The sequence below is a fragment of the Symphalangus syndactylus genome, chromosome 21 (genome assembly GCF_028878055.3).
Source record: "Symphalangus syndactylus isolate Jambi chromosome 21, NHGRI_mSymSyn1-v2.1_pri, whole genome shotgun sequence".
NCBI classification, from domain to species: domain Eukaryota; kingdom Metazoa; phylum Chordata; class Mammalia; order Primates; family Hylobatidae; genus Symphalangus; species Symphalangus syndactylus.
In genome coordinates, this window is record NC_072443.2 from 26,400,240 (window position 1) to 26,544,418 (window position 144,179).

Consider the following 144,179-nt stretch of genomic DNA (forward strand, 5'->3'; position numbering starts at 1 on the left):
AGAAAAATATAATATGTTCAATGTAGGACCTCCCAACCTTGATCACATCCTATGTATCAAATAGAAATGAATAGATTTTGGTGATATTTAGTTTGTAGTAATAATGACTGGAAATGTTAACATCAATAACTTATTGCTGTATAAACCACATTTGAAAAAATATCTCTTTGAGACAATATTACTTTGGCTGTTAATTCAAATGAGCAGGAACAAATGAGGCATATATGCAGTAATTTTTTTCTTACTCAAATCAAGCTAAATTTCATTAAGAAATGATTCCACCAAAATGAGCTTTCTACAATTAAAAATAACTTAGATTAGAGATAATTTATTTGACAAAATGTATTCTATTTTCACTTATACATTATATGAAACAAAAATAAATTTGCTGTTAACGCTCCTTCACTCATAACAGAAGCAAATTACATCTAATTGATGGAAATTTTTTTTTTCTTCCAAGAAGTTTCAACCATCCAACAAGGGAGTAGAAAAATGAAACCTAAATCTGTTTGATTAAAAAGAAAAAAAGAATTTCCTCCCCATCTTATGATACTCATCCCATATACATTTTTTTCCACTATAACTGCAATTTGGCTCTCAGTTGTTTGCAAGTCAATTAGAGAAACTTGACTACGTTACTTTAAATCAAATACAAGGACTGAGTGATTCAGTGGATTAAATCAAGGACAGGGAACTGGGTAATTGCAGTATTAATCTCAGCTTTGCCTAATTATCCATGACCTCTTGGCAGTGATACTGTCCCTTGTGGGTTTGTGAGGCGTGTTCCTCTATCTCCTATCTGTAGCTGTTGCTGCTTAGAAAACAATGAATATCCTTTTCCCAACTGGAATATCTGAATTTTATTAAATTATGTTGGCACCTTTGTTGTAATCACTTCATTTGTATGTGTCAGCCTATTTTTAAACTCTGTATTCTTTTCCATTTGTCTGTATTCCTGCCTTCATGCTAATACCACAGTCTTCATTATCATGTCTTTAAAATCCAATAAATCATCCAATTTTGTTCTTTCTCAAAATTATTTTGCCTATTCTAGGTTTTTATATTTCTAGATGAATTTTAGAATCAACTTGTCAATGTCTGCAAAATAAAAAGCCTGTTGGGATTATGTTTGTGATTGTATTGAATGTATAGATGAGTTTGGCGAGAATGGCCATCCTAATAATATTCAGCTGATTAATCCGTGAACAAGTTGTATTTCATTTTATTTAGATCTTTACTTTCACTCTGCAATGTTGTGAAGTTTTTACAGTAGGGTTTACAAATATCTTTTATCAAATTGACCCCTAAATATTTTGTATTTGGGATGATGTTGTTTTTAAATTTCAAATTTCAGGTATTTATTGCTTGTCTGTAGAATATAGTTGATTGTTTTATATTGGACTTTTATATTGTAAACTCTAAATTTATTTATTAATGTAGTACTTTTTCTGAGACTTTCAAAAAGGATTTTCCTCGTAGATAATCATACTGTCTATGAATAGAAACTTCATTACTTCTTGGTTTTCAACATGCATACTTTTTCTTGCCTTGTTACATAGATAGGCCTCCAATACAATGAAATGATGCTTTTGCCTTTGTTCCTAATCTGAAGAGAAAGGAGTTATTCTTCCACTATAAAGTTTTATGTTACTTGATGACCTTTTAGAAAATGTTCTTTATTAGATGAGAAAGTTTGTTTCTACTTTTTTTTTAATCAGTGGGTTTGGATTTAGTCTGATATGGTTGGGCTCTGTGGCCCCACCCAAATCTCACCTTAAATTGTTATTTCCATAATCCCCACCTGTCAAGGATTGGACCAGGTGGAAGTAATTGAATCATGGGGGCAGTTCCCCCATGCTGTTCTCGCGATGTGAGTGAGTTCTCACAAGATCTGATGCTTTTATAAGGGGCTCTTCCCCCTTAGCTGGGCACTTCTTCCTGTTGCCTTGGTAAGAAGATGCCTTGCTTCCCCTTTGCTTTCTGCCATGATTGTTAGTTTCCTGAGGCCTCCCCAGCCATGCTGATCTGTGAGTCAATTAAACCTCTTTACTTTATAAATTACCCAGTCTCGGGCAGTACTTTAGAGCAGTATGAAGATGGACTAATACAATTCAAATGCTTTTTCCGGATCTTTTGAAATTATCATATGATATATCTTTATTCTGTAAGTATGACAAATTATATTAATTAATTTTTAAGATGTAAAACCAACTTTGCATTCTTTGTCATGGTGTATTATCCTTTATATATATATTGCTGAAATTGGTTTTCTACTACTTTTGAGAATTTTTGTGTCTTCGTTATGACACAAAAGTTTTCCTTTTTTATAATATCTCTTAAAGCTTTGGTATAAAGATAATGCTGACTTCATAAAATGGTGTGGGATTTCTCTCTGCCTGTCTTTTAAACAAAAATTTGGGTAAAATCAGTATTTTTTTTCCTTAAATTTCCTATTTAATCTAAGTTATCAAATGTACTATCAAAATTGTTCATATTATCTTGTTATCCATTTAGTATCTATAAGAGTGAAAGAGATATCTCTGTTTTTATTCTTGATAATTGGTCATTTGTGGCTTTCTCCCTTAACACTGTGAGTTTATCAGTTTTATTATTATTTGCGAAGAACAAACTTTTCACTTTTAAAATTTTCTATTATGTTTGCTTTCTGTTTATTTGATTTCTGTTCTTATCTTTGTTTCTTTCCTCTCATTTATGGATTTCAATTTTTTTCTAGCATCCTAATATGAAATATTAGATCACTTTAAATCTTTTTATCTAATAGAGGTATTTAAAATTATAATTTTTCTTCTAAATGCTGATATAGGTGATTTTTTCATTATCCTTCAGTTTGAAGTTTTCTCTAATTTCCTTTGTAGTTTCTGCTTTGGTTTATGGGTTATTTAGAAGTGTATAATATAAGTTCCAAGTAATTTGGAATCATTTTCTATATATCTTATTGTTTTGATTAAGTATCTCATTTTAATGGTCATGGAACATATTTGATGACTTAAGTCTTTTGAAATATAGTCAGAAATATTTTATTGTCCAGCATATGAGTCTTCTTGGTGAGTGTACGTAATTGCAGCCCTCCAAAATTCATATGCTGAAATGCTAACTCTTAGTGTGATGGTATTTGGTGGTGGGACCTTTGGGAGGTGATAATTAGGTCATGAGGACGGAGCCTCCACTAGTGGAATTAGTGTCTTAAAAATAGTTCCCAGAGGGCCGGGCGCGGTAGCTCACACCTGTAATCCCAGCACTTTGGGAGGCTGAGACGGGCGGATCACGAGGTCAGGCGATCGAGACCATCCTGGCTAACACGGTGAAACCCTGTCTCTACTAAAAATACAAAAAAATGAGCCGGGTCTAGTGGCGGGCACCTGTAGTCCCAGCTACTGGGGAGGCTGAGGCAGGAGAGTGGCGTGAACCCGGGAGGCGGAGCTTGCAGTGAGCCGACATCGGGCCACTGCACTCCAGCCTGGGCGACAGAGCGAGACTCCGTCTCAAAAAAAAAAAAAAAAAAAAAAAAAAAAGTTCCCAGAGAGCTCCCTTGCCCCATCTGCCATGTGAGGGGACAAAGAGAAGATGGTGCTGTACGAACTAACAAGTGGACTCTTGCCAGACACAGAATTTGCTGGCACTTTGATCTTGGAATTCACAGCCTCAATTACAGCACGAAGGAAATTTCTGTTGCTCATAAGCCACAAAGTCTATAGTAATCTGCTATAGCAGTCCAAACAGACTAAGACAGTTGTATATTAAGGAATTTATGACAAAAAAAGTAGTATTTTATATTTACCTCTTTATCTACCATTTATAGTGCTATTCCTTTCTTCCTATTGATTTGCGTTTTTTCCTGGCATTGTTTTCCTTCATTCTGGAGAATATACTTTTATATATATATCCTATATATGTTATAATGTGAAATATATACATATAAATATATTTTACATATATATTTTTATGTAAAATATATTTTCTGTAATATATTAATATTTTATTTTATATAATATAAAATATATTTTGCATATACATGTAAAATATGTAGATATAAATATATTTTACGTTTATATATTTATATTTATATATGTCTCATAGATGTATATATGTACTTTTTTTGTTTTTGTTTTTGAGATGGAGTTTTGCTCTTGTTGCCCAGGCTGGAGTGCAATTGCACAATCTTGGCTCACTGCAACCTCCGCCTCCTGGATTCAAGTGATTCTCCTGCCTCAGCCTACTGAGTACCTGGGATTACAGCCATGCGCTACCACGCCTGCCTAATTTTTTGTATTTAGTAGAGACGGGGTTTCACCATGTTAGTCAGGCTGGTCTCGAACTCCTCACCTCAGGTGATCCACCCGCCTCGGCCTCCCAAAGTGCTGGGATTACAAGCGTGAGCCACTGCTCCCAGCCCTTTTATATTTCTTATTGTAAAGTCCTGTTGGTAATAGATTTAATTTATATTAAATGTATTTATTCCATTATTGTTTCTGAAGGATATTTTCACTGGATACAGAATTTTGAATTGATAGTGTTTTTTTTTCCTCTGAGTGTTTAAAAAATACCCTTCTATTATCTTCTGATTTTCATATTTCTTTTGAAAGATTAGCTATAATTTGTATCATTGTCAGCTGTCAAGTACGTTGGTTTCTCTCTGCATGCATGTAATGTTTCTCTTTTCTCTGTTTTCAAGAGTTTGTATTAGCTTTTTAGTAGTTTATGATGTGTGTGGGTACTTTCTTTGTATTTATTCTATTTTGCATTTGCTGAACTTACAGGTCTATAAGTCAATGTTTGTTTGTTTTTTCCATCAAAATTGGGAATAATTTGGCCATTATTTCCTCAGACACTTTTTCCTACATTCACAATCTCTTCTACTGCTGGGATTCAGATTAAATATCTGCTAGACCATATGTAAATATTATTCAAAGGTAAATATTGCTCTGTTCCGTTTTCTTCAATCTTTTTCTTACTGTTTTTGAGACTGGATAATTTCTATAGACCTATTATCAAATTTTCTAAGTTCCTCTTCAAGATCTCCCATCTGCTGATATTCAGGAATTTTTTTAAAGAGTTTCGTTTACTTTTCAGTTTTAGAATTTCAATTTGCTCTTTTAATTTTTTGGTTTTAAATTTCCATTTGTTGCAAAGGACCCCTTTCAGTATACTAATTAATGTTATATATTTCTGTAATTCTTCGAACATCTTGTCCTTGAATTCTTAGAAAGTATTTATAATAGCTCCTTTAGCATCTTCGTTAAAGTTGACATTATGCCTATTACAGGGCTGATTTCTATTAACTGCTTTATTGCATTAATATCACATTTTCCTATTTCTTTGAATATCTCACAAATTATTACTGTGTACTACACATTTTGCATAATGGGTTGTGAAGAATATAAATTATTCTGTCTTACTCTAGGCGTCCTGGTGTTCATTCTAGCAAAAAAGGTAATTATTTGTTAAATAACTTGAATTTGTGTAAACATGGTTTTCACTTGGTTAGTGTAGGTCTGACACAGTGTAACATGTTTCCCAGGTCACTCCAACTTGCCAGAATTCAAATTATTCCGAATTATATGTCTCCTGAAACTTTCTACATGGCTTAGATTTTGGTTTTACTGGGCAGGTCTAGAGCAGTCTGTCTTAAACCTTGCAGTGTCTCAGCTGAATTTCCAGGGTTCTTGAAGTGTTTGAGAGACTTTCTGGGCCAAACTCCATCTTCTAGCAATATTCAGTCTCTTATATCAAGCTCTGAAGCATGCAGCAGCTTTTGTCTGTTAAGTTTGATGAGATCTCAGCTTGCACATGTGCAACTCATCCCTTAATGAAAGACTTGCATGGAACCCCCGAACAGACTTTTGCCCATCCACTGTACAGCTTCTTCCTCCTGATGCTCTGAAGATCCTACTAAGCTGAAGAGGTAAAAATCGGGGTGTAGGGTAGCTGAAGCAGTTGTCATATTCTCTCTGGACTCCAGCTCAATGTGCCATGGTCATGAAATTGTTACTAGAGGAAAACTGGGGTTATCATGGGACTTATCTCATGGGCTTTCCCTTTCCTCAAGGTTTGCAGTATTGCACTTCATGTTATCCAATCTAAAAACAGTGGCCTCATACATTTTGTCCAGCTTTATAATTATTCATGTTAGAGGGATTAACTGGTATTAGTTATATCATCATATTTGGAAGCAAAATTCTTCTGCTTAATTATTAAAAAGAATGTAGTATTCAAGCCTAAATCTCTAAGGATATATTTAAAAACCTTGTTTTCCTTGATCTATTAACTGTGTTTATCTCAGATATAAGTTATTCTCTTTGTTAAATTTGTTTTCTTCTTTCATGGCATTGCTGTTTCTCAAATTTGTGATTCTTGATTGGATGTGCATATCAATCAAAATCATAACAAGAAACCTATAGCATGGTCAAAATCAGAGGATAGTTAATTTACAAAGATGTGGGAGTAGGGAAATGTCAGGATTATTTTGTTTAGTCTAAACAGAACAAGTCAGTCTCTATAATGATACCTGTAAGACATTAAACATGGGAATTGTTGCTTACATTTTCTGCCAGGCATTGCAAAGAAGAATTGGATCAGTATTTATAGACAAGAAGAGAGAGAAAGGGACAGACAGACAGGCAGACAGACATGGAGAAAGACAGAGATGCAGAAAAAGATGAAAAAGAGAGGTACAGAGACAGAAAGATAGAAAAAAAAAACTGCTTGTTGTGTTTAACAATCTGGCTTTAATTGTTCTAGCATCCATGTATTTCTTGCATTTGTTTGTTGAGTGCCATTGCTGGTGTTAACCAACAAATTCTCCTCTTTTCCCTTTAGTTAGTTTAATCTGGTTCCTATCACTTGACAGAAAAAGAATCCTAATGAATACTGCCAAAAAATGATGAGGGAAATGAAAGCTGATTCAAGATAATTTGTTTAATGTAAATAGAGCAACCTAAATTTTGCTAGTTAGATAAATTTTTTTGAAAGACTTACACCCCTGGTTCTTACCATTTTACTTAATGGTAAGAAGATTAAGAATGTCTTTTACATTTTTAAATGTTTTCCTATACCCAACAAAAAGGAAATGATATCTGAGTGTTTGTATGATATAAGTCCCAACTTTCCAATTTTGTTTCCTTTGTATTTTTTAGATTTTAATCATCTAAATTGGAATGAAAGGTATTATTAGATATGCTAGTTTACCAACTAAGCTTTCAGTGGATATTTTACATCATGTGTACTATGGTCCAAGGCTTGGGTTGATTAAAATCTTCAAATGCTTCTCATGCTTTAGATATTTATTTTTAAAATGACTTCACTAATAATCTTAGGCAAAATGTCAATGTCTCAGTTATTTTAAAATTATCAATTTTATTACTACTTATGGAATAAAGGAGTTGAGGTGGTTAATGATTACCAAATCCATCACTACTAATGGAACAAAGGACTTGCTATTTTCTTTTCAGGAGTTGAAGGTGATTAATTATTACATTACCTATCTTCATACAAAATAATTAAAACTTGGAGTAGAAGCTGCCACATCAACCACTGAACAGTTTCCACTGAGTTTTAAAAGGAATTATGTTTGTTAACATAAGAAAGGCATAGCCTATTCACATTTAACACTAATTAGTTATGTTTAAATAAAAACTTACACAAGTTAAAGCCATAAATGTAACGCTCTGTTCTTTTTAAATTTTTATTTATATTGTTTATATTAACAGGATATGGTAATGAGATGAAAGGATGCATTAAACAAGACAGAGCCAAATTTTATAGCTTGGCTAGGGGAAGGAAAACACTAGAGTTTTTAAAATAAGACTTACAATGAATGTTTATGGAACTGGATTCAGGCAAGGCTGTTAAGTAACTGTACGCCTTTTAACTCACCAAAGGCAAATAAATAATTTTATCCATCCTGGTGAAAAACTAGCTGATCCGAAAGTATTTTCAAATCATTTATTACTCATGAATTTAATCAGAAAATTAGTATATATTGGGGTTTCTGGTGGCTAATTTGTGTCTCAGATAGTTTGGAGGGGTAAGCAGGGAACTCGAGATTCTATGTTAGCAGGGAAATAAGTATGGTTTCAAAATGTTAAGGTTTGGGGATTATGTGAGATGTGCAACTGATACACCCATGTTTCCCAGCAGTATGTCCTCCTTCTCTAAGGCATTTTTATTTCTTCCTATTTTGTCACACATTATTGGCCACTGAGAACAAAAGCATCTCTCTGAAAGACATGCATTTAGGAAAAGTCTACATAAAGCAAGTTCATCCAAGCATATTTTGCTATTTGCTCCCAAGACAATTTTTTCCATTTTGTTTTCATTATCTGGCTTCACTTGCTGTCAGCTTCAGTGCTAGATTTTTGGTTGCCTTGTACAAACCTTGTGTGTGTGTGTGTGCGTGTGCGTGTGTGTGTATGATGGGGTATGTGGAGGGTAGTGTCGAGATGAGAAAAGAATGATTACAGGATAATAAACTACATTTTATTGAGGAGGTATAAAGTGCCAAATCCTAGGGTAGCTTCACAGTTACTAACACCTTCTCTCATCAGGTCATGACTAACCACAGCCAGAAAATTTTCCACCGGAGCACAAGCTACCTCATACTCAAGTAACCCTATGTCTTTCTACCTTTCACCACAGTCATTTGTTACTGGACCCCATCAGTCCTTACCTTAGTATGGGTGGACAAAGGCTGCAAATCTGCCTTGCATAGTTGCCTTTCTTTTGAGGGACAACCTTTGAGAATAGGCTTCAATTTAAACCTGGAAACTTCACAGTATGAATCAGTTATGAACAGGATCTTCATCTCCAGTCTTTCTGTGTTGTTAGAATTTGGCTACCATAGTTTTCTGATGTAAGTCTCAGAGGCTTACCATGGAGTTTAGCAAGAACTTTGATAACTAGTGCTTTTTAAGGGCATTGGAACTACAACATTTTTTCTTTTTTTTTGTTCTTATAAATGACCACTAGATGGGCTTCCACCCCTATTAGGAGTTAGAAGTAACAAATGAACCAGTCATTAAATGGCTGAGCTCAAATGGCTTGACTATGATTTTTGCGGAAAAGAGTGAGTGAAAACCAGGTTCAGGCCAATAGTTGAAACTTCAAACGATAATGTCATGGCAAGGCTGGAAGGGAGCCTGAAATAGAGGAAAAGGCTCCGAGAGTTTAAACCATATTAGTTCCGAATCGTATTATTGATGCTATTCGGAAAAAGGCCTCTCTCATCTTCGTACTTTTCTATCACAAATTCAGCATGGGACAGTCTTGCTTGTAAGACATAATTATGCCTTTTTCTTCTTTCATTTTCCTTCCTTTCTGCATTCTAACAATCAAGGCATGGCCACTCTTCTTTGACTATGTTTATGTTATTTGTATGAGAGTTATCTACGGGCATCCGGCCACACTTCAATTTTCTGTATAACACAAGGCCACGTAGAGGCATTTTCCCTGGGCACGGTTATCCTCTCCTCAAGGGGGTCTTGATTGCACCTCGGGTTACCAGCTTGTCTCTCCCAGTAGCATGTGTTATTTATAATCATTCAATAGCATTTTTGATATTCTCCTGTGAGCCTGGCTCTATGCTATGACATGGGGTTATATTAATGGAGAATAAGCCAGGGATTTTCACCCCTTTTCTTACCACTTAGACATAGCTGGTCTGCTCCCTCACCAAGTAAAACCAATCTGCCTAAGATATGCAAAAAGGACTTTTTTTTTTTTTTTTTTTTTTTTTTTTTGAGACGGAGTCTTGCTCTGTCACCCAGGCTGGAGTGCAGTGGCGCGATCTCGGCTCGCCGCAAGCTCCGCCTCCCGGGTTCACGCCATTCTCCTGCCTCAGCCTCCCGAGTAGCTGGGACTACAGGTGCCCGCTACCACGCCTGGCTAATTTTTTCTATTTTTTTAGTAGAGACAGGGTTTCACCGTGTTAGCCAGGATGGTCTCGATCTCCTGACCTTGTGATCCGCCCGCCTCAGCCTCCCAAAGTGCTGGGATTACAGGCGTGAGCCACCGCACCCGGCCAAAAAGGACTATTCTTTTCTTAATTCTGTCTGTACCCTTCTGCAAGTTCTCATTTCCCTGACTTTCTAAAGCCCTGGTTCTTTACTTGGCTTTCAATATCTGTGACTGGCACCCTACTTTGTTTGTCAAAACTTGCCAACATCCTCTTTTTCTCTATCAACCTTTCTCTGCACGCTACCTTGATTGTGGTATTACTGGCAGTTTCTGGTTAAAATTATCCTCAAGAGTCTTCTCTGTAGGGGAGAGAAAATGAAGAGTGACTATATGTAGCTCAGGAGAGAGAAGGAACCAATATTTGCAATCATTTTGTGTCAAACACAGTAATAGGTACCTCCACTCATTTTATTTCATTTCATTTTGTAGCAGAAGTGTATAAAATATACACTGCCAAGTGAAAGATGCTTTAATAAAAAGCATAAAGAGGTAACATAACATAGAGTGGTTTACACTGTCTGGACAACAAGGGAGGATGCCTAAATATTCTGTATCCATGTGGTGAGTGTTAACCTTGTGACACATGAACTTGTGGGTATAGAGTGCCCACTTGTCTTCTAATACCTCCAGTCCATTCTACACATGGAAGCCAGAGAGTATCAACCCTCAGTGACTTCCCACTAGACTTAGTCTCTCACATTTTTCTAATGGTGGACAGGGGTATAGATTTGGCATATCCTTCCAAAATTATTTCTGGCCACCTTTCATCCACTTACTTTACTCCAACCATATGGCCTTCTGGATTCTCAAAACTACCAGGTGTTTTTCAGCCTGCAAGTCTTTACACACGCCTCTGTTCAGGGTGTCCTCCCCTCACCCTTCCTCAAAGAATAGATGCACTCGTGAAATAGCGCTTATGCGTCAGACTCATGATCAGATTAGAGGCATTTCAAACAAGTTCTGTTCATCAAGTAAAAGAAAATCTTACCTAACAACGTGGCTTAGTAAGCAGTTTCATTTCCTAGATGCTTATTTGTGAAATTGAGACCTTCTGTGTTTCTCAGAAACATTGGCAAGTGAAAAGGTTGAGTTTGCCTAGGAAGTAGGTTTGCTTATTGTTGTGGTATCCGTGTTGGTCTTCAGCTTATCTTTGACTTATTACACATGAAAAGGTTTCCTTACTTACATTATAAACATTGGCTATGTAACTGGTTATGGACTTTGAGTTTCTGATCTCTGGCTACTATTGCCATATTTTGTGTAATTGTTAGCTGTTATCAAATAAACAAACAATGAGTTAATCACATTTACTGTTAATCTAGGGCTACCACCTGTCTGCTTCCCTCTGGAGAATCTGAATTTTAGAGATCATTTTACTGCTGAAAAACTTTTAAGCTCTCCAGGAGGACTTGCTTTAGTTATAGCTGTTTCTCATTTTGTATACTTTTTCCTCCATTCCAGTTTGAATAAGGGAGTGGCTATTATTTGCTAAATGCACATCTTGGGATGGAGGTTGGAAAAGTAAGAAGATAATTAACATAGCAAAAAGCAGTCTTCTCTGTCTCCCATCCTCTGCCCCATGATTTTGGCAGAATGGGAAGCTATCCATCAGACAACTCTGATGGGACAAAGTGAGTGGACACTTGATGACTCCTGTGGGAATCTGGGATTTGTCAAGACTGCTCTTCAGGGCTTAAGGATGGGTGAAAGCATGTGGGCTGAACTGGATGATCCAAAAGAAATGGAAAATCCTGTGGGGCAGGCTAGGTGGAGATCTTAAGCTGAGCCAGAGTCAAAGCATCATAGAATCCACAGCCCTTCAGTACAAACTCTCACCCTTCCATCCCTCTCATTAGTCCTAAAAAATATTAAAAGCAACCATAAACTCATAAAGGAGTAAGAAGACTTTTAAGAATGTAGGGCTTTGTATGTGTGTGTATATTGGAAGAGAGGGGTGTTATTTTTTCACAAGACATCATAAAATAAAAATCTGTTATTGAAATAGCATACAATGACATATTCTAATAAAATCACGAGAGGTTATTATCTCATAATCAGGAAGTGAATATTTAGGTTCATTATGCAGCATTTTGAGAAAGGTTGCATTGTATTTAAAAGAGTCTGAGAACGTCAGTCTTCACTGGGTGATACTTGAAAAGGAAAGTGGACTATTGGGAAATGCAAATACTGTGGCGTCTATTATGAAACAGACCCAGAAACCCACTGAAGGAGCACAAAAAAATCACTCTCATTAGGCCAAAAGTGAGCTTTAGTAGGAAGTAAATTACCAAAGGTGTTGTTGTCCAGTAGGACGATATCTGAGGAAAATGAAGTTATCTTACCCAATTTCATTTCTCATAATGTCCACCTCTGCCTTCATAATTCTTATTTTCTGATAAATCTCTTCTATATGGGTGATCCAGTATTAAAAGAAAACCATTCAGAATCGACTTGCACAAATGTGCAGTTACTTAATAGAGACCAGCAGTACTGACCCATCGGACAGCTTGGAAGCATACAAATATAACGAATAAGTAGGAGAGCTACTACTGTGTTTTGAATGGGTGCATTTGCTAGAAATCAACAATCTGAATTTTCTATTTCCATCTGAAACTGGATGGCAAATCAAGATCTAGGCAGAAAACAGCTGAGAAAGGAATTACTATGAATATTTGATAAATACAAATCAGATGAGCCTTTTGTTTTTTGGATGACTGCATCACAATAAAATAAACTATTGCCTATGTCATTGTTTACTATCTTGTGTGATACTAAAAATTACCAGGAAAGCGTGTTAAAAATACATATTCCTTGAAAGAAACCAACTTTTGGATCAAATTTTCCATGAAAAATATTGAGTGTATAATCTTCTTCATAAGAGCCACCATGTTGACTATATGAGAGATGAACATGTAGCTTGAAGAAAAAACATGGATGACTTGTATGGTTACAAAACAGAGTAGGAGGAACACTTCAGTGTAGATTTAGCAGAAAATGCCTCTTATCATAAATTGAGTTTGAATTTTATCTCAACCATTTGCTGCCTGGATTGACTTCTACTACTTACTTTTACTCTTCGCTAAAACACATTCATTTTTTATATAATTTTCCAAATAATGTTGATATTTACCAAATGTTATGTAGCTTCACACACATGGTAAATCTCATGCTCCTCTATCCGAATTCAACTTTTTTAAAAAGAGTTTTTTTTGGTTACTCCGGCTTTGTACTACGAAATCACGGTTTTCAGAATCATAAAAATATAAGATCATATGGGAATCTTAGAAATTATGAAGGCTAGTAGTTCTGAAATGTGGCTTGTTAAAAATCACAAATGCCAAACTTACTGTATTATACTCTGGGGAAAGATCAATGCCATGCATTTTTTTTTACAACTTCTCAAGGTGATTTTGATGCAAACAATGAAAATCATTGTTTATTCTACAGAAAGATACCTTTGTTCTAGAGAAATTCAGCAACTTAGCCAAGTTCACAGAGATGATTCGGACAAATGAGAACTAAAATAGAGAACTTCAGACTCTCATATCAATGAGTTTTCTTTCTGAAACATCAAAAAAGATAAGTTAAAATACAATTTTTCTTCATTGTGAATATACTAATACCATTGAATTTAATACTTTAAAGTGGTTAGTTTACATTAGGCAAATTTTACCCAATTAAAAACTAATTTAAAAACATATAAAAACACCACTTTTATTTTACTGTTATGTAGGCAAGTTAATTTTCTAAATAACACGTAGAATGGCAACCACATGTTATGTCTGGCTAGTGCAACAGCCAACAGAGAAATCATTGATATAGATCATTCAAGCTACTAAATCAGCTCTCTGGTCTGTAAAATTAGGGAATGAGGATAATAATGCTTTGCTGTTGAATAAATGTGAATCTATGAAAGAGGATATATGTAGTCTGCCTGGTACACAGTGGTTGGTCACTGCTAGTTTGACTTGAGGATGAATACAGCATATCATATGCTTTTTTGTCCTCTCACCTTGCTCACCACAGTGTCTTCCAGTAGTAGATGGCAAGTAACTTATTTATCAACTTGTCTATTGACTAATAAGACCATGTAGATATCACCCTTTTATCAGGTGAAAAGAAATTTCCTTGAAATCTCACTTTATGAGATAGCTGAGTAAATTCCATTCACTCCATATGTGAATGTTCTGCTTTCCTGAATCTGATTAGGTTACAAGTTGTAAGGGCAGGACTCATTTTTTGGGTAATTATAGCTTTAAACGCACTCAGATGGCTATTACACACTAGCCATATCCAATAGATATAATAAATAATTGAACAAATAAATAAATAAAAATTACAGCCCATAAAAGCTCCTCATTAACTTTCCCAGTACTAGCCTACCTCTTGCAATTAATTTTACATTTTCTTGTTTCTCCTTTATTAAGTAAGCTGAAATGAAATAGAAATGATATAATTGTTTTTGCTTTCTCATTTGGAGAAATATTCATGCAGTCTCAGTCCTCAGAGCATACAGAAAATGAGACTAGATGAGTTCCATTTGATATACAAATAACAGAATTCTGAACAATAATGGAATCACATTTATTCCAGTGAATATATGTATACCCATTCCAATGCAGAAAATACTATAATTCTCTTAAATTTAAAAAATAAAAGATATTTATTTTGTCATTACAGAAGTATTCCAGAGGAAAAATTAGGATTTATTCCTCTTTTGTTACCACTACTATGTGAGGCTTCCTCAATAGTAAGCCCACCTCCTTTTAGTGAGGAAGAGTGCATATGAGCATCCCTGCTGTAGGTTCGTATCTTGAAGATAACTTTTGTCTTCCATACCCAAATTCCTAGTGTTATACAGTCCAAGGATGAGATATGGGAACCCAAACATGAAGTTGTCAGTGTGTCTTACAGGAAAAGTATTAAGTGAATGATACTGTCTATTCTATGGTAGCCAACTGATGTACTCTTTCGAAACAATAGACATGATGTGGTATTATTTGGGGGATTTTGTAAACCTTAAGGATATGTGGTAGTGACAGTGCACAATGTTTCTCAGAGACACCTTTCCTCAGTACTAGTTTTGAGAGCTCTCCTACAGAAAGATGTGGGTCCACAGGCCAAGGATACACTCTACCCCAGTCCTAACTCTATTGTTAGATCATGAATTATCCATGCAGGAATATGTCTTTCAAGTACATTGTTTTGGATTCCTGAGAGCTTTAAATACAATTCAATCATTATTATTTTTCTAATCCAAAAATCAGTAGAGTGAATAATGGCCCACAAAATTCATCTAAAGGGATCTTGACTTGATTAAAATGAATCATCCAGGTTCATATAAATGTCTTGCACATAATTTCATTTTGAATTGGCAATGTGCAAAGAGAACGGACTAGAGGTTAGGAGAGCTGATTAAGGCTGGAATCTTCTTCTATGAGGTGTGTGAACATAGCAAAATTAATACTTTCTGAACTCCAGCTTTCCTTATATTCATAGTGAAAGAATTAGAAAACACAAGGTCCATTATACCTCCAAGGTTCAGTCTAGCTCTTAAATTTATAATTTATATGACATTTCTGGGCTCTCTCAGCAAAGAGATTTTGTCTCACTATCCTTGGGATGAAAATAGGATACTTTCTTTTCTTTCATCTCTCCATTTGTCAGAGACATTAAAAAAAAAACATCTCTCTCCTCTTAATGTTCCGTCTTAGTCTAGGCCACATTGTGGACAGAACAACATTGTCATTTAGGGAACCGTGATTGGCTACACTCAAACTCCCTCTAAGCTGGTTTGCTAAAGGGAAGGCTTTGTCTCAAAAATGAATGGCTAGCAGTACGGTAGGTTTATCCAAAAAAAAAAAAAAAAAAGCTCAGCAAGTTTATATAAACATTGTGGTACTCAATGAAGGACGTGCTGAGAGGGTAACAACATCTGATGAATGGGTAAATTTTCTGGAATCTCGCAAGGCTTTGAACATAGCTCTCCCTGGTGGAGACTGCCTGAGCCAACCTGACATTGTTTTTCCTCATGGTTGGCAGCTGTACAGTACAGTGGAACAATCAGTTCCTTGGTTATCCTCCAAGGTGAGCAAGGTCAGTTTTAAACATCTTTGCTGTCAGGGAACCTCATATTTTACTCTAGTCTCCTAACCTCACAAATCTTGAGGCTGGCACTGAAGTCAATGAGCCCTCTGCAGCCTGATTCCCCACAGCGACTTCTCTCTTCTTACAAACAATGCCTCATCTTGGCTCTGCACACCCGTACAGGTTTTTAGGGAGCAGGACTGCAATTAGTCAATGCAGCCATAATTCAACTGTAATAAAGTATTTGCTTTCACCAGGGTCCTTTTTTGTACAGTCTCCTGTTAAGCACCCACCACAGGAAAATTGCCCTTGAATGTTTGGTCCTTTATCAGCATTAAACCACAGAGCTGACTTTGAATTTTGTCGAATGATTGTCATAGAACAGGGTGAGATTACACAGTCTTTTGCTTATTAGCATTTCATTTACAACATTACCATATCAAATTGGCTTAATTCTCTTCAGGGTATAAATATTTAAATTTGACAAGTTCCAATTACGTTCCTTGCCCCCATTTTGTTCTTCCCACAAGAAAAAATAAATAAATAAACATGATTCAGAGTGTCTGTTAATCTCACTTAGGGCAAGGAGGGCCTGAAGATGAACGGTTCATGAAATGACGGATGTCCTAAGAAAGAAAACATCTCCAAAGTAAGACCATTTTACTCCTGTTTCTTTCAGTGACATGGACATTTCCAACTAAAATTATATTCAGCATTTTATTTCAAGTAAGTAAGCTAGTGATATTGTTTGCAAATAGGTCCTGGTTAATGTGGAATTAAGTTCCTTGAAAATACAGCAGAACCTTTTTTGGGTGTGCCCTGATGATCCTCATCTGCTCCCTACGTGCCATTGACTTCTTCAGATTGTTATCAGGAAATTAGACACTCCATTGAAACAATACTGGGAAAATAATTCAAGAATCTGCTTTTCATTTTTGCTTCTGCTTCTAGAATATTGGACCAGCAGTGCTGTAGAGGACCTGTGTTTGGATGGATGGGACATTGCATAGACCAGCTTAGCAAGATTAATGGATGGTTCAAGTTCTCTGAAGTATAGTTAGTGGCCAGAGGTTGGACTAGAAGGAAGAGAATAAGCAATTGGTTTGTCCAGGTTTTGATTTGCCCGACCAGGTGTGTCCATTTTCTCATGGTTAATGCCTGCATCAACAGCACTGAGAAACAACTAAACATTAAAGATTTATGAAGAAAACATTTCATAACCTATGAAGAATTTTACAAACTCTTGGATAGATGAGGCATTGTGGCATTCCACATCTAATGCTACGAGTTGTTTTCCTGTTTCGTTGTTGCATGTAGCCATATAATAAATAGAACTGAGCTGTGTGGTGACCCATGGGATAATTATAAATATAGTGATGGTTGTCTTTGGTTTATCTGACAGACAAAATATGGAGAAATGTGATTATTGTACTGTATTAAAATTGTTCTGTGCTAAGGGGCTGAAAGAGAATTACAAACACCTTTGAGTACGGCCTTACCCGAAAGGTGTGATCATTCATCCTTTTTTTTTTTTGAGACGAAGTCTCGCTCTGTCACCCAGGCTGGAGTGCTATGGCGCAATCTCGGCTCACTGCAACCTCTGCCTCCCAGGTTCACGCAATTCTCCTGCCTCAGTCTCCCAAATAGCTGGGACTACAGTGCACATCCCCACACCCAGCTAATTTTTTGTATTTTTAGTAGAGACGGGGTTTCACCATGTTGGCCAGGCTGGTCTCGAACTCCTGTTCTCGTGATCTGCCCGCCTTGGCCTCCCAAAGTGTTGAGATTGCAGGCGTGAGCCATCATGCCTGGCCAAGGTGGGATTATTCTTCTTGTGAATCTACTGGAGAATCTACATTTGTTACAAATAAGACAAAAACTCAGAGGGTCCACCCAAGGTGGGCTTAGAATTTGAATCTGTCTGCATTTGTCTTGATTAAAAATATATCATGATATTCAGGATGGAAAATTTATACTTTAGGTGGAGGCCTTGTCTCTCTCCAAACTTTTCCACAATGACTCTGAAGTATTTCTCAAAATGCAGTTCTTATGTCAATCATCTATGATGACTAGTTCCCGGTAGCCTTCTGGATAAAAATCTAAAGATTAATCATGGCACCTCAGACCGCAGACTAGCTCTTTAATGTCATCTCTTCTCTCTGGCCCTCTCATGCATTATTTTCTAGTTACATTGAACTGTCTACTATACCTTGGCTACTACATTTCTCATCTCCTTGTATTTGGATTTGTGATTCCTACACTCTGTAAACCTATTTTACAAATTAGCTTGGATAACTCTTATTCATTTTCTAGAATGCAATTACTCCTTCAAGGAAACTCCCTTAATTTTACACCAATGTCCCAACCCCAACTGAGATTTTCGTTCCTCCTGGATATTCTTTGTTCATTTAACTATCACCCACTACACTGTAAGTTCCTTTTTCCTAGAAATGTTATCTTTTATTTACCAATCTATAATGCTTAGCTGTGTCTGATATACAGTAAGCTTCAGTCAGGGTTTGTTGAATGAATAAGTGGGGTAAGTCAGGAGTGAGGATCTGGGAAAGGTGCCTTTGAAGTTGGCCAGCCCTTTGGAACTGGAGTAGATATCATTGAATATCTTAGTCATTGAGTAATAGATCATTTTTGTCTTTTGCTATATTTGCTGCTTTTTCTTTACCTTGGTATTTAATAAAGTCTCTTTTAAAGTTCTAGCCTCCCTAAACTGTGCTAAGAGAAACATGGAAGAGATTTTGTTTGTGCTTTAGATAGAGCAAAGAAAGGGCATTCCATCCCTCCTGAGGCTAGCGAGATGGTGGCAGCAATATCTGAAATGTGAGAATCTCAAGAGGAAAGCAAGGACTTCAAGGAGAGTGAAAGAACTACTGGGTCAATTGTTTTTCCAGAAATAAGAAAAGCCTGGAGGTTTGAGGTTTTGTTTTAATAAGGAAAATCCCATTTTCTTCCAGTGCCTTTCCACTGTCTCCTTTTAACCATATTCTCCTCACTTTGCCAGGCTGCCCAGTTCCTTTATGCTGTCCTCTGGACATAGAGTTGCTACAACCTTTTCTGGATTCTTACACCTGCTATGGTTGGGAGCCTTTCCCAGACAGCAGTCACCTAAACAGGACATTTACCCTTACAGGTGCTGAGTGTTTATGGCTGAATGTACCTTGCTTCATAGGAGCAGGTTTCACTCCAAAATGTGTGGCTTAATACAGCAATCATTTTGATATCTCCCATGTTTCCATGGGTTTACTATGTTCAGCTTGGTATGATTCTGCTGCTCTTGCTTGCGGTTTCTCATGTGGTTGCAGTCAGACGATGACTATTTCCCCATCTGCAGGCTGCTGTTAAAATCTGGAGGCCTGTGTGAGATACTGGGAGGGCTGAACCTCCCTCCTTCTCCATGTAGTCTCAGGACTTCTCTATAATGATGTCTTAATGATGTGTCTTTGTGATAGCTGGACCGGAGAAGAATACTTTTTTCTTTTTTTTTTTTTTCTTTCTGAGATGGCGCCTTGCTGTGTTGCCCATGCTGGAGTGCAATGACGTGATCTCGGCTCACTGCAACCTCCACCTCCAGGGCTCAAGTGATTCTCCTGCCTCAGCCTCCTGAGTAGCTGGGATTACAGGCATGCGCCACCATGCCTGGCTAATTTTTGTATTTTTAGTTGAGACAGGGTTTCACTATGTTGGCCAGGCAGTCTCGAATTCCTGACCTCAGGTGATCCTCCCACCTTGGCATCCCTAATTGTTGGGATTACAGGCATGAGCCACTGCACGCAACAGGAAGAAGACTTCTTATGTAGCCACTCAGAGTTCCCAAAACCAAGCAAAGGGAGGCAGAGGGGTCACTATGTCACTCCTAATATGTAGTATTGTTCATGGAAGTCACAGGGAAGCACAGATTTATTGTGGGAGGGGACTACACAAGATTATGAATGTCAGAAGGCGTGGTTCATTGGGGACATCTTTTAAAACTAGCTAACTCATTATCATAGGACACTTACATTTTAATAAACAATCGATAGGTTTTTTTCTTAAATAATTTTAAGCACCAAGACTGTGTGTTCCTTCCTTTCTGCAAAACTTTCTTCCTTTTAGCTTTCTACTCAAATTCTCTATCACTTTCACTCACCACTCTCTCCATCACTTCCACTTCCTTACTACTTGTCTCCATCACTTTCCTTGGTTCTGGTTCCTTTGCTTTTCTCCCCCAAAACTGGCAAGACTCAACACCCAGGTCTTGTCACTCTCTCTTACTAAGCTTCCATTGTGTTTTCCCCATAGAGTTAAACTCATTACAGTCCGTTTATGAGTTCTCCTTGACCTTCTTCACTGAGTCCACCTCCCACCACTCTTTCTGTGTGTCCTAAGCTCTAGTCATCTTTGAACATCAATACTTTCTTGAGTAAGATACGTTCCTTCATATCTTTATGCTGTTCCAGATACTGTTTCTTCTGACCAGAAGGAAGAAACATGTTTCTAAACTGCTTAATGTTCTCTAGTCTGCTCTTGGAACAAGTTAGAAGAATGTTCCTCTCCTTCAGCTTCCTCTGCATGATTGATTTCTCTTTCTTCTTCCTTTTCATAGCACTTTTGATATAGAATTGATTTTATTGCATTGTAAACACTTCAGAGTGTCTCTCTTTCCAGAGATGTCGTATTCATCTCTGTGTCTTCTCACTCTAGTGTTTCACAGTGTCTAAAATATAGATGTTACTATCATACTGAATTGGCTGGCTGAATTATTTTATTCTTATTTTCCTTCCTCAACTATTACCTCTATGTTGGTGCACATACTTTTCTATAACCCTTTAGCTATGAAATCACATTTCATATTGCCTATTGGAATTTATACTTAGTCTCCTATGGTCACCTCAAAAATAGTATTTCTAGAGCCACATTTACTGTCTTTCCCTCCCAAATTTCATAATCTCTTTCAGTGAAACCACCACTATCCCAGTTAATAAGAGTAACTTTTGTTCCCTTCATTCATCCAAATCAGTCAGTCTTAGATTTTAGGTATTATTTTCTTTTGACATTGCTGTCATATTTACTTTCGTGAATATATCCTTACTGACATCCTTTTAGCCCAGACCTTCTCATGCGTGAATGATCACCTTGCTATTTTGCCTTGTTTTCCTCTCTAATCCCTTCCTCTCTCATGGCTTGGCTGATATTCGTCTTCTTCTTCTTCTTTTTTTTTTTTTTTTGAGATGGAGTCTCACTCTGTCGCCCAGGCTGGAGTGCAGTGGCAGGATCTTGGCTCACTGCAAACTCCGCCCCACAAGTTCAAGCGATTCCCCTGCCTCAGCCTCCCAAATAGCTGGAATTACAGGCACCTGCCACCACGCCCAACTAATTTTTTTTGTATTTTTAGTAGAGACAGGGTTTCGCCATGTTGGCCAGGTTGGTCTCCAACTCCTGCCCTCAGGTGATCCCCCTGCCTTGGCCTCCAAAAGTGCTGAGATTACAGGTGTGAGCCACCGGGCCCAGCATAGGCTGATTTTTCTAAAACAACTCTTTCACAGTGTTGCTCTGGTGCTCCTAGAAATGGTGTTTGCTGTCAAATTAAATCTACTCTTCTGCTTGCTTCTCACTGCCTTCCACAATCCAAACCCCACTCCGCCAATCTTTCTCTGTTTCCCCCCTTTTAAATAGCATCCACCCACACTGCCTTTCCTCATTGATTCTGGCTTAAATGAACACTTGTTCAATCCCAGTTGCAAGGTCAATCTGTCTGGAAGGTTCTCCTCTTGCCCCTTTCCCCTTCTCACATGTCAATGTCCTTCCCATCCTTCCAGGATGTGTTCAAGTTTGAATCATTTATTATTTTTCTTTCAACTTCCTCCTGCCTTCCCTACTCTCTCTGAGCTCTGAGTGCAGAAATATTATGTCAGAACCACTGTGTTTACTGTGCTTTACCAACATATGTGCTTCTTGAGGTGGCAGATTATGGTTTATCTTCCTCAGTAATTCTCACAGTGTCGTAATTTCCAGCACCATGCTGTGTAGTAGACGACCATGTAACATTAGTGGGTAAATTACATGAGCTTGTTGTGGTGGCATTTTCTGGGTCATCATCTATAGACCAGTGGGATGATATTTTCTCAAGATAATTTTAAAACGCAAGAAAAAAGAAGGCTTCTCCTTTCTTATTTCCAGACAAGATATCCCCTACCTTGTCCCTGGATGATAGAACTGGATATTGTAAAATAATAGTAATTAGTATTTGAATGCCATTTAACTGTTTATAAAGCACCTTCACTGATATTTGCTTATTCATAATTCCGTAAGTTCTTCTAAAATTACTATACACTTTGAGGCTGGTGGTGTGATGTGTGAAGATGAGATAGAGGAAGTAAGGGTGGAGGATTTGGATTTGCAAAAACATTTGATACTGTATTGCTTTTCATTGGTCTCAAGGAAGTCTATTTCTAGGAGTATTGAGAAAGATATATATGTATATATCTTAACCCATTTACTAGAAAATGGGTTTACTTCTCTAATGTTTTAGCAATAAAGAGAATTCCAGATATACAGCAAATAAATCTGAATATTAGTCAGCCCTCAGGAGCTGCTGATAGCAAAAGACTGAAGAGCCTATATTTCTATATTCAGATCATACTACAGAAGGATTTCAAGCTTCTCTTTCTTAAGCCAGCTTTTATGATTTAATAGTTTTTCTGTTATGAAAATAAAGCAGATGACACAAAATTTCAGAGAAAGACAGCAAAAGGAAGAGCCAAAGAAAAGAAGGAGTGGAAGTGAAAAACGCTTCAGTGAAAAAAATGGAGAGCTGACACTTTGGCACCAAAAAGTTAATGCTTATTTTTAAGATTATATCGCCACCTAGTAAATCAGCTCAGAAATACATCCACAGAAAACGACAGCTTGTCTGGTGCGGAGCTCTAATCCTCTGGTTAGCAGTTCCTGGGAGCACCTTTCCTTCTAAACATCTGCACACACAAGTGTGCTACCTGCGCATGCTTTTAGAGTTCTCATTGTTCAGGCTCAGCCCACGTTCTCCTGTTCATTTAGAGCAATGTGATGGAAAAGTCAACAGCACACATTTTAGAAATGAAAACAAGCCAAGGATTTCTATCAAGGAACCTGTTATCTACTCTTGAAAAATGATTAGTTAAAACCATACATATTATCATTTGCCAGTTCTGAATAATTTAATTCTGGGCTTTTCATTAATGAAAATATTTTGCATTTTCTACTTTCATTCTATATAGAACAGAAGTGGTCTGTTCGTGGTCTGTCTTGTTTAGGAAGCATTGGAACTATGGAATTAAAAACACTAAACACTGCTTAAAATTTTTCTTGTCTTTAGTTTTTCTGTTATTGCAAATAATCCTTTATTTCTTCTGCAGTGTTTGTTTGTACTGAATGCTTTACGCTTGATCACCCACCCTGATTCTGTTTTTGTATAAAAAGCTTGTTAGCTTGATAAAACACTGCACAGGGTTTTAGTTTGTTGCTCAATAGATGATTATCTGGGTGGCATCCTGGCTATAGTCCTTGCTAGTTCCAATTTTTAAATCTGTGAGATAGGGATAACAATAGTGCACACATCATTTGGCATTTGGGAGAAATAAATTAAGCAGCATGTGCTCAACAATGTTAACTATTATTATTAATAATAAAAATAGATCAATTAGAAATGGCAGAAACAAAGGATAGAGACTGATTTCATCTTGCTCAGTAGATCAAAATGGCACAGGAGATCAAAATGTTTTAACCAAACACATAGATACAGATAAAGAAGGCATATATTCTGAGACTAGAAAACCATTCATTCTTAAAAATTCAGGTGATTAAATTTTTAAAAATTATTAAATTTTAATCATATTTAAAAATAATTGAATTCAAGTACTTAGAAACCTTGAAAATATACCTCCATTCTTCTTCCTGTGGTATCTTTTTTTGAAATAAATCTATCCTCACTTCAGCCTTCCAAATAATGTCTCCATTTTATTTTGAGGGCTGTTTAGAATAAACATGATTAAAGAAATTAGCCAAGAGTTTAGGGTATGAAGTGGGAGAGGGGAGATTTTTGTTACGAGAGCCTTTTTCATGGGGGTTATCAGGCATAAAAGCATCAATTTTGCTTAACCCAGACGTGGCAGATTCTGCTATTTATCCCAGAATAACCGTTGTTTTTCCTTTTCTTTCAATAGAACTTTGTGCTGGTACATAATTATACAGCCAAATATGCCCTAGCTTCTTAAGTGTGGCATCAGCTGTGTGATATGTGCTAACTTTGGTGCCGTGCCTTTATGAAGAACATGCATTTTCTTCTCCCCTTGTCTTTTTCTACCTTTCTGCTGGCTGGAATGTGGATATGATGATGGGAATGGAACAGCCACTGGACCAAGAGAAGGAAGCTAAGTTTTAAACAGAAATAGAGCAACAAGGTAAAAGAAGCCTGGCTTCCCATCACTTCTGATGTGCCATAACAACCCTGGAATGTCTATGCAGACCTTACCTGAGAAATAAGCCAACGCCTATCTGACTTAAGCTTAAATATTTTTTTTTAGTTTCTTTATTACAGTAGCCTAAACTGTACTACAACTAATTCTAATAGTCTACAAAGAGTAACAAGCCCTAGAAATATGAATATAAAATTATAGATTTTAAGTTAGGCGTCTGCACCACTGCAAGGCACTGCTTCCCAAAGAGTGGTCTTTCATTTGATACTGGACTTTTATCAAAGAAAAAAGACTTTTAATGTATACCAAAAAAGGTCCTCTTAATAGGTGGTAGGAGGATTCTCTTGTGTGGGGCTATCAAAGCGGTATCCCTCTTTCTTAAAAAAAAAAAAAAAATGGAGAGGCTACGAAGAAATTAACTCAGGATAGAAGGTGGCTTGTCTGGTTATCTGGCATCCAAGCTTCTTGTAGAACAAAAAAACAAGTGCAGATGAAAATGACAGGGAAAGAGGAGGGCTCTGGATCTGAGCACAGTGTGTTGGAGGAGGCATGGAAAAGGCCATAGGTTGTTGAACAGATCAAAGCAGCCTTTGGAGAGAAGATAAAAACATTAATTGGAATTTATTAACATATTTGCTACCTACATTACAATGTCCTATTTTCTATCTCCTCTAATAATAGTTAATGATTATTGCACACTTTCTAGGTGCCAGACTCTGTTCTAGGGTTTTACATCTGTAATAATGTAATCTTTACAGAAACTCTCTGAGGCAGTGCTATTATTTTTATTTATGTTTTCCAGATAAATAAAATGAAGCATCAAGGGGCGAAATTACTTAGTAAAAGTCATCCTTGCTAGTAACTTTGGCATTTGAACTCAAGCATTTTGCCCTAACCAATATGCTCTACTATCTTTATATAATGTTTACTAAATTCTCCATTGCTGGCCATTATCTTCAGACAAGCGGATTTGGGTTACACAGGAGCTTCAGAAAGAGGACATAACTGAAGACATTGTTATATTTAGTAAATCAATATACATTATCATACTAAAGGCTTCCCAGTAAATAAATCTGCTTAACTCTGTTTAATTCAGAATTTCCCAAATGTACTTGATCACAGAACTAATGTATTGAGCACTGGCTATTGCCACTCCGAGAAGCTAGTGTTTCACTGAACAAACTTCTCAAATTCTTGGGGAGAAAAATATATTGACCTGGGTGTCAGGGGGCCCATATTTTGGTTCTGATTTGGTACCTTCTTGTTTACATAGCTTTGGGCAAGTCACTGTAGACTTCTGGGATTTCACTTCTTTTTATTCTTTTCGTTTTCTTTTCTTTCTTTCATTTTATTTTATTTTATTTTTTGAGGCAAGGTCTTACTTTGTTGCTCAGGCTGGAGTGCAGTAGTGCAATCATAGCTCACTGCAGCCTCACTCTCCTGGGATTAAGCAATCTTCTCAATTTAGCCTCCTGAGTAGCTGGGACTATGGGCATGGATCACCACGCCCAGCTAATTTTTATTATTATTATTTTTTGTAGAGCTGGGATCTTGCTATGTTGCCCAGGCTGGTCTTCAACTCCTGGCCTCAAGTGATCCTCCTGCCTCAGCCTCCCAAAGTGCTAGGATTAGAGGTGTGAGCCATGTCTGGCTAGATACTTGATCTAATAAAACAGTGTCCAAGTTGATGCGGTGACGAGTGACATGTGAGCTTTAAGGACTAGGCTTGTATTTGGAAAAAGTGAAAGCAGAGATACAGCTATAAAAAATCTAGACAATTAAATCCAGTTCTAAGCAAAAAGAGAATAAATAGAACCAGGGAAATTCTGTACTGAGAGATTTTCCTTAAGCATTTGAGTACTGGCATCAAAGAATATGTATGACAGATGATCCATAAGTATTTCTTTGGGCTCTGAATTTAGCCTTCATAAACATGGGGACTTCACTGATTTCCATGCTACCTCAGATCCCTACCGGTATCTTTCTCCAATTTGTGACCCACAATATCCAACCAGTTATTTTTCATCTATCTTGTTCATATAGTACCTTGGCCACATTGTAAAGGAATAACTCAAGCAGATTAGACGGTTAATCTTTGGCCAGGTGAGTAAGACAGAAGAAAATATTTCAGACAGAGAAAGTAGCATATGCAAAGGCTCAAGTGTAAGAAAGAGTAAGATAGGTTCAGTAATCTTGGGATAGTGCAGACTGGTGGAATGTGTGTTCATGGGATTTTTGTAGGTGTGGAGTTTGATGAAGAAGGAGGATTCCAGAGAGAAGTGACTGGAAATGTAAGCTGGGTTTGGGTGGTGGAGTATGTTCCATGTGCTATATTCAGGATGCCTCTCCCAGCATAGACTCAAGTTTTAGATATATCTTAATAGGAATTTCCAGAAGTTAGGCATAAAAGGAAATCCCTTTATTCTGATGAGATTCCATAACTCTTTATGTGTCTTGGGAAAATTAGGATATAAGCTAGAGTACAAGTGATAACCCAATTCTGTTCTAATAGAATAATTCAATTATCGTGGTACTGTCATTCGGTGTATCGTGAATTTGCAGGTGTATGTTTATTTTCATAGAAATAATTTCCCATCTTTCTATAAAGCGATAATTCCTACAATAACATCCTGATGATATTGACTGCCTTATAAATAAGTCTACTCTACATGACGGGGTTCTTCTGGAACTTTTCAAACTAAATTCACCTCTGGATGAGACCAGAATAAAAGAGAAATTTATGCTTTAAATATAATTGTTGTAATTTCTGAAGACCACTGGTTAAGGCAAATCTAGTTAACGAATAGGAAACCTTGATTTATATGACATTCTCTACCTGGTCTCAGCCTATTCAGCCTCATTTATCCCTATCCATTTCCTTCTTACCTCACAGTCTCACACACCTGCTGTCTGCCCTCTTTGTGTCCTTCACTATTTCCCAAAAATTCCTGCCCATTTATGCTAAGCTTTGAACATACTATTTTCTCTATCTGGTGAAGGTAAAGACTTACCTTTGGCTGGTGTAATAATATTTTGGTAAAATCTAAGTAATTCTTGACATCAATTGCTTACTGTCAAGAGGGTCAGTTATTAGTAATCTTGCAGTCTGGTGGGAGAAAAGAAATTGAAGAGGGATGAGAAAAGGGGACTTATCCCCCAACTTCTTTTTTCAGAGATAGCCTCTGTATTCCAAATTTATAGCTAGTAATTTAGAGGAGAAATATTCCTCAGTAAAATGTACCTGGAAGAAAAAAGAGTGGGGGTAACAGGAGAGAGGGATGAAGGAAGGAAACAAGGAGGAGGAAACTATTCTAGGTACTCTGCTTTCTGAGCCAGTAAACATAATCTCATTTAATCCTTGCTACAATCCTGTGAGCTTAGAGTACTAATTCCATTTTACTTTTAAGGGAAGAATACTCAAAAAGTAGATAATATTTCCAAGGTTATGTAGCCAACTAAATAATGGAGTTAGAATTTAAATCCAAGCTTTAAAGACTCAGAAGTCTACCACTCTTACCAATGGCTCTACTTAGTGCCTTATTGCAGTAACGTAAAAAATAAATGAGATCAAGATATTATTGGGATGGTAATTGTAGTCTCCTGATTTACAGCCCCATCCCATTTGAACTATTGTCTTTTGGATAGGAAGGTTCATGTTTTATCTGTAACCATCAACATTGGCCATCTATACCGGGTGTGGCAGCTTACACCTGTAATCCTAGCACTTTCGGAGGCCAAGCTAGGTGGACCGCCTCGGCTCAGGAGTTTGAGACCAGCCTGGACAACATGGGGAAACCCTCTCTTTACCAAAAATACAAAAAACTAGCTGGGTGTGGTGGCACATCTGTGATCCTAGCTACATAGGAGGATGAGGTGGGAGGATTGCTTGAGCCTGGGAGGTGGAGGTTGCAGTAAGCCAAGATAGTAATCCTGGGCGACAGAGGAAGACCTCATCTAAAAACAAAAGAAAACAAAAACACAAAAAACAAAAAACAAAAAACAAACCCAAAACAAAATACAGCCATCTACTTAAGGCCATCTACTTAAGGCCATCTACTTAGTTATTTGACATATGGCATTCCTTATATATATATTTTTGAAAATGATTTAAAGTCTTACATAATTTTTGACTACTTCGTACAGAGTATCCATCATAGATAATTCTTGACCTTAAAATTATTGTAAATTCAATGCCTTGCTGTTTATAATGCATTAAACTAAACTAAACTAAATAGAATGGGCTAAACTAAACAAAATCCCTGTTAGGCTGGGAATTTAATAAGTCACATTCTAAAAGTCCCAGAAGCTCTGAATTATTTGGTTATAATATTTAGAATCACTGTGAAACTGTGTTACAAAGTAAGGGTAATGGGGAGAGATAAAGGAAAAGGAGGAGGCTTCTATAATGTTTAAGGTTGTTGCAAGAATAGTGACGTCTAAGAATAAGCTTGGATGTCCTACAGCATCAGACAATGGTAGTGCAAAAAGGAATCCTGTAATAACAACAGTTTAAAGGGAAAAATTGCTTCACTTTACCCCATCCTGGTCTATATAAGATGTTTGATCTTTCCAGTTGACTGAAGTAAGCTCTTAATAGAATCCTTGATAACAAAAAATAACGAAGTAAGGGTAAGATAAATGCTTTTAAAGCCACCAAAATTCAAGTGGGCAAGTGATATAAGGGTTAATTCCTTGCTGTTAAATTTTCTAATAAAATTGGCAACAGGCTGTTAAAAGTTTATTAGCTTGATGCTGGTTAATCATCCTTACTGTTTCTATTTTGGACCACAGTAAAGGAACACAAACCAAATTAACCAGCACATGAGCCCTTTATAAGAATCTCTTTAAAATAATTTACTTAGCTTATTTACTCCCACTTTTTGAGTTCTCTGAACTATAGAATTCTCCAAATGAATCAGTACCCCAATTTGTTTGCCAGAATATGAAGATGAAAAGAAAAACGAGCTCTCTTACAATACCCTCTGGGACTAATTACTCTGATCTGACTAGACTGGTTGTTAGATCTGAATTATAGTCATGAATAAGTTAGATCTTAATTAAAGTCATGTATGGGGTCTAAAAGGCAATGTCAAACAGGCAAAAAAGCTGTTTTGTAGTAAGCGGAAATGAGTATTATAGTGCTTCGTGAGACATTGGGCTTCATGTTAGAAACCTATCTTCTGAGATGTAGAAGAAATTTCAGGTTTAAAAAAAACCCATCTTCTCTCTCTATATATGGTCCTTTCTAAAGGTGAAACCAAATTAATTTTGGGATTTCCACTAATGTGAATGAAATGATGTTTTCAAAATTAGCTTCTTTATTTTCTTTTACCTGCAAATGTATGGCAGCTTTTATTTAATGTTTTAAACTTTCTCAATAGTTACCAACATCTTGTGTGAGTAGGAAACAAAGAAGCAAGAAAGGTTTTTAATTGATTGGATAACGTAAGAGAATTTCCTCCTGGTAGAAGGTGTTGAATATTAAAAAATAGCTCTGGAGTAGATAACACAATTTTCTTTTCTAGAGGTTTTTAAATTTAAAGAAGTTTCACTCAGAAAACAGGTGGATGAACTACATCTATGTTTCTTGACCTATTCTTTTTGACTGAAGAATAAGAATGTTCTAAATGCGTCACAAGCTACCTGAAGGAAGTGGGGTATTGAACATGTATACACAAACCCAAACATCAGTGGCAACTATGCTGTTAGGACTAATCGAAGAATCCCAAAGCCAGAAGGGAAGTCAAGCTGAGCTTTGGTTTCAACATGAATGAACAGCCTTGGAGAAATGGTGAGGAGGGACTCTAGGCCGCTGTGTAAGAGTAGCCAGATGCCAAGCCACACACGAGAGAAGATTCCAGAGAGAAATTAATCTTCCTGAGAGTTTTCATTTATGTTAGGATTCCTAATCATTTCCTCAGTGGAGGGGAAGAGGCATGCATCCTCGCATCTGAATAGGACGTATGAGTTTACAAAATCCTCTCACGTTTACAGTGAGTTACTACATGAACAGAAGCAATCATTCTCATTTCATAATTGGTGAAATGGAGACAAAGAAATTTAGTGATTTGCTCACAGCCAAACAGCTGGAAAATGGTTGGGATAGACCTCAAAGGCAAGTCTTCTGACTCTATGATTGGTATTTTTCAGATACGGTGTATCCTTCCACTTCTTTAAAGTGTTCAAAGTCCTCCTTTGCTGGGAAGTGAGATAGGAAAGGAAGCTCAATGATTATCTGTTTTAAGGAAATTATTTTGAGACAGAGTCTCGCTTTATCGCCCAGACTGGAGTGCAGCGCGCGATCCTGGCTTACTGCAACCTGCCGGAGTCAAGCAAATCTCCTGCCTCAGCCTCTGAAGTAGCTGGGATTACAGGCACGCACCATCACGCCCAGCTAATTTTTTTGTACTTTGGGTAGAGACAGAGTTTCACCACATTGCCCAGGCTGGTCTGGAACTCCTGACCTCCTGTGATCCGCCCACTTCAGCCTCCCAAAGTGCTAGCAGTACAGATGTGAGCCACCGTGCCCTGTCTGACTTAACATGAATTCTTAGTTTCCAGAGTAGGGCTCTTGGCTATTGGCTTGCAGAACTATGGTCTCGATTTCGACTATCAGATCTGCAAAGTGCAGCATATAACCCCATACTGATAAGTAGTTTGAATGCACTTGTGTAGAATGAGTCACAGACTCTTAAATTCTCTTTCATAACATTGGCTCATAGATTCATATATTGTTAGGGTAAGAATGGAGCTTTATATAATTTAATACAGTGATTTGATTTACATGTGAGGAAATTGTGTCCTAAAGGTGTTGAGCCTGTGCTTATTAGATATATATTATAAATGATGAAATCTCCGGGAAAAGGTTTTTAATGTAAAGAAAATTCCAAAATAGAATAGGAGCCACAAAAACTCTGACCAATGTTTTTTAGTAAGAGTTAGAAGGAAGTTTCTTTGTTAACCAACTTTTTACATTAAGTTTACATAAAAGGATGTTAGTATTACCATGACACATTCATGAAGTGTTGTTATACAATGTCTTAAGAGGTGATGGGTACTGACGATCTGGTATCTAAGAATATTTAATGCACAAAAATGCCACAATTGTGTTGTTCACAGATTTTTTGTTTCATAGCATTTTCTTCAGAATTTTGTAGTCTAAAAGAGCACAGTAATTTGGAGATAAGTCTGCATTCACATATGGATGTGTGCAAAAAGAGGAGCAGTGAATTTTTATTTGTTTGAGATGGAGTCTCTCTGTCTCACAGGCTAGAATGCAGTGGTGCAATCTTGGCTCACTGCAACCTCCGCCTCCCAGGGTCAAGCGATTTTACTGCCTCAGCCTCCCAAGTAGTTGGGATAACAGGTGCACACCACCATGCACAGCAAATTTTTGTATTTTTAGTAGAGACAGGGTTTCACTAGGTTGGACCAGGGTGGTCTCGAACTCCTGACCTCAGGTGATCTGCCTGCCTTGGCCTCCCAAAGTGCTAGGATTACACGTGTGAGCCACTGTGCCTGGCCACAAAGCAGTGAATTTTAAAAGGTATGTCATGTTTTCTGCTGTGCCTGTTTTGAATCATCCATATCTTTGAGTTTGGCCTACAGCATACTTGTTTCTAATCCCAATCCATTCTGAAACAAAATTATCTGCTAATAGTATGATATTCATTAATGCCCTGAATGACTCACATAGGCACTGAAATTACACCTTTCTCAGCAGTTAGAATATAAATCAAGGACATAAAGTGAAAATCATATACAGTCAACGTTGCCCTTGAAATGTCCCATCAAGTATATCACTAAAGCAACCTGAATAGGTTTCATACAGCTAATTTTCCTTGTTGTTTCTTGGAATGAACACCAGATTAAGCATCTGGCTTATTTTTAGGAGTCATATGATACAAACAAAGTATAGCAACTTTAAACCCTGGAATTATAATAAGCATGGAGCACGTGCACAATGTGGACGTACAGAACTGAGACTAATCGAGGAAGAGTGAGCTCTTCCTCTCATATAATTATCACTCTGGGCTATTGACTGACTGACTTAGATAGTGACAGGATTCACCTGCTTTATTTAAATAGTTTGTTCTTTTTCCCTCTTTTGTTTCAAAGTTCTTAGAAGTGAATCAGCCAAGTTAAATGTGTAAATATCACCAGTCTGCTGTGCGTGTTTGTTTTTCGGCCCCCAAAACAATTCTTTCTCTCAGCAAGTAGTAAGTATAATTTAAGGATTCCTCCCATCAGCTATACACATTTATACCAGAATTTTCAGCTTGACACTGAGCTATATCCATTGCTGAGATGCAGGCAGGTCTGGGCAGAAGCCCACTTGCAAAGTGGGTGAAAGGGACCCTAGGACAGAAGTCTGCACAGAAAGAAGTCAGTTTTGCTAAGCTATACAATATTCCTTTTGTTTTGTACTCAAAACCCCAAAAACTATGGAAACGAAGATTTTTCCATTATCTTCTGCAAACACATTTGGTGAGAAAGCCTTAAGTGAACTTAAGTGAGCATGCATACCTCCTCAGAGTCTCTATTGGACCCTCTGGAATATTCAGAGGTTTCACTGTGGATTGTTGGAGTGTTTGATTATAGGAGCTAGCCTAAAACCTGCTGGGGCCTTTATGCAATACATGGTTTTCAGACTGTGCTACATTTTTAAAATTGAAACAATTCTGAATTCTAAAACACATCTGACATTCAGCAAAGGGATTATGGATTTGAGGTATTTGGCCATGCACAGTTTGCACTGTTTTCTACTAAAGTGATTTACTGCAGGCCCTAGGTTTGTAGTTTTGAGCCTGCTTATTGTCTTATCTCTGACATGACCTCTTCATTTATGCTAAAGTTTATAGTTATTGAAAAGGCTAAATGAGAGTGTTTACACTACTGATTTCTCATCTGTACATAAAATCCCTAAATAGAAAGTTTTTGGATTAAATGAAATTTTTGGTTGCTGTCTTTGGCCTTCCTTGGTACCTTAAGTTTGAAAAAGCAGTAAAAACAACTCAACTGTTTAGAAAAGGCAAAATAATAATAATAACAATAATAATAAGTGATTGGGGTATGTCTGGAGAACTCAGGGGCACTGGAGGTGTGTATCTGCCATAGAGTGGCGTGAAGCTAACAGCCTCTTTGTCACTGAGATAGCCGTCATGGCTGTAACTCACTGAGAAGCAGAGAGAAACAACCTGTGCTGTCCAGTATTTCAAAGCCCTTTATTGCTTTATTTGTTTAGAGGTGCATCAGGTAAATGGAGTGCTTATAATTGTAGGTGTAGTACCAGCTATTAAAGCAAATATATTCACAGCCCCTGGAGTTATGCTTCAGTAAAAGTTGTTCTGGATGGCTCAACAGGACTCCTTCTTGGGTAATATGTTTAGTTTTGTATTTTCTCCAATGATGCAGAACGACTTATAGTCAAACATTTTCTCCTGATGATGCCTTTATTTCTGGCATGACCTTCTCTTTGAAGTCCAAAAATAAAAAATATATATATCTAGAACATACATAGAGTGACAGATAAATGTAATGTGCTTCAGGAACTTACTGATTTATTGACCAATAGTCACTTTAAAAAAATCTGTAATACAAAGGCTAATGAAAGAAGGAAGACACTGTAAGGATGATCTTAAATAAAGTATATGTTTAGGCATGATGTCTGAATTCCTACCCTGATGCCTTTTAGCATTGGATATTCTTGCACAGATTTTTCTGCCTAAGAATTTATGTAGAAGAACATGGCAATAGATGCTGTTTAGTAGAAATATTGTATTACAGCTTTCTCTTTGGCAACAACCTGAGTCTTCTCTTGGGAGTGTTTTAACACTTCCTTAATTAGGTCACCTTTGGGAAAAGTGAGTTTCAGGCAAATTGAAAGGTTTCTAAATTCTTTCGGATCACCTGAATACCATTTAGTGTCCTGGTATGTTAATTTGCCAAATGAAACCCCAGGGAAGGAAAATAATTAAGTCTATAAATAAACAAAATAAGTAAATGCTTACTTATAAATGAGAATATCCTATATTTGTGTAAGATCTTTGCTTGCTTTATGGAATAGGATATAAAATATTTGATGAAACTAAGTTTCCATTATAATTCTATCACTTTTTTCCCAAAATGCATTTCCATATTTTTCTTTTCAACATATTTTCAACAGCTTCATAGGTTATAAGGTCATTAGGAGAAATATTTTATCTTCCTCTTGGAACTGCTTATAATGATTAATATAGTGCTTTGAATAAATGGTGGATATCTGCATTATTTTGGAAGAGTATATACTTCATCTTATTAAACCCAGAGTTTCTGGAGTCAAGTGAGAAACAGAAATATAACTAATATGCCTCATGGAATTGTTTGGCCATTTAAAGCAGTAGAAATTTGTGTGTTTCACCATTCCCAAACCCTTCTCCAATGGGAAATTGTTTCTTCTTTTTATCATGTGGTACGACGTGTCTACTAATTAGGTTACCACCAGTTTTTGACATTAGGATTATGCCTTATACTTCTCCAAATGTCAACATATGGAAAGAGAGCTATTGAACTCCTTGGTCTAACCATGTTTGAATCCCACTCTTGGGCTTCTGGGTTATATGACTCAATAAATTCCCTTTTACTTAAGCTGGTTTCAGCTAAGTTTAATTTGCATGTAACTTAAAGTATCCTGACTAATAAATTTTGCATATTTGGAAATGCAAAATGGCTCAATAGAAATAGATTTTTTTTTTCTAGAAATCTTGTCTGCTTTTTCAGAAGCTTACATTAGGTAAAAGATGATACTTTGTATGTAAATTCATAGAATACTCAGTATAATTGAGAAATGTGAAGTGAAATGTTTTAGTTATGTTCAGCAATTGCATAGCTAATAAAACAGCAATAGAAAATTTGCATATTCTCTTATAGTGATAGAAGGATTCAATGTAAAGTACACTTTAAGGAACAACATCTATGTACAAAGATGGCATAATTGCTCACTGAATCAAATGTTACCAATAAGGGCTTAGCAAAACATTGGCTTTTATTCTCACTTATAAAATACATTTTATTTTTCTTGCCCATTTAATTTTATGTCCACACAAAATTCACCTTGATTCTTCCTTTTGCTTTCATCTGTTGCAAAGAAAAATCTTTCTACAGATGCTATGCCTACTTCAGATTTCAGAGTAAAATTTAAAAAAAAAGCTCTCTGTTTTAGTTTCCAAAAGATGATTTTGATTTGCCTTCTGTTTCTAGATACACCCTGCAAGGAAAAAGCCAGACCGCTACAGGTGGTTTGTTTTTTTTTTCCATGTCTTGAACACAAACCGTTCTCTTCTTCTCTTTCTCTCTCCCTCTCTCAACCCACAGTCATTCATTTCCTTCTTTGAAGTGGAAATGTGCTTACCTCCTTTCCAATTTTTATTATTTTGAGACACATTTTATGTTAGCAGGCATGCACAATTTTAAAATCAGACACACATTGATTTCTCATATCTGGCAAGTCAGGTAAAAATTTGGAAACCAAATGTTTATAAATTGCAAAGTTACTTTTAAGGCCCTAATTATTATCAATCACCATATTGCCATAACTATTTTGTATGTTCCCCCAAATAGCATTGCTTTTGATGAATGCAGTGTGATTCAGAGTACTCCCAATACACAGTCATTTGACAGTTTTTTTTTAACACTGGCAAACATGCAGCAGATTTTAAGATACATTAAAAGATGTTTGTCATATCTAGTATCTAATAGATGTAATCAAACAAAGGCTTTTTTCAAGCCCATTCACAAGATTCATTTTATAGGCACAATCTTATGGTAATTTATCATTCATGTTATTCTCTGGATGGTGTGCTTTTGGTTCAGGCAAAGATTTGCATGTCCCTGTCCCTGCTCAGTGTTCATCTACTAGCTAGCATCCTACCTAAGATTAAATGTATGCATTTGGTTTTTGTTCAAGGTTTCTTGTTCCCGCTGGCAAACACAGATGCTCCTTAACTCCTCTCCACCTGAATGTGCACAGAATATAATTATGACAGGAGCTAACATTATCTAAAATGCATTTCCGTTTATGCTTGTAGACCAAGGTCAGAACAATTAATCTGAAAGATGGTAGCACTGCAGATTATGCCAAACAATATTTTCCCAAGGAATGTGATACTATATATCACAAATAGGTAAAATATTCATGCAAATTTTCTGCTGGCCTCTCTGTCAACACAGGTTTACTGTCACTAAATATGAAGTTTACAAAATAGACTGCAGGGAATGCAGACGTTTCTAGTGGTGAGTATTTCATGCATATGTTGTAATAATATCGTGAGGGTTAATTTTATATGTCAGCTTGACTGCGCCATGGAGTGCCTGTATGTGGGGAAATCCCGTGTCTGTTGTAAACATCCCGAGTAGCAGGTATGGTGATGTTAAATAACATCACATTTAGGGATCCCCACCGCACTGTTGCCCAGGCAACTTGTGATATTCAGACAGCATTGCTGGACCATTAAGTTTCTCTAGGTAAAGTCTGGCCCTGTGGGTTGGTGAAGACATAAAGGCTCAGGACACCAGGGTCCTGACACTAAACCACTTTCAAAGGAAATCTTGTGACTCTGATGTTAGAAAGGTAACTTGTTTGTTCTTACGAAAACAAAAATAATGTACAACTTATTTATTTTAAAACATTTAACATTTTTGCAACAAATCAATAATTAAAGAAAGAGCTCTATTAAAACTACTTTCCTTTAGCCTCAAGCTTTCTGAGAACCGGGTAGAACCAATAAAAAAAATCATGTCAAATACTTGGTAAATGTTGATGAGCTAGCACATTTCAAGCATGCTATTGCTAAAACGTCATTCCTGCTGTCAAAAGATGAAATTACAAGAAATTTAGTTATAGATTTAATTGGCTTTTATTTGTGATTCATGACTCAGAGTAGCCTCCATTCTGCAAAACAGAATGAGGAATTCCAATGGGCAATGGCAGAATAGCGGGTTTTGTAAGGAAGGAACAAGAAAACAGAACAATAGAAAAAAAGCTGATTGGTTAACATCAGGTTACTTAGTTTACCTTACTTTGTAAGGGTTAAAACAGAGGGAGCTTTCTTACCACACATTTCAAGTAGACTGAAATGTCCTGTTTTCAGAATAAATTGGTCTGTTGGGAGATCTATGTGCTTCCTTAGTTTTATTATCTGGCGTGTAGCATGAGTGACTTCATTTTCGTTTGACCTAGTTTACTGGGGCTGAGTGCATAAAGGCCAGACCAAAACAACGGTCTTCCATAATTTTGTTGAACACTGCTATGTTTGGAGCTGGAGCTGGCTTGGGAATCTCTGCCAACCCCCAGTTATCTCCCCCTTACCAGGGAAAACACCCATTGCTTGCATTACTATGTATATGGGAGGTATACTCATTTGCATTAGAGTCCTCCATAACCCTCTGTTGGCTATAACTTAGAGTTAAAACCAACTGACAATTAAGCTATCAGGGTAATAATCATTTGGCAGAACTGGAATCTAACACTGTAAACTGTCTTTGTCTTTGACAAAGTTACATAAACAATAGTGGTAGAAAAGGCCAGTCTTGTTAGACCATGGGCCTTTCATTATTCCTGTCCACTATTACTCCTACTGTCATTAATTACTTCACCCTTTGGGGCACAGGAGTCAGGGCTGTAGACAGCAAACTCTGGTGACCTGGTGACTCTACTTTTGACAGCAAGCAGCAACTGTGTTCTTTGAACTAATCAGCTCAATATAAATTTTCCTGTTGAATAGACATGATCTAAAAGACATAAATATTCTGGAATTTAAAGATATTTCGTATCAGCGTAAAAACCATGTTTTTAAAAGTTAATTTTAAAAGCTATGGTCTACGTAGGCTGGATTCTGAGATTCGAGTTTTATTTTCAGCTTAAGTCTATTTAAAAAGCAGGTGTATCATCAGAAAAGAAAATGCTTATATCAAAGAGCAGAAGAATTTGCTCCTGTGAGTGATCATTGTTATGGGACCATTTTATGCAAATTGATCTGTAAACATTTAGCAGTTAGACAACTGATGGGAGGGGGAAGAGTGAAGAAAATTAGTCAGGTGGAGAGCAAGAAAATTACTCCATCTGATTAGAAAAAGATAATAATGGTGTTTTCATGCAGACCAGCAGCATCGTGGTGTTTCTTCATTTCATTTATCTCTCATTTCTGCTTGCTTTGAGGTGAGGGTGAGGAATCTGAGGACTGTGGGACAGCTACATAGTGTGGGAAAGGTGATCAGAAAGAGTACGGCAATGGAATACATTTTAGATTAAGACATGGCTATTCAGGTCTCTCATTAAAGAGATGATCAAAAGCTGGAAATATAATTGTATGACTTTTCGCCCAAAGCCCATTGGAGTTTTCATAGCTACCAACAAATCACGGTTGAGTTAGAAAGAGGTATTCCACCAACACCTGAGGGAAACCAAGAGCTACTTCCTGACATATTTAAGAAATTTTTCTTTTAAATTTTACGTCATAAATACGTACCTTTTAAAAAGTATAGTGTTAAAGAGTAAATTAGCTGTATTTAGTATCTTTCTTATTTATGTAATTAGAGTGTAAAAGTTTACTTGAGTTGAAACTGAAAGAGTAACTATAGTTTGCTTAATTGTACCTGAGTTTGGAACACGAAACCATAATTAAACACACTGTGGCTAAAGTGTACATTTATTCTAACAAATCAAAAATTAAAAAATAATGATGACTGTGATAGCACTGTTCTGTAGCTTGACATTGATGATGGGCACATATATCTGCACTTGTGATAAAATTGCATTGAACTGAACACATACACACACGTACTTATAACTTGTGAAATTAGAATAAAGTCGGTGAATTGTATCAATGTCAATTTCCTGATTGATTGTGCTATATATATATGCAAGATGTTCCGCTGGAAGAAATGGGGCAAAGTGCTCACCAGTGCTCTCTGCATTATTTCTTACAACTGCATGAGAAGCCACAATTATCTCAAAATTAAAAGTTACAATACATGGTGAATATCATGAAATACATTGCTCTTTATATTTTTACTTTCTTACAAATTGATATTTAAGCATTGTAAAAGCTAATACTTTTGAAACTACTCTGAAAAATTATGTAAGAATTCAGAATCAGCATTTTTTTTATATAAAGCAGAAAGTAATAGGCTTTTACTTACATGCCATCTATCCATGGTCCTTATTTTAGCCCATCTTCTGCTGGTATAACAAAATACCATAGACGAGGTAATTCATAAAGAATAGAAGTTTATTTGGCTTATTGATCTGGAGGCTGGGAAGTCCCAGATCAATGGGCTGCATCTGGTGAGGGCCTTCTTGCTGTATCATACTGTGATGAAAGGCATCACATGGTGCAAGTGGGAAACAGAAGGAGGAAATCAGGCTGAACTTATGCCCTTATCAGGAGCCCACTTCCACAATCACTAACCCATTCTTAAGATAATAACATTAATCCATTAATGAGGGCAGGATCTTCATGCTTAATCATGTCTTAAACGTCCCACTTTTTAATACTGACACAATGGCAATTAAAGTTCAAAATGAGTTTTGGAGGGGACATCCATACTATAACAGCTCTAAGAGAAAAATCTTCAATTATTATGCTCATGCACTGTGGTCATAAAATTGCCAGCATGTAACTAGTATAAATTGTTTAAAATTAATTCAACAGGACAGAGAAGCAGAACACAATGTGGTTTACACAAATATCTACCATAACAGTTACTAATAGTGTGTCATTTTCAAGACTTTTGCTGAATGAGTGGATTATCGTTGCTCTTGCTTAGGGAAGTGGAGGAGTAACTATGGAGATGATATTAATCTGACTTACTGTTGTAATAATGTTACTGTACAGAATATGTATCTCATGCAATCATGTTTATTCACTAAGTATACACAATAAAATTTGTTTTAAAAATTATATTGTACAATGATAGATATATACAATTTTGATTTGTCAATAAATAAATTTAAAAAAGACCTACTATAAACACATGAGGAAAACCTCATCCTTTGATCATGCGTGTAGAAAAGTCAGTTTGAGCAAAAACATTAAAAATTTTAGAGCACATTGAAACATATTTTCCCAAATAATTATCAAACATATAGATAAATTTTAAAAACCACAGACTAGAATTTATCTACTTATTTTTCTTTTACTATGTCAAATGACTGTTGATTATGTGGAATGTTAAATATTGGGACAACAAAGCACCTTTATTTCTTAATTCTTAAAGATCCTTACAACATATGAATCTATTATTTTTGAACATGCATTCAACTATTTTGAATGGCTCCAGTTTAGTGCTGCGCCAGGTGACAAAGATATGATAGTAAACATAAAAAACGGGGTTGACCTTAATGGAGTCTTCCATCCAGCTGAGAACTTTTTGAAACAATAATGCTATAATAAAATTTATTGCTAACTAGTAGTGATAGATCTGGTGCTAATCACTCTATATATATGTTTTCCATTAATGCTCACTGTAAACTTTCAAGAAAACCCTGGGAGGCAGGTTTATTTGGTAAAGGAAGATTTCATATGTGATAGAATGATTTAGAACTTGGAAGAACCCAAGATTATAATAGATACCATTGATAAATTATAAAGAGGAAAATTAATTTAAACTTAAAGCAAAAAAATTATTATTTGAACTGTAAAAGAGAGGCATTGCATAGGCTCAGCATACTGACCTATACAGAAGGAAATATAATGCCAGTGTACTGCTTTATGTTTCAGGGAAAAAATCATTATAGTCATATTAATGAAAACAGTTTACTGGTACTCACTATTTAAGTAGACTAACATAAGTTATATTTTTTAAAATTCAAAAGATTATGGGCTGGGTGCAGTGGCTCACACCTGTAATCCCAGCACTTTGCAGGGCAGACGCAGGCAGATCACGAGGTAAGGAGATCGAGACCATCCTGGCTAACATGGTGAAACCCTGTCTCTAATAATTAAAAAAAAAATTAACTGGGTGTAGTGTTGCACATCTGTCCCACCCTACTCAGGAGGCTGAGGCAGGAGAATTGCTTGAACCCAGGAGGTGGAGATTGCAGTGAGCTGAGATCGCACCACTGCACTCCAGCCTGGTGACAGAGCGAGACTCTGTCTAAAAAAAAAAAAAAAAAATGATTATGAGAGAAAATATAAAGAACAGCGTAGAGTTACAGTTGCTAGAGGCTGTGAGGTAACAGGGAGTTAGGAAAGATACAGAGAAGGAACATCAAGATGGACCTCTGATGGTTGATGGAACAAGGAATGGAATTTAAGGATATTTGAGATTGAAGAGACCACTTCCACCAAGGTAGATCATATACTTTATATAAGGATGGATTCTAAAAGAAAATAAGATTTTGAAGCAGATAGTTCATATTGGATATATTGAGCAAAATCAGATTTCTGGTCCAAAAATTAAGATTTGGATATTTGTAAATATTTAGAATAAAATAAGTAGCTATCAGCTATGACTATCAAACCATAGAGGTATACCAAGATTGTGATTTTTACCCACGTAATTCTCCACATTTTCAGGCAATGAATCTTGCCTGAGTCTTCCAATTTGCATGCAGCCAAACTTTATTCCTGATTTTTGTTCTTAGAAGTCATGATAATGATTGCCAGTCAACACCCAGCCCTTCTCAATCCAGTCCATCATCTTGACCTAGTGCCATAGAAAGCTAATCCTTGAAAACCTCAATCCTGACTCCTGTTAAGAACACCTGCTTCTTTCACTGTGCACGGTGTACATGGTCCTCGCTAAGAGATTACAGTTTGTAAGCATTTTACTTGCGAAAAACCACCACCACAACAAAGCACTGTGGTAGCAATGCAATACCTAGAAAGAAAATGATTGGCAATTTAAACCTAGTGAAGTCTTGAGAAATTCTTAAAAATAATTGTTGATCTGAGGTAATTTGTTTTACAGGAGTAGACTTGCAACATAAAGCACATTATTTCTGCATCTGTTACAGACATCATATTTGTTTAAAAGCATTTAGGCAGTAACAGTTTTGCTAAATAAGGCAAGTACCTAAGAAGCAAAGCTTCAGAGATGGTAATGGCAATGATTTTGTTTTAAAAGCTGTCTCAGAGAGGGAGTCATATCTCCGGTCTGCTTTCCTGTGAGGTTTAAAGGAAAGAGCATGGGCTTAGATGTTAGTGGCAAAACTGGAACAGGCACCCAGGGAAATAACTCAGGTTGTTTCAGTTTACTCATCTGCAGAATGAAGATCTACTATGATCATTCACTGAATGGTCAACAACATGTTTGAACACCCAGTAATAACAGATAGCATGTACTGGACACTTACTGTCTGGCAGGTTCTGTACTAAGTCATGAATCTCATTTGATTCTTCCAATTATTAGAATCCCCATTTTAAATAGGAGGACATTGAGCATTGAGGGTCACAGAGGTCCTAGTTCATATTAAGGCTAAGTAGTGGAAAAGAGATTGAAACATGTGTTTTCAATTCCAAAGCTCTTATGCTTAAAATGCTACCCAAGGTGGCCACTTTATGTGAGCTTAAAGGTTCCCACATGCCAGAAGTGGTGACTCATGTCTGTAATCCCAGCACTTTGGGAGTCTGAGGCAGGAGGATGGCTTGAGCCCAGGAGTTTAAGACCAGCCTGGGCAACATAGGGAGACCTTGTCTCTACAAAAAAAAAAAAAAAGAAAAAAAATTTAAAAGAAATTAGCTGGGCATGTGGCGCACACCTGTAGGTCCAGCTACTTAGGAGTCTGAGGTGGGAGGACTGTTTGAGCCTGGGAGGTCAAGGCTGCAGTGAGCTGTGATCATACCACCTCATTCTAGCACTCCAGCCTGGGTGATAAAGAGCCTCGTTCCCACAGCTCAAATATTCTGATAGTAGCTTTCAATACCTGTTCCTTGAACCTTGGGGGTGGGGGCTCACAGCTACTGTAAGACATGCCAGTCCGCATACGTACAAGGTGCAATTTGTATACTGGGTAACATTATACACAATGCAGAGCCAATCAAGGAAATCATAAAATCATAAAAGAGATTGTGAACATGGTAAAAATGTGTGTGTGGGAGGAGGTTAGGGTTTTAAGATATGAATCTTGGAAAAATTTAAGAACTAATAAACACTGCACCAGAGGAATTAATAGAAGACAACTGGATGGAGGCGAGTGCTTCTGATCCAGTGCTGCATGATGAGGAAGATGTAGGAGTGCCAGAAAACAAATTGACATTATACAATCTGGCAGAAGGATTCTAATTATTTAATATGGCTTTTGATGTCTTTTATGACATGGTCTCCTCTATATTAAAGGCACTGAAATTAAACCAACAGTGAAAGAAGGATTGGTACTGTATGGAAACATTTTTAGATAAATGAAAAAGCAAAAGAGCCAGACAAAAATTATATCATACTTCAATAAAGTTATGCCACGTGTGCCTGCCTCTCCTGCCTCCCCTTTCACCTCCCCTATCTCTTCCATCTCTGCCACCCTGAGACAGTAAGAGCAACCGCTCGTCTTTCCCCTCTTGCTCAGCCTATTGAACGTGAACGTGATGAGGATGAACAGCTTTATGATCATTCACTTCCACTTAATGAATAGTAAATATACTTTATCTTCCTTATGATTTTCTTAATAATATTTTCTTTTTTCTAGCTTACTTTATTGTAAAAATATAGTAGATAATACATATATGAAATATGTGCTAATGGACTGTTTATGTTATTGGTGAGACTTCCAGTCAACAGTAGCCTGTTTATTAGCAGGTAGGTTTTGGGGGAGTCAAAAGTTATATACAAATTTTTGACTGCACAAAGTTTAGCAGTCAAGCCTCACATTGTTTAAGGGTCAACTGTATGTAGATGTCATGTTTTCTTTATTTATTCATCCATTGATAGACATTTAGGCTGTTCCATATCTTGGCTATTGTGAATAATGCTGCAGTGAACATGGAAGTGCAAATATCTTGTCAAGAATCACATTTCATTTTCTTTGGATGTATATTCAGAAGTGAGGTTACTGGATCATATGATAATTTAGTTTTAATTTTTTGAGAAGTCTCCATACTGTTTTCCATAATGGCTGCGCCAACTTACATTTCTACCAACAGTGTACAAGAGTTTTCTTTTCTCCACATCCTCATCAGCACTTTACATCTTTTGTCTTTTTGATAATAGCTATTAGAAGGTGTGGCTGTGTATCAATTCAGGTGTGAAGTGATATCTCACTGTGACTTTGATTTATATTTCCCTGATGATTAACAATGTGGAGAACCTTTTCATATACCTTCTGGCTATTTTCATGTCCTCTTTGGAGAAATGTCCATTCACCTGCTCTGCTCATTCTTTAAATCAGTTTTGGTGTGTTATGAGATTGTACAAGTTCCTTATATATTTTGGATATTATCCCCTTATTAGATGGATAGTTTGCAAATATTTTGTCCCATTCCATAGATAGTGCAATCTATGGAATATTTCTTTTGCTGTGCAGAAACATTTAAATTTGATGAAATACACTTGTCTGTTTTTTGCATTTGTTGCCTATGCTTTTGGTATTATATCCAAAATATTATTTCAAGACGAATGTTGAGAAACTTCCTGTTTTCTGGTAGGATTTTAAAGTTTCATTTATTATGCTGAAGGCTTTAATCCATCTTAAGTTGATATTTGTATATGATGTGAATACAATTTCACTCTTCTGCATGTGGATATCCAGTTTTTTGAACATCTGTTATTGAACAAACTATCTTTTTCCCTTTGTGTGTTCTTGGCATCTGTGTCAAAGATCAGATGGCTGGAAATCTGTAGATTTATTTCTGGGCTCTCTATTCTATTTCATTGGTCTATATGTCTGTTGTTGGTATTTTTGTTTTGTTTTGTTTTTGTATCACCTGAAGCTTTTATTGTCTTACCACAATTATGGGTTTGACAAACAAAACATTGGTTATAAACTATTTTAGAAATTTTATAACAGTCATGCCACCAATCTTTTTTCATAATTTGAATCATTTTATCTCCTCCATAATGAACCATGGAGTGCAGAGCTTTTAATGTTGGAAGATTTAAGACTCTGGAAGAACAAGGCAGCCATCCAGGTTCTTCCTGTGTCCAGGTTTAACACTGCATTTACATTCTCTTAAATACCAACTTTGTTTCTCCAATTCAGGTGCTTGTAGCATTGTTTATTGAATAGGTTTTATCAAATGTAATTTGACTTGGATCGATATTATAGAGTTCATTCAAATTGTACATCTTAATAATTTCATTACTGGCTTAATTAGCATGAAATCCTGCCCAGGTCATTTTCTTGGTATTATTTCTTATTCTATGTGACATTAGGTTAGTAGTTTTATGAATCAGTCGATTTCTTCATTAGAGTCCTGGTATTTTTTACCCAATCCAATTGTATGATTTTAAATTTATCAGAAACCTGTACATCTCAGAGTTCTTTCCATGAATCTCCTTGAAGAGGAACACTTTAGGCTTATAGTTTCTCAGGAAATACCAGAGTAAGCAATTAACTATCTGTGAATGAAAAAACTTAAAATAGCAACGACTTTAAAGATCTGGTAAGGATTCATTACAATAATGGCACAATTGACAAGGAAACTCAGTTAATTCTGTTGTATTCAACATTTTAAGACAATAACTAGAATTATGACTGATAGCTTTATAGCAGGACTATTAGATTTCTATGAATTTTACACAATTTCTGAAATACATATTAATAACACATTCATACAAATATAATCCAAAAAATTTAGTGTTATTTATTATTTGATAATGCTTCCCATATAATTTAATATATCAGATCAGCCCAATTAGTTTAATATGTCTCTTTCTATAGGAGAGATGTCCTTTTGAGATATTCTGAAGGCCCATATGGAAAGTCTCAAAGTTAATTCAATGTCAAGAAAAGACTTAATTTAGAATTTTATTTTGGAAAGTTTATCAAAAATATATGTATTGGTTTTTATGACAGTGTCATACTGTTTTTATAACTGTAGTTTTGTAATATATTTTGAAATCAAGAAATGTGATGCTTCCAGCTTTGTTATTCTTGCTTAAGATTGCTTTGGCCATTTGGGGTCTTTGTGGTTCCACATGAATTTTAGGATTATGTTTTCTATTTCTGTAAAGAATGACATTGAGATTTTGATAGAGATTGCATCAAATCTGTAGATCAATTTGGGTAGTATAAACATTTTAACAATATGCTTTCAATCCGTGAGCACAGAATGTCTCTTCATTTATCCATCTTCTTTAATTTCCTTCATTAATGTTTTATGATTTTTAGTGTATAAGACTTCCACTTCTTTGGTTCAATTATTCATAAGTATTTTATTCTTTTGTTACTATTGTAAATGGGATTGCTTTCTTAATTTCCTTTTTTGGATAGTTTATTTTTAATGTATCATGAAACGTTTCAGTAGATTGATGTATTCTACAATACCACTGAGTTAATTTATTAGTTTTAATAATTTTTGTTGTTGCTTTTGAGCTTTTAAAGATTTCTACAAATATGATTACATCAGGTGCAGGCAGAGACAATTTTACTTCTTTCTTTCCAATTTGAATGACATTTATTTCTTTTTCTTGCTTCATTGTTCTACCTAGAACTTCCAGTGCTATGTTGAATAGAAATGGTGAGAGTGGGCAACATTATCTTGTACTAGATCTCAGAGGAAAAACGTTTACCTCACTCATTATGATGTTAGCTGTGGGCTTTTCATAAATGGCCTTTATTGTGTTGTAGTAAGTTTGTTCTTTATCTATTTGTTGAAGGATTTTTTTTTTAACCATAAGCCTATGTGGAATTTTGTCAAATACTTTTTCTGAATGTATTGGGATTATCATGTGGTCTGTTAATGTAGTGAGTCACATTGACTGATTATGTTGAAATATCTATGCATCCTAGAGATAAATTCTACTTGATCATGGGGTATAATCCTTTCATGTGCTGCTGAATTTTGTTTGCTAGTATATTATGATGGATTTTGGCATCTATCTTCATTAGTAATATTGGTCTGTAGTTTCCTTGTGGTGACATGTTTTAGCTTTGGTATCAGGGTGTTGCTGGCCTCATAAAATGAGTTTGGAAGTATTTCCCCCTCTTTTTTTTTTTTTTTTTTTTGAAGTACTCAAGAAGCATTAGTATTCTTTGAATGTTTGGTAGAATTCACCTATGAAACCATTTGGTCCTGGACTTCTCTGCATTGGTAGGTTTTTGATTACTGATTCAATCTTTTTATTTGTTAGTGGTTTGTTCAGATTTTCTATTTCTTTTAGATTCAGTCTCAGTAGGTTGTACATTTGTAGGAATTTATGCCTTTCTTCTAAGTTATCCAATTTGTTGGCATATAATTTTTTAAATAATCCTTGTGATCCTTTTTATTTCTGTGGCATCCATTGTAATGTCTTTTCTTTTATTCTTATTTTATTTATTTGAGATTCCTCTCTTTTTTTCTTATTCTAGCTAAGCATTTGTTCATTCTGTTTATTTTTCTAAGTACCAACTTGTAGTATTGTGATTTTTCCCATTATTTTTGTATTCTCTCTTTGATTTATTTCTGCTTTATTATTTTTTTCCTTCCACTAACTTTGGGCTTACTTTGTTCTTTTTCTAGTTCCTTGAGATGTAAAGTTAGGTTTTTTATTTGAGAACTGTCTTTCTTAATGTAAACATTTATCGTAATAAACTATCTTGTGAATACTGCTTTTGCTGCATCCCATAAGTTTTGGTGTGTTGTGTTTTTATTTTTGTTTGTCTTCAGATATATTTGAAATTCAATTTTGACTTTCTATTTGACCTAATGATTACTCAAGAGCATATTGTTTCGTTTCCATGTTTTTGTAAGTGTTCTTATTCTCTTATTGTTGATGATTTCTAGTTTCATTCCACTCTGGTCAGAAAAGATACTCAGTATTCTTTCAATATTAAATTTGTTAAGACTTGTTTTGTAATCTAATGTGACCTAGCTTGGAGAATGTTTCATGTGCACCTAAGAAAAGTGTATATTTTTCTGCTGTTGGGTTGAAAGTTTGGTGTATGTCTGTTGGGTCCGTTTGGCCTATAGTGTTGTTCAAGTCTTCCTTTCTTTATCAATTTTCTATGTAGGTAGTTTCTTGAAAGTGGATACTGAAGTATCCTATTCATAGTATTCTGGTTAATTTCTTCCTACAGATCTGTCAATACTTTCTTCATATGTTTAGGTGTTTGATGTTGGGTACATATATATTTATGCTTGTTATATCTTTCTATTGAATTCACACTTTTATCATTATATAATGACTTTCTTTGTCTCTAAGAAGCAATTTTTGACTTATATAATCTATTTTGCCTGATATATATATATATATATATATATAATATGCAAATGGTAACCAGAAAAAAGCAGGTGTGTATATATACACATATATATGTGTATAACATATATATAGGTTAATTTGCATGAATTATCTTTCCATCCCTTCACTTTTAGACTTTGTATAGCTTTTTAAGTCTAAAGTGAATTTCTCATAGACAGCATATAGTTAGATCTTATTTTTAAAAATCTAAACAGCCACTCTATGTCTCCTCATTGGAGAGTTTAATCTATTTACATTTAAAGTTATTATTAATAGGGAAGGATTTACTGTTGTAATTTTGTTAACTTTTTTCTGTCTGTCATGTAGTTCTTTATTTTTTTTCTTTCTTGCTGTCTTCCTTTGTAGTTTTGTATGTGCTTATATGTGTGTGTATGTGTGCTGATACTCTTGGATTCATTTCTCTTTTTCTTTTGTGTAACTTCTATATATATTTTGTTAATGGTTTCTATGGGGCTTCTATAAAATATCTTATTGCTATAACAATTTATTTTAAGCCGCTAACACTTTCACTTTCATAAAGAGCTCTATATTCTTACCTCTTTTTTCTTCAACATTGTATGTTATTGATGTCACAATTTATATCTATTTGTACTGCATGCCTATTAACATAATTTTAGTTACAGTTTTGTTAGTACTTTTTTAACTTATATACTATAATTAAAAGTGATTTACCTGCTACCATTACAGTAACACAGTATTCTATATTTTTATATATATTTACTTTTAGCTTTTATGTATTTTTATGCTATGCCATTGCTGTTTAGTGTCCTGTTATTTCAACTTGAAGAACTATCTTTAACATTTCTTGAAAGGCAAATAGAGTAGTGATTAACTCTCTCAGACTTTGTTTATCAAAGAAAGTATTTTTCTTTCCTTCATTTTAGAAGGAGTCTTGCCTGGTATAGTATTCTTGGTGGGCTGGTTTAAAATTATATTTTATGTTCATCACTTTGAATATATCATCCCACTCTCTCTAGCCTGAAAATTTTCTGCTGAAAAATCTGCTAATAGTATTATGAAGTTTCGCTCATATGTGACAAGTTGCTTTTCTCTTGCTGCTGTCAAAATTCTCTCTTTAACTTTTGTCAGTTTAATTATAATGTGTCTTGCTATGGGTCTCTTATCTTATTTCATGCCCTTTTGGCTTCCTGGATCTGGCTGTCTATTTACTTCTAAAGATTTGGAGAATTTTCCACCATTATTCACTTGAATAAGCTTTCTGCCATTTTTTCTCTCTTTTCTCCTTTTAGAACTTGAATAATGTATGATTATTTGCTTGATTGTGTCCCATAGGTCTCTTAAGCTATATTTACTGTTTTTCATTTCTTTTCTTGTTTTCTTTTTACTTCTCCAGATGATTTCCAATGAGCTGTATTCAAGTGATTTCTTCTCAAATGACTTACCTGGCTGATCTAGCCTGTTGTTGAAACCCTCTATTGAATTTTTCATTTCAATTATTATATTCTGCATCTCTATTATTTCTTTTTAATACTTTAAAATATTTTCTGTCTCTGTTGAAATTCTAACTTTTCTCATATATTACTGTCCTGAACTTGGAAGTATCTTTATGGCTTTTATTTTGAATTCTCTGTGAATTCTAAGCCACATATCTTCATTTTCATCAGAGTAGCTTTTTGATTTATCATGTTCTGTTATTTGAAACATATTTCCCTTTTCAACTTTTTTAAATTCTCTGTGTTGATGTGTGTACATTAGAAGAAACAGCTATCTTATCAAGTCTTCCCAGACTGGTCTCATATGAAATAAGGCACTAACCAATCAGCATAGCCAAAGATTTTTGATGCCTCTCAAATGTCCATGCTCATTCAAACCTCTATCGCAAACCCAGAAGCCTGGAATGTGCCAAATCCCACCAGTGTCGCAAGACAGGAAGGCAGAAGCCAGTCCATCTAGCAGCAACTAAAAAAATTGGGGCATTAGATGGCTGGTCCAATCCCTTCTCTCCTCAGAGAGAAGCTGAAAGCTGGAGTTTATCATCCACGTGGCTCCCCTTTGAGCTGGGGAGAAGAGCTATAGCAATGCCTGTACTCTCGTTCATTCTGCACACTCTTTCAAACTGTGTTTTTGCTCTCTGCAGCTCCCAGGGGCCTAGCAGATGCCAGATCCCAGAGGCTCTCAGGGATAGTCAAGTTAGAAGCCAGTCCTTTGGGTAGCAGGCAGAAAAGTTGGGCAGCTAGATATGTAGTGCAACTCCTAGGGAGAAGCTGAAAGAAGCCAGATAATTGGGGCACTAGATGTGCAGTCCAACTCCTTCTAGAACTAATTTCCTCTTCTTATAAAGATGCTCATGATATTGAATTAGAGCCCTCTTTAACAATCTTGTTTTAACTCAATTACCTCTTTAAACACCATATCTCCAAATACAATCACATCGTGAGGTACTAGGGGTTAGGATTTCAACACATAAATTTGGCCGTGGGAGGGAGGGAGTCCAGCCCATATCACTGCTCCCTTCTCTCACAGAAAATTGCATGTGCATATGTGGGGTTTCTCAAAACCTTCAAGTCTCTGATTTTCCCTGCTACTTCCTGGCTTTTCTTCTGTAGGTTTTGTTGGCTCTACTTCCTCTTCTTCTCCTCTGCTTTTCTCTATCTACTCATACTTTTTATATACAGTTTCATCCAATCTCCCTTCAGGGATTCTAATGGCCATCTCAAATTCAACATGGCCAAAACAGAAATTTTGATAACTTTCACCCTCAAATCAATACCTCCTGTCTCTTCTAATTACTACCATTGCTAAGAATCAAAACTCTGGGGTCATTTCAACTTTTTGTATCCTCACACCATGCATTCAATGCAGAAAAAAAATCCCATTGGCTCCATCATGAAATATAAATTCTAATTTCCAAATTACATTCTCACTACTTCAATGGCTATACCATCCTAGTTCAAGCCTACATTATCTCAAATTATAGCCATTTCTTCCTAAGTAGTTTCCATGCTTTTAAAAAATTCTTTAATTCTCTACCTTTCCCTAGATTGATCTTTTAAAATTATAATCCTGAATTGTGGCTATGTGATGTATACATGTGTAAAACATATGGTCTGTACATTAGAGATTCTCTTGGTTTGCTTTATGTACATTTTAAATTCAATTCCAGTGGATGCAGAGAAAACAAACATGGTTCAGTTGATTTCTTACCCCTTCTCAGATATCTTCAGTGGCTAAACAGTATGTTCTTAGTTCTCTGCAAGTTCCATATTCTGGATACCCTGGAGCCCCTCACTTCACTTGTCACTGTCTGTCACTTATTCCACACTTTACACTGTTTACACTGCTCTTCTTACTATTTTTTTGTGTGTGCACCAAGTTATTGTTTATCTTAGGTTTTTATACCTGTGCCTCAAATACCTTTTTTAAAAAAATCGCTTCTGTCCTTTTCAAATATCACTCCATTAGAGAAGACCCTACCTGATTGCTCTATAGCAAATAACATAGCTCCTCTTTCATTACTCTTTATCTTCTCTCACTGCATTTTTTTCCTGCACAGAAATGATATTTTCAGGATATTATATATTTAGGTATTATTTTGATTTTTGTCTGTTTTCTCCATTAGTGTATTCCCAAACCTACAATAATGCTTAGTACATTGCTAGTACTCAGTAAGTATTCTGAATGACATAACAAAATATGCCTATAAAGTCAAAACAACTTAAAACATCATTTTGAAACCCAGGACCCTGGTGGTGTAGGCACCCAAAGGAATCTCCTGGCCATTGGAACAGAACAGAGACCTCAGAAATAACACCACACACCTACAACCATCTGATCTTTGACAAACCTGACAAAAACAGGAAATGGGGAAAGGATTCCCTATTTAACAAATGGTGTTGGGAAAACTGGCTAGCCATAGGCAGAAAACTGAAACTGGAACCCTTCCTTACATCTTATACAAAAATTAACTCAAGATGGATTAAAGACTTAAATGTTAGACCTAAAACCATAAAAACCCTAGAAGAAAACCTAGAAATACCATTCAGGACAGAGGCATGGACAATGACTTCATGACTAAAACACCAAAAGCAATGGCAACAAAAGCAAAAATAGACAAATGGGATCTAATTAAACTAAAGAGCTTCCGCGCAGCAAAAGAAACTACCATCAGAGTGAACAGGCAACCTACAGAATGGGAGAAAATTTTTGCAATCTGTCCATCTGACAAAGGGCTAATATCCAGAATCTACAAGGAACTTAAACAAATTTCCTAAAAAAAACAAACAAACAACCCCATCAAAAAGTGGGTGAAGGATATGAACAGACACTTTTCAAAAGAAGACATTTAAGTGGCCAACAAACATATGTAAAAAAGCTCATCATCACTGGTCATGAGAGAAATTCAAATCAAAACCACAATGAGATACCATCTGAAGCCAGTTAGAATGGCGATCATTAAAAAGTCAGGAAACAACAGATGCTGGAAAGGATGTGGAGAAACAGGAACACTTTTACACTATTAATAGGAGTGTAAATTAGTTCAACTATTGTGGAAGACAGTGTGATGATTCCTCAGGGATCTGGAACTAGAAATACCATTTGATCCAGCAATCCAATTACTGGGTGTATACCTAAAAAATTATAAACCATTCTACTATAAAGACACATGCACACATATGTTTATTGCAGCACTATTCACAATAGCAAAGACCTGGAACCAACCCAAATGCCCATCAATGATAGCCTGGATAGAGAAAATGTGGCACATATCCACCATGGAATACTATGAAGTCATAAAAAAGAATTAATCCGTGTCCTTTGCAGGGACATGGATGAAGGTGGAAACCATCATTCTCAGCAAACTAACACAGGAACTGAAAAACAAACACCATGTTATCACTCATAAGTGAGAGTTGAACAATGAGAACACATGGACGTAGGGAGGGGAACATCATGCACCAGAGCCTGTTGCAGAGTGGAAGACAAGGGGAGGGATAGCATTAGGAGAAATACCTAATGTAGATGATGGGTTGATGGGTGCAGCAAACCACCATGGCACATGTATACCTATGTAACAAACCTGCACGTTCTGCCTATGTATCCCAGAACTTAAAGTACAATAATAAAAAAAATCATTTTGATCACAATTTTGAGACCATTTTGAAGAAAACTTACAATTTAAAGTACTCTCTTCTGCTCCAGCTCTCCATTTTGCTTTGTAGGCAGAGTTTCAGCTTAAATGGAATCTGTTGGAGGTAATTCCATGAAGAAAAAAAAAAAAAAAAAAACAGAAAAGAAAGAAAAAAACCCTATTTTTAATTCTATACAATTTGGACAGTTAAACTTTACTAAAATTTGATCAAAAATTACTTTTGCTCTTATACACAGAGAGACAAACCTCATATGGCACATGTATGCTTTTTTCTCTAAATATTTGCAGTTAAATAGAGCCCTGCCATTTAAAAGATATTTTCAAATGGAAAGAATTATGCAAGTACAACTATCCCCACACTATGTAAACAAGATGTACCCCAAAGCATAATGAGTTTTGGCCATTTTAATCTGCTTTTAGTATATTAGGGGAAGACTCTATTTCTAAAAAGTAACACTCTGAAATATTTTGTAAAACAAAGCGATGATTTATAATAACTATATTCTGCCTCCAAGTTTCAGTACTTTAAAAATCTTGGAGAAATCTTAATTTCTTAGACCCTTTTTTATATGTAAAAAAATAATTGTTCTAAGAATAATTGTAATAACAGTGAGATGATCACAGAGTAATTATAAAATGAAATAAAATAATTATGAGCAAACATTATAAAGTACAATAGTTTTTAAATACTAGAAATTATTCTTCAAGCAAAAACAAGAAATATTTGAGGGCTCATGTTTTGACGCACAGTGACAGAACAAGGGAAAAGTTTATTTCATCTCTAAAATAAGAAAACTATGTTTGAAATAAAAGATACGGAAACTTTCTCAATTAATCAGTGCCTGATAAATATAACTGGTTAATCTTGACAATAAAAGTCAATCTTATCATCACTTTTATTTTTTCTGTTTTAATTTTGGTTCAATTGATTGTCTATAAACTTAGAATCATTTTCTCAAGTTTTCCTTCTAAAATTGAGTATAAATTTAATCTTAAAAATGAATTGCTTACCCTTCCAATTTTTAAGAAATGTCTACAGTTAGGACTTGTAGACACACTAGACAACAAAATCACAAGTAGAAATACTTTATTTTTCTATGTATCCCAACTTTCCTTGTCCTCACCAACCTATGACTACAAATAACCTTATACTTCTTTATTCAGTCAAATAATAATGGCGTAAGACCCAGGCCATGTACTTCCTTTCCAGAAATTACTCCTGCATAAAAGGTTTTCCACATATTTCTGAGAGTTTTCTTCCAGACAGTTCTGCACCACATGACTCCAAAGCAAGAGCCTCAAATTTTTTTACTTGGGCAGTTTTCTTACCACCAGTCAGCCACCCCTGTTGCCGAAGATACTTGTGAAGCAGGAGCTTTGCTGGGCAAAGCTGTTTGTGCTAATGCTTCTACTACTTCCACCATACCTATCTCAGGTGTGGTTGCTGCTCACGAACCTGTTCAAAGGTCAGTTTGTCTACTCTTAACTGCTGCACAGATGTTGGCTGCTTCTGGAAGCCAGGCCCTGCACTGCTCTGCCATGACTGCTAATGGCAACCTCACTCTATTCTGCTGCTGGCGAACAGCAGAAGCCCACTGCCCCTACTCACTTCCATGCTGGCCCTGCATGGCTGGAGAATACCATTCCACTCCAGGAATCACTGTAGGCCTTTCCAGACTTGAAGTTTATTCTCCCCTAGCTCCAGGCCCTGGGAGAAAGACCATCCTCCATCTCAGCTCAGGTTTGTGGCTGACAATATACCCCAGGATTAACCACTACTTGGGATGATTGACAGTGGGAATACCCTTTCACTTCAGGGAATAATTCTATCTTAACCCTTCAAGTTATAGACTTGACCTATGCCTCTGATAAGGCCATTAAAAATTAACCCAAGATTGGCAAATTTCCTGAAATCCAACTAGTCAGTCTTTCTTATGATTACTTTGTTACTTATATTAAAACCAGACTGCTACTTGGTACCTTGAAAGCTTTTAAAGTTTGAACTGAATGACCATCCAGGCTGAATACAGTTAATAAATCTTAACAATGAAGCTCATTTTGTTAAAGGCTACCAGTAACTATGTAAGTAACACTTTATAGTGTACTTAACATTCTTTGTAATTTAACTACAGGCAATAACTCACATATCTGCTAATTTCTAGCTTTTTACTGATCTTCAGAACATACTGGTTATAATTTGATGACCATATCAGACATGTCTTCAGTGCAAATTGTACTTTGATTTCTCTAAATAAAATATACATTATAATTATAAAATATAGATTGGAACTATATGTTTAGAAATATTGAGTCTTGCTTGATACATGGGCATGTACCTAATGTATACCCATTGTCTTATGGGAGATGGTGCTCTCACCTGGAAGCAAATCTGTATCCAAGTGCTCTTTGTTCTTATCACTCCACTATTAAGTAATTGCCTAAGACTTGGGAAGTATCTAAATAAGAACATTACATAATAAGATCTGCTGGACTTAATTCTGTTCCCAGATGTTCAAACTCATATTGACTTTAACTTTCTTAGTCAGAACATCTATTATATGTGACCATTCATGTACAAATGAGGCTAAGTAATTATGCAGGGTATTAGCATATTGGTGCACAGTGATGTGAAGTGAATTCCCGATAACCCTCTGAGCTTTTATACGAAAATGGGAAGAAACTGATATCCATCTGAATACCACAAGAGATGTTCTTTTATTCTACTGAGAGGCATTTCTTCAAGTGAACTTTAGGATCATCATCTTAAGGCACAAATACAATGAAAGTTAGAAATCTCCATACTTTACAATGTCGTTTTGTATCTAAGAGTCTGTCTAGTTCATAGTAAAAACAGAATTAAAATTTATATTTGGACTTAGGCAAAATGTCCTGGTATATAGTTCCAGCTCTGTGCATTTATCTGCAAAAGACTTTGAGTGTTTTCATAAATAACTTGTACACACTTCAGGATCAGAATACATTTGAATATCTGCTGACCTTTGGAGAGGGCCCAAATAAATCTAAGCTACAGGGAGTGCTATGAGATCTTTGAGAGAATGTGAAGGGATAAATAGTCTCATCAGTCCAACTGGATTTGGTAACATAGCCAGAATTGCAAGGGTCAGTGATTCCGAGGACAGTGACAGGCTGCATTTGAACTCACTTTTCCCAAGGCCTCTATGCAGTTCCTGTGTGCCCTGTAGAAGAGTGCTGAATACTAAAAACCAGGATTTCCAGTGGGGCAAAATTAGAATTTATTGCCCAAAATAGGACATTTTTGAGAGGCAACAGGGATTCCACAAAAAGCACCAAAGATTTACAGGTGGACTTTGATGGTAAAGAGTTCCGAAAGCCACAGGCAAGAGTGACTCAGAGGCAGAGACCCAAAGGCAAGTCATGAAGACAAAGATTTCTGAGTTGCATTCCATCATCTGCCGTGTAGCAGAAGCAGCTTGCAGCTCAGGAAGTAGTCTGTGCAGAGAGTGATGGTTAGTAACAGAGGCATGGAGCAGCAGCCTGAGGGAGTCCATGTAGTGATTCTGGGTGGGTATGGCCATGATCCCCAATGACCATAGGAACCATTGAAGGCTTAAAGCAAAGGAGAGCCACAGCATGGATGACGATGTGAGTAAACGGGATAAAAGACTGACCAAATGTCCTGGTTTGCTTGAGATGGTCCTGGCATAATTATTAATGGTACTTCTGTACTTCTGTATTAGGTGCTATTAGTGACTCACTCAGATTATTTTATAGCCTGGTGTACCCATATCTCGATTGGTGTGTAGACTGCTGATGGCTTACAGCTGACGTCACATTAGCCCCTTTCTGTACAACACACACATACATGCAAGCAGAATTATCTCAGCTTTCAGAAAGAGGCCCTTCAGGAGTGAGTCACAGTCAATGGTATGGTTTTACCTGAAGAGCACTCCCTTGATGAATTATGTCCACATGAATCCTTGTTTCAGGTGGGCTCCACTTCCTGGGAAGTTGCTCTAAGGTAGCCTTTTTCACTCTAAATAGTGTCCTGATTTGGATGATAAATTTGCCCTAAGTGTCAAAGTCTAGCACAGGCAACATCAGCAGAGGCAAGCAGAGTGAAGCTAAGTCCTGGTTGAGAGAATCAGTGAGATTGCAAGACAGCAGCAGGCAGGTGGAAAGAAATGAAAAGAGACTGTGGGCAGACCATATATGACAGCCTCATGCTAGAGATTTCACAGCTGTACTATACAGAAGAGAGATGAGGTGCTGTGCTAGTGTGTGAGAACAGTTGCTCCAACAGGCTTTGGTTCTAACTGTTAAAGTGAACTTGATTTGTGTGATCCTAGAAAATATTCTGTTTGTACTGCTATTAATGTAACCTAGATGTTGACTGAAATTACTCTATCCTTGTTAGTAAGAAAATAATAGCACAGTTTTGCTGACTCCCTTTGGCAAAATGAAGGCCACTGGTGAGATTACCTGAGAGCTGATGCAGTGGAGTCTTGTGAGGGAGTCACACTTGATTGGAAGACCAAGAGGGAAGGGAGGGAGCGGTGATATAAGAGACTACTTTGAAGAGTTTGTTACAAAGATAATCAGTAAACAGAGCTGTAGATGGAAGGTGGCCAATGTCTAAAGATGACCTTTTCAAAATATGGAAAATACTGGGGTATATTTCTATGCTAATAATAAAATTAGCTAATGCTTATATAGCTTAGCACATGCCAGAATGTGTTCTAAGTGTTTTACAAGTACCAATTTATTTAATTCATAATATTCATAAGAACCTCTTATTTTACAGATAAAATTGACTCACAAAAAGGGTTAGTAATGGACTCAATGGAGCTACTAAAGGGCGAGGCCAGGATTTCAAACCCAGTTATTTCCCATGCTCTTTAGAATACAGGACACTGGCTCACATAAACATAGAAATGATCCTTTCCGGAGAGAAGTTGATTGAGACAAAAAGGAGAATACTACAGGAGCCAAAGTACTACAGGTGTGAAAGAGGATTGGGATTAGTATGCAAGTGAACAGATTCAAAATTTAGAAACCAGGGCAATTCATTTGCTGGACTATAGATGAAGGGAGGTTGTTAGGCCTCTGTGGTGACTCTACTCTGATTTTGTTTTTATTTCCTCAACATAAAAAGAGATAGGAGTGAACTGAAGAAGGGCAGTATTGAACATTTAAGAAGAGAGAAGAGGTGTGAAATATATGCAAAATAATTACCTCTGTGCTTCCATTTGCAAACATAGACTTTGAAGAAGATATCAACCAAACTTGGTCCATCCTAAATTTAAGACCTTGGCTCCTGATTATCATAGATCTTGGGAGACTTCATTCACCTATGCTACAAGTACTTTCTTAGTGATCCAGGAATTATCTTCTTCATGAGGCTTGAACTCCTTTACATGGCTGACTTTCATGAAAATAGAGGATCTCTCTTTTCTGAGAACCCTATTAAGGACAGATGGGAATTAAAACAAGGTTTTAAAGTGGCCAAGGGGTAAATCGAAGTGTTTCAAGTGCCTCGTTAAAACAAAATACCACAATTGAAAAAGAACGAACCTTTAAAACCAATTGTCTGAGGCCTCACCCCAGGAAGTTTTATTTCCCTACAGATTAAGCATGTCTTTTCATTTCCTTGGAAAGAGATCTGCTTGTAAAAGTGTTTTATGTACAGTTTAAGTGCCATGCTTGTGCTGTCCCAGGAAAATGTGCATTGTCATGCAAGTGTACCCTGTATCTTCCTTTCTTCCTCCCTGTCAAGGCATGTCTCTAGCACCTGGTTCATTTGTGCCTGACACATTCAAATACGAATTCAAAATAAGTTATAAATTTGCTTAAATTTGGCAAATAATGCAGTCATTCCTTCTTCTTCTTATATTTTCAGTTGTAGCTAACCATCCTTGATCTAGGCTCTTCTATACATTAGTCTTAATGCCAGGACATTCTTGATGCAATTTCTAAACTAGAAAAACACAACCATTTTGAGAAGAAAACAAAAGGTGCAAAAGGTTTTACCTTACAGGTTTAAATGACCAACTGTATTTAACCAGTGTCAAGTTTTCTCAAAGGTGTCCTAATATCCATTTGGCTCTTTCACATCGAATGGGAATTTTCAGTGAAACTAATTAATCGATGCATGCTTGTGAACCTGATCATAAAAATAATATATCTTCACTCTCCTAACTTCTTTCTTTGTATCCACTACCAGAGTTACACCTCTTCCATGGTTGTCAGTGGCCATTATAACCTTAACTTCTTTCGTCTTGTCTCTTGTTTATATCCTGTCAGTAGCATTCCCCTATCTCATCTTTTGATCTTTCACCTAACACCTGTACCTTTCAGACCAGCTTTAAGTTTTTATATCTTTATGCTGACTTACTGGAACACATAGATGATACTGGAACAATGCATTTAGAGACAATTTTATTGTCCAACTATTAAAAATGATGATGAAGGTTTATATCTCTTGTTGTGGAAAAATGTATACAATATAATGTTAAAAGACAAAAATAGATTATTAAAGAGTACATAGAAATGTAATCTTACGCCTGCGATCCCTGCACTTTGGGAGGCCGAGGTGGGTAGATCACTTGAGCTCAGGAGTTCAAGACCAGCATGGTTAACATGGCAAAACCCCGTCTCTACAAAACATACAAAAAAAAAAAATTAGCAGGGTGTGGTGGCAAGCACCTGTAGTCTCAACTACTCAGGAAGCTGAGGCAGGAGGATTTCTTGAGCCTGGGATATTGAGGCTGCAGTGAGCTGTGATTGCATCACTGTACTCCAACCTGGGAGGCAGAGTGGGACCCTGTTTCAAAACAATAAAGAAAAGAAAAGAAAAGAAAGAAAAGAACTATGATCCTTTTTTTTGTATCAATTTTTTTTCTTGTATAGAAAGTAGTTTGGCACTGCATGTTCTCACTCATAAGTGGGAGTTGAACAATGAGAACACATGGACACAGGGAGGGGAACATCACACACCAGGGTCTGTCAGAGGGTGGAGGGGCAGGGGAGGCAGAGCATTAGGACAAATATCTAACGCATGTGGGGCTTAAAAGCTAGATGATAGGTGCAGGAAACAACCACGGCACATGTATAGGTATTTAACAAACCTGCACATTCTGCACAGGTATCCCAGAACTTAAAGTAAAATAATTTTAAAAAGAAAATAAAAAGTAGTTTTGAAGAATTGGTACCCAAATGTGAACTGGTTATCTTTGGTTGCATGGTGATAATACACATCTCTGAATTTTATTCATCAACAAAGTTATTTTGCTAGTTTAATATAAAGCATGGGCTAGGCGCGGTGAGCTCATGCTTGTAATCCCAACACTTTGGGAGGCCGAGGTGGGCAGATTACTTGAGGTCAAGAGTTTGAGACCAGCCTGGCCAACATGGTGAAACCACATGTCTACAAAAAATACAAAAATTAGCCAGGCGTGGTGGCACACACCTATAATCCCAACTACCCGACAGGTTGAGGCAGAAGAATCACTTGAACCTGGGAGGCAAAGGCTGTAGTGAGCCAAGATCATGCCACTGCACACCAGCCTGAGTGACAGAGTAAGACTTCATCTCAAAAAAAAAAAAAAAAAAAAAGCACGGGGTTGGGGGAAAGCAAAGAATAGTTTTTCTTTCCATATGGCCTTTCATGTCTTAGAATTTTAAGTCACCCAGAAATTGGTGTGTGGGGCATTTTTCAGCTCTAATTATTCTATTTATTTGGTTTAGCATGATTTTATGCATAGTCACCAGAGCTACTTACTATCTTTGTAAACTTGTGCAGCTTACCCAACTTGTCTGTGCTTCAGTTTCTTTACCTATAAAATTGGATAACAATAGTACCTAGGTCATAGGGTTGATTTGAGAATTTAACAAATGTAAAAGGCTTAGACTAATTTCTCTTCATAATGTATTTAATCCTAATAACATGCTAGCCAATATGGTAGGACCTGAAACTAACACCGAGAAGAGTGTAGAATCAATACCTTTCCAGAGTTTTGAGAAAAAAGACAGACAATTAAATATATGATTATAATGAATATGCTAATTGCCATAGTTAGGATATATAGGAGGTTATTGGAATGTTTAAGAGGGGCATGTAATCCAGCATAAAGACACCAAGGAAAGTTCCCTCAATGAAGTGATGTCATGATAAAGGGATTCTGGGGGAGGAGAGGTTCTAATTACATGGGCCAGAACATCAAACTAGAAGGTAGCACTATGATTTTTTTTTTATCTGCAATATAACATGCTGCGAACATCTAATTCTTCTTTAAACATCCTAATTCTTTCATTGACTTCTAGTATTCTATGTGATGGAGACATTAATTGCTTCCTGTCTTCTAGCAGCTATGAAGAAATTATAATAATTTTTGATAAAGAACACTGAAAACTCATTTATGAAATCTCCTTTGGGAATGGAATGATTAATCCTTAAATAAATAACTTTATAAGGCAGAAGGAAAAAGGCAAATCTTATGAAGGAAGTTAATCTGTAAATCCTAGACTCTGGCTTTTATTGGCTACTTATTAGATTTTTATAAAAAGGAGAATATTTATAATTTCAGATTAAAACTTTTAAATGAAGAGGTGATAGAGAAGGCACAGCTAATTTCTGTATGCACTGAGATAGCATTTAATGGTTTAATTAAGATATAGATTAAGTGGTAGATATGAAACTTGACTATTCTAGGGTCTGACCAGGAATTTAAGAAGATTGTGTTTTGATTTTGAGCCGAAGATACAAACAAAGGAAACCCTAGTTGATAAAGTGTAGTGTTGCCAGATTGGTACATTGCATGCAATATGTATGATGATCCTTTTTGTAACATCAGATTTTCTTGTGGTTCGTATATACTTTTTGTGTCTTTTATAGTTTCAGATATTGTAAAATAAAGCACACTTTAAGGACTTTCCTTTGACTAGGAATTAAGTATAGATGATTTTAGTCATAAGGATATGCTAAATTAGGTAGACTCAGACCTTCATTTTATCAACTTGTTTTTAATATGGTAAAATATACATAACATTAAACTTACCATCTTAACCATTTTGAATATACAATTCAGTGATATTAAGTATATTCCTAATGTTGTACAGCCATCCTTGCCATTTATCTCCAGAACTCTTTTTCATGTTGCAAAACTGAAACTCTATATCTATTACACAATAACTGTCCATTTCCTCTCCCCCCCCAGCCTCTTGACTTTTAAATAGAGTGTGTTCTAAATGTTTGTTTTTTAATCTGAACTGTGATTTGTTTATAGGAGCAACACAGTCAGTGACGGTTGAATTTCCAAACTGCTCCACAAAATCCTATTTATAGACTAGCTAATAAAACTTATTAAGTTGACAAAAACACACAAATTAATGGACAAGATTAGAAGCCGTAATAGACAGTAGGTTGAAACCTGGTGTAAATGAAAGATATCTGTTTAAAAAAACCCACTTCATTGGGTACAAGATGATCCTTAATAAATATGGAGATGGACAGTTTCTGCTTGGCATCCGCCATACCTTTTGTTGGGTTTATCTCTTATATCATAGTGCTTTTTTCTTTCCAACTTCTAAACACTTACTTCCCTAATACTATCCTAAGCCTGCATGCCATGCCCCACACAGGCCCGTATCATTCCTTGAAAGTCCCATACTTTAAAAGCACTTCCTTCTCTTTGCACATTTTGATTGGAGAGCTTCAAACATGAAGGTGAGACATTTTATATTAACATAGACTAGAAAGATACCTGCAAACATCATTTTGCAAGTTATTTTTCATATTCTTAGAACCCATGAGAATTCACAGATAGTATTACATTGCCAGGTAAAAGAAACAGAAACAGATTCCATCACACCATGCAAAATACCAAATGAAGAGCATTAAGAAGTACCAAAGATGACATTCCATATAGCTTGAACTGTTTATCAGACCTTTTTCAGATGCCAACTTTGTGGCTTACAGAGAAGCTGCTCTGTTATTAAACTTAAAAAAAAGTTAAATTACATTTGCTACAGTTGAATCATAGATACTGAATTTTATAAATTCCCTCTAGTAAGAATCTCAGTTTACTTTCTTTCTGCATCTATTACTGTTTCCATGTTTTATACTTCTTGAGGAACTTAGACCTGAGGTTGGAGATGGTGGAAATTTAAACTGCAAATTTTGGAGGAGTGAGAGTGGCTACAAACTCCTAAGCCAGAAGTCATTTCTCTGGGCTTCCGTAGGTAGTTTGTATGTAGAGAATGAAATGGTTCTCATTTTTCTGGTTTCCTTTAGCTTTTCATGTAGACTGTCAGGAAAAAAAGACAAATTGTTTTGTAGGCCAATAGTTCCCCAAATGATGCTTTATTTTCTATCTTTTGTGATACCCTATTTATCACTATTTCGTGCAAGAGGGTTTCAAGCTGCCTAGTATGTGGCCTTATGTAACTCTGCTTAGACAGTGTCTAACCCATGAAGTTTGGTGTGCGAGAAAACTGACAACTATTTACTTTTGTAATGTGAACTCTTGCTTTTCAGTAAAGTTTGAATCATGATAGTTTGCCCTGTGATCTCTGAGAGCACATACACTTCCTTGGAAAATGCAAGATACAGAAGGATTCCCCTTAATATTTACGATTGATTCTTTGTATAATTCCCTTGGTGTTTTCTCACAGTATACTTGGTGATATTGATTGGGAAAAACTCATAAGAAAAGAAAATATTTTCTCATTCAATTATTCTATTCCATCCCATTCAATTTAGTTTAATTCAATTTGTCTGTGTTGAGTTCTTCTTCTGTAGCAGGAGAACCATTGCTTACCTCTAACCAGTACTTGCTTGAAGGTCATCTCTCATCTGAATGTTACCATTTCTTACTGGCTAGGGCATTTCAGCAAAGGTCTTTGTTCTGGAAAGAAAAAATCATGCAAGCATTTTTATAGCATACTTTGTCTGGTAATTAAAATAAGCAAAAGTGTTCTGGTCACAAAGCTGTTTCATTTATTAGAGTATACTATTTTAACAATATTTCAATTCTCAAAGTTTGTTCCTACACCAGCTACTGTGCTACAGTACACAATTTATTCTAGTACTTGAGAATAGTATCCATTAAGAGTTAGATGTTTGAAAGGCATATTTTTCAGTAACACTAACCCTTTTCTTCTTATTCTTCTATTTTAATCATTGCTGCACTTGGTTTATAACTGTGACATCTTCACGTCAGTAATTCTTACAGGTATAAAGCCAAGTAAAGTTACCCTTTTCAGCTGAAAACATTGCCATAGGGTAAAACTAAATTGGGGTTAAAGAAACAATATAAAAGCAAATCGTAACAGACATTTATAGGAAGGAAATAATATTTTTATTGAATGGCCTAAAGCAGCAGTAATGTTCAGATGGGAAAATGCTATCCTAAGGAAAATAGACAAATAATGGAAGACTCAGTTTGAAGGACCAAATACTTGTAATTCATAAATTTTCTCAACATCATAAAAACATTTTTCCATTTATTTTAAGATGATACATAATAATTGTACATATCTATGGGATACAGAGTGATATTTCAATATATGTATACAATGTGGAATGATCAAATCAGTGTAATTAGCATATCCATCACCTGGAACATTTATCATTTCTTTATGTTTGTGAACATTCAAAGTCCTCTTTTAGCTTTTTGAATATATACACTAAATTATTTTTAACCATATTTACCCTACAGTGCTAAGAACACTAAAACTTATTCTTCCCTTTTTTATCTATAATACTTTGTATGTGATAACCAGCTGCTCCCTATCCTTCCCTTCCCTCTACCCTTCCTAGCCACCTTCTAAAACCACAGTTCTACTCTCTACTTCTATAAGCTCAATTTATAGAGATTTTTATTAAGACAGACGATAGGCTATTATTTCTTTTTCTTTCTTTCTTTCTTTTTTTGAGAGGGAGTCTCACTCTGTTGCCCAGGCTGGATTCAACTTGGCTTACTGCAGCCTCTGCCTCCCGGGTTCAAGCAATTCTCCTGCCTCAGCCTCCCAAGTAGCTGGGACCACAGGCGCCCATCACCACGCCTGGCTAATTTTTGTATTTTTAGTAGAGACAGCGTTTCACCATGTTGGCCAGGCTGGTATTGAACTCCTGACCTCAGGTGATCTACCCACCTCAGCCTCCCAAAGGGCTGAGATTACAGGTATGAGCCACTGTGCCCAGCTGATAGGCTATGATTTCTTTATAAACTAAGCCTGATTTATGCAAACAAAAGAAAATAGAGAACTCAGTAATTATGTCATGAAACTGATCAACATAAGCAATTGCTCTAGATTAGATTAGGCTTCATTATTTTTGCTCTCCATCTTTTAAAATTAGAATTATCTGTCATTTACTTCAATTAATGATCAGTGTAGATGAAGTTTTTCATCTTAGCTTATGACTATATCTACCCAGGCCTATTAATAGAAGCTGATCTTTTCTGACCATTCAATTATGCTATCATAGTAATAGCACCCATAATAGTTTTCTCTAGGGAAGATGGGTTGACTTGCGGACCAGAAACTATTAAATAAAATATTCTGTTGCTACTATGCCCTATTTCAGTTATTAGAACTATTAATTTCAGAGTTATATGACACAGTTAAAATGAACCATTTTGTGAACAGTCTAAAATATTTGGACACAGCCTACAAAATTCTTGGCCAAAAATGTTTTACATTTAAGCCTGAGTTTGTCTCTACATATTGATTAAAGTTATCTGAAAATTCACCAGTTATTAACTTTATAAGCTTTGGTTCATGAGCTGCAATGACTGGGAGGGTTTGTGAGCTCGGCTTATCACCAGAAATTACTCAATAACTATTCACTGGCAATCATGGACACATTCCGTCAGTCTCCAGAGGTCAGCTCACAGGGCCAACTATGTATTTGCCAAAGGGTACCTAAAAGTTTCTTCCCTTTTTTTCTACTCCCTCTTCTCTCTTTAGGGTACTATCTCTGTTTAGCCTTAGCCATTGTGCCCTAGGCCAAGTTCCATTTATTCTTTGATACCAAGCTTCTAAAACCCTGTTTGGTTCAAAATTTCTGAATTGTAGTTGTCTACAAGACAAATAAACCCCTCTCTTTCAATAACATTTTTTTGTCTTTTAAAGTACAGCTTTATGCATCATTATGCCGATATATCCATTCCTCACTAGGGATAGAAATGGGCAGGGTGAAGTAAGTGAAGAGGCCACAGGTTTTTTCACTTCCACGTGCAGACAAAAAAAATCAGCATATCTCTCATGGCTGGTGTAGAGATGACCTAAGAAAGCAACTTGCCATTTTTACGCTCTTCTACTAAGTAATCAAGTCAGAAAAGAGAGAGAGCTGTGCAGTATTCTAAACGATAATATAAACTGAATTATAGTTTTCCTAAGTTACTCTTTACCAATAAGGTACATTTTTAAAGATCGTACTATTAATAGACAACATTTCCCTATAATGTGGTTGTACACTCATTACATCACATCAAAACTGAATTTTTAGTTGTGCATGGTGGCTCACACCTATAATCCTAGTTCTTTGGTAGGCTAAAGTGGGATGATCACTTGAGGCCAAGAGTTTGAGATCAGCCTGGGCAACATACCAGGACCCTGTCTCTACAAAAAAACAAAACAAACAAACAAAATAAAACGCACAGTGGTCCGCGCCTGTAGTCCTAGCTACTTGGGAAGCTGATGTGGGAGAATCCCTTGAGCCCAGGACTTGTAAGCTGCAGTGAGCTATGATTGTGCCACTGCACTCCAGCCTGGGATACAGAGTTTGGTCCTATCTCTAATATGTATGTGTGTGTGTGTGTGTGTGTGTGTGTGTGTATGTATGTATATATATACATATCATATATATATTATACCCTGAATATTCTATACCCAACAATGACTTTTTATTGTTAGTAGTGCCCTACTCTTATATACTTTAGATATGAAAGAAATACTCTTTTCACTTCTGCTTTTTCAATTTAAATGTGTATAGGAAAGAATATCCTCTTATAAATGCCTCTCCAACAGAATTTTCTACTTGCAAATGGAATTTTTAAAGTTTGCTAATGTGATATATGGGTAGAGCACTAGGTCTTGACAAATATGGCTCCTTTCCTACTGTTTTGAGACTACTTCAGTAAACTTTGCTGCTGGAGGTCGGAAAGTAGGTACTGAGAGAAGTGATTTTAAAACATTCAGAAGAATACTGAAAGATTTGACGTTGAGTTTGGGAGGACAGATAATTAGTTGGACTGTAGGTTTCATTCACTCTTGAAATAATGGTGAAAGATCGCATTATCTTCAAAAGCATTTCACTGACTTTCAAAGTGAAGAATGCCTAAGACAGGAGAAATAAACTGTATGCATTGCAACTTTATCCAGTGGAAAAATTTGAGGTATGCTGCAACAAGGCAACTCAGTCCTGATGTGGCAGTTCTAAGATCTTGGTTATTAGCAAATTGTTTATTGATTGAAAATCTGTATTTATCATTAGAGAATCACTGGCTTTTGGAAAATATCCTTGAGACATTTCATAAAGTGCAGAGAAACAATCCCTAATACCACATGGGAGGCATCAGGGGTTAGAAAGGGCCAAGGCATTAAAATGTTTAATATGCATTCCAAAAACTGGGAATAAGATATCTTGCAATTCATCTGAAATTTCTTTGAAAATATTATGTCTCTTGCTATATTCAGCATTTAAAAATTGTTTAAATATGGCGTGGAGAAAGAAAAGCATATGAATGTATAGCTTCCAGATTCCTTGTGACTACACAGTTATTGTCAGTTACAATAATCAGGAAAACAGTTACTTTACCATTTTTTGAGTTTTTATAAAGTTTGACATCATACTATGGATTTTATGTCTCCTCATTTTATCCTGGAAATAACACTTTTATTCTGAAATGTACTATTATTATGTCTCTATAACTGACTACAAAACTCAAGTAATTAACTTAAGTAAATTAAGTTACTTAAATAGTTAGAATAAGATCACACAGCCAAGAAAGGATAGCCTGGTTCTTTTTAATCCTTAATGTCACCCGTGAATCACAACTCTCTATGGTGGTAAACTACAAGATAAACTGAAAAAAAAAAGTGCACTATTTCTTCTAGAAATATTCTAGATAAAATTGCAAAACTGATATAGTTGTCTGTGTAGAAGAAAAAAAATCAGGCTTCAGACATATACTAGGCCAACAAAAGTGCAGATCAAACATGTAGGATTTTTATATTTGTGCATTTATATTTCTGGGCTAGAACATTCATTTGATCTGTATCTATTGAACATCTATTATATGCCAGATATTCTGCTAAATCCTGGCAATATAAAGATTCCTAACCTCAATGAGTTTACTCTGTAAAAAAGGAAATAGAAATAAATATACAAACAAAAAATACACATTGAGATAAAGACTGTGAAGAAAACAAATGTGTTTTTGATAGAGAGTAACAGGTAGGAAGAACCAATTTAGATAGTATGACTAAAGAAATCCTCTCGTAAGAACTTATTTAGGTGGCCCTAAACAAGAAGAAGAAACCATTCGCATGAAGAAAGCAAACTCTAAAAAACTCTTGCAGTAGGGTGCTTGAGGTACTGGAAGAATCTAAAGACCACTGGGGCTGGAATGTGCTGAACAGACAAACTGACTTTAATAATGGTGAGTTGAGGATGTAATTAAGCTTTTCTACTTATACTAGAAGATGTTAAGAGATAAGGCTTAATGCATTGTTAAAGAAGGTGTAATTTCATAAGCCCACATTTCTACGTGGATGAAGATGATCTCTTCAGGCCAGGAATCAGAGCTTGGAAAGGAAGAAAATTATAGCTCCTTTCTCTCTACACTTGAAAAGTGAAGCTTATTTATCTTTATTAGAGATAATTGCTTATCGATTGGTGGGTTCCTGCTATGGCTCCATCCAGGTCACAGCTTAGAGACCTGTTTAAGATACATGAATAGATAATTTGTACTTGGAAAAAGGAGTTCCATTGGCCAGGAGATACATTAATTCTAGAATTTCTGAGAGCTTGGAATTCTTTGATTTTTTTTCCCCAACCCCAGAGTTTAGCTTTAAATTAGCTCTCTTATTCTGTCTCCAATATACACACTTAGAACATTTGTTTCTGGTTTCAAATATATGTATTCAACTAAATGTAAGCTCTAGTACAAATATTAACCACTGAACCTTATAATTTAAAAAAAAAAACTCTCACTAAAAATTAGCTTTCTTAGTTAATGCTTCTAAAAATTCTCCCTGACTTGGGATTTTAAAATCCTAAGAGGTATTTGTATCATCCTTTCTTAGTGCCACTGACCAGAGAACATTCACAACTCTCAGAGTCTTCCCAGGTTCTTTGGGGGAAGTTATACGTGTTCTGTAAAAACACTGTACACCATAGGAGAGTTTAAGTAATATTTCTAAACTCAAATAAAAATCCTACTATCTGGATGGGTTAGGAGAAAGCTTTTATGTTTGTTTATTTGTTGTTTTTCTTCAAAAGAAGACTAACATTATCAATGCTGTGCTTTTTGACAGACTGCATTCATTGGTCCTAGGTAGAGGTGGTTTGTGGGGATGAGAAGGAGGAATTAGTTACTAACTTTCTTCCATTCTTTAACAGAATACAAGTATGATATGTGGTTAGTTGGTACAAAAACTGAGGGTGCAAAGGGCCTGGGAAGCAGTGGACATTGGAAACAGAAATATCAAGTCTATGATATCCTGGAGTAGTGGTCAAGAGAACTAGTTTCTGGTCCTGACTGTGCCATTAACTTGCTGTGCTATATGGAACAAATCACTTAACCTTAACTTTAACCTTAGCATTGGCCTCAGGTTCCTCATCAGATTCTCTTTAGAGCACCTGCATTACTTCATTCCATAAAGATGGACTGAGTGCCTACAATGTGTTCAGTACTCTGATAAGTTCTAGGTGGCCAACACAAAACTAAAAGTGCTTTGGGTAATTACCTCTCAAAGAGCCAGTTTTTACATATGGAAAACAAGTTGTTAAAAATAACTCCCATTTTACAGGATTTTGAGAATAACCTATATGCCTGAGATAATCTGTAAACAGTGCATGACACGTAGAATGCGCTTAAGATAGGGTAGTTATTATTATTACTGTTATTGGTGGAGATTGTAGTCTGTGAACTCACAGAGACTCTGAGGGGACAATTGAAATATTATGATAAGGGCCGTGGGAGGGCAAAAGGGCTTTGGATCTGAAGGCAGCTCATATAATTCCCAGTCTGGCAGTTGCCTGGAAGCAACCTGTGACTTTTAACTCTGAACTTCATGATCTCACTTTTTTCTTTCTCTTACAAGTCATGCATAGGGCCGATTCAACAACTCTAAAGAGTTGGTGAAATTTAATCTCCAAGCTCGTTGGCCATCTTATACTTTCTAATTTTTCCCATTATAACCATTGATTGATGTCAAAAAAATTTGCAGACTTCTCTTGGTATTAGTTTTACTTAAGTATTTATTAATTGTGAAAATACATAATGACAGACATTACTACATAGGCATATATTTGCAATCAATTAATGTATTTAAACCCAAGTTTTATCTACATACTTTGAAAAATAGTGTTGTATCAGTTGAGTTTGTCAGAGAAAATGAACCAGTATTTATACCATGTATAGCTTACAGGATTGTGGGGGCTGGAAAGTACAAAATTTGTAGAGCAGGTTGGCAGACTGAAAACTCTTGAGCAGGAGTTGATGTCACAGTTCTGAGGCAGAATTTTTTCTTCCTCAGTTAACTGCAATTTTATTCTTAGGGCTTTTCATCTGATTTTATGAAGGCCCACCCACACTATGGAAGATTATCTGCTTTAGTTAGCTAAAGTCAACTGATTGGAGATGTTAACCATATCTACAAAATATGTTCATAACAACACCTAGATTTCCATTTGATTAAATTAGGATGTACTATAGCCTAGCTAATTCAACACATAAAAGTAACCATCAAAAGTGCAAATTTCTAAAAAATATCTTATTTTATTCATTCTACAAAGATCATTTGTCATACACACAAACGGAAAGAACTCTCTGCTCTTCCAAAAGGTATGGAGTATAGTTTAGATTCCATAGACTTAGATCAAAATGATGATATTTGGTTAGGAAATATTATTAAATCAATGATTCTTTAGAACTTACAACTCTTCTATAATAGGGACACAAGAATATTAGTCAAGTGTTCAACTGATTTTTCCAGGGAGAACTCTGATTTTGCTTATATCAAAGTTACCGCGTATGCCTGGCTCACGTTGTGATGCTGCTCAGCAGAACAAGCAGGTTTCTGAGAACTCTGCACTTGTGATTTGTGATTCCTGGTTTGTTGTTTAGCATTCTCCTAAAAACTCAGCTAGCAAGATATGACTGCTGTAACTAGCCAACAAAGGCAGCACAGAGAGGGTTATGAATTATTAGCAAAGCATATTGATTTTTTGAAATGCTGGCTGACATTTAAAAGGAAACAGAAAAGTCAGATCTTTGATTGGGAAAGTCTGGCCCTAATAAGGGTAGAGGAATATCTTTATAAAAATTTCTAGGAAAGATATATATGATTATAAAAATAAGTTTTTTCATTCTGAAGTCAATTTCTCATCTTCTCTTTCTCTCTCCCTTTCAACTCCTTTGGACAAAGATTTTAGAAAACAGTGTGAATTTTATAGGCTTTGGTCCAAACAAATTGAAAGCAGCTAAGACTTTTTGCTGAAGAAAAATATATGTAATCTGAGAAGTTTCACCATTGTTGAAGTTGCATGGTTTTGTCACTATGTCACTACAAAGTTTGGGAGTGAGGAATCTTTTTTCCCCCTAAATCTAGCCTATCCTTAATACTGACTGAATATTTTGTATTTCATGTTAGTCATTCAGAAAAGGCATCCGAACAAAAGGAAGAAAAATGATTATAGGGATTGAAAAGTTGTTGAGGAAAAGTGAAATTCTGATGAGAAAAGCTCTAAGGAGCACCTTGATTACTGTCTTTGAGAATTTTTAGGACATTTAGTTGGGGGATGTTTACTAGTTATACTTAATGTTCAGAAGTAAATGGTCAAGAGAAAATATTAAATCAATGGCAAGAAAGTGCTCTGATGGACATGGGAGGTACCTCTTGATCATATGGATGATAAAACATCGAAATTGGCTGCTGAAGAAAACAATGTTAAATATTTAATGTGCTTGGTAACTATTTGTCTTAGTTGAATGAGAAATTTCTCTGCCTAAAGATGGAAGGCTAGAACACATATGCTTTCAAGCTATCCTGCAACTCACCAGATTGTGTGAGTTGAACCTTTAATATACAAAAGCAGGTATTTATTGAATGTCTACTGTATTAGTTTTCTTTGCTGCTATGACAAATAACAAACTTAATCACAAAATAACTCAAATTATTGTCTTAGAATTCTGTAGGTCAGAAATCCAGGACAGATTTTACCTCTTGACAAGCTGTGTTTCTTTCTGGAGGCTCTAGGAAATTATTTATTTATTTTGTCATTTGGGGTTTTTGGTACAATTCAGTTCCTTGTAGCTGTCAATTGAGGGCTATTTCCACCTTGTAGAGGCCACTCTCATTCCTTGGTTCATGGCCCACTTCCTCCATCTTCAAAACCATCAGTGGAGGGTTGAGTCCTTCCCACATCACATGCCTCTGATGCTCTTTTGCCTCCCTGTTCTACTTTTAAGACCTCATTTGAATAGATTAGGCCCATCCAGATAATGCAGGATAATTTCTCCATTTTAAAGTAATTAAGGTATTAAGTGTAAGGTAATTAAGAAATTAAGGGATTAAGAATCTCAATTCTATCTGCAACCTTAATTCCTTTATTTCATGTAATAGGATCATGTAGCAGTTTCATGTAACAGGGTTTTTTTCATATTCACAGGGTCTGCGGATTAGGACATGGATATGTTTAGGGGGACATTCTGTTTATTGCAACTTCTGTGGTACTAGTACTGATTTTTATGTTGCAGAAAAATAAACTTTTAAGAAGCAATCCCACAATACTATGAGTTTATAGTGGATTAATTCATTCATTCAATAAATTTTATTGAGTACCAACCATCCCAGATACTGTTCTAGGGAATGCTGTCCTTGCCCTAAATATCATATAGGCTATTAGAGACATCTGCTATATGAAAACATGAGCATAACATTTGATGAGTACTATAATAGAGGATAATAGAGTTATGGAATAATCAATTTTGTTTTTGCCTGGGGTCTTGGAAAGTGCAGAAAAGGAGACGTTTAAATACAGTCATTCAAGATGAGTAGGAAGAAGGTATTCCAAACTGGGAACAACACGCACAAAAGCATGGAGAAATGTAGTGCATGAAATAGCATATAAAACAATCAGGGGGCATTATTATAGTACTAAATTTATGATAGTGACTATAGTTTGGAGAAGGTATATATAATGCCTGGTGAAATTGAAAATATATAAGGAGATAGATGTGTAAATTGAATTTGTTGCCAAAAGATAGCTGAGTAGAAATCAACAAAGGTGAATAGAGATCTACGTGTAGACAGCTGTATAACTGAAGTTATAAAAGTGGTATATGTCCTATTACATTTGTGTAGTAGTCTGAGTAGAGGAGAGTTTCTACAATAAAAAGTATAGGTAATAATTTGGGATGAAAGGAATGAGTCTACATTATGCAAATAGTAATAGTTAAGAATAGGGATTTATGTAAAATATAACACTTGGGGAGATCCTGAATTTTCTGAGTATAGGATGACATAATTACAAGCTGTTGAATGTTTAGCATAAATATCACCAAATCAAAGGACAAGAGTTTCTCTCCCTCTTTCTTTTCCATTGGCCACTGCCAACCCTGTCACTACAACAGTTATACCTTAAATATATTCTTTGGAGAAGTTAAGGTTAACTTGAGGATATGGGGGAGATCAGGAAGTGATGAGAGGAGTCATCTAAGGTGTGAGGTGAAGTTGAGGTGGAGAGGAAGAACAATAGAGAACTTTGATAGATGTCTTGCTTACATAAGCCATCTCATTTAATCCTCCAAACAAGCCTGAAAGGAAGGCTGTTCTATTGTGTTGCCATGATGTTGGTGAGAAATTTAGTCCTACGTGGTTTAGTAAGTAGAACTGAAAATCAAATTTAGGGTCTGTCTGCCTCCCAAGGAATGTAAAAGCCCAAGGAATATAAAAAAAGAGATGTGCCTTCAACAGTCTTGTCTTTCAATGATAAGGGATTTTAGTGAGTCAGATACAAATTGAGGAAAGAATTATCTTTAATTTGAAATTCCAGAGTATTTGGAAACATTTATCATCTATAGAGCAGTATGCAATGATTTTTGATGTTCTTGTCTTTCTGTGTTGTTTCTTCTTATCCTACAAGTTTCATTTTTTGAGATTTTCAATGTTACCAACTAAGTTGGAAGGCTTTGTAACTGTTACTATCTCTCTCATTACATTTATAAGACTGTGTTATAATTGCGTTCTTGCCTTTTTCTGTCAGTGTCTTTAGAATAAGGAATGTGTTTTTAATTTCTGCATCCCTGCTGCCTGATTTTAGTGTCTGTACATAGTAGATAATCGATATTTGTTCAACAATTCAATGGATGATAAAAAAAAACTAAATGCATCAATAAAAAGTATAAATGACTTTGTGATGTGGTTTAGATTTGTGTTCACACCCAAATCTCATGTCGAATTGTAATCCCCCGTGTGGAGGAGGGGCCTGGTAGGAGGTTATTGGATCATGGGGGTAGATTTCCCCTTTGCTGTTCTTGTGATAGTAAGTGAGTTCTCACAAGATCTGGTTGTTTAAAAGTGTGTAGCACCTCCCGCTTTTCCTTCTTCCTCCTGCTTTAGCCATGCAAGACATGCCTGCCTCCCCTTCACCTTTCACCATGATTGTGTGAGGACTCCCCAGCCATGCCTGCTGTATAGCTAGTAGAATCATGAGCCAATGAAACCTCTTTTCTTTATATATTACCTAGTCTCAGGTAGTTCTTTATAGCAATACAAGAATGGACTAATACAGAAAGTTGGTACCAGGAGTGGGGTATTATTATAAAGATATCTGAAAATGTGGAATCAACTTTGGAACTGGGTAATGGGCAGAGGTTGGAAGAGTGTGACGGTATCAGAAGACAGAAAGATGAAGGAAAGTTTGAAACTTCCTAGAGAATTGTTGAATTGTTGTGACCAAAATGCTGATAGTAACATGGACAATGAAGTGCAGACTGAGGAGGTCTCAGATGGAGATGAGGAACTTATTGGGCACTGGAGCAGAGGTCACTTTTGTTATGTGTTAGCAAAGAAGTTGGAGACATTATGCCATTGCCCTAGAGATCTTTGGAACTCTGAACTTGAGAGAGATGATTTAAAGTATCTGGTAGAAGAAATTTCTAAGCAGTAAAGTGTTCAAGATATGGCCTGGTTGCTTCTAACAGCATATTCCTATGAGTGAGCAAAGAAATAATCTGCAACTGGAACTTATATTAAAAAGGGAAGCTGAGCATAAAGGTTTGGAAAATTTGTAGCCTGGCCACATGGTAGAAAAGAAAAACCCATTTTCAGGAGAAGAATTCAAGACAACTGCAGAAATGTGCAAAAGTAAAGAGGAGCCAAGTGCTAATAGCCAAGACAATGGGGAAAAGGCCTCAAAGACATTTCAGAGACTTTTGTGGCAGCCTCTCCCATCACAGGCCTGGAGATCTAGGAGGGAACGATGGTTTTCTGGGCCATACCCAGGACTTCGCTGCCTTGCATAAAGGTGGGACACTGCTTCCAGCATCCCAGCCACTCTAGCTCCAGCCATGGCTAAAAAAGCCTCAGATACATCTCAGCTTATAGCTTTTCTAGAGAATGCAAGCTATAAGCCTTGTTGGCTTCCACATGGTGTTAAGCCTGTGGTGCACAGAGGGCAAGAGTTGGGGCTTGGGAGCCTTCACCTAGATTTCAGAGGATGTATGGAAACACTTGGATGTCCAGGCAGAAGTCTGTTGCAAGGGCAGAAACCTCATGAAAAACCTCTACTAGGGCAGTGTGAGAAGAAATGTGGGATTAGATCTCCCACAAAGAGTCCCCACTCGGGCGCTGCCAAGTGGAGCTGTGAGAAGAGGCCACTGTCCTCCAGATCCTGGAATAGTAGATCCACTGACAGCTTGCATCATGCACCTGGAAAAGCTTCAGGCACTCAATGCCAGCCAGTGAAAGCAGCTGAAGGGATTTTACACTGCAGAGTCACAGAGGCAGTGCTCCCCAAGGCCTTAGGAGCCCATACCTTGCATCAGTGTGGCCTGGAGGAGAGTCATGGAGTCAAAGGAGATTAGTTTAAGCTTTAAGACGTAATGACTGCCTTGAAGGGTTTCAGACTTGCATAGGGCCTGTAGTCCCTTTTTTGGCTGATTTCTCCCTTTTAGAATGAGTTTATTAATCCAATGCCCGTACCCCCACTGCATCTTGGAAGTAACTAACTTGTTTTTGATTTTACAAACTTATAGACAAGAGAATTGCCTTGTTTTATATGTGACTTTGGACTGTGGACTTTTGAGTTAATGCTGAAATGAGTTAAGACTTGGGGAACTGTTAAGAAGGGACGACTGTATTTTGCAATGTGAGAAGGAAGTGAAATTTGGGAGGGACCAGGGGCAGAATGATATGGTTTCGATTTGTGTTTCTGCCCAAATCTCCTGTCCACTTGTAATCCCCAGTGTTGGAGGAGGGGCGTGACGGGAGGAGATTGGATCATGGGGGTGGATTTCCTTCTTGCTGTTCTCATGATAGTGAGTTCTCATGAGATCTGGTTGTTTAAAAGAGTGTAGCACCTCCTCTTTGCCTCTTCCTCCTGCTTCAGTCATGTAGACACGCCTGCTTCCCCTTCGCCTTCTGCCAAGATTATAAGTTTCCTGAGGCCAACCCAGCTATGCTTCCTGTGCAGCCTGTGGAACTGTGAGCCAATTAAACCACTTTTCCTTATAAATTATTCAGTTTCAGGTTGGTTTTTATGGCAATGCAAGAACAGGCTAATACATTTTGGGTTTAATTTAACGATGATTTATCAACTACTATTATTTTCTGGATGATGACCTCCATAGTGTTTTCTGTCCTCTACGAGCTGAAAATTGAACGATCGCCACAGATACAGGTAAATCTAAATGAAAGACAAGCTATGACAAATCTCTATGTTTTTAAACAAAGGACTATGGGGGTGAAAATGGGGAGGTGATAGTATCAACAGAGATTCAATACCTACAGGGTTGACTGGTTGTCCAGAACTGATCATTTAAGAGAGGCATCTGCTACAAATATTTCTTCAAAAGTTTATAAAATATCTTAAGGTCAATATTTTAATAATCTTAAAATAGTGGCCCCTAAACATTACATATATTACAACATGACTATGTACCCCATAAATATGTACAATTACATGTCAATTTTAAACATTTTTTAAATGAAAAATAAATAAATTTTTGAAAAGAGAAAAATAGTCAATATTTTGTCAATAGTCAAATGAAATATTGATAACCTCCAACATAATAAAAAGCAATCACCTCCACTCCATCACCTAATTGTCTTCTTCCCTACTGCAGCTGTTTTGCTTTCAACTAGGTCTTCACATTTATGCAGTACTGAGTTTCTGAAAGCAAATCTCTTACTATTATCCTTCTCAAACCCTATAGACCAAGCCTAGATGTTGTAGCCTGCTATTGAGGCCACCATGATATGATCTACCTTTTGAGTTTCGTTTCCTTTCTGCTCCCCACTTACCTAGGCTGCGCCCCTCTGTTTTCCGTGTAGTGCCTCCTTTGTTGTCTGTGTTTCTTTGCTCATGTTGTTCTCTCCGCCTGGAATGTGGTTGCCCATTTTCTCTTGTCCAAATTCTACCATCCTCAGGCCCCAACTGGAAGGAATATCTGTCCCTTTCACTTATTTTACTTTCTTTTTTTTTTTTGAGACGGAGTCTCACTCTATCGCTCAGGCTGGAGGGCCGTGGCAAGACCTCTACTCACTGCAAGCTCCGTCTCTCAGGTTCACGCCATTCTGCTGCCTCAGCCTTTGGAGTAGCTGGGACTACAGACGCCCGCCACCACACCTGGCTAATTTTTTGTATTTTCAGTAGAGACGGGGTTTCACCGTGTTAGCCAGGATGGTCTCTATCTCTTGACCTCGTGATCCACCCGCCTCGGCCTCCCAAAGTGTTGGGATTACAGGCGTGAGCCACTGCGCCTGGACCACTTACTTTACTTTCTAGTCATTTACCTCCATACCTTATCTTCCTTACTACGTTGAAAATCCTTTAAGGCAAAAATCTACATCTGATTTATTTTTGGGCACTCATTCAGTGCTCAAAAAAGCATCTTTTAAGTAGAAATGTTAGATATTTATTTGATAAATAATTTTGAATATGTAATGAATGAGTGTAATCTCTCTCACCTCATCAAGTTTTCAAATATTTCAATAATAATGTAAATGAATAAAACATTGTACACTTATAAATCAAATGATCATTTGTGGCATGCAGTTAACCTAGACTTGCATTCCTTCCAAGACAAATGCTATTATAATGTTAGCTTTGGATGAAAATCAAGGTTCAAACTGAAAAAGGCACTATGCTAAGTGCTGAAGATGGGTTTGTAGATATAGCTTGTGTAAATAAGACATGCACATGAAAAATTACCTAATAATAAGGAGAACATATGCTAAGCCATACCGATGCAGTATACTCAATGAATGTTTCTGGAAGTGAGTGTTCGGGGAATTACCATGAAGTGGTTATAGCTTACAGACACAGACTTTTGCTTGAGACAAACCTGGTTTGAACACTGACTCTGTGTAGTCATGTGAATTTGGACAAACTTGTTGATTTCTCTGTGACTTAATTTCCTGATCTGGGAGTTAAAATAGTACTTCATAGAGTGATTGTGATTAAATAAGATTTTATATATTTATATATAAAATAAAAAATATATAAAATCTTAATCTTATTTAACTTAATATAGAACATAATTTTTATATATTATATACTATATATTTTATATATACTGTAATATATTACATATTAAATATATATTAAATAAGATTTTATATATTTTTATTTTATATATGTATTATAAAAATATTTTTACATTTTAAATATTTATATATTATTTTAAATATTAATAGCACTATTTTATATCTATTATATATAAAGTATATATTTTATACATATTAAATATATATTTATACACATACATACAGACACACACACACATATATATATATATATATATATAATCCATTTGTCTATCAATCATCTCTCCACTCACCTACTTATCTATAAAGCACAGTGTTTGGCATGTAATAAAGTGCTATAATATAAAAATTTTACCACTACTTCTTTGTACAAAGAAGTTTAGGGTGGGCTTCCTGGAAAATACATGACTTAGGTTGAACTATGAAGGATGAGGGATGGGCAATGCATGGAAAAGAGTCTTACAAAGAATGAATTTAAAAAGTAAAAATTCAGCCAGTAACCGTCTTCTTTTTTTTCTGATACATCTCCAAAAAGTAAAGTGCTTTTAGTTCAGGAAGGTTAAGAAAATGTAAGAGAATGCCTGAAATTATTCTTCTAATATAACTGGTAATGTACTTAAAGGTGGCTTTAGCTGCTGCATAGAACTTTTAACAAGAGCAATAGCCATCAGAAAATGGATATCAATAGAATTAGTATATCTTTTTTTAGAAGAAATCCATAATGTATAAAGAGCACTCAGATCTTGTAGATTGACCTAATCTGAAATAAAGTGCTGAGGTTGAGTCACAGTGTCACAGGCCAGGTGACTTAGCTAACCCATTATTTCTGTCTCTTCACTCAAGACTTCAGTGAGTCCTAAGTCTCATTTCAGGACAGGAGCCTGTTTGGGTACAAGAACTTTGCCCTTGTACCCTTGAACTCTCTGGGCAAATGAATACTCCCATGTATTAGTCCATTTTCATGCTGCTGATAAAGATACACCAGAGACTGGGCAATTTACAAAAGAAAGAAGTTTAATGGACTCACAGTTCCACCTGGCTGGGGAGGCTTCACAATCATGGTGAAAGGTGAAACGCACGTCTCACATGGCAGCAGAATTGAGAAGAGAACTTGTATAGGGAAACTCTCCTTTATAAAACCATCAGATCTCATGAGACTTAATCAGTATCACGAGAATAGCATGGGAAAGAGCCACCCCTATGATTCAATTATCTCCCACTGGGTCCCTCCCACAACACATGGGAATTGTGGGAGTTACAATTCAAGATGAGATTTGGGTGGGGTCACAGCCAAACCACATCATCCCTTTTGCTTTGAGAGGTGGTTCTGACAATGGAGGAGCATCCTGCTACCATATTTTTTAGGAGGCAAATGCAAATGGTAGCATTCCATTCTTTGAATACAAAGTGAGGCTTCTACATCCTAGAGCTATGGAGTTTGAGAGGTAGTGAGCTATAAGATAATGAACATAGACTCTGGACCAATCATAGGTGACTCAAACGCCTCATTACCCAAATGTCAGTAATTGAGGCAGAGAGTATGGGCTGGAGTGCTTTAAGGGCACCATCTCTGCATCAGACTGCCTGGATTTACATTTCTATATAGGATGACCAATCATTCAGATTTGTTCAGGATGGAGAGATTTTCTGAAACACAGACCTTCAAAGATAAAACTGGGACAGCAGTAGGCAAACTGGTATATTTGATAACCCTAACCCACTAGTTGTGTGACCTTGGGCAAGTTACCCAATTTTTTATGCCTTAGTTTCCCCTTTTATAAAATGGGAATAATAATATTACCCACTTCTTATCTTTGTTGCATAATGTTTTTAACAGAGCCCATTATATAGTAAAGCACTAGCAGTTACCTATGTATTGGTTTCCTATGACTGCTATAAAAGACTACCACAAACTTGGCGGCCTAAAACAATAGAAATGTGTTTTCTCAAAGCTCTGGAGGCCAGAAGTCCTAAATCAGTTTCACTGGGCCAAAAATCAGGGTGTTGGCAAGGATGCACTCCTTTGAGAGCTGTAAGGGAGAATATGTTCCTTGCCTCTTCCAGCTTCTGGTGGCTGATGACTTTCCTTGGCTTGTGCCACATCACTTCTATCTCTGCCTCTACTTCACATCTCCTTCTCTTTTTCTGTATATGGGGTAATCTCCTTCTACTTCTTTTTTATAAGGACACTTGTGATTGCTTTTAGGACACACCTGTATAATTCAAGATAATCTCCCCATCTCAGGATTCTTGGCTTAATTACATTTGCAAAGAAGCCTTTCCCTGATAAGATAAAATTTACAGGCTCCTTGGATTAGAACTTGACAGATTTGTGAGCCGTTATGCAGCCTACAATGGTGCATTACTACCCTTCCTTAATCTTCTGATCTTTATCATTTTTATTTATAAAATGGGCACAAATATGTGCCTAGTGGTATTGTTGTGATAATCAAATGAAATAAGAGCTAGTAGTAGGAGCACATAGTAGATTGAGCTTTCTTATTGCTTTCTCTTTCTCTAATACAGCAATATAAATGCTTACATGCTCTGTGCTGAGGAGTGAAACTGGGAAGCTATGCATTAGTAACTTCAAGTTAAGATTTCTCTATGATAGTGTTCGTTTATACTATTTGCTGAGACCATAGTGATATAGGCAATGGTTTCCAAAACAGTTGTTTTAATAACCTTTGGTCACTTCACCCAATGCTAAAGAATTATTCATCACTCCACTCCATATATCTGCATATTTCTTCCTTTCGAATTTCTTTCATTTTCTTAAAAGTCTCTTTAGAGAAGGTGGAAAACCAAATTATTTGCTTCCCATTGAGTACTCAGTGACCTTGATCCCAATAGGTGTCACAAAGGAGTGATGAGTAGAGTAGGGTAGCTGTGAAACCAGGCAAAGTACACAGTGTCTACTGGGTGATTTAATTTTTTATTTACTTTTTTTGTGTGTGGGGGGACAGAGTGTTGCTCTGTTGCCCAGGCTGGAGTGCAGTGGCATGACCTGGGCTCACTGCGGCCTCCACCTCCCAAGTTCAAGCTATTTTCATGCCTCAGCCTCCCGAGTAGCTGAGATTACAAGTGTGTACCACCACACCTGGCTAATTTTTGTATTTTTAGTAGAGACATGGTTTGACCATGTTTGCCAGGCTGGTCTCGAACTCCTGATCCACCCGCCTTGGCCTCCCAAAGTCCTGGGATTATAGGTGTGGCCTGGGTGACTTAATTTTCTAAGAGCCCTCCTTTGCTGCTTTGGGAAACTATAAGGGATAATTTTTGGTTGTCTCACTAGTATCAGATTTCTCTCTATCCTCACCAGTGGTAGCATATTGGTTTCCCAGGGCTGTCATAACAAAGCACCACAAACCGAATGGCTTAAAACAATAGAAATTTATTTCTCACACTTACAGAGACTAGACATCTGTAAATAAGGTGTCAGCAGGGCCATGCTTCCCCTGCAACCTGTGGGAGAGAATCCTTGCTTGCCTCTTCCTAGCTTCTGGTATTTGCCCGCAATCCTTGGTATTTGTTAGATCCTTGTAGATTCTTCAGTTCATATTTCTGCTTCTATCCTCACATGACCATCTTCTCTATGTGTCTGTGTCTATGTTCAAATTACCCTGTTCTTATCAGGACACAAGTCCCATAGGTCCACCCTAATGACCTTATCTAGTTTGATGACATATTCAAAGAACCTAGTTCCAAATAAGGTCACATTCACAGGTTTGGGGGCTTAGAGCATCAATATGTCTTTTTTGGGAGACACAATTCAACCCATAACAAGTGGCTTGATTTTCTTCTGAGAAACCATCATACTTCCAGTCTCAGGTGTAAGTTTTGAATAGGATTGAATTGACCCCATTCTCAATTCCAAGGAAGGACTATGACTTGTTTAATCAGAGAATTCTGTCCTTATTTGCATATATTTCAGTCAAAACATTAAGACACTAGGAGACATTCGTAAGGGTTCTTGAGGGAAAAGATTCTTTCTTTCTTTTCTTTCTCTCTCCCTTTCTTTCTTCCTTCTTTCCTTCCTTCCTTCCTTCCTTCCTTCCTTCCTTCCTTCCTTCCTTCTTTCCTTCCTTCCTTCCTTCCTTCCTTCCTTCCTTCCTTCCTTCCTTCCTTCCTTCCCTACGTTCTTTCTTTCTTTCCTTCTCTTTCTTTTTCCTTTCTTCCTTCCTTCCTTCCCTACTTTCTTTCCTTCTCTTTCTTTTTCCTTCCTTCCTTCCTTCTTGCTTTCTTCTTTTTCCCTCCCTCCCTCCTGCCCGTCTTTCTTTCTTTCCTTTTCTTCCTTTCTTCCTTTTTCTTTCTTTCTTTCTTCTTTCTTTCTTTTCCTTCCTTCCTTCCTTCCTTATTTCCTTCCCTCCCTCCCTTCTTTCTTTCTTTCTCTTTCTGTCTTTCTTTTCTTTCTTTCCTTCCTTCTCTTTCTTTTTCCTTCCTTCCTTCCTTCTTGCTTTCTTCTTTTTCCCTCCCTCCCTCCTGCTCGTCTTTCTTTCTTTCTTTCTCTTTCTTTCTTTCTTTCTTTCTCTTTCTTTCTTTCTTTCTTTCTTTCTTTCTTTCTTTCTTTCTCTTTCTTTCTTCCTTTCCTTTCTTTTCCTTCCTTCCTTCCTTCCTTCCTTCCTTCCTTCCTTCCTTCCTTCCTTCTTTCCTTCCTTCCTTCCTTCCTTCCTTCCTTCCTTCCTTCCTTCCTTCTCTCTTTCTCTCTTCTTCTCTTCCTCTCTTTCTTCATTTATTTGTTTGGAGACCAACTATGGTATAAGATTTTAAAATTGGGGTTGCTAAAGCCATCTGACTTCCATTACAGGCAGTAGAATATGAATAAAGTCAACATACAGAAGAAAGAATACCACAATATACAGAGAACCACACCCTGATGACATTGTGCCCTGTTAGCACCTGAAACCATCTCAATTACTAGACTTTTTTATTACCTGAGAATAAAAGAAAAAAAGATTTTTTTTCATTTAAGCCAGAATTTCTGTTTCTCCAACATAACTATCCTAACTTTATTATGATGGAGTTGCAGAGATGGCCTTCACAATAATATACCTAAGGAACTATTATTATCTCTATTTTATAAATGAGGAAGCTGAGGCACAAAAAAGTTAATAAGTGACAGAATGAGAATTCAGACTCCACAGCTTGACTCAAGGGCCCATTCTTTTACCCACTATGCAACACTACCTTCTTCTTTGCCATAAGGGCTTGTGTAGAAGCAGCTTTGAGAAAGTTGTGTTAGTCCATTCTCATACTGCTATGAAGAGCTACCCGAGACTGCGAAATTTATAAAGAAAAGAGGTTTAATTGACTCACCATTCCACAGGATGTACAGGAAACATGGCTGAGAGACCTCAGGAAACTTACAATCATGACAGAAGGCAAAGTGAAAGCAAGCACGTCTTACCATGGTGGAGCAAAAGAGGGAGAAATAGTGAAGGGGGAAGTGCCACACATTTTTATACAACCAGATCTCTCGTGAGAACTCACTCACTATCATGAGAACAGCAAGGTGGAAATCCACCCCCATGATCTAATCACCTCCCACCAGACCTCTCCCTTGCCATGTGGGGATTACAATTCAACATGAGATTTGGGTGGGGACATAAAGCCAAACCATACCAAAGTCTGGATATTTTATATACATAACACAGGAGAGTCAATAACACTATTCAGGATCCCAACCACTCCTACCTCTCTTCCCTCACCCTTATTCATTTTCTGTTGTTGTTGTTGACCTAGAGAAAAAAAAAAAAACCAAAAAAAAAAAAAACTGAGGTAAACTTAATAAAAATAGAGACTTTATTTGGGCCAAGTTTGAGAACTGCAACCTGGGTGCATAGAGCATAGATTCAAGTTGCCCTGGATATATGTTCCAATTAGTAGCAGTTACTGGTAGGGTTTTTTTTTTGTTTTGTTTTTTTTTTTTTTTTTTACGGAGTCTTGCTCTGTCGCCCAGGCTGGAGTGCAGTGGCGTGAACTCGGCTCACTGAGAGCTCTGCCTCCCTGGTTCATGCCATTTTCCTGACTCAGCCTCTCCAGTAACCGGGACTGTAGGCACCCGCCACCACGCCTGGCTAATTTTTTGTATTTTTTAGTAGAGATGGGGATTCACCGTGTTAGCCAGGATGGTCTCGATCTCCTGACCTCGTGATCTGCCTGCCTCAGCCTCCCAAAGTGTTGGGATTACAGGCGTGAGCCACCGTGCTTGGCAGTTACTGGTAGGTTTTTAAAGGAAAAGAAGAGGCAGTTTCTAAGTTGTTTACCAAGGATTTATATTAAAATAATGTAAGCTGTTAAATGGCTATACATTGTTATTTGCACCACAAATTCCAGGACTATGAAAATAATGGGTGAGGCAGCTAGTAAGGAACAAAATGACTTTTTAAAAATTGTCCCTGGGCATGGGTGGGGGTATCAGCCAGACTCCAGGGGAAGATTGTCTTCCCACTCTGTCCCCTTTTCATCTCCCTTTCCCGCTGAGAGCCACTTTCATCAGCAATAAAATCCCCTGCATTTACCATCTCCAATTTGTTCATGTGACCTCATTCCTCCTGAATGCCAGACAAGAACTCAGGAGTGGGTGCAAAAGGCTGTTGCACTGATCCTCCACTGAGCTGTTAACACTGAAGTCATCCACAGATGGCAAAGCTAAAACAGCACTGCTTGCAACACTCTTTCTGGGGCTTCAGGGATCAAGGGCACCTCCCTAGATGCTGCTATGGCAGTGCAGGGAGTTTTGCTCTTGTTGGCACCCAAAACCAGTAGCCCTGGCTCCTGCACCTGCTCATCTGTGCTCCTCCTCCTGCAAAGGGTGGAATACAGTGGGACCAAGCAAGTGGTATCCATCTCTGCTGCAATGAAGCCACTGGCTAGTTCTAGCACAGGTGTATTCCAGTTCCTACCCACAAAGAGGTCAGTGAAAATTTCCTGCTTCAATCTTTGCCATATAATAAAATGAATCAAGGGAGAGACTACCTCATCATGTTTACAGGTCTTGCTCACACTCAGGGGAAAAGAATTACACATGGTATGTATACAACTGGTGGGAATTGGGGAACCACCTTAAAATTCAGGCCTCCAATCCCTCACTTCCACCCATAGTGGAAGTGGGCTTACATGGCGGAAGTAAACCATGGGAAGCACTATGTGTGCTTCCCACCTTATACTTGACGATAACTTCCCAGACATAACAGAATGCAAATCTGCCATTCTGCTTTGACATGTGGGGGAAAAAAACGCATGGAAACCCACATAGAGCATTATGAGATTAAAATACCTGGGAGGTTATTCAGTATTTCTAAACTGAAAGGGACTTGAAGATCACTCCTGCCTAAAAGCATCACCTCCATGGATGTGGTTAAATTGGGCAGAAGCCACCTTGAATAATGGCTATTAAAGTTAGTTGCAGTTCATCAGGACCATTTTGTGAGTAACTCTACTAATGTTTTGCATGTCCCTTGCTCATGGATTAGTCCCTCTAAATCCAGTCTGCTGTGGTAGCAAATCTTTTGGTAAAAACCTATTTGGACTATGAGTACTTAGACTCACGCTAAATTTATTAGCCTGAATTTAAAGAGGATTCTTAATTCTAAATCTGTTTAAAATGGGTATTAGTTGGAAAAGGTTTGTTTTTCATTAAAAACCATTTTCATGAAAGACTAACCTTAAATTACCTTGTTTATTTAGCTAGAGTCGGCCTAGAAGAATAGGAGGCAAATAAGCTCATTGTGTTATTGAGCAATTTTTATTTTTTGTTTATACTAAGTAGGCACAGCAAGGCTATCATTATTGCGAAGAAAATCACATTTTTCTCTTGCTAACTTTCAAGCATTGAAAGAGAAACTAATGTAAGCTTTTTAACTATGATATTTAAATGTGTATTTCTGAAGAAAATCGATTGGTCATTTAAGGCTTTTTTTTCCATTTTTAAATGTGGTCATATTTTTTCTTTGTTTTGATTTTATTTCTGCTATTCTATGTGGGAAGAAATCACTAATAGTTGGAGAGGTTTGATCTTTCTAAGAAACTATAAAATTAGTATTGATTATTTTTAGTGGACTTAATCCATTTAAATGTAATTTTAGATACCCAGTTATCTTATATGCATATTATGCTGACATTATTTCTTGATGCTGTCATTGCCATAGATTTAAAGGCTCTCTGCCTACTTCCCTCCTTCTGCCTTCTTCATCTCCTGTTCTACCCCTGCCAAGGCTCTGGTTCACTCACCAATTCCAGTGGAGTGCAGTAGTTTGTGTTGATGATCCAGTTGTTTCTAGCTTCTCTGAGCCTCCCTGGCTTTTATCAGCATGCAAGTGATTCTTGCCCTAGGAGTCACTGAGAGAAGAGAGAGTGTGATGATGGAAATAGCCTTTTGATTTTTTGCCCTATCCACCCTTTCAGGACACTTGCAGATGAGTCTCTAAAACCCAAGTCTTTCTGTAGCAGATGCCCAGAATTCTGTTCACTTACTGTGAACCTATTTTTACTCCACTCATCCCTATCAATATCACTCCTTCTGAATTTCAAACTTTAAACTTGTTTCTGACCATTTTTGACTCAGTGATTGCTTTTGATTAGCTCTCTTTAAAGAATGACTTGTTTCACTCAGGCCCATACCAAGCTGGCTGCCTCAGTAGAAACGCATATTCTAATTTGCTTTTATGGAACCAACTCCCTGCAACAGACAAGGTCAGTCCTAATCTCTGAAAGAAGGAATAACAGAGACTGGAAAACAGGAGAGGTGGTTTGGGGGATTACCACTTCCAAATTAGTTGACACAACTCAAATGTTAACTTGTCAAGGCCCTGATGGAACACAACATGTGTTAGAAGCTAAAGTCATTCTTTGGGCATGCCTAAAGAAAGAGCTATAACACCATAAGGGAGAAAGTATCTTTTCTTTTCTCAGTGAGAACTGCACTGGTGGTTGCAGCAATTTTTATCATGAGAGACTGTAGGAAAATTTGATTCTAATAGTCATGGTGTGTTTGCTGAGTTTTGGGCTTTAGCTATATTCCTCTACTAGCTTAGGTCTAGGCTGACCCCAGTCACTGTATAACTTAGGTTAGTTTCCCTGGAAACAGTTTCAGGGACTGGGACTTGCAATCAGGAGATTTACTGAGGGCTTTTCTTAGGCGATACATTTGCAAGATTGGGCAGAGGGAGAAACTGACCCGTAGTGAAGAAACTGATGATGCATCAGCTAATCTTGCGGTGAGCTCTGGAGTTGATATGGCCCTTCAGAGTTGTGCCAAATTGAGGCAAGGGGCAAGGACCTTGTACCTCCAATTAATCCAGTAATTTACTTATTTGGGTAGGAGTATCCATTACAGTACTTTGTCACATAAGGAAACAGTGCACAGATAACTGGAATAGCAATAGTTGACTTATAATCAAGCAACAACAACTCAACATGTAAAAAGTATGTATCATTAACTATCATTAAGTGCATATGCCATTAGGATTGATTGCCAGTGTCTTAGAAGAAGACCGAATTCACTCCTAATGGTTTCAATAAAAAGATTTCTATTAAAGTTCCATTTCAAAGGTATGGACAAGTCAGAGGAATAAATAGGGATGACGAGGACCCAGAAACTCACAAAAGTAAGATTCAGTTAACTTCTCTGAGTTAGAAAGAATAAGGAATGTAAAGAGAATTGTTGAAGCCCGATGAGAGCTGGTCTACCATCAACAGGAGCTGTAGTCCTAGAGGTATACAGCTACTAACAGAGAGGTGATGCCAAAGCCCTTGATCACTTGCCGGTCCCTTCTCACAGGCCTACTTAACTGGAAGCCAACTAACAAATAAGTCTGAGGGATGCAATGCATAGGGTCAGTCTCCTGGGGCAAAGAGTAGGAAAAGAAAAGAAAACAATGGATAAGAACTGGCAAATGGAGAATAATCAGCATAGTTCCCAAACAAAACATAGGTTTCTCTTTTATCCATAAAAAGCAAGCCATTTCCTAGAACATATTTCGACAAATAATCCTTAAGCGAAACGCTTAATAAAGAGATTCCACCAGCTGAGATTCCTAGGTCTCAGGAGAGAAAACCATCATCTACTCATTGTATTTTTGTTCCTCTTCTTGAATAAGCCCTTGGTAATTAAATGTGGGAAAAAAAAAACATTTCTAATTGCTAATCATATGTTGTAAGCACCAGTTCATTTTACTTGTTGGGCAGTCGCCATATAAAGAATGCTTGTATTTGAGAACACGGCAATTAGAGATACTAGAGGAGCCACCAGGAGAATAACTAAAAAATAAAAACTATTACTGAATGTTCAATGTGTGGTGTGTGTGGCTTTTGCAGTACAACACCCATTAAATGATAGTCATGTGGTTACACCTTATACATATTTTTTCTAAATTTACCCCCTAAGGGGCAAATTACCAGCTCAGTTCTGAATAACATTATTGTGGCTATTAGTCTTTGTTTGCATAATTCCCCATCCATGATGTTTACAATTTTCTCCTTAGTGTTTCTTTGAAAAGTGGCACAATTACAATATTTTCATTATGCTATGGCTTACATAGATAATTAAACAAATAAGTATGCTCTTACACAATTTATTTTAAATGTTCCTAATCTTTACAAAACTCCCTCATCCTTGGAAGAATGAAGCCATCCAGGATAACTGCAATTTTTACTTTCTGTAAAAAAGGCATCACCTAGAAGATTAACAGAGCTCATCAACTTAAGACATAGCTGCTTATTCTCTTCCGGGGGCATTATCAGAAATTAAACTATTGCAAAGTAATAACCTCACAGCTTTGTCATAGGAGTGGTAAGAACAATATATTTTCACATTGGAGAAATTGAAAATGTATTTCTCACAACTTAGTGACTTTATCATTGAGGTAATAATTCAGTTAATTTTAAGTGTTTCGTACATTACTAGGATGAGCTAAAATCTCAACACTTTAGGTGTTTTAACAGACACTATTTTTTGAGGTGCTAAATCTAGTAAAAGCTGGAACTTAGCTAATATAAGAAAACTTCCAAAAAAAATCTAGATTTTATTTTCACAGTAATAGAATTTTAGAGCAATCTTGAAGAATAGCTTTATTTTACCAATAAAGAAATTGAATCTCAGAAATATTAAAGGGCTTTCCAAGGTCTCACAGCCGGTTTATAGGCAGAGGCAGAATTATAACAGGCAGTCTTCTAACTACCACCACTGTATCATTTCTGCTGTTCAGCTTGCCTCTTCCAAAGGTCTTTATACTTTCTCTTTCAATAGTCATTTTTGATTCTCTACTCTATGCCAAGTACTACTTGAGGTGTTGGGGACAGGTAGGTGAGGAAGACATGGTCCCAACCCTTACAGAAGCTCACAATTTAGTGAGGGAGTTATGTAGACGGATGCTTGCTGTTTATTAATCATTGTAATTCATGTTTTGAGAACACAGAGGAGGGAATGTTTAGCTCTTTCTCTACCTTTGGATTGATTTCTTGTCCTCAACCAATACAGTCACTGGGACTTCAAATACCAAGTCCCTGACCTTAGCAGGTGTGGTTACTGGTTTCTTACACACCACTTCTGCTGGCCTTCTGTGTTTGCCTGCCATCCCACCCATCCTATTTTCCACCCTACTGACTCATGCAGCAGTTGCTGCTTAAGTGCTGCTCTGTCTGATTTGAAAGTTCTAAATCATCTGCATCTCCAGAAGTGGAAGCTGCTCTCCTGAAGAAGTGAGAATACTTTACTCACAGAAGTTACTGCTTCTTCATTATGCTTGCTAAAGGATTGCTTTGTTCTTTGTGTTTCCCCCTTTCCCCAAACCTCTAGCTCTACCCAACTCCAACCTGGAGAATGGACTTTCAACAATACCACCTGAGTGTTACACCTTACTGACTCAATGTGCTTGGCCAATGACATGCATAAGCATGGTATAGTCTCATGAGTGTACCAAAGATTATGTACCCCAAACACACAAGATATAATGTTTCTTTACATTTTCATGTGAAAGCCCATCAGAAGAAAAGATAATGAAAGTCTTATAAAAGAAATAAATGCCTCATGCCTATTTGAATAAGGTTATGCAGTCAATGATGAACAAAACCACTGTGCTGAAGTCTGCTTTCTCAATAATAATATCTGGGATCCAGGATCAAGGTCAAGGCACCTGAATGCTCTCCTCCTCAGTAAGATTTTCTTCCTCCCACCTGCCTCCCATCCAATAGTAGCTTCCAGAGTAACTTCATTTCTTTCTGTCCTTCATACATTTGTTGTCCTAGAGCTGATATTTGGAGGCTGAATCATCTTCCCCACTTCTCCAGGAAACCCCTCATACCCCTATCCATTAGGGATCACAAAGTGGGGATGTAGAGTAAACTAGTCACAGCATGTTGGCCACAAAAAAATAACTTTTTTCTGCAGCACATGGCTAGAGCATTAGGGTAGATCCTACCTTTTCTTCTACCACAACAGGAAGCTTTTGTCTTTGAACAAGTATCCTTTTAACTGTCTTCCCCACAAGGTGGGTATAGAGTCCAAATAAAACTTGAATTGCCCACTGTTAACCAGCTGGGTACTTGCTGATTAACTTCAAATGTGATTGACATTTGTCCTAGAAATTAGTACTGATGCCTCTGGAAAACTTTAAATTTGACTTCCTTCATTTAACTATGGTTGTGTTTACCTTTCTGTAGTGATATCTACTGATGGCCGTTGAAAAAGCTATCGTGAATTTCTGTCTTATTCGTTAGATGTATATGAAAGAGATGTATGCATTTTTTGGCACGAAGGTAGAATTTTTAAATTTAAGCATCATATATTATTATAAAATGTTGTGAAAGATACATTTTAGAAAATATTATAAATAATGTTAATACTAATACTAATTTTGAGCCTAAGGGAGATGTTATGCATTTGAAATGACAGGCATTGGGGCTTACCTGAGGAAGTTCCTGTCTCTTACTACTTAGCTACGTGTGCTAGAAGCTCTCAGAGCTGGCATGCCAGTTCAGTGATGGGCAGGCTAGTTTTCTTCTCACTGAAGACTGGAAGTAAATAGATGATTCATGGCTTCTCATATCACAAAGCCCTTTTCCAAAGAGGATGAGTGGTTTAGAAGACCCATCTGTGCCCTGATTTCATTAATGCCACCTATAACCTCCACAAGCATGCTGCTATTGAAACAGGACTATTTGCTTGCTTAAGGGAGAAAGCAGAGGTTTTTCTAGACATGTGTAAACTTTCTATGAAGATAATATGATTTACATGTGCATACAAACGGATAAAACAGCCTGTTATTTAACCATACTTCAATTGTTTTCTCATTTTCCCTTAAATAACATTCTGTAATCATTTTTTCTTCACTTCTGTGGCCTGGCACCTTTGGTTTACTTTAACTATCTTTACTTTTTGACCGAAGTCCCCTTTGATGGTTAAATGCAAAATCAATGTTTGATGACTGATACTTTGTGTCCATTTAATATGTGAATTATATTCCTCTTTGCCTTTTTAATAGATGAGCTATTTGCCATCCGGAGCTTCTTCATTTCCTGTTTCATCCACCATTATTCTCATTTTTTTCTTTATTGGTTTCTTACCTTCCTGACAGTAGAAAAATTTTGTTAAGTTGCATTTAGCATTGCTTTGTATTTTTAATGTCTCCCTCAGCCGTTAGTTTGCATTTTGGTTGTTTTTATAAAAATATATCTTTATTTAAAAGTTTTGTAAAATTTAAGAGAGTTTCAAACTCATTCCCTTTTTGATTTCATGGTTCCCCTTTATTTTCCTTCCATAAGCAGTTTTACTATATAGATTAGAAATTTCAAATGCAATCGCAATTACATAATTACTTCTTTTGGAATCTGAATTTTCTCCATTTTAAATTTTTGTCTGAAGGCAGGGTAGGAAAAGATATATGCTTGACTTTCAAAAATAACAAATTCACAAGTTATATTTAAGCAGCGCAGAGGCAAGAAGACTGAATGTCCAGAGACCTGCTCTCAAGTCATGGTTTTGCTGCTGTGAAATTTTGTGTCTTTGGGAATATTATTTACACTATTTGAGTCTGTCTCTTTGTCTTAGTGAATGAGATTTGGTTCTTTTCAGCTTTATGATTCTATATAGAAAAAGCCTTTTGATTTTGCTATATTCTATTTATTCTATTAATTGAGAATAAGACAGATGGGAGAGTGAAGGAAGAATTTTTTTGGGTACAAATTAAATTGCATCATTTAAATGCTTTGAATGAGAGGCCATGTCACTGAGGGCTGTATTTAGAATGAAGAGATACAATAAGCCCCACAAGTTCTAGTTCTTTTCTCTTTTGCTTTATTCTCTACATTTCAAATGTGATTGAAAATCCATATCATTAGAGAAGGTCAGTAAAAAAAATTAGCACAAACCATTTGCCATGTATTGGGAATCAGGAGTAACTAAATAATGGTGTATTTCTCCCATGAAAATTGTCTCCATAACCTTTGCCAGAAATAGCATTTGAGACTAGAAGAGAATTAATGTTCAGTAATTGTTGAATCCTTATTTAAATATGACTTTCAAATATCTTTCCCAAGAGGAGCACTTAAAAAGATCAATCAAAGCAATAGTGCTAATAATCTGCCATGGGACCTGGGCAGCAGGTTAAGAGACTCACCTCCTATTAATTAGGTGAAGGATTCACAAAATGTGAGGAGTGTACCCGAGCCTAGTATTCATATTCAGAAGAGTGATCAATCCACGAGTGAAATGATATTGGAATTATCAAGCATTTAGCCAAATGGAGGAGAAAAAAAAAATTACCGTGGCCATAGATTTGAAGTTATTGTAATTGTTTTCTCTTTAATTGGTTTAAAAAAAAGTTATATACAACAAAATCATTTTGTCATTCACTAAAAAGCAGAGTGTCTCTGTGTGTGTATGAGTATGTGTATGTCTTTGAAAAGGTAATCCAGGTGTGTTAGGGAACAGTTTCTGGGAGAATACTCAGTCTTAGCAGCAGTTCCTTTTCTAGCTTCGTGCCACCACTTCACTTTTGTCTACAGCACCCATGAGTCATCGATCAAATCTTCCATCAGTACCTTGTCTGAGTAGTCCTCCAAGCACTTCAGGGAGTTGCTTAGGGGTATTTAAGACTATAGCGTTGGTGTTGTTTGATTCAGTCACTTGGGATGTGAATTTGAAGGAACAGAATGAGAGGTTTAGCAGGGAGAACAGTGGAAAATAGCAGGACTGTTCTTCTCTGGCACTAAGGAAGTCAGGCCATATCTTTTCAGAATCAAAATATTTCCAGAGGCATAATGATCTTTAGCAGAGAGGTGGGACAGCATGATGTAATCACTATACACACACGTAGAATCCTTTTGTTTTGACTAATCCATTATTGAAAGAGGCATAAAAGAATAAATTCTGACTTTGCAGAAACTTTTATTTATCAGCTCTGGAAAATACATAGGATAGGGTCAAAGGCTAAGTTTAACACCATTATTTTGAAAGTTATTTATAAGTATGTCATCTAAAAACTTTTGTCATTAAAGAGAAAATGTGCAGCAAAGTCTGAATGAATAAAATAACCTCAACTGCATCTCTTCTCCACCCTAAGAATTGTGTTCCTTTGTGGGGAGCCTCCACTCTCCCTCTCTAAATTTCCCAGGTACTGTGTCATCTCCAGTTCCCTTAGACTTTTGAAGAACACAAAAGGCCTTTATTTTAGCAGGAAGGAGTGAAGAAATCTGTTAAGGTGAATCGGGTCTTTTTGTTTTGTTTTGTTTGAGACTGAGTCTCGCTCTGTCACCAGCCTGGAGTGCAATGGCACGATCTCGGCTCACCACAACCTCAGCCTCCTGGGTTCAAGCGATTCTCCTGCCTCAGCCTCCCAAGTAGCTGGAATTAGAGGCATGCACCACCATGCCTGGCTAATTTTGTATTTTTAGTAGAGATAGGGTTTCAGGCCTTTTTAACGTTGTGAAGAGATCAGATCAGTGTGAAACTAGAAGATAAGAATAATGCAAGTGACACCTGCAACCACAACAAATGACCTCAATTGTCTAACAAGGCAGTGTGGCCATGATGATGGAGGTGCTTCTGACTAAGAAGTCAGCGGGTCTGCAGAAGTGGTTTCCTATGTCAATTTAAACTAGCTCTTGTTCATGCAAAATCAATTCACACTTCTCCTGAAGAACCAGCTTTTGTGGTGGGCTGTGATCTTAATTAGGAATCACAAAGCCCCTTCTGTTCTTTGTCAAATATACTTAAAATAGGATTGCCTGAGCTTTAGGGATTTTAGATTTATTATGATGGCTGGGGTCCACCTTATTTCTTTTATTTTCCTACAATCAGATTTTTGCCTGCTAATATTTTTAGACTGACAAAGAATCCTTGACTAAACTAGAGTCAGTCTTCTCCAAGTTCTCTTTCTGATTAGGCTCTGTACTTGGTCTTTGTCTTTGGTGTGTTTAGTCCAGTTTCTGCATGAATCCTGCTGAATCAGTTCAATGAAAAATCTCCCAGCCTCAATATCTGATCAAATTTCTTATCCCTCACTCTCAATATCACCCTGGCCTACCTTGAGCAGGAATCTCCCTAGCCTTACATTACCTCATACTAATTTTTCACCCACTGATCCCCACCTGTCCTTGTTATATTTAAAGTTGAGCTTGATCTCTCTCCTACTACAAAGGCACCACTGCAGTCATCCTCTTCTTGGATAAAGTTTTCTTTGCCATCTTTAACAAGTGTCTGAAGGATTTTTCTTTAACAAAACCAAGGCAGAAATAAAGTTGAGTATGTACAAGAGATTCATACCCTTGCCTCTACAAGATAAGGAATCTTACCCTTGACCTCATGAAACACTGAAATTCTTTTATGTGTTAGGCCAACACTAGAGGCTAGGAATCTAAGATGAGCAGTTCTTATATCCATAAAATATGCCTATACATAAAAGATGACAATGTTGAATTTTACCTGAGCCATGTACTTCTGGAAAACAGTGAAGGTTAAAGAAATCAGAAATCCCCTGCAGAGGGGAAAGGTTTTCTTTCTCCACCTATCACAAGGTTCACAGCTGAAATCTCTATTAACTAAAGACAGATTAACAAGAGAAACACATATACATTTATTTAATATAAGTTTTACATGACACGAGAACCTTCAGAAATGAAGACTCCAAGAAACAGGGGAATCTGGGTATTTCTGTGCTAAGTTTGATAATGGGTGATCATGCAGAAGTGTAATTGAACAGAGAGGGTATGATCTAATGGTAATAAACTGGGGGGTATCTTGGTCAATTTTCTGCTGCTAAAGCAGAATGCCACAGACTAATTTATTTAAAAAAAAATAAGTTTTATTTGGCTTATAGTTCTAGAGGCTGGGAAGTCAAAGAGCATGCTACCAACATCTGGTGAGGGCTTTTGTGCTGCATTATATCATGGTAGAAGGGCAAATGAGCATGTGAGACAAAGAAAAGAAATATAAACAAATTCATCCTTTTTATTAGGAATTCACTCAAATGATAACTAATTCACTCCTGAGATAACAGCATTAATTTGTTCATAGGGGCAGATCCCTCATGACCTAATCAACTTAAAAATCTCACTTCCCAATACTGTTACAGTGGCAATTAACTTTCAACATGAGTTTTGGAGAGGACATGCAAACCACAGCATTCTGTGCCTCATTCTTCAAAATGTTCTTTTCACATACAAAATACCTTAATTCCATGCCAATAATCCCAAAAGTGTTAAGTCATTCTAGCATCAGCTCAAAAGTACAAAGTCCAGAGTCTCATTTAAAATAGATATGGGTGAGACTCAAGGCACAATTTATGCCAAAGCAAATTCTCTCTAGCTATGAGCTTGTGATGTCAAAACAAGTTATGTACTTCCAAAATACAATGATGAGACAGGCATAGGGTAGACATCCCCATTCGGGTATTTGATACAGCAACAATCCCACTCTCAGTACCAATGTGATGTCTTAGTCCATTTTCTGCTGGTATAACGCAATACCACAGATTGGATAACTTATATATAGAAAAGAAGCTTATTTGGCTCATGTTTCTGGAGGCTGGGAAGTACAAGAACATTGTGCCAGCATTTGGCAGGGCAACGTGCTGTGTCATAACGTGGTGGAAGGGCAAGTGAGCGTGTGAGACAGAAGGAATTGAGCTAGACTCATTCTTTTATCAGGAGCCTACTCATGTAATAGCTAACCCCCTCAAGCGATAACTAACTCACTCCCCTGATAATGACACTAATCCAATTGTGAGGGTGACCTCATCACCCCTTAAAGGCCCCACCTTCCAAAGCCATTACATTGGCAACTAAATTTCAACATGAGTTTTGGAGGAGACATTCAAATTGTATTGGGGGTTACTTAGCAAGGCCTATTTGTTGAATTTCTTCTTGGCATCTCTGTGTCTTCTGAGATAAGAAGGAACAGGGAGGGTACCTCTGGAATGAAGTCTTTATGGCTTGATTTAGAGGAAAACTGGAGAATTCTTTTATAGCCTGAATCAAGGGAGAAGGGCAGAAGAAAGTCAGGGGGTCCTTCTTGATTCTGCTGTTTTCTGAAATGCCAAGGAGTCATGTTTTATGGTAGTGTGTCCTTAATCCCATCAACCTCCACCTTTTTGTGTTCCAGAAAATAGTTTACTGGAAATAACTACCCTTCCCCATAGGACTTAGATAAGGCTCACTGATGGCTTATTTGCCTATCACAAGGCCAGACATAGACCCTCCAAATTTTCATTTTTTTCTCCTAAATGATTAGCTGAATTTGTTGTCCCCACTGATTACTGGAAACAAAGTTCTTATTAAACAAATTTCAGCTAAGATTCCCTCCTTCTACCAGACTCCTAAACTTGGCCCCCCCTTAGCCTGAACCAGCATACAGCTGCTCATGAAAAATAGGAAAATTGGTTGGCCTCAGAGTAAAATATGGCTTGATCTACTATCAAATCCCACCATCCTTTCATCCTACTTCTGTAACACCTCTTTCTATCCACGTTTGTTAACTCTTCTCTGTAGAAGAAAACCCCTTTTTGCCTAACCCTTTGAAGCAACCAGATCTATGTCAAGGTATTCTTACCGTTGCAATAGTTCCCTTTTCTTCTATTCCATTAGCCTCTTCCCTTCTTGAAGTAATCCTTTTGATAAAGTCTTCCTTGTTAAGTCTGGATTTGTTTTATTTGACAAAGGCTGACAAGTTTTCCCCCCATATAATTTGTATTTATTTTTATTTGTGGATTGTTAGGGGAACTAGTTTTCTCTATGCTCCCCATGCAATTTAAATATCTATTTTTAGGCCAGGCATGGTGGCTCACACATGTTATCTCAGCACTTTGGGAGGCCAAGGTGGGAGAATTGCTTGAGCCCAGGAGTTCAAGACCAGCCTAGGTAACATAGCTAGGTCACATAGACCCCCATCTCTACAAATTTCTTATTTAAAAAGTTAGCCAGTTGTGGTGGTGCATGCCTGTAGTCCCTGCTACTCGGGCTGCTGAGGCAGGAGGATCACTTAAGCCCAGGAGGTTGAGGCTGCAGTGGGCCGTGATCACGCCACTGTGATCCAGTCTGGGAGATAGAGTGAGTCTCTGTCTCTAAATAAATAAATAAATACCTATTGTATATATCAACTAACTCTATGTTGATGCTGGGAGAAGAGACTACTGTGTAATTCTCTCAGGGGTTATCTGTTTTCTGTAATAGGAACTACCTCTGAAGTAACTGGAGAGAAGAGACTCTTCTTTTTTTTTGGAAAGCTTTCTGCTGTTTATTTGGCTATGGTAGATTTAAGTAAAGAACTTTGCTAGCCCTCATCAGCCTTAGGTGATCTTGGCACAGCTGTCATTCTTTTTTTTTTTTTTTTAATACTTTACGTTCTAGAGTACATGTGCACAACCTGCAGGTTTGTTACATATGTATACTACATGTGCCCCAACAGAAGAGACTCTTCTAAAAGACTCTTCAGAGCTTTGTAAAATCAGAGAAAAATGGATAGACTGCTTGACAAATTCCTAAATCTTTTAAACATTCAGAATTTACCAAGAATTATGAGAGAATTTCATGATGACATTGCTGGATATTGGATACCATCTACTTCAAAAGGAAGAAGAAAACAGCATTACTTATTCAGGTTGTTCAGAATGAGGGATTCTTATAAGACAAACTGACACAAAAGTGCTTCCTGAGACAGATGCCAGCTTCTGGTAAGTTTTACAGTAGTAAGGTTTCATTTGCAACTGTTTTCATTAAACAGCAAGAGCCTTTGAGTCATTGCTTGGGGTAATTCTAAGATAAAATAACATGATATGTAAATGTAAAGTGGGTTGGCTCATTGATTCCATCAGTATGTAAACCAAGTACACTTTATGTTGTTTAGTATAATTACTGCCTAGAAAAACCAGAACTCCCACCAAGCTGCAGTCCTTGAGTTTTTAGTCACCATGTTAAATTCTAGCACTTGCCTGTTTTTGTTATTGGCTTCCCTACTGAGTGCACGGAGAAACATAGGTTGAATACCAGCTATGCCTGGGGCAAGATGTTGATTACCTCACAGTCAGAAGCAAAATAAACTATCTGAAGGTATATCAGAGAACAAAAAGATTGACTGAAACAATGAGGAAAATTGCAATTAGGCAATTTCTATCTCCCTTTTCAAAGCCAGACTTTGCCCTGCATTATTCATTTTGTATCTTTGTCTATTGACTTTAGCTTATTATAATGCTTTCTATATTTTGATACTATGGTTATATAAGGGAAAGCTTATTATTACTTTTGTCTCTTAATTGAATGTCAGTCATTTTCCATTAAAAAATGGCACACTCTGTGACTTCACTGATCTTTTCCTCTTCTGCTCTAATATTTTAGTACATACATTTCCTTTTATTTTACTATTTATAAAGTCATTATAAATCAAAGCAATTGCAGCAAAACAGGAAATGGTTGACATTTTCTATCCCAAAGACTCATTCATAATTTCTCAATTACATGCAGTTTAAATACATAGCATCCAATCTGCAGTCTTTGAAATGGTGCCAAATTCCATCTGCTTTCCTGCATATTGCTATAGTTATTTCTGAGCAAGACTGAGAGAGGAATACAGAGAAAGCTAACTTGAACGCAAACCTCTCTCAACAGAACCTTACTGTTAGTCTTGCAATTTTCTGTTCAATAACCTTCTCTTACATAAATGCACAGTTCTATTGATTTCTATATCCGGCTGCTTAATAACCTCCACTAGAACCCTATTAGCATTTTTTTTTTTCATTCATGCCAGGGGGATCTGATACCTCTTCCTACATCATCTCAAATTCATAAAAGGTCAATTCTGACAGATTGCGAAAAAAATTGCCATATGTAAATGTGGACATACATCTTGATCCTTCTGATGTAATTTTTAGATAACAACTCAGAATTCTACCCAAAAGTTTAAATAATTTATGTTACTCTTTGAGAGAGTAAATCTAAAATTTTTCAAAACATAGTGTCATTGGTAAACCATCTCTATTTTAATATTTCAGCTTTTCTTTAAGATTCCCTGTTTTCTTTCCTGCTGTTATCATTGATTTTCCAGGATACTTATGGTGTAATACATAATGTATACCTGAAATTTTAAAAATAGGTATGACTTTAGGCATAGTAGCACATGCCTGTAATATCAGCTACTTGGGAGATTGAGGTAAAAAGATCACTTGACCCCAGGGGTCTAAGAACAGCCTGGCCACTATAGTGAAATCCCACCTAAAATATATATAGCCACATTGATTGGACTTGGAGTTGACAGAATTTAACATTCCTTCAGAAAATTGTATGTATCCTAATGCTAAAGTCTGCCATCCTACAGACATTACAGACAAATGAAACAAATGGAAAAGTGTCTTATTCTTTATGTATTCAGGCTAAAGTCATGATAAAGTTATTGTATAAACATAATCTCCAACCATTCTCTGTTGGACTCTGTTTTAGTCTGCTTAGACTACCATGACAAAGCATCTTAGATTGGGTAATTTATAAACAACAGGTATTTATTGTTCACAGTTTTGGAGGCTGGGAAGTCCAAGATCAAGACATCAGCATATTCAGTGTCTGATGTCTGATAAGGTCCTGCTCTCTTACATGACAGAAGGGGAGAATGCTGTGTTCTCAAATGGTGGAAAGGGCAAGGCAGCTCCCTTCAATATCTTTTATAAAGGCACTAATCCCACTTACTCATTTCCTAAAGGCCTGACTGTTAGGGACAAACTGCCCTAAAAAGCTTCTTGGTACTGCCAACACTCCACCCAAACCTCTCTGTGCTGCCCACCTTTCTCTTAAACCTTTTTACTTTTCTAAGCCCTTATCTAGGTGCCCCGTTGAAGCCAGCAGACTTTACCTATCAGGCCTTGGTGCTGTAAAGCCAACCCCAGTTACAAACTATGCAGACCACAGAAGTAGGTCGTGGGAAGCATTAACAAACTTTACCTACACCCTCCGGCACCAAAAACGTCACAAGGTGATATGTGGCAGAGTTAACCAACAAATAAGCCCAGGGTCTCTCTCCCCCATATAAACCCCTCATTTTGTAAGCTCAAGTCTGCCTCCTCTGTCTGTAATGGAGCAGCCGGCAGGTTAAATAGAGGCTTGCCTGAACTTGGGTCTCTCTCTCGTTTTTTCTCTTGGCTAACCTTACACTAACATCTTAATACTATTGCCTTGATGGGTTAGTCGGGGGACTTAGGTTTCAAAACAAATTTTGGGAGGTTACTAACATTCAGACCATAGCAGACTCACAATAAAGCTCGGCTATTCCTTAAAAAAGACGTGTGGTTACTGGCAAAAGTATCTGGATATTTTCTCCTTAGTTTTAAAACTTTTGTTTATTTTGTATCTGTTTTATTAAGATGTTAAAAAAATATTAAATATTGGCAGCACATATTCCTTGTATGATTACTTCCACTTTTTACAACTTTTTAGGTGACTCTCAACTCTTGGCCCCTTAAGTTGGATTTCTGCTATCATTCTCCTTATGTAAATATTTTTAGGTCTTCCACAAGTCTTTTGGACTTGCCAGAACGTTTTATGTCTCTTGTTTCTCTAAAAGTATCAATTTCCCCTGGAGGTCCCTCTACTGCAATGCTTTCTGTGGCAGCACAGAAACTCTGTTCATTCTTGTTAGCAACAATTTTTAAGTATGGTATGAAATCTTTCGGAATATTCTATACTTGTTTTACCAGTATAGAAGCTGCAGTCATAATTTTCTATTCCTGAGCTAGTTCAGCATAGGTTTCAACCCAGTATAGACCTCAGGCCAGAAACTTAGGTTTGCAAGAAATATTACATTCTTTCATTTTTTTATGACTACACATGACTTTAATTCTAAGCCCTTATCCTGTAGGCTGGTAAGATATTCAAACTTTGTTATGCTTTGGGCTTCCCTCCATCCCCAGAGCTGACAGGGTTTTATTTAGTGCCACCGATTCTCAATGGGGAAGGAGTAGGTATCCTCTGGTAATGGTCACAGGAGTGAACACCAATACATCCCTGTTGCTCATCTCCGTAGCCCACTTAGAGCCAGCTCCTCTTAGGACACAGAGATAGTTCATGAAGCTGGGTACTCCAATGTCCATGTTCTCTCTTTTTAAAAATGTCACACGGATTTTTATCTTGCTACCTTTCTGGAGTGCTGCCAGGGAGCAGGGCCAGCTCCCTACTGATCTAGCATCCACAATCTTATCCCTTGCTACCCTGGAACCTTAGTCTCCACGTTGCATATAAAATTTTTGAAAGTCTTAAGTGTAAAATTTCTGTTGGCTACTTCCGCTTTCTATACTGCCAGAACCTCCCTTGCTGGCACAGAGATAAAATAGAGAGGGGAAAAAATCTGTAACTCAAAATGCATCCAAACTCACATAAAATAATATCTTTTGGTTACCTTTCTATAGTGAAAACTGTGCTCATAACTGAGATCTTCCTACAGCACTGAAATTCTTCTTCCAGCTACTGGGAGTACAAATAGTTCTCAGCTGTCTAATATTTCTAGGAATTTGTCTTAGATTGTAATCACCCGAAAGTTTCTTCTTTCCCTCTGCACAGACAAAAACAATCCACTGAGACCACAGCATTGCATTAGAGAGAGAGTTTAATTAATGTGAGGTCAGTCCATGTGGGAGAAAACTTCCTCAAGACAAATCAGTTTTCCCAAAGGCTCAGAGGCTAGGTTTTATATGGACAATTTGGTGGGCAGGGGGCTAGGAAATGGGTGCTGCTGATTTGGTTGAGGATGAAATCATAGGTGTGTAGAAAACTGTCCTCTTGCACTGAGTTCACCTATGTGTGGGGCCACAGGACGAGTTGAGTCACGAGTCACGAGTGTAGCTGGGGTCAGTCTGAAAAATCTCTTAAAAAACCAATCTCAGGTTCTATAATAGTGATGTTATCTATAGGAGCAATTGAGGTCAAAAATTTTGTAACCTCTGGCCACATGACTCCTGAGCAGTAAGGCATTATAGAACCTGCACCTACATTTTAGCAGCGTTCAGGCCCCTGTCATTATTCTTGTGGCTTTTCATTAATCTTACAAAGACAGTTTTCAGTCCCTGAGCGAGGGGGGAGATTAGTTTTAGGGAGAAACTATTATCATCTCTGCTTTCAAGTTAAACTATAAACTAAATTCCTTCCAGAGTTAGCTTGACCTATGCCCAGGAATGACCATGGACAGCTTGGAGGTCAGATGCAAGATGGAGTCAACTGTGCCAGATTTCTCTTATGGTCATAATGTTTTGAAAGTAGTTTCAAGCTGAAGAGGCCCACATTGCTGGAGGTCATACTCCTTCTCAGGGGCAATTTGCAGCCAGTCAGGGATCAAATCCAGCCCCTTTGCTTCAACTCAGGACGTATTTCAAGGGCTTTAGAAGCTTTAGAGCTCTTATGGGGTTAGCTGATGTCTTTCTGTGATTGAATAAGGGCCCAACATCTCCCTCTGCCAAGTCCGGCTTTCTTACGTTTCACATAGATATTGACCTTGAAGACATTCCTCATTAAACATCCTGCAGGCTAATCTCCTCTTAGTCTTCTTTAGGGAAACTGACCTGCATCAAGTTGGTTCCTTGTTGAGCTGGTCTTTCTATTCCTTTCATTTAAAGGTATGGGATATAAAAACATACCACACCTAATATAATGATCTCAGATAATTCAAAGACTTATTACTCACTTGGCCATTTGTTTCGGGGAACAGAAAGTGATACTACAAAATATGATGCTTTGGCACACCGGTTGCTTTAAATTAAAGAAAACTGAAAGCCCTCAGAAATAAGCTCAGAAGCAAGGTCTCTCGCTGATCTTTCTTCTGTCTCTCTGATTCTCTTTTTTTCTGAAGCACAAGAAGGGCGACAGTCTCTCTGGGATTTCCTTATCTAAGAAAGCTTCTTTCCAAAAGAAATGCAATTGTTTTAGTATCCTCTTCCCTGGGAATATCATTCAATAACCAGGAAATATTAACTACCAGAGTAGAGAAGAGACTGGGAGTCTTCCCCATATCCAGTCAGACTTTTTACCTATTTTTCTGTGGCAGCTCAAAGAGAATACCTGGAAAGCTTTATCTGCATAATAAGACCATCGTTGCTCACCGTGAAGTCCTGCCATCTCTCCCAGAACTCAGAGGAACTTTGTTGCAGGCCATTGGTTTTTGGGCTCATTTATTTCCCTTGAAAATCATTTACTCCTATGCCTCCCGTCTCAGCTTCCCCTATGAAGAAAAATACATAAGCATCTAGACCTCACTGGGTTATTGGGTAATCATTCTCCTGTGACTTCTCTGTGTTTATGCATGTTAAGTAATTTTTTAACTTTTTCTTTGTTTTTTTTTGAGACAGAGTCTCACTCTGTTTCCCAGGCTGAAGTGCAGTGGCAGGATCATGGCTCACTGCAGCCTTGACACCTGGGTTCAAGCAATCCTCCTGCCTTGGCCTCCCAAAGTGCTGGGACTACAGCATGAACCACCATGCCCAGCATTTAAAAAATTGTATATGCCTTTTCCTCCTATTAATCTGCATTTTGTCAGTTCATTTTCAGTGAACCTTCAGAGGGCAAAGGGGAAGCTTTCCTTCCTTGAGCCTATATAGGCAAAACAAAATACGATGCTGCTTAATGGTTTAGCCAAATGTCATTTTGCAGAAGCGACTTACTGCGCCCAACTTTCATTCTCTGCACAACTTTTCATTCTCTTTCCCATTGCACACTTCTCATAATCTTGACATTTGGGCCCTTTGGCATATATGTCTGATACCTTTAATCCTGAATCCAATTTGAATTCTTTCTAATTATTTCTAAAACCAGAATAAAACCAGAACTTATTTTTTTTGCCTCTACTCCATGTATTTTGACTTATTCTCAAGTCATCACCCCTCATATGCCTATTCAACTGATGTCTTTTGGGTTCTCCTCATGGAAACTCCCTGTCCCTGAGTGGTCTTTTCCTGATTCTGGGTTCACCTGTGTAACATGTCACCAGGAATCTATATGTCTATCTCACAACATGGAGCAGATGGAGAGAAGGAACTCGGCTTTGTGAGAGTGGGCATGGCTTTTGAAACTTGTGATAGAAGTACACACAGGAAGGCAATGTGTATCAACAGGATGCTGGTCTCCTGGGAAAGGGTTTGCCCAGACAAAACATGGAACAAAACAGAAACCATGTCAGAAAATTTAGATGGAAAAAAAAAAAATGGGACAAAGTGCTACAGATTCTCAAAGCCTGTGGTCATTGCTGAAACACCACAATACTATATCTGGTGGCCAGGCACAGTGGCTTACGCCTGTAATCCCAGCACTTTGGGAAGCCAAGACAGGTGGATCACTTGAGCTCAGGAGTTTGAGACCATCCTGGCTAACATGGTGAAATCCTGTCTCTAACAAAAATACAAAAATTAGCAAGACATGATGGCGTGCACCTATGGTCCCAGCCACTTGGGAGGCTTAGGTGGGAAGATCACTGGAGCCTGGGAAGTCAAGGCTGCAGTGAGCTGTGATTGAGCCACTGCACTCCAGCTTGGGTGACAGAGACTCAGTCTCAAAAAACAAACAAACAAAACAAAACAAAAAACATGAAAACAAAACTATACCTGTTATCTAATTAGAAGCCTCAGAGTCAACCTCAAAGTCCTCTTGAGAGTAGGGAAGTCCTGGCATAGAAGTATTATTCTTATTTAAAGTCTTGCTGATTGGGTGGTATATTAGCTCATTCTTAAACTGCTATAAAGAAATACCTGAAACAGTAATTTATAAAGAAAAGAGGTTTAATTGGCTCATGGTTGTGCAGGCTGTACAGGAAGAATGGCTGGGGAGGTCTCAGGAAACTTACAATCATGGCGAAAGGCAAAGCAGGCACATCTTACATAACTAGAGCAGGAGAAAGAGATAGAAGTGGGAGATGCTACACGCTTTTAAGCAACAAGATCTCATGAGAACTCACTCATCACTATCATGAGATTAACAAGGGGGAAATCTGCCCCCATGATGTAATCACCTCCTACCAGGCCCCTCCTCCAACACTGGGGATTACAATTTGACTTAAGAGGTCAGGGACACAAATCCAAACCATATCAGGTGGTTTGAGAGGTGTCTATCAATTTGACCTGGGAATTAGGACATAACCAATTTTCAAGAGGAAGATTATAGATCACACTCAGGTAATTACCTAGTAGTAGAAAAAGGACTCCAAACCATTTTGTTAATTAAAAAAGGGGGTTTTATATAAAGTGTGCTACCAAACTCTTTGAAGCAATCCTTTCTTCTAATTCCCTTCTCATGTCAAAGAATGTGTTGCAGTTGATTACTTTATGGTGGTTTCCATATTGGTAGGCAATTTGTCTAGAACAAAGCATAAGAATACAAAATCAGAGACTTACTATAAATTCTTCTAAAATTCAAATTCTTCAGCTCAACTTACTTCTCCTCCTCCCCTTCAGGCACAGAACTATTCTACTAGCACATTTAAATTTCTCTTTTCTTTTAGATCTTCTGTGTGCCAATTTCTTAAATGGACACTGTAATGCCTTCTTCCAATTAATTCATGGAACTATACTTCTAATCAATTTCATCCGTTTAAAACAGTTAGCAATTGTGTGCAAAAGGTGAAATTTCTCCTTCTAGATCTGAGTTTTTCCATTCTGGGAAAAGTATTTGAATGTGGCACAGTAGGCTGCGATATGTTTTAATCCAGGGATCACAACATTCTTTGCTGATTATTAACTTATAATAGACAAAAAAAAGTAGAAAGAGAATCATGAGAGAGAAAAGTAGGGGGGAATCAGCAAAGACAAAGAGATTGACAGTACCTTAGGGAAATAAAATTTAGGAGAGTTGTTCTGCTTAAAATATTTCTAAGAAATAATAACAGATTCCAAAGAGTGGATCTTGGTTAGTTAAATTTCAACATCTTTTGGGAAGAGAAACATACAGGCATCAGGGCTTCATCACATCACCTAAATCAAAATCAAATTTGTATGTATATGTGACTGACTCTGACAGGCCATTAGAACTATTGTAGCTTTAAAATTTGTCTTAATGTCTGATTCAATGCCTATTATTCTTTAATATTTGTAAGGTGCTTAATTCGAGACTTAACATGGCACACAGTGTGAACACAATAAATTATAGCTATTATTTTTTTCTGGGCTTACTTTATAGCTTCATCTTTCTATTTTCTTATATGAATTGTCAAGTAATTTGATCAGATTTTTAAAAGTATTATTAATTACTGCAAGCAATTAACTTGAATTGATGTCTTCCAATCAACATGGTAAAGAAGAGAAAGGAGAGGAAAAACTATGAAAGAACTGGATTGGAAATGAGCAATGTAGGAAATAAAAACAAATCATTTACTACATTTAGACAACATTGTTTTTGAGGAAATTAATAGTATAAAACTTGCCCATACCAGAAAGTCTCAAGAAGGAACATAAAGATTCTGCATGACAAGTTTTGGAGTACTATCTATCTTATTTGTTCCTTAAACCCTTTAGTTCCATTCATAAGGAGCTTATGGCTGCGTGTGTGGCAGGCACGTGGGGTGCTGTAGAGATACATGGGAAGAAGTTTGAGTAGTGCAATATACTGCTCGTTCTCTTTTCAGAATGCCCTTGACAAATTAACATTCTCGGATCAGTTGACTTGTTTGAATGCACCACATTGGCATTCTAATTCCAATGGGAGAGAGGTGATTGACTGAATAACTCAAGATTGAAGGAGGCATTGGAGAAACATTTTACTGTTGACCATGGATACCAGGTCCCCTTGCTTTTTTTTTTTTCTTTTAGTTTTGATCCAGCACAATCCATTAGACTGCCACAATTCACACCTGCTTGTTATTTATTTAGTGAGCTCTATTGACTCCTTGGACTTGTGGGCAACTCATCTTGACTTGAGAGGCTGCCTTGCTAAGGGCAGAAATGTTAATATAGATTTTGGCCCCTCAAGCAAGAAAGCACTTAAAAGTGTCACAGCCACTAAATGATTCAATTAGTCTCACCTCCCACCTGCCCTTTTCAAGAAAAAAAGACTCCTTTGCCACAGCAATAGTCCAAGACTAGCCCCTTTGTCCACACTCTGCATGAAGTGGAGTTTTTCCAAGTTGAAAGTATTTATAGGTCAGATCTGTGGGTACGAAAATGAAGAAAAGGATTACTGATTATCTGAAGCCAATGCTTCATGAAATGATTTGAACTGTTGTGCCATCTGACCCTGCACTACTAGATTATAAGATGTTCACAAAAAAAGGAAAAAAAATCTAGTATCTTGTGTCAGTGCTTTGACAGCGTTTATGATAAGAATTGGGTTTACTAACAAATTGTGGATTCCCAGCCCTTTTCACTGCACAGTAATTTCCAGGCAGTTTAAAACCACTTCTGGCCTGCCCTCTCTACTTGAATCCACTGCTGAGTCTAAAAGCCTATCTTGATTCCCCTGTGTTTATTACAGATTCTTTTCCATTTGAAGAATCAATACTAAATGCAGACACAGACAGACTGCATTTTACACTTGGTATTTGGAACAATGGGAGGGCGTCATTTATCAGTACTTTTTCAGGCACCAGAAAATTATAAGGCAAAATAAATTTGTAGGTTAAACAACTTTTCAGTTACAGAGATTATGGCACATCAGTTTCTAACTAGAGATATATAGGTAGACACAGAAAACCTTGATAAAAATGTAAAAACTCTTTGAAATGAACTAGCATTGTTAGTATTATAAAACTGAGGAAAATACTTTCTCTGCTTGCTTCAGTACTTTTCAAGAAGCATAGAAGCAAGAGATGCTCAAAAATTAACATTGTAGGATGACATTTCCAAAATTTTTTATTGAAAAAAATAATGGGTGTTGTGACTTAGCTTCTTTTAAAGTTTTACATTTGGTGCACATTTGGAAAATTTACTAGTTTATAGTCAATGTGAGACACTGGTAAGCTTATAAAATGTTTCCACTTTTATACCCTCAATTCAAACAATATTTATCTATGCTTTCCATAATCTGTCACTCTGCAAGGCACTGGGAACACAAATGGTCTCATTAAAATACTCCTTTCAAAATGTTGTTTACTCTGAACAGACATTGGAAGAGGTTTCCAGCTAAACAATTTGACTGAATAAAGAATAAAGGGATAGAGTAACAAAACACTGAACTTGGAAATGCATTATTGTATTTTTAATTTGGTATTTAATGTATCTATCAGATGCCAATGAAGTCTGCTTTCCATATGTCTAAATCATGTCAACACACCAAGTACAACCTAATTCATGTAATTTTAGACATATAATTTTAAAAGTATAATTGAGAATTTAGACTAAAAAAATAATCATTTAGTTCCTACTCTCTTACGCATTAGGAAAAGAATCTGAAATTGTACGTTTTATTTCACTGCACACCTGAGTATTATTTCAGATTCCTCAGCCAAAATGTTCCCCAAATAGTCACAGATCATATTTATGAAAAGAGAAAGGAAAACTAGCATTTTGCAGTCTCATACTATATACTAGGCCATATGCTAAGTGATTTTAATGTTATATTATTTAAATCTCACAACCATGACATGCATAAGGTGTTTCACTCCTCATTTCTCAACATGAGGATACTAAAGTTCAGATTAAGTAATCTGCTTCTGCACCTACACGTAGTAGGAGATGGAACTGAAAAACAAACTGAGAACTCTGATACTAATTACAGTCATGCAGAGCTTAATGATCGGGATACATTCTGAGAAATGTGGTGTTAGGCAATTTTGTCACGCAAACATCAGAGGATGTACTTACACAAACCTGGATGGTATAGCCTGCTGCACATCTAGGCTGTATGGCATAGCCTATTGCTCCTGGGCTACAAACCTATAGAGCATGTTACTGTACTGAACATTGCAGGCAATTGTAACACAATTGTAAGTATTTGTGCAGTTAAACATATTTAAGCATGGAAAAGGTAGAGTAAAAAAAAAAACATGTTATAATTTTATGGGACCACCATTGTGTACGCAGTCCATCAATGACTAAAACACCATTATATGGTGCATGAATGTATTAACAGTGGGCTCTCCATATCAGTGGGTTCCAGATTTGTGAATTCAACAACCATGGATTTAAAAAAAAAAATTAAAAGGACAGTTGCATCTGTACCAAACAGATTTTTTTCTTCACAGACTTCTTGACATTATTCTCCAAACAATATAGTATAACAACTATTTACATAGCATTTACAATGTACAGTCGACCCTTGAACAATATGGGTTTGAACTGTGGTTTCACCTGTATGTAGATTTTCTTCTGCTTCTGCCACCCCTGAGAGAGCAAGACCAACTTCTCCTTTTCCTCTTCCTGCTCAGCACACTCAATGTAAAGATGATGAAGACCTTTATGATGAGCCACTTCCACTTAATGCATCATAAATACATTTTATCTTTCTTGATGATTTTCTTAATAACATTTTCTTTCTCTAGGTTATTTTATTATGAGAATACAGTATATAATACATATAACACACTAAATATGTGTTAATTGACTACGTTATTGGAAAAGGCTTCTTTCTGGTCGACAGTAGGCTATTACATAGTTAAGTTTTGGGGGAGTCAAAAGTTACACATGAATATTTGACTGTGTGGGGGTCTGTGCCCCAACACCCACATTGTTCAAGGGTCAACTGCAGTAAGTATTATAATTAATCTAGAGATGATTTCAAGTATATAGCAAGAGGTGTGTATGTTGTAGACAAATACTATGCCATTTAATACCAGGGACTTCAGCATCCTTGGGCTTTGGTATCTGTGCGGGATCCTGGAACCAATACCCTAGCTACCAAGAAACAAGTGTGCTTCCTTGGGTCCAAAAATACACTTTTGAGAAAAAACTTTTAATATGTCCATTTTGGGATGGCCAACCAGGAGGTGAAGGCATCATTGGTTCAAAAAGTGCACTTTTAGGCCGGGCACGGTGGGTTATGCCTGCAATCCCAGCATTTTGGGAGGCCCAGGTGGGTGGACAACTTAAGGTTGGGAGTTTGAGACCAGCCTGGCCAACATGGTGAAACCTCGTCTCTACTAAAAATACAAAAATTGCGGGGCATGGTGGTGCGTTCCTGTAATCCCAGCTACTTGGGAGGCTGAGGCAGGAGAATCACTTGAATCTAGGAGGTGGAGGTTGCAGTAAGCCAAGATTGTACTACTGCACTCCAGCCTAGGCAACAGAATGAGACTCCATCTCAAAAAAAAAAAAAAAAAAAGTGCACCTTTCATTATATTACAAGTATTTCACGAATACAACTTAAAATAGGACTCATCTAAAAATAAAACTACATTTGCAAAGATTATGAAAACAAGATAATTCTAACATGGCTGACTCCATTTTATTTCTAGCCTCACAAGCTGGCTGTTCTCACTCATTCCTGGGCATAGGCCAAGCTAACAATGGGAGGAATTTAGTTTATAGTTTAACTTTGAAGGAAGGATGATAATAATCTCTCCCTAAAACTGATCCCCTCCTTGCTTGGGGTCTGAAATCACCTTTGTAAAACTAATGAAAGGCCACAGGGTTAGGATTATGTCAAAGGCCTGAATTCTGTTGATATTCAGCCATTGTTTCCTAGCTTGTTTTCCTAAAATTTCTTATTGCTCAGGAGTCATGAAGCCAGAGGTCACAAGATTTTGGACTTCTCTGATTACTCCTATAGATAACATCACTATTATAGAACCTAAGATTGGTCTTTGAGATGTTTTTAAGACTCTAACATTCTGGCAACGAATTGACTCCACCCAGACCAGTGATTCATGACTCAAGGGTGCTTCTGATCTCCACCCAGAGATTGACTCAGTGCAGGAGGACCATTTTCTACACCCTTATGATTTCATCCGCAACTGATCAGCAGCACTTCTTCCCTAGCCCCCTGCTCACCAAACTATTCTTGAAAAACCCTAACCTCTGAACCTTCAGAGAGACTGATTTGAGTAATAAATTCTGCTTTCACTTGGCTAGCCCTGTGTTAAACTCTTTCTTTCCTGCAAAAACAAAAACAAAAAACATTGCTGTTCTTAGTGCATTGGCTTCTTCTGGGCAGTGGGCAAGATGAACCCATCAGGTGATTACAATATTGCTTGAGAATCACATTGATCAATCAATTCTGTCAATTCAGTCATTCCATCTGTCTCTTTTACTTTTGAATTTCAGGGCTCTTTAGGTAACTGACAAAACTTCACAAAGATCTAACTTTTTAAATGTATGTGTTTCTCAAATTTCCCTTATAGGTGAAAAAAAAATATCTCATTCAAGAAAAATCAGATAAAATTATAGTAGAAGATTCTACTTTGTACCAAGTGCTTCTCATTTTGCTTAGACAATCAGTTCTTGCTGGCTTACACTAAATTGCTGACTTATACTAAACTATATAAGTTTACACTAAGTTATTCAAATGTCTACAAAACTCAGGGACACATTTTACTTATGTTTACTGGTTTATTATAAAGGCTGTTATAAAGGATACAGATGAACAGCCAGATGAAGAGCTACATAGGGCAGGATCTGAAAGAGTTCTGAGTGCAGGAGCTCCTGTCCTTGTGATGTTGGGGTGCACCACCCTCCCAGCCTGTGGAAGACAAACCCGGAAGCTCATCAAAACTCATTGTTCAAGAAATTTTTGTAGAGCTTTAATCTCCGGCCCTAGCCCTGCCACCCCTTCTTGGAGGTGCCTGGGTGGGGCTAAAAGTTTCAACCACTCAATTATTTGGTCTTTCTGGTGACCAACCCAATCCTGAGACTATCTAGGGGCCCAGCCCAAGTCACTTCATTGGCATAAAGGTAGGTGTGATAAAATGGATGTATACAGGATGAAATATATTTTTATTACTTAGGAAATTCCAATGGTTTCAGGAGCTCTGTTCAAAACCTAAGTAATGTAACAAAACATACTCCTTTCACCCTTATCACTCAGGAAATTCCAGAGTTTTTAGGAGCTTTGTACCAGGAACGTGGGATGAAGGCCAAGTATATATTTGTTAATATAAACCAGTAAACTGACTACTCTCTCACAAAACAGGAATAATCTTTCTCAACTTATAATCAAAATAAGGTGGAAACAATTTCGTTTTAACCATATACCAGACATTAAACATTCTAAATGTTGGTAGAAGTAATAATAAAAATAATAATAATAATTACAACTAACCCAACCACCACCTCTACTACTACCTCTCTGAACACTTAGCATAGCAGACCTGTTCAAAATACTTTACCTGCTTTATCTCATTTTGTCCTTATAATATTTTTAAATAGAAAGTACTGTTAGGAACCTTGTTTTATAGGAGATGAATGAGTTCAAGCCTCACAGGGTTTTAAAAACTTGGTCTTAAGTAAAAGAGGAAGTAATTTCCTATCTGTATATAAAAGAACCTTCCTCAAGAAAATTAACGCAGAAGTCTTGCTAACAATAATTTCAGCTTCTATGTGGATCTTTTTGTGCTGGAATACCCCTTTTACTGCAGACTCTCTGTGGTATATTTAAATGTCAGAGATAATTTCTACTGCCAGGCCTCTCTTGATTGTATTGATTTCACACAAAATTTTATCAAAACATATACACATTTCATGTATCCTTGAGGAAGGACCCTAACACTATAATTTTGTGGCAGTTAAACTAAAATATTATTTTTATTTAAAAAGAAGCAGCATAATATAACCACATTATTATCATCTTGGAAAGTTAAAAAAATGAGATTGTTATCTATAATTTATATATTTCTGCCGTGTGTTTCTTTCAGGTTTGGTTTATTACAATAAATCCACAATTTTGCATTTGTCTCTTACACTTAATATTTTATACAAAAATTCATTACTGAGTCTTCTGTGATTTACCTCCTAAATATCTTCTGCATATGACCATTTTTCTCTGTCTCTTTACTGCCATCCTAATACAAGCTGCTGTTTGCTCTTTCCTGGACTTCTGACACTATCTTCCTAACAGTTCTACATTTCAGTTCATCTTCTTTCTACAGTTAGAATGTGCTTTTTAAAAATATAAATCTAATATCATAATTCTTAAAATCTTCCAGAAGTTTTCTATTGACTTAGAGATAAAGGCAAATCTTTTACAGAGCTTTACTTTGGATTTCAGTTCTGGAGGCCAGAAGTCCAAAATCATAGTGTCCGCAGGGCTGTCCTCCCTCTGCAGGCTGAGGGAGAATTCTTCCTTGACTCTTCCAGCTCCTGGTGGCTCTTGACACTTTTTGGCTTTTGGCAGCATAACTCCAATTTCTGCCTCCATTTCACATGGCCTTCTTCTTTGTGTCCTTTCCTTTTTATTTCCCCCAGAGACAAGGTCTCGCTTTGTTCCCGAGGCTGGAATACAGTGGTGCAATCATAGCTGACTGCAGCCTTGAGTTCCTGGGCTCAAGCAATCCTTCTGCTTCAGCCTCCCAAGTAGCTAGGACTACAGGCATGAACAACCACTCTCAGATAATTTTTAAAGTTTTTTTTTTTTTTGTGGGTATAGGGTCTCACTATGTTGGCAAGGCTGATCTCGAGCTCCTGGTCTGAAGCTATCCTCTCACCTCAGCTGCTCAAAGTCCTGGGATTACAGGCATGAACCATGGTGCCCCTTTCCTCCTCTTATAAGGACCATCTGAATCCAGGATGACTAATTTCAACTAAAGATTTTCATCTAATTACATCTGCAAAAATCCTATTTCCAAATGTTATCCTATCCTGAGGTTGCAGGCGAACATAAATTTTTGGGAGATATTCTTCAACTCACTTTGAATATATCACCACCTTATCATATATCCAATTTGAAATGTATTTGTGTTTAATTGTAAACTTTCTGTATACTTTTCACTAGTCAGCCTGTTTTAATTTAAAAAGTCTTATATTATAATAATGCTTAAGGCTTACCTGAAAAATATTTTAATATTCAATAGGACTATCCTCCATACATTACTCTTTTTTTCTGGGGCTTTTGTATTAGTCAGGGTTCTTTAGAAGGATGGAACTAATTAACTCTTAACTCACACGATCACGAGGTCCCACAATAGGACATCTGCAAGCTAAGGAGCAAGGAGAGCCAGTCTGAGTCCCCAAACTGAAGAACAAGGGGTCCGATGTTCAAGGGAGAAAGCATCCAGCACGAGAGAAAGATGTAGGCTGGGAGGCTAGGCCAGTCTCATCTTTTCACATTTTTCTGCCTGCTTTATATTCTAGCTGTGCTGGCAGCTGATTAGATGGTGCCCACCCAGATTAAGGGTAGGTCTGCCTTTTCCAGCCCACTGACTCAAATGTTAATCTCCTCTGGCATCACCCTCAGAGACACACCCAGGATCAATACTTTGCATCCTTCAATCCAATCAAGTTGACATTCAGTATTAACCATCGCAGCTTTCTTGCTATCTTTACTTGTTTTTTTTTTTCAAATTAACTTTACAGTCAACTTCTCTATCTTCAGGAAATAATTCTGTTGATATTTTTGTGAAAATAATTTTAAAGACAATCAGACATCCTTATGCTTTTGCTATAAATTTATCCATTTATCAATGTTTCAAATGTATTAACATATTTTATGCAAAACAATCCTTTGCTTATAAATTTTTCTCTGTTTCAATTGCTGTTTCTTCCTTGCAATTTTGTTTTTTGTATATTTGTACTTTCTTCGCAATGTACTCCAATCTTTATTTTTATTATATTGGCTATTTGGTTTGTCTTTTTCGAAAAATCAGCTTTTTATTCATTTTTTTAACTTATTATTTTATAATTATTAATTATTTTGTCCTTTTATTTTATGAACATTCATATCTAAATTTTGAAATTCAATGTTTAATTTTGTTATTGTATTGATATTATTTGATCATTTATTTACAGAGTGCATAATTTTACTATGATAAGTGGCAAAAGATAATTCGAAGAAAAAGGTAAAGTTGTAACTCTTATAGAGATAAAATTATACACATGTGTAAAATATTTTACTTTATTAATCAATGAGGGGACCACAGCTGTTATAAACGGTTAAATGGAAAAATCAAAATTTCAGAAATTTATATGGAGTAAAGGAATATTGAGATAAATTACAAACAAGGAGAGAATTTTTCTTCATAGTGTGGAGAAATATCAATGAAAATTTTAACTTACAAGATAGAGTTTGTATACCTATCAATTACCTGCAATTTTTTAAATTCAAATTTTATTTTAGATACAGGGGGTGCACGTGCAGGTTTGTCATATGGGCATATTGCACTGAGGTAGTGAGCACAGTTCCCAATAGGTAGTTTACCAATCCATGTCGCCCTCCTTCCCTAAGCCCTCTAGCAGTCTATAGTGTCCGTTGTTCCCATGTTTATGTCCATGTGTGCTCAATCTTTACCTCCCACTTATAAGTGAGAATATGCAGTATTTGATTTTCTTTTCTAATGTTAATTTGCTTAGTATTATGGCCCCCAGTTCCATTCATGTTGCTGCAAAGGACATTATTTCATTCTTTTTTATGGCTGCATAGTATTCGATGGTGTATATAGATCACATTTTCTTTATCCAGTTCACTATTGATGGATACCTAAGTTGATTCCATGTCTTTGCTATCGTGAAGAGCATGGCAGTGAAATACTAGTACATGTATATTTTTGGTATAATGATCTGTTTTCCTTTAAATTACCTACAGTTTAGAAAAAGGTGAAAAATACCTCAAAAATAATTAACAGCACTAGAATCAGACAGACCCAGCTGGTATACTGTAAGAAATGCTTAGATTTTCACTGAAGTACAAAATTTATTTCTACATCAGGATATTAGTACATTTTACACTTGTATGTTTGACTTTCTTCATTTTTACTGATGTAATTATTAATACATAATTCTACTGACAACCAAATCAATAGCTTTAGAAATTATATATGATTAGCTTATTTTTATTGTACTTTATTGATATAAATGTATCAAGCTATAAATTTTCTTCTGAGTACTGCTTTATCTGTATTCCACAGATTCTAATATGTGGTGTTTTTATTATTATGATTTTGTAGAAATTTGGCAATTTTGTATTGTGCTTAATAGAGTATTTAAAAATATATATAGGTAGAAATCTTCTTGTTTGATTTAGTTATAATTTCCAGTTTTATTGCATTGTGGTCAGATAATCCTATTTGCATGGATTCTGTTTTCTTGAAAAAGTTACTGTCTCCTTTTAAGCTAAAACTGGGTATTTTTACATAATAATTACACGTTCTTTGGGGAAAAAGTGATTTTTTTAATAATCAAAAATCACAGTTCAATGTATTTATACAGCTTACTATTATGTATGCTTCTTAGGTTTTCTGTATCATTTATGATATCCCAGTATTATTTTTTCTTTAATATTAGTGACATTAAATGTACCTAAACATATCGTACTTGTTTGTTAGCTTTATGTAATCAACTTTCACTCTCCAATAATACCTATAAATCAATCTGCAAGCTATATCTACTGCAAACTTTTTTCTCTCTCCTCCTCCCATTTTTATTACTTACATTTTTCTGCATTGTGAGAGCATTTATTTCCTAATATTATTTTGTCATACTTATGCACAACTTCTAATACTTGTGTCAGAGTTAAAAACACTTAATGCTCAAACACAAATCTTCAGTTGATTTTCTGAAATTATTCTGGGGTTGCCTGCAGCCTATTTTCTATTAAATTTCTCTGGTAAGATTCCTGGAATCAACATTCTTGAGATATTGCTTACAAGTTAATAAATGTCTATGGTCTTCATACCTGAAGGACAGGTTGACTGGATATAAAATATTTGATTGACATTTACTTCTGTAAAAATATTTTTGTTGAAAACTCTAATATAAATCCAGTGTTTTTCCTTATAAGGAACTTAATTTTTTTTTCCTGTGTGTTTAAAGAATGTCTTCCTTTATTTTAAAGGCTAACAATTTTAATTAGTTTGGTCTCAGAGTTGCTCATTTGGGCTCTATTTTTGCCGGCATACGTATACCTTTTCTGTATGTAGTCTTCTCTTTTTTTTTTTTTTTGAGACGGAGTCTCGCTCTGTCGCCCAGGCTGGAGTGCAGTGGCGCGATCTCGGCTCACTGCAAGCTCCGCCTCCCGGGTTCACGCCATTCTCCTGCCTCAGCCTCTCCGAGTAGCTGGGACTACAGGCGCCCGCCACCATGCCCGGCTAATTTTTTGTATTTTTAGTAGAGACGGGGTTTCACCGTGGTCTCGATCTCCTGACCTCGTGATCCGCCCGCCTCGGCCTCCCAAAGTGCTGGGATTACAAGCGTGAGCCACCGCGCCCGGCCGTAGTCTTCTCTTATTTCAGAAATTATTGCTCTAGCAACTCTTCAAATACGAACACACACTTGCATTATTATCTGACAGCATAAAATACGTAGAAAAACCACAAATGGCATACCATTAACAATCAGCTTATTACACATACCTTTCACAAAACTAGTTAAATCAATGTTAGGATGAGGCTAGGAATCATATCATGTATCAAAGTGAACAGATACTGGAGTTAAACTGACTGCATTTAAATACTAACCCTGCTGCTTCATTAGCTGTACAGTCTTCGGCAAGTGTCTTAACCTCTCTCTACGTCAATGGTATCATCTTTAGAATGAACATAAAAATGTATATCCCTTAATGTTTTTTGTGAAATTAAATGAGACAATTCACATACAGTGCTTAAACACTGATAAGCCTGATATCAAAATACAATAAGGGCCACAGATATTTATTTTCAGTCCAGATTTTAATGAACTCTGTAGTTTATAGTCATCATATAATTTCAATCTTCCATTGTTTTTAATCACAAAATAAAATCTTTTTGTGTAAGAGGTATAGTGTAAGATACATGAAAGTATATAGGTCAAATAGAGGAAATATGTTATCTTATCCTTGATTAACTGAGCTTAAATTCATCTATTGATAACTTGTAAGATAGGCACCATATTTACATGGAGCTTTCTAACGCCCCATCTTTCCCAAGAGCCTCTCTTATTCTCTTGACCCGGGTATGTTGATTTTATCATTAAGAAACCAGGTTGAGCATTATCTTCTCCAGTGGGCAATAACCACTTAGTGTGTATTAGGAGCTCCCAGAATACCCTTTACTAACTTTAAGTTTAATTCTCATTATATTCTATGATGACCTTCTGATAACATGGCTGTTTCTCCCAGAAATGATTTAGGGGCAAAGAATGTGTTTTTAAACTTGTTTCCATAATACCTGTTTTGTGATTGAACAATATATTTTTGTCTGACTTACATTTTATGAAGAATGATTGTAAGGGTAAAATGGAAAAATATCAGTAAAGTTTTACTGAAAATGCATTAAGTGTAAAACATTTAACTATTATAAATAATGGAACTCAACTTGAGAGATTTGAATGGAGGGAATTGTGCCATTCACAATCTAAACAGATTCACCACTGAAAGTAGAGAAATCAAGGACATCTATTTCATTTTAATACTCCTTTTCAAATCAAACAAAATTGCTAGTACACCAAATAGTTTTAAGAGATCTGAGTTACATTTTTAAGAGGCAAGCACATCTCTAAGTGTTGGTTTATCATGGTTTCATTTGCTTGAGAAGCAAACAATTGGCTGTTCATTTTACCTTCCTCTGTGATATGTATAAATATCCCAGAAAGCCCACAGCTTATCTTTGAGCTCTCTCAGTGCCATCCAATTATAAATGCAATTGTAAATATCTCTACTCTGTTAACAAAAATGCAGCACTTCTTCTCCTATTAATGTAGAGTATAAACTTTCTATTGGTAATCTTATGCTTAAGATAAAAAGGAAAATATATGAAAGCATTGTGGATAAAGTTTAAAAGCTGTACAGATGGAAGGTATTAATGCCAAAATTGTGAAACTTATCCCTAGCATCTTCCACATTCCATTAGGATATTTTGCCCATCTCGAACACATCTATTATCATTGTTATATTGATATTCTCTTAGACTGGAGAGATGAGTGTAGTATCTTAGGGAACAATTGGAAGATTGTAATAGTAGCAATTGCATTAGCTCCCACAATGGCTTTCTATTCCTTAATGAATAAAGTCAAGATTGCCTGTTTAAGAATTCAAGGATTATTTACGCACTTCGAATATACATCTTATTTCCCTAATATAATATTTCTGCAGGATTCTGCTCTCAAATCTCAATCTCTAGTAAATGTTTATCCTTTCTTTAATACACAGCTCCATGATTATTCTTCTCTTCTGGATTATGATTTTTCTATTTAAAAATTATTTCTATATTATTTATTGTGTGAAAATTGCTTTTCACCATTTGTTTATTAAACCTCCATTTATGTAGGCTCCTGTGTGTAATGCACAGTATTTAGTGCTGGGGATTCAACGGGCAAATATAAATAATACATAGTGCCTGATTATCAAAGTGTCCTAGGGAAGCAATGAGCAGTCAATGGAAGCTAGGTTTTCTTCCATTTCTGGTATTGTACCAGATGTGCAAATAATTTTACTCTTCACCATCTCCCTGACTCCACACTACCTTCTTAAAAAAACCTACATTTGCCCTCTTCTCGGAAAGCCTATACTCAGAGCAACAGCTATATAGTCAGTGGACCAGGTGACCCCAAAATGTAACCATTGGACCACAGGTATTCTCATGAGCCAAGCTAAGACAATACACTTCCCTTTCCAGGACTTTTAAATTTGAACTTACAATTGATTGAGTTTTTGTTAGGACTTCAATTACTAGATGATAAAAAGCAGGAAACAGGAAACTTATATTGTCAGTCTCTGCTATGTTAATGAAGAATCAGAGAAATAGCCACTATTGAAAGAGAGAGAAGGATAACTAGATTTACAGAGAGAAATAGAGAGGTGAAGAAACTAATCTGGTTCTCAACTGATTCTAGTCTTTGAGAGGTTTGGCTATGTCTCTGGTATTCTTCTGATGCATTTTACAGTTTGCTTAAGTTAAATGAGTTTGTGTGCCTTACTATCAAATGGTAACTTGACAGACATTTATCAGTCAGTGGGAAGTAATAGACCCCTGGGAAAAATTGTAGAATATTAAGGATAGTGAAAATGTCATCATTTGAAGCAGAGGGATAGTCTTACTTATTGATGATGAAACAATAAACTGGCCCTTGTATTTTCTTGGCACACACTAACACTGATTCTTTAAGAAAAGGGTCTTAAAGGAAAGATTTGTGAGCCCAAAGAAGAATATAACATTTCAAATATGAAAATGTCCTGTGAAAATCCCTATCTGTGTCTGAGATGTCTTAAATTCTGAAATTGCTGAAATTCAGATTAAGAAATTAGGTAAACGTTGTGTTTAATTGCAGCTGCTGAATTCTCTGACCCTTTGCACATGTGTGGCCAAGCTACATAGGTTAGCAAGGAGTAGGATTCTGACTTTTGGAATGGTATGAGGGAGAAGTTGGATGTGATGGAGGACTCCAATTTTACCAGGTTATTACATTCTGTGTTCTTCTTGTGTATATTTCATGCTCAATAGAGTTGATAACATTTCCCAGTGTAAATCACCTTCAGTGATTAGAATTCAGTATGAACCTTGAGGGTCTGGCATTCCCTGCATATCATGAGAACAAATTCTAGGGCAGTTCATTGTTTTTTGGCCTCTGTTCATTTTATCTTTCATTCATTTATTAATTAATATCTTCATTGATCTTTCTTCTTTTGAGAATTTAATGGATTCTTAGCATTCTTTTGGGCATAGAGAATATAATAGTGAACAAAACGAATTTTTCTTCACAGAGATTTTATTCTAACAGAATATTTCAGAAACATATGTTCTTTGAAGGAAATAAAGTAATAGAAAAAAGTGATTGTGAAGGTGGCAGAGATAGTACGTTATCTAAAATGGTCAAGGAGGCTCTCCCTTGTAATGGGATAACTGAGCTGAGGCCCAAGTAATAAGAAAGGACCAACTGTGCACAAATTTGGGAAAAGGAGAAGAAACAGCAAATGTGAAGACCCTGAGGCAGGAAATGCTTGGCGTGTTCAACGGGCAGGAAAAAAATCCAGAAAGCTAGAGTCCATCAAAAGATGATGAGCATTGTGAATAATAAGCTCAGGGACAATACAAAATTCAGATCATATACAGCCTTATAAACCATATTAAGACATTTGGATTTTGTGTCAGTTGTGATTGCAAATTGTAAACAGAGGAGTAATCTGAACTCATTTGAGCTTAATATTAAAAAGACACTTTATATGCCCGAGGAAGAATAAATGAAGTGGGCCAAGGAAGGAACTAGGTTTTATGATGTTCTAGGACACATAAGAGTGGCTTGGGCTACAATGTGAATGCTGAAAAGTGACTAGGAGAACAGACTGGAGGTGAAGGGAAAGGAGAGGGAAGTGACTGATGACATTTAGGTTAGTGGCCTGAGCATCTGTGTAGACAATGGTGTCATAGATTGAGGTTAGAGATTACAGGTTGAGTATCCCTTATCTGAAATACTTGGGACCAGAAGTGGTTTGGATTTTGAATTTATTTGGATTTTGGAACATTTACATTATACTTACAGTTATGCATTTCTAATTTTAAAATCCAAAATCCAAAATGAGCATTTATTTTCTTTGAGCATTATATCCACACTGACAAAGTTTTGGTTTCGGAATGTTTTGGATTTAAGATTCTCAGATTAGGATTAGGAGTACTTAACCCGCATGAAGGAAAGGCAGATCTGAAGGGTGGCTATAGTTGTTCAGGACTTGGAATGCCTATTGGCAAGAGTAAGTGTGGAAGAGGCAACTGGATTTCTGGGTTTGGGGCTCATGGATAGACACATTTTGGGTACAGAAACAGATTTGGAGTCATCAGCAAATAGTTAATATTAAAAGCCAAAGGAAGAACTGGATGAAAACATTTAGGTAAGTGAAAATAGATGAGGGTGTTTAGGATTGTGCTTTCAGTAACTAAAGTGTTTATAGTCAGGAACAAAGGGAGAAGTCAGAAAAAGACACTGTACAGTCAGAGAAGACCAGGAAAAAATTTATTTCAAGGAGTGAGTGGTCAATCTTGTCAAGTATTGCCAAGAGGCTGAGTAAGAAGAGAAGATAAAACTGATGATGTAACTAGACAATATCGATGCCACAGTGACCTGAATAAAGAAATTGAAGCCCAACTTGAGGGATCTTTAGGAGAGAAATATAGGTAGTAATTACAGACAAATAAATATTTTGAAGAATTTTGTACTGAAGAGTTGAAGAGAAATGCAGAGAAAAATCTGAGAAAGTTCTTATTTTAAAGGTAGAATAAAGAAAAGTAAATTTGCATTCTGATGGGAATGATTCTGTTGACTGTGGTAGAAATATATTCCTGTAAATATATTCCCATTATCACGGGAATGATTCAGGAGTGAGAGAGAAACTGATGTTGCTGGAAGCAGGTAAATAATGGCGGAACAGAAGACCCTGAGTAGGAAAGAGAGGATAGGATCTGGAGCAGCACTGTTAAAAAAAAGTATAATGTGAGCCACATAAGTAATTTAAAATTTTCTAGTAGCCACATTAAAAACATAAAAAGAAACAGGTACAATTAATTTTAAAATTTTAAATTTAACCTTAGATATCCAAAATATTCTCATTTCAACATGTATTATTATAAAATTATGGAGATTTTTTACTGTTTATATTATATTAAGTCTTTGAAATTTGGCATAAATTTTATGCTTACAGCACATATCAATTTGGATTAGTCATGTATAAAATGCTCAACAGAGTGTAAATGGAGGGTTTGGCATGAGATAAAATATATGGAAATTTCATTCATTGTAACATGAGGTAAGACAGAAACATATGTAAATGAACAGTGCTGTTTGGTGGTGGGAATAAGAGATGGCTCTCATCTGACTTTATGTTTTTAAGTGATGTCTGAAGAAGTGTTAGGCATTTTAATAGAAGAAGACAAGAAACAGGTGTTGCAAAAATGGCCATTTTGTTTTTATTTTTTAATTTTTAAAAAATATTATTTTGTCAAGAACCCGGTGAGGAAAGAGGTAAAATGGCCATTTTGGAGAGTGGAAGGGGTTCATTACCTTCGAACATTGAAAATGGGTGTCCTAGTTTAAGTTTTTTCTCAGCCAGAGAAGCCTAGATGGAGTGAACAAATTTGACTACTTCATGGTGGTAGCATATCACAGAGCAGGAGAACCTGATAAGATTTCTACCTGGAGACATCTGAACAGAATTTACTGTCACAGAAAGAAATAAAAATCCAGGTACAGTTGACCCTTGAGTAACATGTGTGGATCCACTTATACACGGAATTTTTTCTACAGAACTTGGATGTAAACTACAACATTCATTGGATGCAAAACCCATGTATACAGAGGGCCAACTTTTTATATACACAGGGTCTGCCGGGACAACTGTAGGACTTGTGTATTCCTAGGTTTTGGTATACTGAGCTGGTCCTGGAACCAACCCCCTTGTACACTGATGGACGACTGCCTAATGAACAGGGGCCAGTGCTTGAAATTGCCACAATACCCTCTCTATTTATCCCATGTGTCCACTATGAGGCATAATAGAACCAGTTGGAAGAGTCTGCCAACCTTCCACTATGTGAACAGAAAAGTAGACGACCGTTTAGAAAGAGTGAATGAAGCATACATAGAAAGAAGCAGAGATGAGAGACCAACAAACCTAGACAGGTTGAGACTATAACTTTGGTTCCAGTTATTGGTTCTAATCCCTTTTCAGGTCTATTTTTCTTGGTTTTGTGTTCTAAGACATAGCCCTTATCCTGCTACTAAATAAATTCCTCCCCTTTTTATTATCCTTGTTTAGTGATTTCTGTGACTTGCAGCTCTGCCTCCTTCATTGGTAGAGATAATAAGGTCCTGAATTTAATGTAGAGTTAGTGGGCTAGGTGTAAAGAATTACATCACAAGGGGCTGACTGAGGAGAAAGACCTGACAGTGGTCATGGAACAAAACACATTCATCATGACTATCTTTTTGTCTTATTTTAAAATCTACATATTTATTTACCCAACTTAGACATATTACTATTTTAGAACAAAGAGAATATATCAAAGGCAAAATAAGAAAACAAAAATCACCAAAACTCCAATAAACAGTATTGACTACTCTTTTCTCTTTGGTGTATCATTTACTGAATTGAATACAAATATATCTTCTGGCCATAAAATAGCTTCTTTGTCCAAAAAATCAAAGAAGAGACTCTTTTGATTATTGTAGAGATATATTCCTGTAAATAACTTTCCTCATTCTTTTTGCCTCCTTTACTCTATTCTACTTCTTTCTTTATTTCATCTCCCAAGGAAAGAGTTATTCAACCTTTGTTCCCTGAACTTTCTTCATTTTATTTTTTCAAAATACCATGGAGATGCTGACATGCTCTTGAAATATCAGTAAGGAATTCCATTTGGGCTCTTGCAATTGCTGGCCTGTATGGAGATAGGGCTGCTGCTGTCCGAGAGATTTCTAAGCTAATCATATTTTTAATTTCTTCAAAATTGAGCAGTGGTTTCTTGGGAACTCCTCTAATGCCTCAGCTTAGAGATGGCCGCTGGAACTTGAGGCCAGCTCAACAAAGCTGTCACTGTAATAACAACAACCTAAACAGAATTTGGGAAATGAAGAAAGCAAGCTTTGCAGCATTTACTTAGGGTTTCTGCAAAGGCTCTTCTTCTGAGTGAAATAATTAGCCTGAGGCTTTACCTATTGGCAAAACAGCATCCCAAGAAGCTGGAGTTAAATGCCAGAGACGTCTGAAAGCAAAAGGAAGACAAGCCTCAATTTCAAAGTCCTTATTTTTGGCAGCTTCGTAGTTACCTGATGGAAGAAGAAATTTTCCCCAGACTTAGCACTGTGATGAGCATGGGCTGTGAGATCAAGTCAATTTTCTGCCGCTACAGTGGGCTAAAATAACACTACCTATTCACCAACCTAGAGAGAAATTCGATTTTGTTTTTTATTAAACTGAAACTTCTCTTGATACTCACAGTGAGTCCATAGGGGAGCAGAAACACAACCTGTACCTGCTTCTTCAATTTAGGAAATCTTGCTGAATATGTAACAGGGCAATTGCAATGGGTTTTTACAGAAGCCACATACATACATATAAAGTCAGACATATTTTTCTCATATACCTCTTTCATCAGCCAGTCTTCTTACTCTCAATCTTGTCTGTACATATGTCAAAACAGCACAATTTACACCAAATCATCTACATTTGTTTTCCACTTAGTAAAAATCCATCTACCTGCAGATGATAGTTTATGGTGTGTATGAGGGATTCCTCTCACTCTGAGTGCATGTCTTATGTCTTCAAAAAATAACATATTAGCTGGAATTTATCGGGCATCTATGTATTTATTATATTGTCATAGAATGTTTCATGAGGTTAGGGACCATTTCTGCTTGTTCAACCCTGAACCATCAATACATGTTTTCACAAGTATTGACAGTTTGCCCATAGAATGTGCTCCAAAAGTATGCATTAAATCAACAAACTACATGCACTCATGTATTAAAACACTCTTGCTAAATAGGTATTATTGTCTTAATTTTGTAAGAGGGGAAAACAAGGCTCAGAAAAGTTAAGTAATCACTCAAAAGTCATACAATGAATAAGGAAAGAACTGGACTTCAAATTAAGTTTTATTCACCTCCTCCTTCCATCCCATCCTACCACGCTTCTTCAAATACAGCTTTGATGTGGAAGTCACCTATTTTTCTGACAGATTTCCATTGTTAATTGCATGTTTTATAGTTTTAAAGGGAGCCGAGCACAAGCTATCTTTGCCATGCGAAAATCAGAGAGAATGAGATACTTGCTGATTTTTCTCACTTTATAAACAGACATGCAAAGGCAGTTTTATGTTAATGTGTTAACTCAGTTGTTTTGGTTCAAGTTTGCTTTGGAAACTGTGTCAGCTACTCCCTTTTACCCATGCTTCTCCAATAAGCCTCTCTTATTGCTTTACCCACCACATCTTACTATAAAGACCCACTAGATGGCTGTAAGAGTGGGAGATCTCTGTAAGTTTCCATAATTGTAACAGGGTTTGGCTTGCAGTGTTTTATGGAAGATAAGCTGAAAAACTCTCACCTTTTAATTAGCAAAAGCTAGTCTGATTAAGGTTCCTTGTCCATTTTAAATTGATAAAACCTTTGCTATAAAAAAGTAGCAATAAAATACATGAAGACATCTAGCTATCAAAGACCACACCTCCATATAGTTATTATATCCCATATTTCTCTCTTGAATTCCTACATTCTTACATTTTAAATTCTGTTTCCCTTCAGGACATTTGGATCTCCCAGTATCACTTAAGTGTATCCTTCCTTTTTCTATTCCATCTCATTTCTATGTTAGTTTTTGATTTGTTTATTTTTGCTAACCTATCTCCCTTCCCCTTTCTGGAATTCTTGTTTAAAAGGCACATTTAGTTCTCATTTCTTCTATGTATATTTAATTTGCTGCTTGGAGAATATCTTTGGCAGGAAGAAAAGGTTGTTGGCCATTTCTCCATTAACACTAAAAAGTAACACCAATCTTGCCAGCAAAACACACACGTGCACACACACACACACACACACACACAGATGCACAAACACACAGAGGTTTCATATGTAAAATAGATATGCAGACATGGAGTATGGCTTATTTCTTAGGTATCTTGCTTTTTTTCTTTTTACATTTCCATTTGTGGCTACTATCAGCAAAAATGATTTTAAAAAATCATTATGTCATTTCTTTGCCTCCTGCTCTTCCTTTTCCTCATAATTCTTTCATCTCTCTCATTTTTCCTTATTTCTTCTCCCATTACACCTTAGACTATCCAAAGTGGATAAATCATGTTAAAAGCATTAGGATTCTGTTGCATTCTATTTTTCCAGGAGCTAAGAATAGAACTTCTTGCTGTTTGGGTATTTTCATTAAGGTGAACATGTCAAACTGAGAGAGAAATATTAATGGCAATAGCCTAATTTCTGTATGCCTGATGACATGTTCTGATTTTATCCCATGTCTCCAGATAGCACCTTTTTTTTTTTTTTTTTTTCTTTTTTGGCAAAGTGGATATGAGAGTGCTGAGATTGTAAGGGCTAGAAAAATTAAATAACTTATTTGCTCATTTTATGAGTGGCATGAATATCAGTGCTTCTCACACTTGGCACCATGAATATTTTTGAATACCAATCCAAATACATTCAGCTGTTGGGTATTAGCTATGCCTGCTCAGGAATATTGCCAGCTGCAGGTTGGAGCAAAAACACTGAACTTGGAGTGCATCATATTATCCTGATGGAAAATCCACTGAACAGCAATTGACATAGTTGTTAGCAGAGATCCAAAGCCCTATTGAGAAGAGATTTAGGACATCTGGGGCTTCCTAGGTCTTTTCTTCAACTTGCCCTATGTTTCAGTACACGAGAGTGTTTACATCATGACTTCACATAAACCTTTCTCTCTGTACATCTCATTTGGCACTTATTATATATTGCTTTATATTCTTTATACACCTATGCATTATGGGACATAAGTGTCCTATCTTTGAAATAACATAATGCAATTATTAAATTTTCTCTATCTAGTGTCTTATACATCATATATTCTCAATTATAATGTTTAACGGTGATGGCTATATTTTGTCTCATTTTTCATTTGAGCTTCAGCTGTGTTTTCCCTTCTTACCCTTGCTTACAAATCTTTCTCTAATTTTGTCATAACTTTTTTCTTTGTTTAAATTTTTGGAAAATGTGAGTTTTAAGTCTGATTTTAAGGAGCTCAAGGGAAACTGATTACAATCTGGTGGCAACTGCTAATTGTGATTTGCAATGCAGTTTGGGGAATGATTTGGGTGGAAGTGATGAAGAGCATGAAGCTGCGGGTCGAAGCATTATGAGAAATAAAGTTAGATGGCTAAGGAGAGACAACTGACAATGGTATTGTTATCATCCTAATTTTATGAGGCAGGAAGCTAGAAACTATTCTTGCCTTTTCATAAATTTATTCCCATCTCTTTCAATGACCTGTCAATTTTACTTCTAAATATCTCTTGAATGTGTTCAGTTATCTTTATTTCTGCTACCCCTACTCCTGTCAAGAAATCCACATTATCTTTGTGGCCTCCTATAATGCCATACTAATTGAACCTCATTCATTTATTCTTGTAAATTTATTATTCTTATTAAATTTATTTTTAAATTTATTATTAAATTTATTATTCTTTTAAATTTCATTTAATAATTATTAAACATCTGCCTAGGAATACAATAATAAACAATAAAGACATTTTTCTGCCTTAACAAAGTATCTAGTATAGTTGGAGGAACAGTTTTTAATACAACTGAGCAAAATGTGATGAGTACCATGACATAGTAAACACTAGAGCTGGCCCCTTCCTACAATGAGTTCTCACATCAAGGATGATTTCCTAAAAATACCAATATGCATACCATTCCTGTGCTTACAAATGTTTCAGTGGCTCAGCATTGCCCTTCAGATGAATGCAGAACTTCTTTTATTTATTTATTTATTTATTTTATTTTATTTATTTTTATTTATTTATTATACTTTAGGTTTTAGGGTACATGTGCACAATGTGCAGGTTTGTTACATATGTATCCATGTGCCATGTTGATTTCCTGCACCCATTAACTAGTCATTTAGCATTAGATATATCTCCTAATGCTGTCCCTCCCCCCTCCCCCCACCCCACAACAGTCCCCGGAGTGTGATGTCCCCTTCCTGTGTCCATGAGTTCTCATTGTTCAATTCCCACCTATGAGTGAGAACATGCGGTGTTTGGTTTTTTGTCCTTGCGATAGTTTACTGAGAATGATGTTTTCCAGTTTCATCCATGTCCCTACAAAGCACACGAACTCATCATTTTTTATGGCTGCATAGTATTCCATGGTGTATATGTGCCACATTTTCTTAATCCAGTCTATCGTTGTTGGACATTTGGGTTGGTTCCAACTCTTTGCTATTGTGAATAGTGCCGCAATAAACATACGTGTGCATGTGTCTTTATAGCAGCAGGATTTATAGTCCTTTGGGTATATACCCAGTAATAGGATGGCTGGGTCAAATGGTATTTCTAGTTCTAGATCCCTGAGGAATCGCCACACTGACTTCCACAATGGTTGAACTAGTTTACAGTCCCACCAGCAGTGTAAAAGTGTTCCTATTTCTCCACACCCTCTCCAGCACCTGTTGTTTCCTGCTTTTTTAATGATGGCCATTCTAACTGGTGTGAGATGGTATCTCACTGTGGTTTTGATTTGCATTTCTCTGATGGCCAGTGATGATGAGCATTTCTTCATGTGTTTTTTGGCTGCATAAATGTCTTCTTTTGAGAAGTGTCTGTTCATGTCCTCTGCCCACTTTTTGATGGGGTTGTTTGTTTTTTTCTTGTAAATATGTTTGAGTTCATTGTAGATTCTGGATATTAGCCCTTTGTCAGATGAGTAGGTTGCAAAAATTTTCTCCCATTGTGTAGGTTGCCTGTTCACTCTGATGGTAGTTTCTTTTGCTGTGCAGAAGCTCTTTAGTTTAATGAGATCCCATTTGTCAATTTTGGCTTTTGTTGCCATTGCTTTTGGTGTTTTAGACATGAAGTCCTTGCCCACGCCTATGTCCTGAATGGTATTGCCTAGGTTTTCTTGTAGGATTTTAATGGTTTTAGGTCTAACATTTAAGTCTTTAATTCATCTTGAATTAATTTTTGTATAAGGTATAAGGAAGGGATCCAGTTTCAGCTTTCTACATATGGCTAGCCAGTTTTCCCAGCACCATTTATTAAATAGGGAATCCTTTCCCCATTTCTTGTTTTTGTCAGGTTTGTCAAAGATCAGATAGTTGTAGATATGTGGCATTATTCCTGAGGGCTCTGTTCTGTTCCATTGATCTATATCTCTGTTGTGGTACCAGTACCATGCTGTTTTGGTTACTGTAGCCTTGTAGTATAGTTTGAAGTCAGGTAGCGTGATGCCTCCAGCTTTGTTCTTTTGCCTTAGGATTGACTTGGCGATGTGGGTTCTTTTTTGGTTCCATATGAACTTTAAAGTAGTTTTTTCCAATTCTGTGAAGAAAGTCATTGGTAGCTTGTTGGGGATGGCATTGAATCTATAAATTACTTTGGGCAGTATGGCCATTTTCACAATATTGATTCTTCCAACCCATGAGCATGGAATGTTCTTCCATTTGTTTGTATCCTCTTTTATTTCATTGAGCAGTGGTTTGTAGTTCTCCTTGAAGAGGTCCTTCACATCCCTTGTAAGTTGGATTCCTAGGTATTTTATTCTCTTTGAAGCAATTGTGAATGGGAGTTCACTCATGATTTGGCTCTCTGTTTGTCTGTGATTGGTGTACAAGAATGCTTGTGATTTTTGTACATTGATTTTGTATCCTGAGACTTTGCTGAAGTTGCTAATCAGCTTAAGGAGATTTTGGGCTGAGACAATGGGATTTTCTAGATATACAATCATATCATCTGCAAACAGGGACAATTTGACTTCCTCTTTTCCTAATTGAATACCCTTTATTTCCTTCTCCTGCCTGATTGCTCTGGCCAGAACTTCCAGCACTATGTTGAATAGTAGCGGTGAGAGAGGGCATCCCTGTCTTGTGCCAGTTTTCAGAGGGAATGCTTCCAGTTTTTGCCCATTCAGTATGATATTGGCTGTGGGTTTGTCGTATATAGCTCTTATTATTTTGAGATACGTCCCATCAATACCTAATTTATTGAGAGTTTTTAGCATGAAGTGTTGTTGAATTTTGTCAAAGGCCTTTTCTGCATCTATTGAGATAATCATGTGGTTTTTGTCTTTGGTTCTGTTTATATGCTGGATTACATTTATTGATTTGCGTATGTTGAACCAGCCTTGCATCCCAGGGATGAAGCCCACTTGATCATGGTGTATAAGCTTTTTGATGTGCTGCTGGATTCGGTTTGCCAGTATTTTATTGAGGATTTTTGCATCAATGTTCATCAAGGATATTGGTCTAAAATTCTCTTTTTTGGTTGTGTCTCTGCCTGGCTTTGGTATCAGGACGATGCTGGCTTCATAAAATGTGTTAGGGAGGATTCCCTCTTTTTCTATCGATTGGAATAGTTTCAGAAGGAATGGTACCAGTTCCTTCTTGTACCTCTGGTAGAATTCAGCTGTGAATCCATCAGGTCCTGGACTCTTTTTGGTTGGTAAGCTACTGATTATTGCCACAATTTCAGAGCCTGTTATTGGTCTATTCAGAGATTCGACTTCTTCCTGATTTAGTCTTGGGAGGGTGTATTTGTCGAGGAATTTATCCATTTCTTCTAGATTTTCTAGTTTATTTGCATAGAGGTGTTTGTAGTATTCTCTGATGGTAGATTGTATTTCTCTGGGATCGGTGGTGATATCCCCGTTTTCATTTTTTATTGCATCTATTTGATTCTTCTCTCTTTTCTTCTTTATTAGTCTTGCTAGCGGTCTGTCAATTTTGTTGATCTTCTCAAAAAACCAGCTCCTGGATTCATTAATTTTTTGGAGGGTTTTTTGTATCTCTATTTCCTTCAGTTCTGCTCTGATTTTAGTTATTTCTAGCCTTCTGCTAGCTTTTGAATGTGTTTGCTCTTGCTTTTCTAGTTCTTTTAATTGTGATGTTAGGGTGTCAATTTTGGATCTTTCCTGCTTTCTCTTGTGGGCATTTAGTGCTATAAATTTCCCTCTACACACTGCTTTGAACGTGTCCCAGAGATTCTGGTATGTTGTATCTTTGTTCTCGTTGGTTTCAAAGAACATCTTTATTTCTGCCTTCATTTCATTATGTACCCAATAGTCATTCAGGAGCAGGTTGTTCAGTTTCCATGTAGTTGAGCGGTTTTGAGTGAGTTTTTTAATCCTGAGTTCTAGTTTGATTGCACTGTGGTCTGAGAGACAGTTTGTTATAATTTCTATTCTTTTACATTTACTGAGGAGAGCTTAACTTCCAACTATGTGGTCAATTTTGGAATAGGTGTGGTGTGGTGCTGAAAAAAATGTATATTCTGTTGATTTGGGGTGGAGAGTTCTGTAGATGTCTATTAGGTCCACTTTGTTTAGAGCTGAGTTCAATTCCTGGATATCCTTGTTAACTTTCTGTCTCGTTGATCTGTCTAATGTTGACAGTGGGGTGTTAAAATCCCCCATTATTATTGTGTGGGAGTTTAAGTCCCTTTGTAAGTCCCTCAGGACTTGCTTTATGAATCTGGGTGCTCCTGTGTTGGGTGCATATATATTTAGGATAGTGAGCTCTTCTTGTTGAATTGATCCCTTTACCATTATGTAATGGCCTTCTTTGTCTCTTTTGATCTTTGTTGGTTTAAAGTCTATTTTATCAGAGACTAGGATTGCAACCCCTGCCTTTTTTTGTTTTCCATTTGCTTGATAGATCTTCCTCCATCCCTTTATTTTGAGTCTATGTGTGTCTCTGCACGTGAGATGGGTTTCCTGAATACAGCACACTGATGGGTCCTGACTCCTTATCCAGTTTGCCAGTCTGTGTCTTTTAATTGGAGCATTTAGCCCATTTACATTTAACGTTAATATTGTTATGTGTGAATCTGATCCTGTCATTATGATGTTAGTTGGTTATTTTGCTCATTAGTTGATGCAGTTTCTTCCTAGCCTCAATGGTCTTTACAATTTGGCATGTTTTTGCAGGGGCTGGTACCAGTTGTTCCTTTCCATGTTTAGTGCTTCCTTCAGGAGCTCTTTTAGGGCAGGCCTGGTGGTGACAAAATCACTCAGCGTTTGCTTGTCTGTAAAGTATTTTATTTCTCCTTCACTTATGAAGCTTAGTTTGGCTGGATATGAAATTCTGGGTTGAAAATTCTTTTCTTTAAGAATGTTGAATATCGGCCCCCACTCTCTTCTGGCTTGTAGAGTTTCTGCCGAGAGATCAGCTGTTAGTCTGATGGGCTTCCCTTTGTGGGTAACCCGACCTTTCTCTCTAGCTGCCCTTAACATTTTTTCCTTCATTTCAACTTTGGTGAATCTGACAATTATGTGTCTTGGAGTTGCTCTTCTCGAGGAGTATCTTTGTGGCGTTCTCTGTATTTCCTGAATCTGAATGTTGGCCTGCCTTGCTAGATTGGGGAAGTTCTCCTGGATAATATCTTGCAGAGTGTTTTCCAACTTGGTTCCATTCTCCCCGTCATTTTCAGGTACACCAATCAGACGTAGGTTTGGTCGTTTCATGTAGTCCCAAATTTCTTGGAGGCTTTGTTCATTTCTTTTTATTCTTTTTTCTCTAGACTTCCCTTCTCGCTTCATTTCATTCATTTCATCTTCCATCAGCGATACCCTTTCTTCCAGTTGATTGCATCTGCTACTGAGGCTTCTGCAATCTTCACGTAGTTCTCGAAACTTGGCTTTCAGCTCCATCATCTCCTTTAAGCCCTTCTCTCCATTGGTTATTCTAGTTATCCATTCTTCTAATTTTTTTTCAAAGTTTTTAACTTCTTTGCTATTGTTTTGAATTTCCTCCCGTAGCTCAGAGTAGTTTGATCGTCTGAAGCCTTCTTCTCTCAACTCGTCAAAGTCATCCTCCATCCAGCTTTGTTCCGTTGCTGGTGAGGAACTGCGTTCCTTTGGAGGAGGAGAGGTGCTCGAATGCAGAACTTCTTAACATTGCCTTCAGACCCTCCGTGTTCTGGCCTCTACTGACCTCTCTCTCTCTGTCTCTCTCTCTCTCTCTCTCGGAGATATTATGCAATTCATTTTTAATTTTTTATTATTTTTTTAAATTGATGCATATGCTTACCTCTCTTGCCTCTCCTTATCTCTGCACACTTTTCTTTTAGGTTCTCTCTCTTATTGAGCAATTTCTCACATCAAGGTCTTTTCAAATGCTCTCCTCTCTTTCTGCAAGTCTCCCCTATACCCCTCTTCACTGTAGCCCTTCTTAAGTCTCAGTTTAGATTTTCTTTTCCCTGGAAAATATACCCTGAACTCCTTTCTAGGATTGGAGACGCTGTAGTCTGCTGTGATAGCAACCCATATTACCCTATCATAGTACTTGCATTTCATTGTAAAAGCTTGTTTAATGTTCAATCTATCCTGCTAGACCCTAAGTTCCATATCTGTTCAATTTAATTGTATCCTGACAAAGATTCTTTGCTTGGTCAAATTTTAGTCAGGCACCTGAATCTTCTCCTAAGCCCACCTGTGCATTTCCTTAAAAAATCTAGTTTTAGCAAGTAACTTCGCTTAGTTTAGTTAGAATCTTTTATCCCTGATTATCTGATCACACTCAATGTCTAATCATATTCTTTATCCTTCCCCTATCCCCCAACGGATCATCCTGGTCTGTCTTCAGCAAGAATCCTGTTAGGTTGCTTTAGCCAGAATCTCCCTTGCCTCTGATGTTTCCTCTTAGTAATTTTACATCCACTAACCCACACCCTGCTACTTGTCTACAAATTCCAACTTGACTGTGCTATGTTTGAAGTTGAGTCTGGTCTCTCTCTCTCTCAGTGCAAAATTCCATTGCTGTGGTTCCTATACCTATTGTGAGCTTCCTGTATAAAGTCTGTCTTAACAACCCCGAGGGGCTAGTAAAGTGCCCAGGCCAAGTGCAAAACAAATAAATAAATCCATCTGATTTAGCCTCATTGTTATTTGTCCATTTTTCCTCCTACAGGTCTCTCAAATTAGTCCCTTCCTTTCATCCTTTTCTCCCTCTTTGGATCAGGCTTCAATTCTTACAAGTCTCCGAACCACTCATTTTATCTTTAATATGGTTTCACTTAACCATTCTACATGTTTTGGCCAGAGTAATCTCACCAAGAGGCAAATATGATCATACTGTTCCATTGCTTTAAGGAAGCATTTGAGTCTTCCTATTGCCAAAAGCATAAATCCCCAAATTACTGAATACCATAACTGGCCCCCTAATTTTTCCCCTGTAGTTCTCTGATCTTGATCTTTTATGCTATTTCATGCCTCTTTGCTTTTGGGCATTCTGTTCCCTCTAACTAGAACACTTTTTTTTTTTTATCAGTCTTTACTCAAATGTCTGGTTGGGAATTTTCTATTCATCTCAAAGAACTTTCCAGACTATATCCTCTTCTCCTGAGAACTTCCTCCAGTGCTAAGGAAAGTTGATTGTTCCTTCCTTTGCGCTACTAGTGTACATTGCACGTATCTCTATTAAGATACTTTCTGGATGTCACTTGAAACATTCATATAGCTTTTTGATTCTTCTACTGGGCTACTGTTTTATTCTTGGCACCTAGTATTGCTACTGAATGAAAAAAAATTGGAATACAAAGCAAATTGCTGTAACTGCTGTCATACAGTTAGAGATAAAGTATATTATATATGCATTATCTACCACACTGTATTAGGGTTGTCTAGAGGGACAGATCTAATAGGGTTAATGCATATATAAAGGGGAGTTTATTAAGGAGTATTGACTCACATAATCACAAGATAAGGTCTCACAATAGGCCGTCTGCAAGCTGAGGAGCAAGGAAGACAGTCCAAGTCCCAGTGCTGAAGAATGGAGACCAATGTTCGAGGGTGGGAAGCATCCAGCACAGGAGAAAGATGTAGTCCAGAAGACTAAACCAGTCTAATCTTTCCACTTTCTTCTGCCTGCTTTTATTCTGGCCATGCTGGCAGCTGATTAGATGGTACCCACCCAGACTGAGGGTGGGTCTGCCTATCCCAGTCCACTGAGTCAAATGTTAATCTCCTTTGGCAACACCCTCACAGACACACCCAGGAACAATACTTTGCATCCTTCAATCCAATCAAGTTGACACTCAGTATTAACCATCACACACACCTTTGGCAAAAGACAATTTTTGAAGTTAAAGTTACTAGAACAGAAGGATCCTAGAGGCTCAAATGTTGTCAGTCTGTTACCTATGACTAAGTAATGTTGTTCATGCAATTTTCCCACTTCCCACCTTTGTGATAGAGATTTATTGGTAAGCTCACAACTCTGGTAAACCCTTCCTTGCCCACCTTTACAAATATACTTCTGGCAGTTCAGTGGGCCTGGGAACACCTTCTATAGCTTCTCCTTCTCTAGAAGTTGTAATAATAACAGTTGTTATTCTAGGAGCTCACCTAGAATATCTATTACATATAGATACTCATGGTAACTATATGTAATTCCTGATAATAAGATCAAGCAAAATAAGCAAACAAGAAAGTGTGTGAACAGCATGTACCTCATCTGAAATCAGTGTCAGGATGGGCATAGGTTTGAATTTCCTTAAGCGTATGATGAATATACCATCTGCTGATACTCATTCACATCCCTGCCATGAGGAAGGCCCAAACAAAAGATGGTTTGTCACCCTTATCCTCAGCAATATTTACACAGGATTAATGGCATTTGAATGGGAATCTTATTATTTGATTTCTAATTTACGTGGACTTTATAATTCTGAAAGACTAGAGGAATATTCATAGTAAATGAGGCATTAAAATACCTACAAACAGGCAGGAAATACACAGACCAAGGTGGATTGCTAGTGTAGTCTCTGAGAAACTTTAATGGACATAACTTTCTTTTCATTCCTAGAAAAGGGGCAGTCTAAGTAATTTATGAAGCAATAGCCAGAAATTAACTATGCAAAAGCTTCCACTATCATAGGCTCTACTGCAAGAAAATAGACCACAGCATGAAATATGTTTCTCAAATTGAAGTCAAGGTCAAAATATATTTTTGAGATACATACGGCTTACAAAGATCTTATAGAGGAAGATTCAATTGCAAAGAAATACACTTTGTAGAAAAGAGCATTCTGATAGGGTTAGAGTTAGAATAATTCTGCCAAACACGGCAGTAGCCAAGCAGATTTTGTAATGGTTAGCTTGAGTCGTTACCTTCTTATCACCTTTAAAAATTTAAAAGATGTGATTTAGTCCAAAAACTATTGGGGAAATGTCAAATTGTTCATTGTTGTAGATCAGCAATCACTGATGCTTCTCGTCTTAGGAACATATTTTCATTTGAAAAACACTTTTTTAAGATTTCTGATGAAAAGAAACATATATATCATGTATTTTAAATCTCATTTTTAGTTTTTAGGCAAGCATATAGATATGCAGAGAATATTTATTTATTTTATTATACTTTAAGTTCTAGGGTACATGTGCACAACGTGCAGGTTTGTTACATAGGTATACCTGTGCCATGTTGGTGCGCTGCACCCATCAACTCATCATTTACATTAGATATTTCTCCTAATGCTATCTCTCCCCCCTAACCCCACCCCATGACAGGCCCCAGTGTGTGATGTTCCCCACCCTGTGTCTGAGTGTTCTCATTGTTCAGTTCCCACCTATGAGTGAGAACATGTGGTGTTTAGTTTTCTGTGCTTGCGATAGTTTGCTCAGAATGTCTGACAAAGGGCTAATATCCAGAATCTACAAAGAACTTAAACAAATTTACTAGAATTTTAAAATTGGTTAGTTATAGGGCCACAACTCAAAACATATATATGTATGTGCATATATATATACATACACACTTTTTTTATCATAATTTCTGAATGGAGCTATTTTTTTCTATTCCTTAGATGTTTTCACATTAAAAAGACAAAACAAATCATTAATTAAGATTAAAATATTTTAAATAATTTAGGTAGATACTGAAGTATCCTTCATGTTGTCTGGCAAATTATTTATTTATAAATAGAGAAATCTGAAGTTTTTATCCACTAATTTTGGATGAAGAAAATTGAAATATTTAAAAATTCTTGATGTAAAGTCTGGAACTCGATCACTTTATTATATTCCCTAACACAAAATGCAGTTTTAAGACTGTAGGTTATTATTATACTTTAAAAATAAAAAATGTAATTTTTTAATTGTAGAATTTAGAATATCAATAAATTCTTACCTCATGATTCCTCTTTTTTTCCTAATTGGAACTCTTTCACTGTATTCTACTTTTCACAAAATGTCTTTCATCCAAGAATTTCTGAATGCTTTATAAGCATTGGTCTTAATATAGTTTGGTTACAAAAATCTGGAAGGTATGCTGCAATTTAGGGGTATATTATGCTTTCTTCTCCCAGTGCCTTCCTCAATGAATATGGGCATCTCTGTGTACTCTTTGTACTTATAAAACTGCATTTAGAGAACACCTTTATGTGGAACCTTACACGCAGTCTCTCAGGAGGACTCAAAGTTTCGTTAGAGACCTTGCCCCAAGGAGCTAACAACCTTTAAAGAAGATAAGCCATAAATTAAAAAACAAACAAAACAGTATCATAACAACAAACCTATGGTATCAGACAGTATGTGTCAATTATACGGGTATAAATAGAGGTGCTATTATTGGGGTTCAGAGAGGACTTCATGAAATAGATGGCTTTTGTTTTGGGCTTAGAAGGATGACTGGGTGGGGAACACAGGGCAGCATTATAGGACAAAGTATCCTATGTCAAAAGTATAAAGATTAGAAAGTGTATGAAATGGGTAGTAGTTCCTGTTCGGGAAAAGGAAAGTGAGGTGAAGCACTTTTTTACCCTAGACATAAAGTATACAAATAGTTGTTTGTGTTCTTTCCTTTCTGAAATGGAAGCCCACAAAATCACATGTTTTCTAAGGTAGTCCAAGCTTTTCTTCTCTCTGTGTAGTTAGAAAACCTTGTAATTAAAGGGGATTCACAGTCGTATCAGGGAAGACTAAAGCCTCCCACAAAATTGGAATTGTCTTTTCTCTTTTTGTTTTTTGCTCTGTCTACTCAGCTGGAGTGCAGTGGTATAATCCTAGCTCACTGCAGCCTCAAACTCCTTGGCTCAAGCAATCCTTCTGTCTCAGCCTCTTGAGTAGCTGGGACTACAGGTGCATGCCACCATGGCTGGCTAATTTTTTTTTTTTTTGGAATTCTCTTTTAGGGGGAATTTGCTAATAAAAGGAATAGACAGCTACAAATTACTACAAAGCAGTGCTGCTAAAAGTGCATTCCGGGCCACTTCAAACTGTTGGGAACCGGCCCACAGAAGATAGGCATAGAATATGAGAGTAAGAATTTAAAAACTTTTATGGCAATATAAAATTGCCACACTTCTGCTATGATTTAAATGATGATATTTCCTCCAAAATTCATTTTGAAACTTAATTCCCAATGCAACAGTATTAAGAGGTATGGTCTTTGGGAAGTGATTAAGTCACAAGGGCAGAGCCCTTATCAATGGGATTAGCACATTTATAAACAGGCTTGAGGTTGAAGGGGAGCACTCTCTTGCCCTTCTGTTCTTTCTTCCATGTGCGAACACAGTGTTTGTCCCCTCCAGAGGATGCAACAACAAGGCACCATTTTGGAAGTGAAGACCTGGCTTTTACCAGATACCAACTCTACTAGTGCCTTGGTCTTGAACTTCCCAGCCTCCAGAACCATGAGGAATAAGTGTCCCTTGATTATAAATTACCTAGTGTTAGATATTTTGTTGTAATAGCACAAACGAATCAAGACAACATACAAGCCCCATGATTGGTGGACTTGTTTTGTTGAACAGGGCATACAATAGTTTAATGTGTTGCCCTCTTGTGCTGTGTCATGGATAACACAAGCTGTATTTTGATCATGCTCGGGGAACTATACATCAGTCCGTGATGGGTTAGAAATGTTTAAAAAAAAAAAAAAAAAGGTTTGTCCTCACAGAGAGCTAGAGAAGCCACAATTTATTTTCTTTAGCAAATATTACTGCATGCTATTTTCTGGTTATAAAGTTGTGTGTTTCATTCACATGGGTTACTGAGAGAATAATTTTCAGCTTTTCTCCTAAATTCAGCTACTGTTCTCCCAACTGCAGAAACTAAGAATGAGGTGCTGTTGTCCTGATAAATAAGTCAGCAATACACTAATAACAATGGTATAAGAAGCACTTACTATGTGCCAGGCACTGTTCGGAGAACTTTACAAATATCTACTTATTGCAAGTCAGGGTCCAGTCAGGAAAATAGTAATCACATTCTGTATTTGAGTAGGGGCTATTTTATATAGAAAATCCATTACACAGTGGAGATAATAACTACAAAAAGCAGCTAAAGGAACCCTCCCCTCACATTCAGGAGAACAGTGGACATTGGGGTTACTAGAATCTGGTAGATCACAGGAGGGTGCTCAGCCTTTTGATGAGAGGAATCTCTTGGCTGCAACCAAGAGATTTGAATTTGAGAAACAGCCCCATAGAGATCATTCCCTGAGTTAATGGCATGGACAGCCTACTGCTTATACCTCTAAGGGGGCAAGTGTGTTGAAATAAGCTGGAAGCTTGGAGAAATGGCAATGAATAATGCTGACAAACTAGCAAAAATCAAAAAGAAGTATTTTTTCTCTCCCTCTGTCTTCTAACATCCCTCCTGTGTCTCTTATTTGTAGAGCCTAATAAGATGACCACTCACAGATCAGGATGAGAAGTGTCATTTGTAGCACTCTTCCCCAGAGTACTATAGAGCAGAGGATAGAAGAGAGTACTGGGGCTGAGACACAATAAACAAATAACAAGCACAGTCACATAATCCTATTAGGTGAATTCTATGATTATTTTATTTTCAAATGAATAAACCAAGGGCCAGAGATTTTAGGTGAGCTGTCTAAGGCCAACAGGTATTAGTGGAGATGAGCCACAGACATCTGACTCCAGAGTCCATACCGCTGCCCTCTATGCTTTACCGCCTCTTTGTAAAACTGGATAGTAGGATTATTAAAGAGATTAGAAAACCAGGTTTTTATATAGAATTATCACTGGCTCTTTGTTTTTATGATTCCTGTTAAAGTATTTATTTTAATTTTCAAGTTAATATAATTTTAACTTAATTATTCTAGAGCATTTAGAGGATTTTGCCATTATTCTATCTATAAAGAGGAGAAGAAAATAGGAAGAAAGCTTTATATTTCTGGTGTCATATGTATTTGCTAGATCTTAATATATTTAACCATTATATATACGTATGGGGCTGGAGTGGCATTGTGTGATGGGGTATGGTGTTAACAGGGTTTAGTCTTTCATTTACTTTATTGATCTATTCATTCATTCCACATGTTGTAAAGGGTATTAAAATAGCAATGAACAAGAAAGACATAGTCTCAGCTTTCACAGAGCTTACATTTTATTTGCTCAATGAAGTAGATTGGTGAATTAGTAAAAGCCAGTACGGTGACTTCCAATGTATTAGTGACCTTATTATCATATTTCTAAATGAGCAATTGAACCAAGCACAAAGGTTGTTTGCAACCCAATCAAGAGCAGCAAAGTGTGGTAATAATCAAACTGGAAATGACCATTTCTTCAGGACTTTAGAGGGTTAAGAACACAGAGGTAGAGAAGGGGCTACAGATGGTCTCATGGAAAAGGGCTCTTAAAGTACTTAGAAAAAATTAACTAGAAATACGTTGGAAATAAAGTTAAAGGTTGTTGAGTAATTGTTTTCTTTACCAATTACACTCTTAGCAATGTAAGTTCAAGATGAGAGTAAATAGTTGGGGAGTCTATAGGTGAGCCATCATTGCCTTTAGAGATTTTTAACTGGAGTATAGAAACATTGGGGTGTGGCTTTAATTTATGGCAATCAAACATATTTAATCACCAAGGCAGAAAATCAATTAGGCTAGATTCGGCTTGGTTCTTACCCACAGTGCACTTTTGCCATATTTGAGATGTTGGTATTTCTGAGATAATGTTTTTATAGAGACATGAGAGAATTTTTGACCTGAGAAATATATTGCAAAGTCTAATATAATATCTTTTTTATAATTCTTATAATGTCACAACTTAACTCTAAACATTTGTGTAGAAT